Source organism: Telopea speciosissima, chromosome 6 (assembly GCF_018873765.1).
Source record: "Telopea speciosissima isolate NSW1024214 ecotype Mountain lineage chromosome 6, Tspe_v1, whole genome shotgun sequence".
NCBI classification, from domain to species: Eukaryota; Viridiplantae; Streptophyta; class Magnoliopsida; order Proteales; family Proteaceae; genus Telopea; species Telopea speciosissima.
Genome location: NC_057921.1, coordinates 33,733,648 through 33,859,958, shown reverse-complemented (window position 1 = coordinate 33,859,958; position 126,311 = coordinate 33,733,648). Strand labels below are relative to the sequence as shown.

At 39.4% G+C, this 126,311-nt stretch overlaps 2 protein-coding genes, 4 long non-coding RNA genes and 4 other non-coding genes across 10 annotated transcripts; 4 read left to right on the top strand and 6 right to left on the bottom strand.

Annotated features, from left to right (window-relative positions):
* Positions 1 to 12,867: 12,867 nt before the first annotated feature.
* LOC122663621 lies at positions 12,868 to 16,356 on the top strand. Its single transcript, XM_043859221.1, has 8 exons — positions 12,868 to 13,372; positions 13,809 to 13,889; positions 13,988 to 14,047; positions 15,063 to 15,106; positions 15,397 to 15,439; positions 15,538 to 15,609; positions 15,694 to 15,795; positions 15,877 to 16,356. Exons 1-8 carry the CDS (start codon positions 12,947 to 12,949, stop codon positions 15,994 to 15,996), a joined length of 948 nt encoding a protein of 315 aa, XP_043715156.1. The 5' UTR covers positions 12,868 to 12,946; the 3' UTR covers positions 15,997 to 16,356.
* Positions 16,357 to 30,967: 14,611 nt separating this feature from the next.
* LOC122666120 (plant cysteine oxidase 3) lies at positions 30,968 to 72,002 on the bottom strand. The gene is made up of 5 exons (XM_043862235.1): positions 71,769 to 72,002; positions 65,694 to 65,845; positions 62,899 to 63,061; positions 31,344 to 31,544; positions 30,968 to 31,257 (listed from the first exon to the last, which is right to left on the bottom strand). Exons 1-5 carry the CDS (start codon positions 71,881 to 71,883, stop codon positions 31,130 to 31,132), a joined length of 759 nt encoding a protein of 252 aa, XP_043718170.1. The 5' UTR covers positions 71,884 to 72,002; the 3' UTR covers positions 30,968 to 31,129.
* On the bottom strand, positions 38,564 to 38,670 carry LOC122666351. Its single transcript, XR_006333543.1, has one exon. It is a non-coding gene; the product is annotated as a small nucleolar RNA R71 (small nucleolar RNA).
* Positions 72,003 to 72,756: 754 nt separating the features above from the next.
* Positions 72,757 to 89,921, top strand: LOC122666121. The gene is made up of 3 exons (XR_006333496.1): positions 72,757 to 72,894; positions 89,492 to 89,609; positions 89,730 to 89,921. It is a non-coding gene; the product is annotated as an uncharacterized LOC122666121 (long non-coding RNA).
* An 11,870-nt stretch (positions 89,922 to 101,791) lies between these two features.
* On the top strand, positions 101,792 to 102,322 carry LOC122666330. Its single transcript, XR_006333530.1, has 2 exons — positions 101,792 to 102,022; positions 102,099 to 102,322. It is a non-coding gene; the product is annotated as an uncharacterized LOC122666330 (long non-coding RNA).
* Positions 102,323 to 103,136: 814 nt separating this feature from the next.
* LOC122666150 lies at positions 103,137 to 103,933 on the top strand. Its single transcript, XR_006333500.1, has 3 exons — positions 103,137 to 103,277; positions 103,400 to 103,497; positions 103,826 to 103,933. It is a non-coding gene; the product is annotated as an uncharacterized LOC122666150 (long non-coding RNA).
* Positions 103,934 to 107,640: 3,707 nt separating this feature from the next.
* LOC122666474 lies at positions 107,641 to 107,802 on the bottom strand. The gene has a single exon (XR_006333659.1). It is a non-coding gene; the product is annotated as a U1 spliceosomal RNA (small nuclear RNA).
* Positions 107,803 to 108,731: 929 nt separating this feature from the next.
* On the bottom strand, positions 108,732 to 108,927 carry LOC122666479. Its single transcript, XR_006333661.1, has one exon. It is a non-coding gene; the product is annotated as a U2 spliceosomal RNA (small nuclear RNA).
* A 4,004-nt stretch (positions 108,928 to 112,931) lies between these two features.
* Positions 112,932 to 116,283, bottom strand: LOC122664972. Its single transcript, XR_006333407.1, has 4 exons — positions 116,271 to 116,283; positions 115,526 to 115,530; positions 115,354 to 115,359; positions 112,932 to 113,148 (listed from the first exon to the last, which is right to left on the bottom strand). It is a non-coding gene; the product is annotated as an uncharacterized LOC122664972 (long non-coding RNA).
* Positions 116,284 to 121,355: 5,072 nt separating this feature from the next.
* On the bottom strand, positions 121,356 to 121,517 carry LOC122666465. The gene has a single exon (XR_006333650.1). It is a non-coding gene; the product is annotated as a U1 spliceosomal RNA (small nuclear RNA).
* Positions 121,518 to 126,311: the final 4,794 nt, after the last annotated feature.

Sequence of the window (126,311 nt, the reverse complement as noted above, 5' to 3'; positions counted from 1 at the left end):
GTGTTATAGACGCAAGTTTTTGAGCTGAGTTCTCTGTTGAAGGTGAGCGCTGAGATCTGAAACAAGCATCCATGGGTCAACCTTTGGTAAATTCTACAACTAGGCGAAAGGTTTGGTGGTATGAGCAATCGTGCTATATGCAAGGGTAATGTGGTAATTTTTGGTTAAGGATTGTATTTACTTTATGGGAGTGTACATTATGCCCGTAGGTAGGGGTAGGGGTGTCAACTGGTCCGGTTCTGGACTATCGGTCTGGTTCTCTAGCGGTTCCGACTCTAAGGTGTCAAGACCAAATCCGAACCAATAAGCTCACCGGTTCCAAATCTGAGATCCAGGACCATTAACTAATGGGTGGTTCAATTCTGGTTCCTAACGGGTCCAAACATGCCCTTGTTGAGCAACCAAATGTAAAGCATTTTTTCCATTGGACCGAGAAATCTCAAGCAAACTAGAATTTTTCAAAAGTAATTCATTAACTACTGGTGTGTGTCCTCTGCAATAGATATGAGGGGTAGCATACTAGAATTTGAGGGGCCAAGTGCCTTGCTTAATCTTGGGTCATGTTCAAATAGCAACTAGACAACAACTGTATAATAAAAGTCACTTATCTGTATGTTAAAATAGTAAGGATCATCTTTTAACATTTTAAAACAAAAAAAATGGTGCAAGACAAGTTCAAGTGTATACATTTCTTTCGGTTCCAATGGTTCCTTAACAGTTCCGGAGACCAAATCAGATCTGGACCAATAAGCTCTGGACCAATAAGCTATTGGGTTGGTTGGTTCCGATTCCTAGCGGGACAGTTTCGGTCCGACTACCAGTACCGGTCCAAAATTGACACCCCTAGGTAGGGGTGTCAATTGGTCCGGTTCTGGACTATTGTTCCAGATCCTTAGCGGTTCTAGTTCTTAGGTGTCAAGACCATAACAGGATCCAAATCTGAGACCCAAGATCGTTATCTAATGGGTGGTCCGGTTCTGGTTCCTAATCGGTTCCAAACATTATTGAGCCCAAAACAAGGACAATAAGAGTTTCTCTAGGAAAATGGGAGCATCATTATACATAGATATAGTCTTGTAGAGCCTAAAATAAAGACATTGATACATATATAAATAAGGAGACAACTTTAAGAGTTCATGATTTCTATTTCCAACTCAACTCATATGTTAATGACTTAAAGAGAAACAAAAGAGTATCACTTAAAAGTCTCAAGCAATGTAATACTATTAATAGGTTAGGGGTTTAAAGCCTTTTAAGATTTCAGATTTCTAATTTTCCATTTGATTTGTTTATATATCATCCGGTTCCAACGGTTCTGGTGCTACCGGGTCCTTAATGGGCTATCGATTCTGGAACCGTTGGGAGACCCGGACCAATAGTATATCCCTAGGACTAGATCCATCCCAATAAGCTATATTGGGTGGTTCAGATCGGTTCCAGTTTCTGGTTCTAGTCCTAAATTGATACACCTACCGACAGGAAACACCTAGTCACAACCCCACTTTGGTGATGTAAAGATGGGACAAGGAGGTCATTACAGAAGGGGGAAGATAGATAGATACAAGTGTCTAGGGGCGTAGGGTATGCTCTCAGGACATAAAACATTGTCTATTTTGGAAAAGATTTTTAATAATTCATATGTTTGTCAAATTTAATTTTGGGATTTTCTTATTGACACCTCTTAAGGTGTCAAATAACTTGCAACCTTACTTTTTTACCTTTTTAGTATAAGGGGACGGTTTTCATGCACAACCGCATAAGGTAGGTAGGGGTTACGATGTGTTAAATAAGGGGCATATTATCATTTCGATCCCATATTGTGAGAGGGGGCACAATCATGCAAGTGTGCACAGAAGTTTTGCCCTTTGTATAATACTCAACTCTTTCCCATTGAAGATAATAATATCATTTCATATGTGTATTCGAAAAATGTGTATAACAATGACACCTTTTGATAATGATATAATGATATATTACTTTCAAGTATTGTTGAAAACCCTTTTATACACCTATCTTACAGAACTTTTGAAACTTAAAAAATGGGCAATTAAAAGAAGGTGTGTAGTTCTAAATATACCTATAGAGGTGTCATGTAGATACTCCCTTTAATTATATATCCTTTAATGTACGTTCATACGTTCTTTTTTATAACCCCATGGCTCTTTTGGTAGTCTAGAATTTCAAGATAGTCTATTTTCTCATGTGGTTAAATCCATTTGGATTGAAAACTTGACCTATGAGCAAGGGAGCTTCGATTCTATTTGTTTAACTAATTTTTTTGCCACATGGTAGAAAATAGGTGTGCCAATCAAGAGTTGTGTTCTTACTGTTGGTGGCGTTGATGTCAAAATCAAAACTTTCCAATCATAAATCGTTGTAGACACCTCATTTTTGCCACCCTTTTGGAAAGCATGCATAGTGATGGAAGGGTCTTCATGGGCAAATTTTTGTCTCTTTGGAGTAACTTTGGGTTCTCCCATGCCTCTCGTTTCATTTCAAAACATTCTTGGACAATATGCCATAAGAAATGCTCTTGGTAAAGTTTCATCGGATCCAAGTCGACTTGTTTGGTCGTTCACTTACGTTTTGAGCACCAAATCAATCACATTTTATCCAAAATTTGCTGACCAAGTTGGATTGGACCCAAATTGGGTCTTTTATGATCGAATCGGATGTAAGTAGGTGTGACAGTGAGGAGTCGACAACCAATATAAAAATGTCAACCATAATTGGCCTCTTGATGACGTCGACTGACTGTCAACCATTGGCTAGTCGACGTAGACTAATCCCTACTCAAGTTCGACCTGATTTCATTGAGGGTTGACTCCTGAGGTTTTTATTCCAAGTAAGTTTGCTCGTGATGGCTTTGTTGAGTTCTATGTGCATTCAAACTACTTATTTCTTGTCTTAGAAGTGTTGTAGAAGTGTTTACAACACTTCTAGACACCTCAACATGTGGCTTGGAGGAAGGAAACTTTGTCATTGATAAATTCCCATTCAATTTGAGTTGTGGAAGGAGTTTTCATCTGTTTTTTGTCATTTATGTCATAATGGCTATATCTCACTCAAAATCAAATGCTTTTGAGTGAGTTTTATTTCTACTTGACCTAGAAAGGCTCTAGAAGAGTCTAAAAGAAAGGTCTTACCCTCATTTTCAGAATCCTTGGCTTCAGTTTTGAGAGGTTTTTCTTTGGTTTTGGAGTTTTCTTCAGAAATTGTGCACATTTTTCACTAAGGTTCCTTGAGTGTTCTTCAACTTCAGGTATCCTTAAACACAAAATCTTTTATTTCTACTTAGGTATAACTATGTAGTCATGGGTATGCTCCTATGAAAATCATGTCTTTAGTTTGATGCTCAAACTCATTGGTAATCATATAGGATGGTTCAATACATGCTACATATGATTGATTGAAAGAATCCTCCCCTCATGAACTGATAAATATTTCTGAAGTTGAATCATCCCTAGTAGACTTGTCAAAACTACTACCTACCATCTGCTCACTCTCATAGAAGCTGCATAGACTGTTCCACATCTCTTTGGCTGACTTGCATGATCTGTCACTAATGCTCACTGTCTTCAAGTTCAAACAAGATGGCACCCTTAGATTTGAAGTCATTCTCCAATTATTTCCTTGAAGTTCCACAACTTGGCTATAGCTTGTCGAATGTACCCCAAGCTTTTATATAGGTGTGCATCTTTATTTTTCAGAATAGGAAGTTGGATCCATACAAAATATGTGCTCTATTAGAAGGATAAAAGGGACCATCTGATACTTTCAGTTCAAACCCAAATAGGTTAAACTTTCTTCCTAGGGAACCAGGGCTCTGATACTAATTGTTGTTCTTAGGTTAACACTAAGAGTGGGGTTGACTCAGGATCCCCAAAATTCTCCCAAATTTTCTCTTGATACTCTTCCTAACACACGTTTAAGGTTCCCTTAATTTTTTATTTTTTTCGCCTGTTATGGCCTAGCATATTTTGATCCGAACCCTAACCCGAATCCGAATGTAGGTCTGGAACCCGAGGTCATATCACCGCGTTCGTTATGGAATGTTGGTTGGGTGTTCGAACGGGTAGAAGAGGAAGATGGAATGTTTTCGTCAATTCGACGTCTGCCGATAAAACGACAGATACCTCTCCCGTGTGGTTGTGGGATCCACGCACAGATGTATAACTCGTGGTAAGGGACTCTAACCTTGTATTAGGTATTTTGGTATTATAACTATGTCTGTAAGGGTTCGCTTGTGGAACGCATCGACTTTTAGATGTTCCGACACAAAGAAAACGAAGACGAAAATCTCAGGTTGATGTAGTAGTCGATTACTACATCGACTAGAGAACTCTGTCACCGTAAATTTTGTTTCTAAAGGCGTGAGGCCCAATGTTTTAGGTCTGGGATCTTGTCGCCGCATCCTGATTAATGGCTTGGAATGTTTTTTCAATATTTTTTTGGACTCATGGGACCCACAAAGTCCAAATGCTTATGCAGGAGTCGGCTTAAAACATAAACAAATAAAACCCACAACTAAATGAAAAACTTTATAATTAGTATTAAGGTTGGTTTAGTTAAGATATAAGAATTTAATCAAAACTTAAAGAACCGACTCAAATTAAGGTTTAAATAATCAAAACTTTGTCAAAACTTAAGGAAACGACTCATATTAAGAATTAAATAATCAAAACTTTATCAAAACTTAAGGAACTGACTCATATTAAGATTTAAATAATCAAAACTTTATCCAAGCTTAAAGGACCGACTTATATTAAGATTTAAATAATCAAAAACTTTATCTAAACTCCACTAACCGACTAAAAGAAGGACAAGAAGAAAAACTTAAAATAATTAAGCTTTATCTAACCTATCAGTCGACTAACTAACATAATGATTATTTCATAAAAGTAAAACTAATCTAAACTTTATTCTTATCCCCTATTCTAACCGTTTGAAAAGAAAAGAAAGGAAAAGAAGAGAAGGAGAAGAAGAAAAGGAAGAAAGGCCGATTGAGAGAGGAGAGAAAAAAGAAGAAAAGAAGGAGAAGAAGATCTACGGCTCTAAACAGGTAAGATCAATTCATCCTCTTATCAATCCTCCTTCCTAGTTTGAGTTTCTCTTATTCCTTATTAAACCATGCTCCATAACCTAATCCTTTATTTATTTGGATGAAATCCATGGTAAGATTCATCCTACTATGAAGATAAAGCCCAACTGAAACCCTAACCATATGTTTGTCTTATTTCTAACTTATTAACATCTTTGAAGTTTGATTTAAGGCATTGGATTCTTGTTTCAGCCATAGATGGTTGTTATGCCAATTTGAAGCAAGAACTACATCCATGGCTGTACCCACCTTCAAAACCTTGATTTTTTCATACAAATCGATCATAACATGGTCCCATTCATAGTAATGATCATGCAAACAACATCCATGATCAATTGAATGTGGATTCAGTCCAAAACCCCATTAAAGATTCTATTTTCTGTATTTTTTAGGCTGTTGTGCATATCTGATCGATGTCCTAATTGTCTGGATCATCAACCAGAGAATGCCATTTTAATTCCACACCTAGTACTAACTCTGGTCGATGTCCCAATTGATTGGACCATCAACCAGAGAATAATACCTTAATTTTTTACACCTGTTATATCTCAGGTTGGTGTCCCAGTTGATTGGTTAATCAACCAGAGAATAATTATTTCAGTTTTTAGCCATTGCCATTTCAGGTTGGTGTCCCGGTTGATTGCCTCATCAACCTGAGATACTGTTTCATTTGTGAACACGTCCTAGACCCTGTCCAACTTTACTACGAGGTAACCCTAGGACTCCACACTAGGTTTTTACGTTTTTTAACACCGGATATGGTTAAACATTCGTAGGACTTTACCATTCGCTCATCAAGTAGCACCAACCACCAACATGGAACATAACTCGACATCACCATCGAACTTATAACAAGGTAAGTGGGGGTAGGCTTTGATTTCTTTTAAGAGTGTTTATTTCATTCTTAGATGTATTTGTCAGGAATCATTTGCATATTTAAATTCATGTTTTATTTATGATATTTATTGATTTTATTGTTTATAACTTATGGTTGTGAATGATATGATGTGGAAATGATTGGCAATATGAATTCTTGTGATAGATTAGATGTCGTCGTCAGCTTGAAAACGAGAGGTATGGTGTGCCGTAGTATGGGATGCGGGAGCACTGTACACCTCGTACTATGCCATTTAAATGCATGGCTAAGGATGTCATTCCTTGATGCTACAACCCTTACCAGTAGGTGTTCAGGTGTTGGGTGATCATAGCTCCCTGTCATTGAGGAGTGTGAAGGACGTCGGGATGGGGTCCTGGCTATGATTATCAGGGTCTACCCATGGGAAGGTATATAATACCAACGACCACTGTGGGCTCTATACAACAGTTGAGGTTATGTGTCGAGGCGGTTAAGAAGGAACCGAGAACGTTTCCCGAGTTGTTGTCGTAGCACAAACCCAACTAGACATTTGTTTGTTTGTAGGCATTTGTTTGTTTGGTAGAATTAATATTAAAACCCATTGAACCCATGCATTTAGGATGAATGATTGTGTGTGTGGTCTATTATTTACTTGCTGGGCTCAGTGGAGCTCACCCCTGTGAAATTTTCTCTTTTTAGATGATCCTGCATGTGAATGCATTTGTGGCAGAAAGGATTACTGAGAGAACAGGAACTGATGATGTGGCATTACCTTTTTATTTTCTTTTGATTAATACTATCATTTTTTGTGGATGAATTTTCACTGTTTATATTTTAGAATAGTTGTGTGTTGACTCGATGGTCGTGAACTTGGGAATATCAAGCTGTTGGAACTTTCGATGTAAATAATATGTATAAAACTTATAGCACTTTACTTTTCCTGCACTCTGATCAATGTAACACGTGTTAGCTTGAAATTGTGTTGTGCTTGTGACGTGTATTTATTGCATCTGGATCCTGGAGGTCTTTGAATACATTGGGTATTCGGGTCAGCCATCGAATCCTCCCAAGGGGTGGTTTCGGGGTGTGACATCGCCATTCACTACTGGCACTTCCAATATACACAATCTTGCCCAAGCTTATATGTATAAAGCTATCCAGAGCTGACTTGATGGCACTGGCTACTGATGGCACTCACAACCACTCACACAGTTGTGTGACACACATTGCCTCTCATCCACAGGCATGCATACATTCCAGTAGCAAGGTTTAACTGATGTGTACACCCATCTTGCAGACAAGCACTCCAATCTACATATAACAATCACACCCATAACATAGGAGATATACATGGTTCGACAGTGTTCCTACTCCATAGAGTATTACTCTAACTAGGGTTTCATATTATACCCTGATAAATTACTCAGATTTTGACTGCGACAATGGTCCAGGAGATGAAACTCTTGCTTCAACTCTTGTGAACACAAGAGCAAGGACAACAACCCCAATGGTGTACTTTAGTTGCTGCAACTAGTAACTTCTCCTATTTCAATCATTGGTATACAAAGGCAAGGGTATTAACCCCCAATGTGTGTGTCCAGTTGAAACTGGATACCCAATACAAAATCAATTGGGTTTATATCAATGCCCTCCAATAGACCACATCTAGTCTAGGGTTTTTGCAATAAATGCACCCTAAGGACTAACATACAATGGATACAAGAATGAAATGATTAACCAAAAAAAGAATGAAATGAAATAGGCCAAAGAATAGCGTGATGTGGTGATTTTGATGGCTGGATATATTAGGAATGGTCTAGACTCTAGTTTTTTTTTTAGTAAAATGGACTCTAGATTGAATGCATTGGTAAATTGTATACTCTAATTTAATCATAATACTTCTCATTTACCAGCATTTTCTCTTTTTATTTTCCAATTTTCCATTACTTTTAATAAGTTTTAGTTTCTTGTTTATTTTAGCACTTTGCCAACTTTTTGTAGGTTGTATCTTGATAATTAAACTTTCAACCCCATAACCTACCACATGGATATGCCTGTCATCCATAAATTCCATAATAAATGGAGTTGTAAAGAAAAAATGTGCCCAAAGTTCTATCTATTTGGTTCACAAGAAAATTTTCTATGGCTTAGCCTTGGCAGTGAGTACATAGATTACATTGAGACAAAATGACTACTTGCTCTATCCCGCATAGACAATCTTCCTTCCCAATTTTTTTTTAATGTTTTAAATTAATTAATGATTTTTTGTTAAATTTTCTAATTTTTCCTTTCAGTGTATCACACTTTTCTTACAATGAGGGCAATTCCAATCATTTCACATGTGTACGTACTCGAAAAATATGTAAGACAATGGAAACTTTTGATAATGACATAATGATAAATCATTTTCAAATAATTTTAAGGGCAAGAGATCAATGACCGGTCATGTGAGTGCACATAGAGGGATCAACGTGCATAGATTTTTTTTTATTTCACAGGGGTCAAGGCGGTAAATTCATTCGCTCTTATGTCTAGGCACAGGGACTACATGACTAGGCAATATTCTTTTTCCCTTATTTTAAAAACTCCTTTTCACCCTTGACTTAAAGAACTTTTGAAAATAAAACAAGGGATAATCAAAAGAAGGCATTAAATAGATGTGTCATTTAGACATTCACAATGAGTAATGGTAGTGCAATTCTGAAATTAGAGTTTTTTATTTTTATTTTTAATGCTTTAACCATCCTCTTAAACTTTAGGTTTTTTCCCCAAAGGATACAATCATTGTGGGATGGAAGGAGTACTTCCCCGGGTTTCTGGTTATTTAATTCCACATTTTCACAATATATCTCTAAAATAATTTGGTAAGTTCAGTTTTTAGCATGCACACACTATGTCATGCTAACAAATGAGTTGAACTTAGAAACAAAGTTTTTCGAGGCTTGCCAACTTATAAAGGTTTTCTATGCATATCACCTATTTTTGTCACATGGACATGTGATTCTCGGAAGATTCCACCGTTTGACATCAAAGTGGTCTGGATTGCTCATATGTCAATTTTCAAACTCAAACTCTATCTCGATCTCAGTCAAAATCTCCATGTATGCCATGCATTCCTATGTTTCTTAATTGCTCATTTTTGTGTCATGTACCCTTCCTATTGTCAGCAATTTTTTAATATTTGATTCTACTGCTTGGTCAACTCTGATTGAGATGAAACGTGACATGTAATAGGCATGGTGAAACAAGGCCGGGTTTTTTAAAACCCCAATCCAACCTTGAGTCCTCTTAGCTCAACCCAGGCCCAAGCTAGTCCTGATGTCAGGCTGAGATATCTTACCACAGGACCAACCCTGTCGGGCTCAAACCAACCTGGCCCAACCCTAATTGACCCTGATCTGGCCGGTTGGACTGCATTGACCCTGATTGACCTTGATTCTAGGCATTAAAAAAAAGATACACATGCTTGGCATCGCATCTTGAACACATACAACTTTCCATCATAATTCTATAGAAAATGAAAGCCTCTAATGTGATGTTATCTTACAGTTTAACCAAAAAACTTAAAATGTTAAATACATTTTGTCAAACTTTCATTCAATAGACAATTATCGTCAAAGCAAAAATTGTAAAAGGTAAAGCATTAACACCGGGTCGGGTCAGGCCGGGCTCAGCCCAAGGTCTCAACCCTTGCCCTGCCCGACCCTGACCTAGGGCCTAAAATTTCAACTCTAACCTGCTCTCACAGTTGAAAAATCCATCTCAGGCCCTGTTCGGGCTCGGGCCAAAAGGACAAACGTACACCTCTAATAGGCACCCCGTGGTCCACCTATCTACAAAATTACATCCCGTCTAATTTGCCACATGGTAGAACCAAGTTTTGCCTAGAGAACTCTAAACTTGTGCCTACAAACACCGGTTCTAAGTTTAATATGTGGGGATATTCAATAATTCTTGAATATTCAATATTCCCAAATCTTTAAATATTATTTGGATTAAGATAGTTTAATTCAAGAAAATTAAGTTTGCAACGATAGCTGCCTAACACAGTTGGTGAGCCGTGGTGCAGTGGCATCAATAGGGCAATCATTACCACTTTTCATGAGGATGGGGTGGTCATTTCACCACCTCTATGTCTGGTCGCTGGGCGCACCCATAATTAGTAAGTTCGGGTACGACAATAATGTGGGAATGGATATGTACGACAATTAATCGGCCCACACGACAATAGTTTGTTTTCAAGAATCTGGTGCAATAAAAAGCGTACGACAATGATACGGTACGTGTTTAATGTGTGTTTAATACGGTTGCTTTGAAACAGTACGGGAGCAAAAATACAGGTATCCAAATTAAAAAAAATCTCGAATGTTTCCTTAAAAACAGCAATAATTCATTCTAATGACACCTATTCATTAAGAATAACACTCAACCGGCCACCAAAACTATTAAACAATTGTACCACCCAACCATTTATTATCAATAAAATAATAAAACATTAACATAGAATTTTATTGCCTTGATAAAATACAGAAACATACCAATTTGGATATAGATTTAGGAAGATCGAGGGATTACTTTTCTTACAAGCATTGTTATCATTGCTCTCTAAACCCTAACTGTGAAATCCTTTTCTTGAGATCCAAAGGACTACAGATTTAATTTGTGGAGCCAGTGGAGGGCCACCATGAATTTGATCCCATATGGACCATTACATACCAAGGCATTGCTTATCACAATATAAGTTAAAAAATGAACTCATATCTTTATGGACTCTGACTATTTGTAATTGTTCAAAAATATATAGAGAGAACCTAGGGCTTTATTTAAGAATAACTACGTGTAAAACACAAAGAACTCAGAAAGTTGAGCAGCGGAAGCGGTTGAAGATAAATGGGGTCCGTGCAAATTCTAGACTAATAAGGTCACAAGCAACGAAGCAAAAGGAAAAAAAAAAAAAAGCAGGAGAAAGGAATTACCCTGCTGTCCTGCTCCATGAATCGAAAACAATTAACAAAAAAAAAAACACAAACACAGACAAAGAGAAAGAAAGAAAGAGAGATTAAAGATACCTGGAATTGATGGATATGAACTAGAACCCGAGTGCTTGAAAGTAGATGGTTTGCTAGAAGCCTAGAACGAGTCTTTTTTTTTTTTTTTTTTTTTTTTGGGTGCAATAGAACTAGAGTCTTAGGGTGTTGGGGTTTTCTCACCGGTTTTTGGGTTTTTAGGTTTTAGGTTATAGTTTTTAATTTTGTTTAATTGAATTAAAACACATAAATATGTATTAATATAGCAATTAATACAACACTTAATACGACAATTAATACAATTGTTCTTAGGAGTGGCGTACAAAATTAATCGAATTAAAATCCTCTACAGTATCGGCGATGCGGCGGTGCACATCCAATGGCACAACAGAGGCCACCTGTGCCATGTGTGCCACTTGGCCTCTGCTGTGCCGTTAGATGTGCACCGCCGCCCCGCCTGTACTGCAAAGGATCCTGGTCCAAATTAATCTACCTCATAGAATATGGTAAGAGTTGGGTTATTGAATTATACGATCGGATACGACAATTAATACGCGAACTTACTAACTATGGACGTACCCTCTCACACAAGGGTGAAAGTTTGGCCCTGACGACCTGAACCTACCCTGAGATTGAACAGAGCTAGGACTGAGATACCCTGGCCCTAAGGGCGGGTCAGGGTTGGGAATTTCTGGCCTTGAGTTAGGGCCGGGCCGGGCCAGGGTTGAGGCCTCGAGCTGAGCCCAACCGAGCCCAGCCCAGCCCAGCCCAACCTTGTCTTCTTCTTTATCTTGCGCCTACAAACACCGCTTCCAAATTTAATATGTGGGTATATTCAATAATTCTTGAATATTCAATATCCCCAAATCCTTAAATATAATTTGGATTAAGATTGTTTAATTCAAGAAAATTAAGTTTGCAACAACAGCTGCGTAGCGCAGTTGGTGAGCCGTGGTGCAACAACATCAATAGGGCAATCATTACCACTTTTCATGGGGATGGGGCTGTCATTTCACCACCTCTATGTCTAGTCACGGGGCGCACCCTCCCACATAGGGGTGAAAGTTTGGCCCTGACGGCCTGAACCCTCCCTGAGACCGAACAAGGCTTGAACTGAGATACCCTAGCCCTAAAGGTGGGTCAGGGTTGGGAATTTCTGGCCCTGAGTTGAGGCCTCGAGCTAAGTCCAACCCTGCCCAGCCCGACCCTGTCTTCTTCTTCTTTATTATTTGTGTTTTTCTTCGTCTTCTTCTTCTTCTTTATCCTCTCTTTTTCTTCTTCTTCACCCCAACCTGGCCTAACCCCTACATCACCCTTCCCCCCAGCCTGGCTCAACCCATACGTTTCCCTTCCCCCTCCCCATAGTCAGGGATTTTTTTCCTCTAAGGTTCCCTCACCCATACGGTTGTGAGGTTCCTTTTACGGATGTTCGACATGTGTCAGCGAATATATAACATCCGTAAAAGGAACCTCACAACCGTATGGGTGAGGGAAACTTAGAGGGAAAAAATCCCACAGTCAGGGCCGGGCTAGGTCTGGGCCTAGCTAAAGAGACTCAGGGTTGGGTTGGGGTTGGGGTTGAAAAGACCGGCCCAACCCGACCCTATTGCAGCCCCTACTCTCTGAGAGAACTTTCTCTCATTTTCTATTTTCTTATTTCAGAATATCTTCTTGACCCATAATTTATTCCTAGAATATATAACAAAACACTCCCAGAAATTTATTTTTTTTCATGCTGCATAATTCGCAATTTCGAGTTATTTACGAATTATTCACGGACATTTGAACAAACTGAGAAAGATACGATCCGAATTTTTGCCAATATTTACGAATACCTTGGAGATGCGAGTATGCAACACGATATTGTGAGGAGTTCTCTGCCTCTGCCACCGAAGCGCAAAACCATTTGTACTGGTAAAGTTGGTTCAGGATCAGTTCTTCTCTTACTTGGGAGGAACTTACATGCCTTTCCTCTTCTGCCATATGAGTTATCTGAAGTTCCAATCTTCACCTCTCCATATATCCCTAAAATCAAACAACTATTCTGGTCCCCTTCTTTCGTCCCTTCAAACTCTTTCGCTCCCTTTCTCTAACTTTCGAGACAAACCCAATTCCCGCATCAACCACAATGCCATTTCCAAATCTCTTTCTTCCTTCTCCCTTCCCCCAAACTCTCACTTCAAACGTCAGCTTTGGAACCCTAGAGTCTCAGAAAATGAAGCTTCCGTCTTGGGAGGCCACGAAGAGGACACCAATGCTTCGCAGGGATTTGAGGATTTGGCAACCGATGGACCCGTTTATAGGAAGACACTGAGACTGGTGGAGTGTTCCATGTTCGCAGCTGTCTCTGGTTTAGCTTATTTTTTAAGTAATTCCCTTGCAATTGAGGTATAATTCGTTCTGATATAAACATCTAGAAGATTAGAATTTGATTAATATTGCTGAAAGAATCAAGGGTATGACTTGTTTGTATGTAAAAGCATGACAAAATTGTATGGCAATACTGCAAAAAAAAAAAAAAATTCATTTAGAAGGGAATGGGAAGGAATCTCAGTTGGGTAAAAGAAGTTCAGTCACATAACTTAGTTGAGTTGCAAATCAATTACCCTTAATTGTGAGTTTAGCCCTACTCAGCTACGCATTCTCTTCTTCTAGCTATAGCATTTGGCATACTCTTCCAGACAATATTAATGAAAACCAGGTTTTTGTATTATGATCTTTATGCTATTTACAAACATGTTCTGTTCATGTTTGTGATAATGTCATAATGATAGTTTGGTCACTTTATTGAGACACATTTTGTATTGCTTTTGACTTTGTCCAGAACTATGTCGCTTGTTTCTTCTCGTTGCCGATAGTGATCTCCTCAATGAGATGGGGTATTGCAGCTGGTAGAAAAACTATGGTTTGTCTCTGAGCCAACCTTCTTCTGCTAGAATTTTAGCCTTTAGGAACAATGATTTTCCTGTTTAAATGCTAATCGTCTGATTATTGTACACATAGGTGGCTACTGCTGTGTTATTACTTACCTTGTCAGGTCCAGTGAAGGCATTAACCTATCTGGTGAGTGTGTGGCTCATTGGTTCTTCTTCAGCCCTTCACATTAGAAGTCTCTCTTGCTTTTGTACTTTATATTGAATGCCTTGAGAATCTTATTTTTCAGAAGACTGCATATTACTATGTGCTTGACAGTGATGGATTGGGGATTTGAAGTTATATGTCGCTTTGGTTTAGCAAATGATTTTGCATATTCTACTGTTAACATGACTTGTTTTGAATCTAAAATTCACTTTTGCAAAACGCTATAGGTGTTGAATTGGTCTCAGAGACATTTGTTACCTCTTATAATCTATTACTACAATTTATTTATTTCTAATTTTGGTCTTTGCTTGGAAATAATCCATATTATGTACAAGTCCTTGCAAGCTCTGATCTGGAATGGCGCTTCTGGGTTGTGCTTGTAATGCCCTTTCGTATATTTTCATACAAATTTTATTCTTGTCCTTGGATCTACTAGAAAGTTGGTCTTACATTTTTTAAAATACGAGTTTGAGCTTGCTTTCTGTCCAAGTACTACATTTACTTAGATTATATTCTAAAGTTTTGATCTAAGCCATGTAGATTATAGTTAGAGAGAATGAAGTCTCGTGAGAAGAAAGACAAATATGGATTTTTGCAGATTCATATGTTCCAATACCCCGTCTCCAAAAATAGGTAACAAAGAATGTGGATCTTAAGAGGGAAGTTGGTTAGGCTTTCTGTGATACATAGTTTCAAATGCAACAAACCAAACACCCCCCTCCTCCTGAGAATAAAAGAAAATTAGCATACAGAAAATCTAAACACACACATACAAACACAGATATGTAGTATATATAATTTTTGAAAATTGCATGGTCTTTATAAAATCAGAAATATTTATTATACTCCCCTTTGTGATACTTTCTCTCCTTCCTGCAAAACCTGCAATTTTCCATGGTTATTTGTTTTTGTCTTCTCATGGCTTGCTGCTTTCAAACTAGATGAAATTTACTTGCTAATGACTGATTTCTGCTTTGTTCCTGTCTTTAATGTGCAGCTTATGCATGGATTAGTTGGTCTTACCCTGGGTTCTCTATGGAGGTATGCAATTGAATTGTTCAGATGTTATAATCTGATTAGGTTACCTGACCAAAAGGTTCAAGCATGTGCATCACATTTCACCCATCAGCACTTCAACCAATAACACTCTTAAGTTTTCGGTGCAACACGGTTGAGCTGCTTCATAAGTGATTCGTACTTATATTAAACCTTTACATCTTAAAATCTTTGAATATCTAGTCTTTTGTCACCCTTTTCTATTTTTGCCATTTTGACCTTCTCTGTGTGCTTTACAATTTATTTAACTGCATGTTGGTTATTTCACTTCTCAGGCTAGGGGTGAACTGGGGCCTCTCAATCCTCTTTTGCACACTTGTACTTTCTCCTGCCCTGCAACCTAATATTCCTTGCTGGTGCGGATATCTCCTTCAGTTCATGTATTGCTGATGATGGTGCTATTTAATTGATTTCAGGTTCGAGCCATGGGTGCCATGGGGTATGTCCTAATATCCTCATTCTTGATAAGAGAAAATATACTTGCTCTGGTAACTAATTATCCTTCAAAAAACTGTGTTCTTTGTTATGGTCCCAGAACCGGCTTCCTTATGTCATCTATTGTTTGCATGCAGATAACAATAAACATCCATGCTTCTCTTACCTACATACTTACAGCCATAGGTGTAAATACAATTCCATCGATGGATGTCATATATGCTATATTCGGGACCTTGGTATCATCAACTTGTTACAACCTTTTTCTTGTTGTTGCTGCGTCAGTTGGTGTGCTAACAAAATATATTTTCTTGTGACAGCTTTTGCTGAACTGTGGGTTCTTTGTATTCTTGCTTCACATTCTGTATGCTGTATTCCTTAGCAGACTTGGGATGAAAGCTTCTTTGTCGCTTCCAAAATGGCTAGAGAAGGCAATATGAGTACTTCGCTCTTTTTGGAGGTGTTCGAGAATTGGAAGAACAATGAAGGCAATATGAATGCTGTTGATGCAGGTGTAATTGTTGTTTACATCTGTCTTCCAACGTTACCGAATAATTCTCATTCTGTCTATACTCTATAGGCAGAGCTTGAGATCAAACTCTCATCAACACCGGTGACAATTTCTCTACCTGTTCACTCTATTCGGTGATTATTATTATATTCAAGTCTTGATTTCATCATATCTTTTGTCAATCTATATTATTTTATAAGAAACATTGTCATGTTTACTGTGTAATCATAACTGTAATTGATCAGTCATCTCTATAAAGAGAAAAAGTATTTTTGTTGCCCCCTAAGAATTTGCGTCAAATTTTTTGTTTTGATTATTTGTGCTGCTAAATGATTATGCAACTGTAATTGACATTCCGTACGGCATGAAAGATTGTCTTAGATCTAGTTCAGTGTCTTTTTCTCCAAGTTTTCTCTTGAGGTAAGATGCATACCTTTTTTTGAAGTATACAAGCCTTGCCTGACATTTGTGATATATTAAAGCAACTTGTTGTGGGTGACCCTTTCGGGTGCTGCGAGCCAGTCGCTTAGGCCATGGTCTGCATGTACCGATTATGCACCCTGCATCGTTAGCCACCTTCGATCCTGATGGAAGGGGGAAAAAAAAAGCAATAATCAGTTTCCTATTCTATGAGGCTTACAATCACAGCACACCCCCCCCCCCCCTCAACTTTCCCCTCAACCAAATGCCTCCAATTATGATTTCCACTGGTCAATGGAATTCAATTCTCCACAAGAGTACAAACTGGAAACTCCAATTATATTAGTCCATGCAGCCAAGGAGAAGAGTGTTGCAGAATAAGTGCTTTTATTTTCGTGGATAGGTGAATGAAACTTTCAAACGTTCCCAATAAGAACTACTCACACACTCTCAGGTCAAGAAATTTCTTTATGGATAATTTACACGTACCTCCCCAGAGGTATCGCGTAATTACAAATTTACCTGTGAGTTTTGAACATTTAGGAATGCTACTCTTTTCCAAAATAATAATAAGTAAATCCATTCCGTTAGTAGTTGCGAACAGTAAGAGTGTTTTAGACATCTTATGACCAGTATACCCTTTCATCCCAACTTGCAATTGAAACCCTCGTCCCATTATCACCGAGATCTCACCTCCATCTCCGATTATCTCAACCCTGGCCGCCAACCCTTTTCTTCTTCGATTTGATATTATTGACTCGATTGAGCTACTACTCTTGAGGGTTTTCTCCAAACTTCTCCTTCTAGGCACACAACAATATTCAAACGATGACCTGCAACTCATCATCTCTTTCACTCTTTTCTTATATTCTGTTTTAACCCAATATATTTACTGTTATAATCACTCATCGATTAATCATTTTGGTCATAGATTTAAATCTCATATTTGATCCTCTCATTCTCAGACATGCTAGTACTCACAGTGGCAATGTGTTAATCATTGAAAACCTTTTAATCCCCGATTTAAATGACCTTGTGGTTCCCCTGTTCTTGCTTTGTTTCAGTCTATCTTGTAAGACAACCACACCTTGATCTGTCCACCATATTTGGAAGATCTTTTAGTATTATTAAGACCCTTTACTGTTATAATCACTCATCGATTAATCATTTTGGTCATAGATTTAAATCTCATATTTGATCCTCTCATTCTCAGACATGCTAGTACTCACAGTGGCAATGTGTTGATCATTGAAAAACCTTTTAATCCCCGATTTAAATGACCTTGTGGTTCCCCTGTTCTTGCTTTGTTTCAGTCTATCTTGTAAGACAACCACACCTTGATCTGTCCACCACATTTGGAAGATCTTTTAGTATTATTAAGACCCTTCCAAAAGGGAAACTCGACCAGGATTTTGGAGGGTTCTGATTTGTTGATTTATTGAAACTGAGAATCTCGTATTTTCTGCGATTGTCCAACCTATATCTGAAAGTTTTCAAATTAATTCTCATCTAACCATTCGGTTGAGATAATATTTTGGGTGTTACTTAAGCTCCCTAAGATTGATACTCGGTTGCGATTTCCCTCTAATCTAACCTACGAATTGAGATTAATTTAAGTTCTCTTATTTCTAGAATTTTCCCAATCCCATCCTCCCTTTCATGGCGGTGGCACTCTAATGCAAATTCTCAAGGTTATAAGAACCGAAGGTTTGGGTGGATTGTACATTGGTCTCAAACCCTCTCTGTCATGGAAGAAAAACTCGACCGAAACCTGCTGAATCGCAGGTTTTTGAGACGAGTTGAAGGGGGATTTTATAAAATCCCTGGATTCGATCGGATTTCGACCGGTTTCGACCATATTTTGGTGGTTTCGACATATATGCCTATCGAAACTGGGAGAAACTTGGCTCGAAACTAGGACTGACAGGTATTTATGCCAGAAATTAGGCCAGAAACTAGAACAAACACTTAGTTATGTAGGATAGATACTTAATTATATCTAATATCATTTAGGTAAATGTTTTTGTATTTGTATTTCATTTACTTAAGATATTATTCATTAAACAAGCAAATACCCCTATTTGCATCCAATAAAAATAGTTAAAAAATAAATTCCAAAAGGAAAAAAGTCAACCCCCAGTTCAAGAACAAAAACTGGATTTTCGATTGTAAGTGCAATTTTCAACTTTTGAATGCTGGGGTTTTTCTCCAATAAAAAAATTCTATAAATCTTAATCTGGTAAAACATTGCTAAAAACCAAAAGCGCGGTAAAATATTCATTTGTTTTGATGTCCAAAAAATATTTTCATTCAAAGCGATTTTGACAACATTCGCGCACACCAAATTAAGTTTGACCGGTACATAACTCCTTCAATATAAATCAGATTTAAGCAATTTTGGACTTGTTGAAAGGCTATCAAAACAAAGCTTTCTAACAACTCCAAGATTGCTTAAATCTCATTTATATTGAAGGAGTTATGTTCTGGTCAAACCTTATTCGATACCATGTCCAAGAACAATATACAGTATCAAACTTGGATCAAAATCACAAGTAATATTTTTAGTATTCTCTATGTGAAATTAATGCATGAATTGAGTTTAAAATATCAAAAATAGACAACACAATAGAAATCAGGGCAAAAAAAAAAACAACTTCTGGGCCTCGAAACCAAGGTTTGAGTTAGCCTGGAGAAATTCCTAGGTTTCGATCGAGATATGGTCAAAACTGAGACAAACTCGTTTTCTGGCTAGTCAAAACCCGAGTTTTAGAACCTTGCTCTTTGTTCGGCACCGCTGCGTCTCAGGGCATCTATTACTTTTTCTATCAAATCTTCAAGAACAAGACCGAAGCCCTTGCGGTTACCCGGAAAAAGAAAGGACTTGGTGATGGTACTATTGGCATGTTCTCTTGGCTTATCGTGGCAGTCATCGCTGGATCATTGAATGTCTTGTTTACGAATTCAGATCCCATCGAATCCGACTCCTCAGAAACTTCCAACCAAACACGCTAATATGGATTCCTGTGACTCATATACAAACCCATACCCAAGCAGAGATGAAGATTATGGAAGCAAAAAGGGAGGCTATTTTACTTTCTTTTTATTCTAGCCTGTAATCAATCCCAATTAATGGTTATCTAGTTTTTTTGAAAACCTTAATTTACTTGCAATTGACATCCGAAAGTTCCAATCAACCCTATTCTAATTCTGATCTAGATGATTCAACTACATCTTGTAGAGCAAATCTGATTTCAATAATTTCCGAAAGTTGCCTGCGACGGTTTATCTCATTTTACCTTTAAATGGTTTTTCATTGATCTAATGTTGTATCGTTTAAATATGGTTGTTTCTGGTTTATGATTCGATTAGGTTTTAGAAGAAGAGGAGAAAGGTAATGAAGGGAGATGGGGGCTTACCGGAGAAGGGAGAGAGAGTGCAGCCATGGATAGTTCTCCACTGCTAGGGTTCTTCAAGAGTAGAAATAAGGGAAATAATGGAAGAAGAGGTTTATTTTAGCAAGAAGGGCAATTTAGTCAATATATGATATATTTTAATGTTCTTAGTCCCAAGTTAACGGAGTGGGTTTACTTATTAATTATTTTGAAAAGCAGTGATGGCATGCGTAAATATCCAAAACTCATGGGTGATTCTATAATTACATGATACCTTAGGGGAGGTACGTGTAAATTACCCTTTATTATTTCCATCATCTTGCTTCCTAGAAAATTCCTTGCTGCAACAATCTCATTGAATTCAACAATTGAATCACTATGGGAAGCCTTCTACCTTGTACATCATAATATTACATGTTCTTGTTATACACCGTTGTACTGATTTTTTTCCTATAAAATCCCACCACACCTCGTTGATTTCCTGTGAGAGTCCGATTGATGTCCAGTTAGTGTCATTGGACTTCATTTACTGAATTAGGTGATTTTGACATTCGGTATCCAAAAATTCTCAGTGAATTCCGTCGGCCAATTTTAACAGTCGAAACAAAATCTTGTTGTGGGAGTTTGATTAATGCTCAAGTAGTGTTGTTGACTCCATTTTACTGTAAAAAGGTGATTTTGACCTCTATTGCCCCAAAATTCTGTACGGTTCGTTGGCCAATCCTAACCCTCGAAACAAAAACTTTTTCTTTATTCACATTTCATTTGATGGTCAAAGGCGAATTGAAAACACAAAAGTTTCTATAAAGTAGGAAATGCCCTACGACTGGGAAATGCCCTACCTTTGAGTGTGGTTTGAACCATTGATTTACGTAATTGAAAATAATCAATTAGGTTTACGGTGAAACCTAGAAATCGATCACTGATCCAATTTGAGTACCTCTACGGGATAGACCTCAACAAAAAACTGAAGTGTAATGGCGGCAAGTGATTGAGTTTAGTAGTTCCTCATATCAAATTATTGATTCTAGAAATATGGTTGTGAGAGTCTGTCGACAATCAGTCAGCGTCATCAGACTCCACTCATTAAAGAAAGATATTGTTTACTGTGAGATACTCAAAACCCTGGTAATCCTTGGTGGAATCTACCTGGAAAATGATGTCTCTCCAAATGGAATGTTTCATTATGGACTTCTAACGGAGGTATTATCAACATTTTTCAGCTTTCAAAGAGGTATATATGTACCAGGGATATAAATGGATAACCAAAAATCCAAATTCGATTCGCATCTGTATCTGTTTAGGGACATCCGTATTCATTTAGAGATATCCGGAAAAAAAAATCCGAATACTCTGATAAGAATCCGTCTGAATGAAGTCCTCCTTGATGGCATTTGGAATCCTAACTTCTTAATCTATATTGATAATATGGAGGTCAAGGACCACATTATTAGCAGTAACATCTATTTTTCTCAAAGATATGACAAGATGGTGTGGACTCGAACTCGTGATGGTAAATTTTCAGTAAAGTCAGTTTGGCAAGTGGTTCGAACCAGGTTTCTTTTTACCCTCTACTCAAAATGGTTTTGGAACCTGTCTTTACCTACTAAAATTGGGTTTTTTCTCTAGGCAAATTATGAATGGTGAAGTCCTTACACGTGAGGTGTTGATGAGTTTAGGTACCCCTGTGGCTTCAAAATGCAATTGTTGGAGGGAATCTTGGAAGGAAACCACTAATCATGCTCTTTTATATGGAGGCACTGCATCCAAAGTTTGGGATTTTTCAGTAGACTATTGGATGTGGAAGTTTTTCCAACTCAGGACATCAAAGATAGAATTTTATTTTGGTATTTCAGTGCAAATTCTCATGGTGTGTGTGAGTACATTACAGGTTTAGCCTCCTCTCTAATTATTTGGGAGTTGTGGAATGAAAGGAATAACAGAAGACATGGTGAAGGAGTACGGGCAACATCTTCTATTATGGCTAAAATTGCTCTGTGGCTGAAGGAAATCCATTATCCCACTAAGTTTAAAATAACCTTAACAATGAAGGAAGATGTTATCTTGCAAGTTTTGAATATTAATCCTCCAAAATGCAAGCATAAAGTCCCTTTGCCTATTTTTTGGTGCCTCCCTTCAATAGGGTGAAGCTAAATGTTGACGGTGCCAACAAAGGGAGCCCGGGTTTGAGTGGTGGACGGGGTATTCTTAGGGATGATGAGGGAAAGATGTTGGCCATTTTCTTTTGAATTTTCATGGTGTTTTCTCTAATGCAATGGCTGAAATGAGAGCACTTCTTAATGGTCTTCGACTTTGTGCAGATTTGGGTTTGAGAGATTGTCACGTTTGCTCTGATTCAACGTCCATTGTTAACTTTGTGAATAAAAATCTTGCAGCCTTTGGAGCTGTTGGTTTTTGTTTCAAGATGTTCTTGCCTTGGCTGACTCCCTAAAGGTTAACATTTCTTTCTCGTACCAGGAGAGCAATAGGGCTGCAGATTTCTTAGCTAACTTGGCATGTTCTATCTCCTCTAATTCTTTTTCTCAAGCAAACCATGATGTTCCACAGAAACTTAGTAGGATTTTCTGTGAAGACAAAGTTGGTCTCCCAATTTTTCGCATATAATTTTTGTTCATATTTTGCTTTGGAGTGGGCTTGGTCCTATGTTTTGAGTGTAGGGGTTTCCACTACATGTTTGTTTTTTTGGGCAGGCATAAGGCGGCCTTTTAGTCCCTATTTTTTGGCATTGAGTTAAATAAAATTCTAGGGTCCAGCTCGGGTTCTAGGTAATATTTGGATTTAAAAAAAAAAGAAATGCCCTTCTCTATAAATCGGTTTTGATGATAACAAACACATGAAATGTACTGACTATATGTTTCAAGTGAATGATTATTGAACTAGTCAAGTCCAAGCTTTGGAAACCATTATAGATAAAAAAGAATCTAAAGAATCATGATTATCAAAACATATATGGCGATTGAAGATTGAAGAACATTACTAAAAGAACATTTGATCAAGTAAAGAAGATGAAGACCCAAGACAATGGACATGGGCTAAGTGAACAAATGCCCAAAGAAGATTGAAGATCTCAGGGACCAAGTCAAGTGAAGAAGAGTAAGGCACTTAGTTCTAGGATAGTACACACTATGCATAATGTAGTTATTGCATCACATTCATATGTATATCATTGACCTAGATTGGCCATAGATGGTGTTAAATATCTCACCAGTATGTCCCAAGACAATGGACATGGGTTAAGTGAACAAATGCCCAAAGTCAATCAAAAGGAAACAGAGCAAATGACCTGACGGTCGTTGTTTTTGATCGACTGGGTAAATAGATAATATTCAACCGACAATAACAGTAACTTTGACGGTTGATACCGACAAAATATCGGTTGACCAACAACCCACTGGTCACAATTTTACATGATCCATAAACAACCGAAAAATCTCAACAACTTTTTTGATTTCCAATAGTCTTAGGGACTGATTGACCGAAGAATAGGAATATATAGCCGTTAGACTATTCATTTCACCTACTTTTTGGGCCATTTGGTGATATTATAAAAATAGACTCTTCATACAATAACGCCAACCAACTACCATCTAAAGTAGAGCTTTATTGTGAAGAATAAAATCATCAAAGATGAAGTTTTGTTGTTGAAGCAAATTATAAAAGAGAATATTTATCATCATCTTCAACAAGGATCAAAGAGTTCAAGTCTTTTCTCTCATAAAAAATACTAAATCAAGAAAGCATTTAGGAGCTACTTCAAAGTGCATTCATTGTCATTCATATCATTGAGCACTCGCACAAGGAATAAGGTGACATTCTTTGTTAGCATGGAAGGAAAACTCAACCGAAACCTGTCGAGTTTTGTAGGTTTCCGAGACGAGTTGAAGGGGGATTTTATAAAATCCCTGGATTTGATCGAGTTTCGATGGTTTCGACCAGTTTCAAGTGGTTTCGACCATATTTCAGTGATTTCGATACATATGCCCATCAAAACTAGGAAAAACTTGGCTTGAAACTAGGACAGACTGTTATTTATGCTAGAAACTAGGCCAGAAACTAGGATAGACACTTAGTTATGTCTAATATCATTTAAGTAAATGATTGTATTTCATTTACTTAAGATATTATTCATAAATAAGCAAATACCCCCTATTTGAGTCCAATAAAAATAGTTAAAAAAAATCAAATTCTAAAAGAAAAAAATCGTTAGTCCGTCAGTTCAGGAACAAAAACTGGATTTTCGACGGTAGGCGCAATTTTTAACTTTTGAATGCTGAGGTTTTTCTTAAATCTAAAAATTCCATAAATCTTAATATGGTAAAACATTATTAAAAACCAAAAGTGCGGTAAAATATTCATTTGTTTTGATGTTCAAAAAAATATTTTCATTCAGAGCAATTTTGACAGCATTTGTGCACACCAAATTAAGTTTGGCCGGTACATAACTCCTTTAATATAAATCAGATTTAAGCAATATTGGACTTGATGGAAAGCTATCAAAACAAAACTTTCTAACAAATCCAAGATTGGTTAAATCTCATTTATATTGAAAGAGTTATGTTCCAGTCAAACCTTATTCGATACCCTATCCAAGAACAATATACAGTATCAAACTTGGATCAAAACCACAAGTAAAATTTTTAATATTCTCTATGTGAAACCAATGCATGGATATTGGATTTAAAATGTCAAAAATAGACAGCACAATAAGAATTAGGGCAAAAAAAATAACTCCTGGGTCTTGAAACTGAGGTTCGAGTTAGCCTGGAGAAAGTCCCAGGTTTCAACCGAGATATGGTGGAAACCGAGACGAATTAAGTTTCTGGCTGGTCGAAACCTAGTCGAAACCTGAGTTTTAGAACCTTGCTTGTTAGGTAACAATTTGTTTATTTAAATTATAAATTGTTTATACTTTTGAGTTAGTAAAAACTCTAGATTGAGCATTGTTGCATTACCATAATCTAGACTGTACTTAGACTATTGCAAGGACCCTCTCATCGTCTAAAGACATGAAAGGGCCATATCATCCTCTAAAGGGATTAAAGGACCCTCTCATCCTCTAAAGATATTATAGGATTCTCTTATCCTTTAAAAAGATTTGTAAATGATCGTCTTATCTTTAAAAAGAATTGTAAATGTGACATTTTCCCATCTATTGTTTTGAAAGAGAAGTACTAGTGGAATTCTCTCAAGCTTTGAGAGGAATGGATGTAGGATTGATTTGCTAAACCACTATAAATTCTGTCTCTTTTAATTGTGCAATTATTTACTTATTCATTGTGAATTGTTTTAATATAATTTCGATCATACATTGTAATTCAAAAGTATTGAAAAAGAGACAAAATCCACTAGTTATAGCCTATTCACCGCCTTCTAAGTTATTTCACATCGATGTTTATTATATACATTTGTAACCTATGTACTGTTCTCACCTAGACGATAAAACCCACTAAAATCCTTTAATGACCTTAATTGGAACACCTTAACTTAAATGGCTTTTAGAAATTTTGGTTAAATCTGCCCGACAATAGTTTTTCTATCAGCAAAAAAAAAAGGATTTTTGAAAATCAAAGATAAATATGTATGTCCTTTGTCAAAAGTTGTTCGATGATGAAAGAGTACATCCACTAGACTTGACAGATGTCCACCTAATTAAGTGGATGCCCATAGCAGTGTATGTTCCCTCTTAATCGTGGTCTTTGAGTTTGGTGATGTTTCTAACTTTAGCAAACGCCCCACATATATCAAAGACGTTCGAAAAAATTCAACTGTCGAGAAATCAGGAACTCTGATTCTCAGACATGTCTTTTAGTTCTGCGCTTGGTAGATGAGAAGAAGTACTAAACTATATGTCCACACAATTGTACAAACGCCTGCGTGGCTTGAATCTCAATGGTTAGAAATACGACCATTGGAGTATCAATGACTAAATCTTTTACCGTTGGAGTTCAACCAACATCTACATGCTAATGCTGTCATCCGCTCGGTGTTTCTTAGCTTACACTTTATTTAAATCTCTCACTGAATACTAAAACTTATAAAAGGCTGGAACTCTGAGACTTTTTAATTATATTTACATACACCACTTATTGCGTGGTCTTGAGTTTTAATTGAATATCTTTAAAACCACCTTAGGATTTACTGTTTAGAGTGAGAGAGATTGAGCTTCATTTATGAAGATCTATCTTTCCTAGAAGGTTTATCATTTCTTCCCTCACTTGAGAAAATGTGGTAAGTTCCTTATGAGGATCTGTCCCACAAGTAGTGTCATATTGGAGACATTGTCGGGTTTTGTTGCGAGCCTAGGAAAATGCTGGTTCTATAGCGAGTCATGAAAATTGCTGTAAAGGTTTGATTGTTACTTGGGAAAGAAATTGATATATTGAAAATTTAAGAGGTAGTGGAGCCTTGGTAGTGGCTATAAGGTGTTGTTCGAACCACTCCAAAATCTTTGTGTATTCTCCATTGTTTTATTCTTTTCCCCCTTTATATTTTTGAATGTGGGAGGTGTTCAAAAACCCTTTTGCTTCCGTGTCTATTTCTATGCACATTTTTGAGCATTTTAGTTTTATTTCTTCGATATTTTTGAATCCCAATTCACCCCCTCTTGGGAGGTCTCTCGATCCTAAACACCTAGCATTGATAGAATCTAATCTATGATGAGTTTTTAAAGGAAACAAAAAACCAAGACATCATGTTGGTTGGGATGGAATTGAGAACAGATTTAATAAAAACAAATCTACTAGCCTGTGATACCTTGTGAAAAATATGGTTGGATGCAAGGCTTTTAGATCGAGAGATAAATAATGGGGTTCTCAAATACATAAATTCACTATCGATTTCCATAACCCCCAAGTATGACAGACTTGAGTTCTCATGACAGAGGATGTATTCTGAATAAAATAAATACAATTTTGATCAAAATTAACCTATTGACCAGAAAGATCCTAAAATTGTTGTAGAATTTCATGTATAGTCGAAATATCTTCCAAAATTGCTCTGCAAAAAAATGAAAGTGTCATATGCAAACAACAGATGTGAGATCTCAAGGTCAATTCTTGCTATTTTAATACGTCTAAAGAGGTTAAGATCCTGATACATTAATAATAACAAGGAAAGTCCTTCCGTAGCTATTGTGAAGAGATAGGAACTAAAAGGGCAGCTTTGCCTAGTATCTCTAGTAAGTTCAATGAAATCGAAAGAACTCCCATCAAGCTTAATAATGTATGTGTAAGAGGAAACACAATAAACCACCAAAGTAATGAAAATCACCTAGAGATGAAAAAAAAGAGCTTGAAGTAACTAGACACATCTAACTTCAAAGCTAAACCACACATGTTTTCCTTACATTTTTTTTAAGGTATTGAAACATTTCATGGGCAATGATGATATATTATGAGAGATTTTTCTACCCTTAACAAAACCAGCTTGACAAGGGGAGATAAAAGTTTGCAATAATTTTACGGGGCACTCACTGTACACTGGCTTATAGGTCTAAAGTCCTTAGTTCTCAAAGGCTTCTTTGTTTTTGGGATTAAGGAGATCAGAGTATGATTGGTACCAAAAGGTTAGGTTGAGTTAAGAAAGAAATGGTGAACAAAATTAACCACATCACTCTTATTAGTCTCATCATGGCCAGTAGCTTGTATCCTACAATCCTGAAAACAGTGGATTTCACCTCGTCCTTAGAAGGTGTAGATGTTAATGCCAATGGAAGACGCATCGTATACTAAGGCTCCATGTTGATCCTTAAGATAGACGGTAGAGTTTTTCGTAAGATATATATTAGCAATAATATGGTAATACTTAGTGCTTCTATCCTCTTCATTGACGTACTTTTGAAACCAAAAAAGTTCTTCAGCTTCAAGAAGCCAATGGAGGGAATTGGCAATCTCACTCAGCTTTTGCTGCAAAGTCTGGGGAAGGTTCCTTGGTTCCAGGATTTGGTATTGTTTAAAAAGAGATTCCTTAATATGGAACAAATTCCAAAACACTTATTCCATTGCTTGAAACCATTCCTTAATCCATTTAACTTAACAATCAGATTTTGATTGCCAAGACCCAGCCATTTTGTTACCAATTACTCATGAAACTGAGGATGCTTAAACCAAGCTGGCTGAAAGTGAAATTTTTTCTTAGAAGACTGACTTGGCTGGTTAGTTTTAAACAAAATGGGGTTGTGGTCAGAACCAAAGGAAGGGCGGGATTGAAGAACTGCATTCCTCTACAGATAGCCAAGCCGGTTTACTGAACCCCTTTTCTTGATAAGATTTAGAGGTTTTATTTGTTTAACCAAGTGGAACGGGACCCCAACCAAGATAGTTCAGCTAGACCAAAATCATTAATTAAATTCCGAAGTTCTTGGGTGATAACACAAGTGAGACATGGTGCTTTCCCTCCTATTTTCTAAGACGGTGATAAAACTTGATTAAAGTCATCAATAAGAAGGAATAAGAACAGAGAGAAGAAAGAAAACAATGAAATTATTCCCAGAAAAGATCATAGTTGGCATCGAAGGGGGAGCATAAACTCCAATGAGACACCATGAGCTGTCCACTACTGAATCATCCATAAACAGAGCAAGGAAACAGGAGGAATAGTGATACGAGTAAGGGTAAGGAGAGAACAACCCAAACACCAAAGTCCACCAACAAATCCTTTTGAACCTTGACCAAAATAAAGCCAAGGGTTATATGCCTCCATAAAAAGGCAAGGGAGGGATTTTACATCCATATATTGGTGGTACTTAGATTCATATAAGAACACAATATCAGGTCTGGATTGATTCAAATGATATTTAGGGGAAAATCTAGTACGAGGGGAGTGAAGCCCTCTAAAATTCCAAATGAAGACAATCATGGTGGAGGAAAACTAGAAAAGCACAAACTGAAACAGGTTAGAAAGAGAAGAAAAAAGAACAAAGACGAATACACAATCTAATCAGAAGAAGAGCACAACCATCAAATAGAAAGAAACAGGGAATACAAGCTTATTTCACGCTCCAAAAAGCACACAAGTTAAGATTATAAAACTGTATGGATAGGCTAATAACACTATACACTATAATGAACACAAGGAAGAAAGTATCAGCAAAAGAATCTGTAAAGGAAGAGATTACCCGATAAGAGGAGGCTAGAGTTACCTTCTGCACCATATGATTACCACCACCTTCACTGATTCTGATGGTTTTCTTTTTCAGTGAGGTCTGATGGAGCTCGTTTTCCTTGTCATCTCACAAACTAAGGCTTTCATCTGAGCCTAAAGGTTTGTAGGAGATCTATAGCAGGAAAGCAACTCCTTTGAGAAACACCAAAAGAATTCCAGCTCCACCACCTCTGCAAAGTCATCAGTATGCAGACACTTTCTTTTTTCCCCCCTAAACCACCCCCAGAATGAGGAGATATGCCTCCTTGTTGAGAGTTAAGATTTGGTGAACTACACTGATGTTCCTATCCACGAAACCACCCACAGTGGCAGAGAAGATGCTGCACCTTGTGGGTTCAAGACATAGACCAAGACTCAGATGAAAATCAAAACCGAGACCTCAATGACACCACCGAAAAGGAGAGGAACATGAGGTACATTCTTGCCTTTCATAACCTCATCAACTCCATACCCTTGTCTCCAAGAAACCTGAGAGGGACAAATACTCTGCTTCAGCAACTAGGTCTTTGGTCGAGGTTTGCGAGGTCTTTGATTAACCTCCCAGATATTTGTTACCTATCCAATAAAGCTTATTATCCACACTGTTGTTCATAGGGAGGCTTACAAGAACCTCATGGTGGATCAGCATCCATTGATGGGTATGAGTAACCATTATATTTCACCTCATACAAAGGGCACAGGATGAGCTTATAATTGAAAGTTGTCAGCGATGATGAAGGCTGCAACAGACAACCAAAGGAGGAGATGATGGAAGTCAAGAACCACAAGATGAGGAGTCCTATGGCATATTTTTGATAAAGTAATGATTATGCAGACTGATGATGAGGGAAAAGATGTAGATGAAAATGGACCTGGTGATCTGAGTGTTGCTTAATTATGGGTAGAGGGAGAATGATTTGAAACCATCACAATGGAGCTGAAGAGACGTTTGAGATCATCTTTTGTTCAAGAAAGCTCCCCTGGAAGATACGAAGTCTCAAATAGAAGAGGATTCTAGTTTCCTGAAAGCATTTCAAGAATGGTAATGCAATGGGCACAATGCTGGTGTGAGATAAGGGGGGGGGGGGGGGATCAAATTACTCAAGAAGTGTGGAAAACCTGATTCCAGTTGGAAAAATGATTTCTACTGCATATAATGGAGGCCAATTGCTGTAGCATCAAATGGTCGTGAATTCGACTTTGTTCTCTCTCATTCAAATTGGAAATGAAACAATCACTAAGTGGAATCTAATTTTGTTTTGGTTTAACCCTCCCCTGTTTTTTGTTTTTTTTTGGGTCCTCCTAATCATTATGATTTGGTTACAAAGTGCAAATTTAGTTTTTTTTAATGGACTATGTACTCTTGGTCAGGAACTGGAATATGTTTTCCCAAAAAGGCTCACTTTTCAATATGGAAATCCTTGAACTTTCAACATGGGGCCATTGTCATGCTCAGCCACACTTTTCATTGTCTGTTACTGAATTCAGTCTCAGCTTTTATGAGTAACAAACATCCCACAGTAATAATCAGATGGAAAAAAATTTGTTGATCTAATGTTCATAGCTAAACTGTACAGAAGTAAATTCTGTTACAGAATTCTGGATATGGATTAGCTAACCGTCCAAATCATCATTCTTTAGCATGAAACTCACAGATTCAATTCGATTGCAGTAGTAAAACCATGAACTTGAGCTGTTGTAGACCCTGGTCTTGCAGATCCTTTTGCTTACGATCTGCAACACTTTAATCTTTCCCTGCTAAAAGTCATTGGAGTTCTGACCTTACCTATTTTAATTATGATCCATCCATGGCTGGTCTAAGGGTGAAACATCATTGGTTAGCTGGATAGGACTATAGGAGGGTGAAAACTGAAAACTATAGTTTTTTCATCCATTCACCCTCACCTTGCACCGCTGCAAATGGAGTGGAGAAAAGGAAGGGAGACCTAACCATATATTAACAACATACTATAGACAGCAGTCAAATCTCATGGCTACAAACCATAACAAACAACACCAATTTTCACCATTTTCAGGAAAAATTCCAAATCAGAAGCAACTTCAATCGTTGTCAGCAAATGGTAAGAACTAAACTTGAATAGCTGGGCCCTTATATTCACCCTCGCGCATATAGAGATCATCTGGTGTGTCTATCTCCTCAAGCCATGCATAGTCTTCTTCCTTTCCATCAATTATGTCAGCTCCATTTGCAATTGCTGCAGTAGCAGTCAATTTAGTCCACTACTCTCTTGTAACATAGAATCATCGAATCTTTTCAAGAGTTTTAGTTACGACTACTTACGGAAGCTGGAATAAGGGTAATCACGGTAGTAAGTACACATCCTGCCAGCAGCTTCTCGATAAGGAGGAGTGAGAATGTCAAACACTGCACAGGTGGATACTGCAGTGAAACAATGGATGTTACCTCCACTTTTTGGGTACAATACAGAGGTTCCGCATGATGCTGTTAGAACTTTGTCCACTGTCAACTTTGCCAATCTAACTGCAAGAGAAAGGGGAAGTTTTTGAATTTTTTGAACAGTTTGAAAAGCAAGTCATATGTGCTACTGGATATTGTTAACTGTCACAGCACTGAATCTTCAAATCCCAGGATAAGGACCATTGAAGAGTAATTTACCAACGGTATAAACCATTGATGCAATCATCAGTTCAAACCATTTCTTACATGTGCCATAGGTTAGAGTCACACCACACACAGTTACACTGCTTCAGAGTACAAGTGTAAATGGTATGCATGGCCAATGGAAGTTCCTGACTATAACAGGTACACTAGTCAGTGCCTAAAGAGAGTCCACATTGCTATGGTATGGTGCCTGATAACATATTTCATGGAAGATAATATCAGATGCTACATGGTGGTCTCCAAACAGTGAGGAAGAGTTGAACATTCAAGAACAAGTTAGAGTTTATGTAATAAGGGTACTTTGGGTACTGGTTTATTATTTTTTTGTCTTGTATTTTACTTTCACTTTTTACATTTTACCTCCCCAGGGAGGTGTATGTAATTCATAATATCATGTTAGTAAATCAATATGGGGGGGGGGGGGGGGAGGGGCAGAAATCTATTATCTAATTCTGTCTCACTACACCACAAAAAAATGAATATTTTACCGCACTTTTGGTTTGAAGCAATGTTTTACCATATTAAGATTTATGGAAATTTTAGATTTGAGAAAAACCCTAGCATTTAAAAGTTGAAAATTGCACCTACCGCCCAAAATCCAGTTTTTGTTCTTTAACTGAGGGGGTTAACTTTTTATCCTTTTGGAATTTGATTTTTTAACTGTTTATTGGATTCAAATAGGGGTGTATTTGCTTATTTACTTAAATGATATTCGGAATAAATAAGTTGTTAGCTAAACTAAGAATGAGAGAATGTGAGAATGACTTGAGTGAGTTGTGACTCTCCTCAGCCCCTCTATAGATTTCATTAATTAGGACAGAATTACAAGTATACCCTCCATAGCCGACTATGATAGCTAAGGAGAGAAATAAAGAAACAAAATAATAAAGGAAATGCCCAAAATACCCTTATCGAGTTACATAACTTAACACTCCCCCTCAAGTTGGTGCATAGATATCATGCTTGCCCAACTTGACTAAACTAGGATGAAACAACTTTCCACTTAGCCCTTTAGTGAAGACATCTGCAAGTTGATCTCCTGACTTCACAAAGGGTATATAGATCTGCCCACTTTCTAACTTTTCCTTGATGAAGTGTCTGTTGATCTCCACATGCTTAATATCCTGAAGCAAACTTTGAAATCATAATAGTTCACATATGCCCTGGGCCATGGCGCGGAATTCTGCTTCAGCAGTGGACCTAACCACCACATTTTGCTTTTTTACTTCGTCATGTGACAAGGTTACCTTCGACAAAGGTACAATAGCCTGAAGTGGACTTTCTGTCAGGGTTACCACCCTAGTCAACATCTATGTAAGCCTCAATGCGGAGAATGATCATGTGGAGATAAGAGAATCCCCTTCCCTGGAGCTGACTTCAAATAGTGGAGAATACGAAGAACAACAGCCATATGGGTGGCGTAGAGATCATGCATGAACTGACTGACCAAACTAACAACAAATGCAATGTCTGGTCTTGTGTGGGAGAGACAGATCAGTTTTCCCACCAACCTTTGATAGCGCCCCTTATCAACTGGATCACCATCCTTCTCTTGTAGTCGAGTAGTAGCCTCCAAAGGGGTGTCAAATGGGTGACATCCTAACAAACCAGTCTCTGAAAGTAAGTCTAGAACATATTTCCTTTGGGAGAGGAAGATGCCTTTGGGAGAACGGGCAACTTCAATCCCCAAAAAGTACTTGAGCTGTCCTAGGTCCTTGATTTCGAATTCTTAGCCCAAGAATGTCTTTAGGTGAGAGACTTCCTCTATATCATTGCCAGTCACCACTATGTCATCGACATAGACTATGAGAAGAGTAACCTTATCTCCATTCCGCTTGATGAACAAGGTGTGATTAGCATTGCTCTGTTTGTATCCTACAAAGATCATTACTTTATGATACCTGCCAAACCAAGCCCGAGAAGATTGTTTCAGCCCATATAATGCCCTCTTCAGTCTATTCCCATGAGTCTTGTCACAAGAAAAACCTAGAGGGACCTCCATATAGACATCCTCCTCCAGTTCTCCATGAAGGAATGCATTTTTCACATCCAATTGTTGCAAATCCTAGCCAAGATTGATAGCATATGATAGCAAAACCCGAATGGTGTTCAACTTTGCCACTGGGGAAAATGTCTCCTGCCTGATAATCAATGCCATAGGTCTGGATAAAGCCCTTGGCCACTAGCTTAGCCTTATATCTATTCATTGTTCCATCAGGCTTCTGTTTGACAACAAATACTCATTTGCAACCCACTGTTTTCTTGCCCGAAGGAAGAACTACTAGTTCCCATGTCTCATTTTTGGATAAGGCCGCCATCTCTTCCAACATGACTGTCTTCCACTTTGGATCTGCTATTGCCTCCTGTCATTCTTGAGGAATAGAAATAGAGGAAAGAGAGGACACAAATGCATAATAGGAAGGGGACAAAGCATCATAGGAGACAAAATTGGAGATAGGATGTTGGGTACAAGATCTAACGCCCTTATGGGTAGCAATAAGTATGTCAAGATAGGGATCCTTACCAGGCAGCGCAGTGGAATCTAGATCTGGATCAGGTTCTGACGGTTAAAGAAGTGGTACAGTAAAGGTGATCTCAACATGCTTTTTGTGTTTCCGGCTGAAGACTTGATCCACAGGGATTTGACTCACAGGTCTTCGTGTCCCCTGAATAAGAGGCACACTAGAGACAGGAGCTTCTAGAGAAGGAGGCTCCCCCTAAGTAGGAGCTGGTAGAAGAGGCTCCCCTTGAGTAGGAGCGGATAAAAGAGGCTCCCCTTGAGTAGGAGCGGGTAGAAGATTAGACACATCTTCAAACACCGGATTATGCTCCCCTGAAGAGGTGGCTGAGAATAGTATGCCAAGGACTCATGAAAGATAATGTCCATGGTAACAAACATATGCTGAGAAGGGTGATGATAACACTTGTAGCCTTTTTGGGTGGCGGAGTAGCCCAAAAAAATACACCGGATGCTCCGAGGATCAAGCTTACCATGAAGGTGATGATTGCGAGCATAGTAAACACAACCAAAGATTTTTGGGGGGACCACAAAGGAGGAGGAACCTTGAAGGAGGTCGACAGGAGTACGCCCATCAAGGACAAGAGTAGGCATACGATTAATGAGGTAGGCAGCAGTGAGTATAGCATCACTCCAATATTGAGGAACCTGCCGTGCAAACATAATGGCCCGAGCCACTTCCAAAAGGTGTCGATTTTTCTTTTCGGCGACTCCATTCTGGGCAGGAGTGTCTACACAGCTGGTTTGATGGATGATGCCATTTTCAGCCAAATAGGTTTGGAATTGACCCTCCATGAATTCTTTGCCATTATCACTCCGCAGAATTTTTAATTTGGCATTGAATTGGGTCTGGATCATGCAATGGAATAGCTGGAAACATCGAAAAACCTCACTGTTGTGTTGCATCATATACACCCAAGTGGTCCAAGTAAAGCAGTCAATGAAGGAGATAAACCATTTATAGCCAGAAATAGAAACACAACGGGCAGGGCCCCACACATCAGTATGAATTAAAGCAAAAGGAGAAGTACTTCTTTTATTGATTGGAGAGTAAGTAGAACGAGTCTGCTTAGCCAAGACACAGGCTTCACGTAAAAACTCGTCCTTGTTATAATCTTTAACTAACTGAGGAAACACAAAGGCTAAAGTTCTCAGAGGAGGATGACCAAGCCGACAATGCCATAGATGGAGATCCTAAGAAGTTGTTGAATGTAACTGATGAGGCGAAGAAGAAACTGATGGTGGACAAGTCTAACCAGTGTCGAGTATGTAGAGACCACCATGTACCTTATCACCCCTAATCGCGTGGCCCTTCTCCAGATCCTGTATGACACAATGAGAAGGAAAGAAGGTTAATTTGCAGTTCAAATCTTTGGTTAGACTACTAACGGAGAGGTGATTAGTAGGAAAGGTAGGAACATGCAAAACAAAATTTAGGGTAATGGAAGGAGAGCAGTGAATGGAACCCTTTCCATGAATGGGAGAAAGGGAACCATTCGCCGCTCGAACAGTAACTCTACCAGAACAAGGAGAATAATGATGAAATACATGAGAGGAGCCAGTCATATGGTCAGTGGCACCGGAGTCTATGATCCAAGGATTGGAAACTACCGACGTACAATGACTACCGACCGGAATACCTAAGGCAAAGTAAGAGCCAGAAGAGGTAGTTGATGTAGGTGCTATGGAAGGTGCAACGGAAGATGGCTGGAGCAGGCGATGAAGGGCAAGTAGCTCATCCTGAGTAAAACCAGTGTCAGCAGAGGGGATTGTAGCAGTAGGAGCAGTAGCTTCAGTCAGATTGGCCTTCGGTTTGAGCTTCCCCCGGCCTCTTTTTGCTACTTTCAGCCTTGGTGTGATAGGGCCTGTGGCAATGCTCACATTTGACAGGCTCTTTGGAGGCAACATTACCACTGTCAGTAGTGGAAATAGGAGCAGGGCCTGCAGTAGTCTGTAGGGCAGACCTAGCAACAATAGGAGCTTGTAACATTGCAGCCCGACGAGTCTCCTCTGCATGAATCATGGTAAAGGACTGCTCCAGTGTAGGAAAGGGAGATTGGTTCATCACTTGCATTCTAAAAGGGTCATACTCCACATTCAAACTAGCCAAGAAGTCGTATACACGGACACTGTCGACGTGTTTACGGTTTTACGGTAGGTGGCAACATCAACAGGTATAGAGGGCTGATAAGTGGAGTAATGATCCAATTGCTGCCACAAGCTCTTGAGTGTAGCATAGTATGTAGTGGCAGACAACTTCTGAGTGAGCTTATTAGCCTTCTTGCGAATCTCATACACTTGGGCAGTATTCCCAACACGCCCATAAGTCTCTTTGGCAGCACTCCAGATCGCATGAGCTGTCTCTAGAAGTATGAAATTGTTGGACAGATCTGCTCGTATAGATTGCAGCAGGTAAGACATTGTTAGGCATATTTTATACCTCATTTTAATGCATTATTTGTATTCCAAGAACAGTGCTACTCGGGTATTTTTTGTCATTTTTCAGGTTTAGGGACATTTTGGTCAAAGTGTAGAATACATGTCTAATTGGAGTGCCAAATGCCAAGCTACAAGGTTGAAGAATTCAGCTGGGTTAGCTTTCCAATGCGTAGCGTCGGAAGTCACTTGATTACAAGCCGATTTGAGTTTAGAGAAGAAGAAGAGAGAAAAATCAAGCATAGAGGCATAATGGGAATTTTGGCAAATTGGAAATCTTTCGGGAAATATATATCGTCCGGAATTTAAAATGGTGCAACTTTAATTCTTGGGCTGGGTCCATCCGAGCCTAGGATAGAAAGATATAGCCCAAAAATGATTTTTAGTGAGGTTGACATTTATGATGAAAGAATAGAATAAAAAAAAAAGGGAAAAAATCTCTCTCTCTCTCTCATGTGATAACACTCGGCTATGGCTATGGGTGACGATTTTGTGCAAGACTCCTAATCAGAATGGCTGTTCAAGATTGAACTCTCACTGACCAAGATTGGGATAATTATATCGGTTCTATTAGGTGAACCGATTTGGAGTTAGTTACCTATTCTTCTATCCTTAGTCTTCTAAATAGGTTAAGTTTCTAAGTTTTAGGGATTTTAGTTTGTCTTTCTATTTTAGAACAAAGGGGAGAGGTGTATTTGGGTTGGGATCCAACCACGATTTGGGTGGTTCTTCTCTTGGTTTTTTATTTTTCTTCTTTCCTTTTTGTCTTAGAAAAAAAACAATATAAGAGGAGAGGAGGAGAAACGGAGGGTAGCTCTTACTCCCTCATCTTGCTTTTCTGCTTCTTCAGTTTTTTTGGTTTTATTCTTTTATGTTCTATTCTCTTTGTCTATTAAGCAATTCTGATTTCTGAGTGGGGCTGTAATCAACATTCAAGTTTGTGGAGTTATTGAGGATTAGAAGATTCAATTCAAAGCTGTTCTATTTTCTTCACGTTCTGCATTTTTTTTCCATCCTTTTATTTTGTTCTTCTCATTGTTAAAACAGAATTTATCTCCCCCCCTAAGATCATATGTGTAATTTTATTTAAGCACTTGTGTAATTTGTTCTTCAGAGTGACAGAGTCATCTTCATTGGATTGTGCAACTTCCTTAACCAGCTAGGTTCTTCTATTTTAATTAATTTTATTAGTTTTTTGTTTTTGATCTTTTAATTAGTTTTAGTTCTCTTAATTAGTTTAGATCACTCAACCAGTAATTGGTGTGCTCTGCCTAAGTGGAAATTGGATTAATCACCTCCCTATATTCGACGCGTAACTACGATTGACCCGTACGCTTGCGGTATTATTTTAAACTCAAACAAGTTTTTGGCGCCGTTACCAGGAAGGCGACATAATTCAGTTTTTAACCGATTTGGAGTACTTTGCATTATATTTAAAAAAAAAAAAGGAAGTTTGTGCTTTACTATTTTGCTTGTTTGGTTTTTGCGTTGCATGAGTGTTTGGAACCGATATTCTAAGCATCGTTTACAATGAGTAGAGAGACCAATCATGGGTGAGGAACAACCTAAAACCCTTCGGGACCGTTTTTATCCCGCTCGAATGGCACAACCATCATGTATTCATCTGCCGGCTGCCCAAGGAAATAATTATGAATTAAAATCCCAATTCATTAGTTTGCTGCCCCATTTTCATGGGTTGGCTTCTAAGGATGCCTATCTTTTCCTTAGGGAGTTTGAGGAAGTCTGTGTCCTCATTAAGATGCAACAACTTACAAATAATGCTGTAAAGGTGAGATTCATTACTTTTTTACTCAATGATGGAGCCAAGAAATGGCTTTACAGTTTGCCTAGAGATTCTATTACTACATGGGATCAATTTACTGTTGTCTTTCTAAAAAAATTCTTTCCTTTGCATAAAACGAATAAAATCAGGAATGATATTCTTCAATTTAGGCAAAAGCCAAATGAATCATTTTCCAAACTCATGGAGAGATTCAAAGATTTGCTCTAAGAGTGCCCTCACCATGGTCTTGATATGTGGCATCCATAGTTATTAAGGCGTCGCCTTGGCATCCTGGCGGTTTTGATGAGTCAAGGCGTTTGGGCGCCTTGGTGGAAAAGCGCTACTTCATTATTTTATTATATTTTTTACATTTTATTCTATTTTCTATGTTCTTATTGGTTATGTGTATATGATTTTCTTACATTGCGATACACCGAATCATTTAAAAACAAAACAAAATTAAAATATATAAAGTTTTATTCTATTTCTTATATTTTCATAGGCTTGTATACATTATTTCTGTATATTGTGTTACATGGAATCACCTAAGCCAAACAAAAACGGAAAAAAAAAACGAAAGTCCTCCTCACTCCTCACCGTCTCACCCATAACCAAAAGAGAAGAAAGAAAACCTGCGAAAGAGAAAAGGAGAAAAAGGAGCAGCGGCGAGGGCGACTGTCGCGACTCCCTCAGACCTCACTCCTCCCTCTCAGTCCCCATTTTCGACCGGCGTCCGGTGAGGCGATGACATCTCCAACCTTGTAAGTATTTTGCTTTTTTTTTTCTTTTTCTTTTTTCCTTAAAAAATCTGAACCCCTTCTAACATCTTCACTCTCCACTCTCCACTCCCCACTTTCCTGCTTTGGTATACCACGTGCTTTGATTAGTGATAGGGGTAAACATTTTTACAATAGACCCTTCGAGGCCCTAATGAAGAAATATGGGATCACCCATAAATTGGCCACCCCTTATCACCCCCAAACTAGTGGCCAAGTGGAAGTGTCTAATAGGCAAATCAAACAAATCTTAGAGAAAACCGTTAATCCCAACCGCAAGGATTGGTCTAACTGATTGGTAGATGCCTTGTAGGCTCATCGGACCGCGTACAAGACCGATCTCGGTTAATCTCCCTACCATCTGGTGTATGGGAAAGCATGTCATCTACTGGTTGAGTTAGAACACAGAGCATTTTGGACCATCTAGAAATTGAATTTTGATCTGTCTGATGCCGGTGCACATAGACGATTCCAACTATCAGAGTTGGAGGAAATTCGAAATGATGCCTATGACAATGCTCGGATTTACAAGGCAAAGACTAAAGCATTCCATGACAAACATATTCTCCGGAAATCATTTTAAGTTGGTGACAAGGTCTTGCTTTATAATTCAAAATTGCATCTTTTCCCAGGTAAGTTGAGATCCCGATGGGATGGCCCATATATTGTTCATAAAGTGTTCTCACATGGTGCTATTGAGGTTTTGAATCCAGGAAATGGTGAAATCTTCAAGGTCAATGGTTAATGCTTGAAGCCATTCATTGATATGCCATCTGCAACTATGGGAGAGGTCATGGATCTCCATGAGCCTCTCTACTCTGATGATGATTGATCGCCTGTGGTAACATCCCTCTTCTTTGTCTTTTTTTTATTTTTTTTTATTTTTTATTTTATTTCTTTCATGAATTGAGGACATTGCATATTTTAAGTATGGGGAGAGGCATGAGTTTATTTGTGAATCCTTTCTTTGGTTTAAGTTAGAGTTTGTAGCCTCTTTGATTTATTTTTGAAAGATTTTGAGAACATCCAAATATCCTACACTTTGAAGTAATAAAAATTCCGTAATGAGGAAGGGAATTGGAATATATTTCAAGGTGGGATTTTAAAACAATTAAGTAAAATCAAAACCACTGTCTACTGAGAGAGCCAATTTTGTTAGTCGTCTTGTTGACACGGGTTTTGGTTAGGAGTTAAGGCTGGACCGTGGTACATTTGCATGATATAGTTGATTGCAAAAAGAAAAAAAAAGTTGTTCATTGATCCAGTCTTAACTTGTAGCCTATTTGGCTTGAGTAAGTAAGCCCGATAGGATTTGGCCTGCTCTCCCCCCCCCCTTCCCCCCTCCCCCCCCCCCTTCTGATGACAAACTTTTGTGGTTGCCCTCCCCCAATGGCCGATTCACCTCCTTCTCTGCTTGGAACTTTGTTCGCCACTCCGCCCCCATTATCCCTTGACATAACCTTGTCTGGTTCAGAGGCCACATTCCCCGCCATAGCCTCACCACCTGGAGAGCCCTCCGCCTTTGCCTCCCAACCCAAGCCTTCCTTATTCACCATCACATCCATGCTTCCCCCACCTGCTCCCTTTGTTGGAACGGTCTCGAAGACATTCCCCACCTCTTCTTTGACTGCCCTTTCACCTCTACCATCTGGAAAAAAACCCTCTCTTCCATTTGGCACCGTAGCAGAAGACCCCTTCCTTTTGACAGAGAATGGCCGCTGGGTGGCCAAGTCCTTTTCAGGGACCTCGATCTGCGACATCATTGGCAAGCTAATCTTTGGAGCTGCTGTTCACCACATTTGGATGGAGCGTAACATTAGGAGATGGATTTCCAACTCTCGATCTTATGATCTGATTTGGAAAGCCATCTCCTTTGATGTCTCTTCCAAGCTCAGCCATCTCCCTCTTTGTGCTATCAGAGACACCCCTAGAAATAGGCACATTGCAGTTTTTTGGGGTCTTGATCTGACCTCCCTTTTTATTGCCACCTCTGCGTAGGTCTGCTTTGCTTCTCCCCTCCCCCCTCTTCCCTTGTATATTCCTTTCTCTCTTTTCCCTGCCCCCTCCTAGGGTATGGTAATACATATTTATTCACCCAAAAAAAAGTAAGCCCGAGGGGTGTTTTACACCTAATTCCTTAAAGCCGTCTGGTTTAAGAGTAATTGGCCTAAAGCTCGCTACAAGAGCCACCTAAAAAGCTTAAGAGGTCAAGACATTGCACGATTGGAGTAGAATAAATAAAAAAAAAAAAAATTCAAAGTTTGAACTCATACTGCATCAATTTCTAAAGCCACAAAGTAACAATCAAAAGATAAATGCACTGAGAATCTATTCCAACACTGCTTGGTAACTTGGGTGTCGGGTGCAAGCCCTGCATGTCATTCAAGCCAAACATAGTAGAGGAACATTTGAGTTCAATACTTGGAAATATATGGCAAAGTGAAATTGAGATTGTGTATGTGCTTAAAGGTTCTACCAAAACTCCGAGCTGAAGTCTTTTGTAGCCTAGATGACCTACTCGATCTAATCTCGAGGGAAAATAGTGTGACTAACCTAAATCCCAAAGTTTCACTAATTTAGATGTATGACAGTTCTCCAACTCAGAGTGGGATAATAAAGTTTAAGTGTGGGGGAATATCTAGAAAATCTCAAAGTAAGATGGATTTACAATTGAATTTTGTGTGTGTATTCACTGCAAACACTCACGAGACACAACTCGTCCACTAACCTAGGGGTTTAAAGGCTTGTTGCACATGCTAAGTGCAATCGTGATTCCTACCAAAGTGAGCTAAGATTTTCGTTTTGTTTTGCTTTCTAAGTTTTTTTCTTTTTTGCTCGAGGACAAGCAAAGTTTAAGTATGAGGGTATTTGTTAGGCATATTTTATACCTCATTTTAATGCATTATTTACTGTCATTTTATTCCAAGAACAGTGCTACTTGGGTATTTTCTGTCAATTTTCAGGTTTAGGGACATTTTGGTTAAAGTGGAGAATACATGTCTAATTGGACCGCCAAACACCAAGCTACAAGGTTGAAGAATTCAGCCGGGTTAGCTTTCCAATGCGTAGCGTCGGAAGTCACTTGATTACGAGCCAATTCGAGTTTAGAGAAGAAGAGAGAAAAATCAAGCATAGGGGCATAATGGCAATTTTGGCAAATTAGAAACCTTTCGGGAAATATTGGATATTGGGCTCATATCGTCCGGAATTTAAAATGGTGCAACTTTAATTCTCGGGCTGGGTCCATCCGGGCCAAGGATAGAAAGATATAGCCCAAAAATGATTTTTAGTGAGGTTGAAAATCTCTCTCTCTCCCTCATGTGATAACACTCAGCTATGGCTATGGGTGACGATTTTGTGCAAGACTCCTAATCAGAATGGCTGTTCAAGATTGAAGACTCTCATTGATCAAGATTGGGCTAATTATATCGGTTCTATTAGGTGAACCGATTTGGAGTTAGTTACCTATCCCTCTATCTTTAGTCTTCTAAATAGGTTAGGTTTCTAAGTTCTAGGGATTTTAGTTTGTCTTTCTATTTTAGAACAAAGGGGAGAGTTGTATTTGGGTTGGGATTCAACCACGATTTGGGTGGTTCTTCTCTTGGTTTTTTTTAATTTCATTCTTTCCCTTTTGTCTTAGAAAAAAAACGATATAAGAGGAGGAGAGGAGAAGAAACGGAGGGTAGCTCTTTCTCCCCCATCTCGTTTTTCTGCTTCTTCAGTTTTTTTGGTTTTATTCTTTTATGTTCTATTCTCTTTGTCTATTAAGCAATTCTGATTTCTGAGTGGGGCTGTAATCGACATTCAAGTTTGTGGAGTTATTGAGGATTAGAAGATTCAATTCAAAGCTGTTCTATTTTCATCAAGTTCTGCGTTGTTTTTCCATTCTTTTATTTTGTTCTTCTCATTGTTAAAACAGAATTTTATCTCCTTCTCCTAAGATCATATGTGTAATTTTATTTAAGCACTTTTGTAATTTGTTCTTCGTTATCGGGGTGCGGCGAATTCAAGTGACGGGCTAGAGTGACGGAGTCATCTTCATTGGATTATGCAACTTCCTTAACCAGCTAAGTTCTTCTATTTTACTTAATTTTATTAGTTTTCTGTTTTTGATCTTTTAATTAGTTTTAGTTCTCTTAATTAATTTAGATCACTCAACCATTAATTGGTGTGCTCTGTCTAAGTGGAAATTGGATTAATCACCTCCCTGTGTTCGACCCGTAACTACGATTGACCCATACGCTTACGGTATTATTTTAAACTCAAACAGACATCACCATGGCATCATTGGACAGCCACTTCTCTTTCGGAGACCCATCAGCCGAGATAGGGTTGGCCAAGGATATGGCCAGTCAGCCCTCGACCAGCAATGGTCAAATAGGTGGTCCGAGGCCACTTGAGATAGTTGGAACCATCAAGCTTGATTGGATTTTGGAACTGAAAAAGGAAGGAGGTCTGTCCAGGGCAGCCATCTTGCCCAGAAGTTGTAGAAGAGGAGTCTGAACCTGTCATGATGATTCAAGAAATTCTCCAACAAGAGGCAGCAGAAATATCTCCAAGAAATATTCAATGAGAGAGGCTGAAAAACTCGATCGAGTACTCTTTAATGATGAGAGAAGAAGTCCTCAAAATTTCACACCAAACGGAGAAGGAGAACTATAAGAGACAATTCAGCAAAAACTTGGTGGGCACCCTTGTATGCTGAAATTGATCCAAATAGGTAAGGAATCCTGTTGGGGCCAATGAAAACAACTCAGAATCTGAGGCTGAGAGCAAGGTCGAGTGGCCTTCTTGAAGACTGAAAACAGCCCAGAAAAGAAACAGCAGCCGCAAGCAACTCTAAACCTAGAAATCGATGTAGAATTGGATAGGAAATCGATTTGGGGTTAGGGTTCTTCAAAGAAAGGGTGTAGGAATGGATAGATGCTGGAGATGGTTGCGGATGAAGCTCCAATAGAGGGGAGATCAACTCAGAAATTAGACGAGGCTGAATCTTCGAAAGCTTGGAGAACAGCAAAATCGTAAGGAGAAAGGCAGCATCTATCGGATATAGAGAAATAATTTATAACATGGGAAAAGGTGTTAGGTTTTAGAGTAAAAAGAGAAGAAAGAAGTGAAGCTCCAAGAGAGACAAAGTTCAAACACGATTTGGTGTAATCTGTTTTCTCTCTCAACTAGAGACAAACAGCCTTATATTGAAAAGAATATTTAATTACACTTAGGCCCTTCACCTAATACAAATAACACATAGAATACATAAAAAGGGGTTTATGTACAAGTATACCCCTGAAACAACTATTCTTAACACTCCCCCTCAAGCTGGGTGGTATATGTCATACATACCCAGCTTGTCTAACATAAAACTAAAGTGATGAGAACTAAGTCCTTTGGTGAATATGTCTGCCACTTGTACATTTGTCTTCACAAAAGGAGTACAAATAGTCTTAGACTCTATCTTCTCCTTGATACAGTGTCTATCAACCTCAACATGCTTTGTCTGGTCATGTTGAACCAGATTGTGAGCAATACTGATGGCTGCCTTGTTATCGCAGTATAGACTCATAGGTTCAGTTGTCTCAAACCCCAATTCTTGAACAAGTTTCTTCAACCACAAGATTTCACACACACCATGGGCCATGGCTCTAAACTCTGCTTCAGCACTTGACCTTGCTACCACAGGTTGCTTCTTACTTCTCCAAGTGACTAAGTTTCCCCCAACAAAAGTACAGTATCCAGAAGTGGACCTTCTATCCAAAATAGACCTGGCCCAATCAGCATCTGTATAAACTTTGATTCTTAAGTGATCATTCCTAGAGAAGAGAAGTCCCTTTCCAGGACATGACTTTAGGTACCTGAGGATTCTATAAACTGCATCAAGATGTCCCATCTTGGGTGCATGCATAAACTGACTCACCACTCCAACAGCATAAGTTAGGTCAGGTCTGGTGAGGGAAAGATAGATTAGCTTGCCTACTAATCTCTGGTATTTTTCAGCATCAACAAGAGGTTCGCCACAATCTTCCCCCAGTCTGTGGTTCTGCTCAATAAGGGAGGAGATTGGTTTGCACCCTAAGTAACTTGTCTCTGTAAGTAGATCAAGAACAAACTTCCTTTGGCAAACACTGATCCCTTGCTTGGACCTTGAAACTTCAATCCCCAAAAAATACTTCAATGGACCGAGATCTTTGATCTCAAACTACCGAGCCAAATAAAGCTTAAGTTTTGAGATTTCAGCTTCACTATTTCTTGTGACCACAATGTCATCAACATAAACAATGAGAGTTGTAGTAGTACTGCCCTTCCTTTGTATAAACAATGTCTGATCAGCTTGACTTTGAGTATACCCATTCTGTAGGAGGGCTTGTCTAAACCTCTCAAACCAAGCCTTAGGAGACTGTTTGAGTCCATAAAGAGCCTTCCTAAGACGACAAACTTTCCCATTATCACCAGTAAGCTTGAACCCAGGAGGATGATACATATACACCTCTTCTTCTAGGTCACCATGTAAAAATGCATTCTTCACATCAAGTTGGTACAATGGCCAATCAAGATTTGCAGCCACTGAGAGAAGTACACGGATGGAGTCGTGCTTGGCTACTGGGGCAAAGGTCTCCTGATAGTCAATGCCATACACCTGTGTATAACCCTTAGCGACCAGTCTTGCCTTATACCTCTCCACAGTACCATCAGACTTGAACTTGACCATGAAAACTCATCTGCATCCAACAGGGGTCCTCCCTTTAGGAAGCTCAACAAGGTCCCAAGTGTGATTCTTCTCCAGAGCCAACATCTCTGTATTCATTGCTTCTCTCCATTTTGGATCTACCATAGCTTCTGCTACATTCTTGGGAATAGATATGGAAGAGATAGCCACAGAAAAGGCTATACCTGTAAGGGAGATAGAATCATAGAAAACAAACTTAGCAATGGGATTAGTACATGCCCTAGTGCCCTTGCGGTGGGCAATAGGAAGATCTAAGTCTGAGGATATAGAAGTAGAGGAAGGTATACCTATCTCGATGGATGGAAGTTCAGGATGAGGAAACAAAGCAGGGTTTTGGCAGGTCTTCTTTATAGGAAGCCATGAAGCAGGATTTCTCCTATCTTTCATATACACCAGTAGCTCCCCCTGTTCTCTATTCACCTGTGCACTGGGAGACTCCCCCTCAACAACATTATCCACAGGAGGCTCCCCCTCAACAACAGTATCCACAGAACTTTTCTTTCCCTTGTCAATCTGAAAAGGAGAAATAGAAATAGGGGAGAAAAGAGGAACTGAAACAAACTCTGGAACCTCTTCACCCTCTACACTACCCCGAGATGAACACTCCCCCTGAAGAGGTGACCGAAAATAAGGAATAGTTTCAAAGAAATGGACATCTTTGGAGAGAAGCCACCGACGTGTAGGGGGATGATAACACTTATAACCTTTGGATGTGGAGGAATACCCAAGAAAGATGCACTTTAAAGCCTTAGGATCCAATTTAGTGCGGGCAGATTTGCTAATATGGACATAGCAAATGCACCCAAACACCCTTGGTGGAAGAGAGAAGGAAGAAGAACAGGGAGGTAAGACCTCAAGTGGAACTTTGAAGTTCAAGACACTAGATGGCATGTGATTAATAAGAAAGATAGCAGTGAGGAGGGCATCAGACCAAAAGGTTTTTGGAACATGCATGGTAAACCAAAGGGACCTAGCCACCTCAAGAAGATGGCGATTTTTTCTTTCAGGCATCTCATTTTGTTGTGGGGTATCAATACAGGCACCTGATGAATAATGCCATGGTTAGAAAAAAAGGTTTCCAAACCACTATACATATACTCCCCACCTTTGTCAGAACGAACAATTTGGATCCGGGTTTGAAATTGGGTATATACTAACTCATAAAAATTTGTAAATGCAACATGGACATCACTTTTGTGTTTCAACAAGTACACTCAAGTAACCCGAGAATAATCATCAATAAAAGACACAAAGTAGCGGAAGCCACGCAAAGAGGTAACAGGGGAAGGCCCCCAAACATCAGTATGGATAAGATGAAAAGGTGAAGTAGATCGATTACCATTGGATGTATAAACTATTTTACAACTTTTGGCAAATAAACAAGGTTCACAATGAAAAACATGAGAGATAGGAAAGGCGGTAAATAAGTGAGGTAACTGTTTCCTCATAACAGAAAAAGAAGTGTGTCCCAACCGACGATGCCAAAGCAAAATATCCTCTTGAGTACATCCACCTTCTTGCCCACAAACGTAGGATTGAGGTTGTATAGCAGGGGAAGCACCAGTCTCCAAAACATATAAGCCATTAGCTTCATGACCACTGCCAATCACCTTCCTCGTCACCAAATCCTAAAAAAGACAATGGGTAGGAAAGAAGGTGACAAAGCAGTTCAAAGATTTAGTCAGTTGGCTAACAGAAAGAAGGTTAGTAGCAAAGTTGGGAACATGAAAAACAGACTTCAAGGGTAAGCAAGGTGTAACTTGGATATCTCCCTTACCAGAGATGGAAGAGAATGAACCATCAGCAATTTTTATCTTATCTTTCCCAGAACAAACAGAGTAGGAATTATATAGCTGAGACCTACCAGTCATATGATCCGTGGCGCCCGAGTTAATAACCCAAGGTGTGGTGCCGGAGGAGGAAGAGGCCTGTAGTGCAGTAGAAGTAGGAGCAGCAGGTGAACCATCCAGATGGGCTACAACTCGGCGAAAGGCAGTAATGTCAGCTGGGGAAAGAGAAGAGGAATCAGCTTCAATGACCCCAACATGAGCCTTAGGCCCCTTCTTACGCTGTCCCTTCAGTCCCCCAGAGGAACCAGGAGGGGGCTTCCCATGGAGATCCCAACAGAAATCCTTCATATGGCCAGATTTTCCACAATGGTTACATAAGAATCGGCTCTTCGAAGATCCCTTAGCAGCCCCCTTATCAGCTCCCTTAGGGGAGTCCTGAGAGGTGGAAGAAACAAGAGCAGATCGCTCAACAGTGGGGTTGATACTAGTCCCCATGGCACCCCTACGGGTTTCCTCACTCTGTAGATATCCACACACCTCCTCCAGTGAGGGAAGACTAGGTCGGCCAAGGATTTGTACCCTTAGAGGCTCAAATTCAGGATTCAGGCCACCAAGAAGAAATAGTACCCTCTCCTTCTCAAACAACCTGTGTACCTTGACTTCATCATCAGGACACAGCTGAAGATCTCTATAGTGATCATACTCCTCCCACAGGCCCACAACAAGACAATAGTAGTCAGAGATGCTTCTATCACCCTGGCATAGGCTAACAATCTATTGGAGAAGTTGGTACACCTTTGTAGAGTCTCCAACACGATCAAAGATACAGGCTACACTATCCCAAATGTCTTTGGCAGTCTCCTTACCCATAAACCTCCGTCCAATCTCAGGCTTCATTGAGAAAAGAAGCCAAGCCATCACAAGAGAGTTCTCAATGTCCCATTTGGAATACCCTTGGTCGGTAGGAAGAGGAGCCTTGATGCTGCCATTTATGTACCCCATCTTTCCCCTACACCTAAGGATCAGTTTCATGGATCGGGACCAATCTAGGTAATTGGTATTGTCCAACTTGACAATGGGAAGCTGCACATTTGGGTTCTCATATGAAGGAACAAAGGGTGATGCAGCAATTTGGTCTGCAGACAAAGGCAAGGCTGTTTCCACATTTTTGTCACCCATATTTACCTTAAATCAAATACTTAGTAAGTCCAAACAACTGTATTCCAACCACAACAACTGCCCCTTGAACACAGCAGTAAAAAAGAGGCAAAAACAGAGACCAGAAAACTGAAAAAGGCTTGTAAAACCTCAACAAAGCAGCAAACAGCAGCGGAGCAACAAGGGCAAGTCTTCTTTACCCAAAAACGATGCTGAAAGGCCCAAAGAATGTAGCAGACAAAGCTCAATCGAAGAGCTGGATCACTTCAAGAACTCTGACTGGCAGAAAAGGGTGCAGAATGTGTCTGGCCGAAACTCAGATTCTATCCTCTGATGCTGCCAGTAGACTTGAGATGATCAAATGGCAAGAAAGGGGACTTCCAAACGAAGCTAGAGCATCTGGTTGCTCTCTATTTGGTTGTCAAACAAGGAAGAAACAGCTTGGTGAAGATACCCTAAGGTTTCCTTCGCAAAACCAGCAAGAACAAGGAGATGGAGGCTAACTCTAGCCTTCCACGCAACCTTCAAACACCTTCAAACTCTAAGAACAAATTGCTTTGATACCATGTTAGGTTTTAGAGTAAAAAGAGAAGAAAGAAGAGAAGCTCCAAGAGAGACAAAGTTCAAACACGATTTGGTGTAATCTGTTATCTCTCTCAACTAGAGACAAACAGCCTTTTATTGAAAAGAATATTTAATTACACTCAGGCCCTTAGCCTAATACAAATAACACATAGAATACATAAAAAGGGGTTTATGTACAAGTATACCCCTGAAACAACTATTCTTAACAAAAGGAGGTAGGTTGGAGGGCAACAACTAGATCGTAAGATCACCTCATTAGTGCTGCCATAAGGTGAAGGATGGAAACCAAGAGAAGGAGAGAAGGGATCGAAGGTAGAAGAAAGGGAAAAGAGAAGGTAAGAGAAGAGATGGAGGGTTTGGGAGATTGGATCAGAATAGGGTTAGCTTTGATACCATGTTAGCTAAATTGAGAATGAGAGAATGAGAGAATGTGAGAATGACTTGAGTGAGTTGTGACTCTCCTCAGTCCCTCTATATAGATTTCATTAATTAGGACAGAATTACAAGTATACCCTCCATAGCCAACTATGATAGCTAAGGAGAGAAATAAAGAAACAAAATAACAAAGGAAATGCCCAAAGTACCCTTATCGGGTTACCTAACATAAGTGTTTGTCTTGGTTTTTGGCAAAAGCGTCTGTCTTGGTTTCTAGCATAAATAAGTGTTTGTATACCAAGGTTTCCCACCGAACCGAGATGACCGAGACCACCAAGATCTCGAGACAATGCATTCCTTCTATTTTGCCTAGCATCTCGTCTTGGCTTTGCAAAAAACCGAGATATTACCGAGATCTCGACGAGTTCTTGTTCCATGGCATAAACAAACTTTTCTATTCATTCAAATCGTCGGAACTCTCAAGAGCTGATTACATGTTTATATAGCCTAACGGCTGAAACAAAAATAGAAAGTAAAGTCTAACTAGGATTCCCAATTAGGAGTACAACTCAAACATAACTAGGAAACTAAAAGTCTAATAATAAAATAAAACCTCAACAGCCCACGATTTTTACTGCTGGTGTGGGGGAATCTCTACACTTGCGGCTGTACTTTTTGGCATACGGCCTAGATACATCAACTCCTCTAAGCCAGCTGTCCAGGTGGGGCCCATATCACTGTTCATGCGAACAGTATCACGTGAACAGAACTCAGGTATTGTTCACGTGAACAGTACTCAGATACCGTTCATGTGAACAGTGTTTTTGCCCTTTTCTTCATGCGTTGATCTACATCATAGAGTCAAAGAAGATGAAGCTTGCACGGACCAAGTTAGTATGACCTGCCAAGAATGTTGGAACAATTATGAGAGGAGATTACATCAACAAGGAATAACCCCTACCACTTGGCTCGAGATGAAAGAAGTATTGAAGGGAATGTATCTTCCATCAACCTTCAAAGCACGGCTGCATGATCCGCTCAACTCACTATAGCAAGGAGCCCTATCAGTAGCAGACTACATGCAACAATTTGATGCACTTGCCTCACGTACCGGACTTAACGGAGATGATGACCATCTGCTGTCCCGTTTCAAATTGAGACTGAGACCAGAGATCTGGAAGGAAATGGGCTCGACAGATCATCAGGACTGTTTCCAGAAGACGCTACGGGTAAAGGAATTGTTGAAGACTTCAATGAGGTGGTTTGGTTTTTAAGTCGGGGAGGACAACATGAAGATTCCAGTCAATGTGATATCTGACAAACCCGCCGCTCGCCCCGTCACACCCATCCCTACACATGCATAGAGTAAGGGAAAGACTCCTATGGTCAGCAGCAGTAGCATGCAATGGTTCCATTGTCAGGAGTTTGGAAGTGTCGCAAAATTCTGCCCTTTGTGACAACAGTTGAATGCAGTGGTTACTAAAACAATTGAGGAAGATGATGAAGTGGAGGTGACTAAGCCATACTCAGTTAACCCACTTGATGATGATGCTGACTATTGTGGCGAGGACATTCAAGGTGTCAATCTTATATGTCTTGACACTGCCACTGATACTAAGGAAGAGAGCGACATTGAAGAGGACTAGGAGATTGGTACTACTATAAAGATTGAGGTTGGAGATTCCCACGGATACACCCTTTATAGTTGAAACTGGGCCAGAGATGGAACATATTGTGTTTGCAATTTTGCCAAAGTTCTTTGAGGAGAGAGAGCCACGTCTTGAGGACTACATCTCTAGGTACTGTGAAAGGCCAGAGTATTTTACGGGCTAAAGTTGGACATACACCACACCAAGCTTATCCCTAAACTTACTAAAAATCGTGGATGAGTTTTTTTAAGTCAGGGGGAGCTGATCTAGTACAGGTATGCATGTAGGAGGAAGAAGGCAGGTCAGCAGACAATGATTAAGGTCCTAGGTCAGAACCAGGCCATAACAGTGGCTACTGTTCTGGTTCTGATCCTTAACTATTTGAGCTACCAAACCAGGTCGCGTGGACCAGACTTGGGTCTCGCATGGCCTAGTGTGGGCCCCATGAAGACAGATGGAATGGGAAGGTATGGGAGCTGCCAAGATCTTTTTGGAGTTACTAATTGCATAGTTTCTAGTTTCCTGTTATAGCTACTTTTAGTTTCTATTTTCGTGTAATAGCTACTTAGTGAACAAGTTAGTCTATGCAGGAGTTTCTATTCCAGTTACTTTCTATTTCCATTGTGTTAGTTTCCTTTTTTTAATTGCTTGTCAGCCAAGCTACTGTTAGAGTTTATGTAATAAGGGTACTTTAGGAACTAGTTCATTGCCTAGTTGTCTTATATTGTAATTCCCCTTTTTTTTTTAACTTTTACCTCCCTAAGGACATGTATGTAATTCCTTTCAACCTTCTACTTCATCTTTCTCCTTGTTCTCCTACATTATTTAAATTCCAACTTGGTATCAGAGCACTCTCCGGTTCTGATTTGAGAGTCGTCCTACAAGCTCACCGCCTCCTCTCCCTCTCTTTGGAACCCTAGGTTACAAAGAGGTTCCAAGGAAAGGGCTACTATGTGAAAACATTAAAGGAATCATGCCATATGTCTTGATGAAGACTATGGAAGCACCAAGATAGGTATTCCATGTCAAGATTTGGCTATTTGAATCTCAAATCATCAAAAGGACTGTTCAAACTGGGTTACCGCCAGCTCTTGAGTTCATAGCTTCTCTATTCTTCATCCAGCATTTGTTGAAGTTATGTCTTGGCTCATTGAAATCGCCCTAGGCTTCCCTTTCAATCCCCCAAAAGCCTCATTTAAAAAGAAGAAAGCCCAAGGACTGCAACTCATTTTTAAGCTACTGCTATAGTACCGCCAGTTCTGGAAATATTTTCTGATTTCTCCTTCATCAAGCAATATATGGGAATGGGGCTGGGCTCGCTAGAGTCACCCAAGGGGTGGCTTTCAACCCCACAAGGCCTTGTTTACTGAAGAGGAGAGTTGGTGGAGCACAACTCATCCTCCTCCAAGCTTCCAGGTACCACCAGATTTGTTGTTTTGCCCTATTTTTTTCTTGAGATAATTAGTATGGTGAGTTTGGTCGCTATTGGTTGGTGAGTTACATCATTTGGGACTTATATGTTGTCATGGAATGAATTTAGATCACGAAGGGTGTTTGTGATTTGGTTTTGTCCAAGTTTTTTATGGTTACCTACTTGTTGGAATTTTTTTGTGTATAGAGAAGAATTTTTTGAGTAGATGTACTCCCCATTTGGTTTGGGCTACGTCCCCACTTTCTACGTGTGTTCCTACATTATGTCAGAGGTCGGAGGGAAGAGGCCAAGGGAGACCTCGAGGAAATGACAGGGATAGATTCACCTGTGATCATTGTGGGAAATCTGGGCATACTAGAGAGAGATGTTGGATGCTTTCTGGCTGGCCCCTTGGTATGCATGGCAGCAGGAGAGGGGGGAGCCATAGGACACACTATGATGACTGAGGTTGAACCTATGGGATATCTATCTGGACTACAAACAGACACTAGTTCTCTCACTCAGGATGATATTGCAGCATTTCGCAGGGTTTTGTCATATCTGGATAGCTCTTCTTCTACACCTACAATACAAGATTCTTCAGCTTCCACCTTACAAGACTCTAGTTACTCTACATCTGCTTCTTCCATTGCTTCTTCTGTTACAATTTATGTAATAGGGGTACTTTAGTCACTGGTTTATTGCAAGTAATATTGAGTTGTAATTTTATATTTTGTTTCTTTTTACCTTTTACCTCCCTAGGGAGGCATATGTAATTCCAAGGACATTATTAATGAATCAAATAAGTGAGTGGAAAACATCTCCAATACACCACGATTTCTCTCATTCCTCTTTTTTTTCTTTCTCTTCTTCTTCCTTCTTCTCTCCTTCTCTTCTTAGCTAATACTCCTTTTTCCTTACTAGAATCGATCCATACCTAGTTTCTAACTTGGTATCAAAGCTGGTTTGAGAGTCGACCATGCTCACTTTTCTTCTGCACCTCTCTTTGGAACCCTAGAAAAGTAGAGGGTTCCAATAGAGGCTATACTATGTAAGATACTACACATTGAAGATTCAATGGAGTTCTATTCTCCAAAGCAAAACCTAATGGAGAAGAGTTTGGGGACTGTAAATGTCGAATAAAGCCCTAGAAGCTCCAGCAGAGTTACCCAGCTCCGACCTTCTTGCTTTTGTTTCTCCCTCATCACATCATCTTTTGCCATGGAACCATGCTTGTTAGAATTGCCTAGAGGTACTCTTTCAAGCCCCTAGGTACTCGGTTGGTGAAGTGACATGGTTTGGGAGCACAAATCATTTTCTTACAGCCTCACAGGTACCGCTAGATTCTGGTTTGCTTCTCTGTTTCACCTAAAATGACTTGTGGTTTGTTGGATAGTTGCTGTTGGTTGAAGAGTCACATTATTTGAGTAGTATTGGTTATTATAGAATGGGGCTAAGGTGTAGGAGGTGTCTTTGACTTAGTTATCTTCAAGAAACTATTGTTCATCTGATTGCTGGTGGTGTGTTTGCTTACTGGTATGTTTCTTTGGGTGGAGTGTACTCCCCATTGGTTGAGATATCACATTGGTTTGTTACGTGTGTGCTAAGTAAGTGCATATCATAACTGGATCTGGGTCTGAAGTTAGTGGACCTGTGGAAGCTTCAACTAGTAGTTCGGGTGGTACATACCTCAATATGACTCTACTTGATAATCCTAATACCCAAATATCTCTTGTGAAGTTGGAAAACACCAACTATTTGGATTGGCCTTACTCTGTGAAGTTGTCTCTGTGAAGTAGGGGGAAATTGGGTTACATTATTGGTTCTATTAAGGCCCCTGCAATGACTGATCCCACATATTTGGAATGGGAGTGAAAACTCCACTGTCATGACTTGGCTGATTTTCTCCATGAAGCCAGAGATAGGTAGAAGATTTACGAGAAAAGAGACTAGGAGATTTGGGACAGTGCCTCTAAGACATTTGACCAAGTGGGTGACTTGGCAATGGTCTATCAAATTCTTTAAAGGGTAATCACTATGAAGGAAGGTGACCAAAGCATTTCTGAATATTACAACACTGTCATTGGTCTCTGGGAAGAGTATGACCACTATAGGGACCTCCAGTTGTCCAATCCTGAAGATGAGGCAAAGGTATATAAGACAATTGAAAAGGAACGTGCCCTTATTTTTCTTGGTGGGCTTAATCCAGAATTTGAGCCAATTCAACTGCAAATTTTGAGGTAGTCAATTTTGAGGCGGTCATCTCTTCCATCCTTAGATGAAGAGTGCAGCCACTTACAGAGTGAGGAGACTAGAAGAGTATCCATGGACACTGCACCAACCCTGGAGAGAACTGCTCTTGCTTCTAGTTCTCACAGAGATTGGCATGGTAGGGGGAGAGGTTAAGGGCCAACCCGTGGAGATAACAGAGAAAGGTTTAAATACGATCATTGTGGGAAATTAGGGCACACCCAAGAAAGATGTTGGGTACTTCATGGCCAACCCTGTGGCATACGTGGTGGATTCACTGGTATGCGTAATGGTAGAAGAGGAGGAGCTAGAGCTCATACTATGACAGCTGAGACTTAGTCACTTGGACTATAGACCGATCCTGACTCCCTTACTAGGGAAGATATTGTAGTACCACGTAGGATGATGTCTCGCCTAGGCCACTCTTTTACTACTCCTGCAATGTCAGACTCTTCGGCCTCAGCCTTGCATGTCTCTACATTTGCACCCACCATTGTTCCCTCTTGGGTCATAGACCTTGGTACCACCGACCACATGACTGGTATGTCTCAGTGTTATAATTCTTACTCTATTTGCTCGGGTAGGGATAAGGTTAGAGTTGCCGATATTTTTGCTAAACAGTATACTAGTCTATTTCTCAGTGTTATGATTCCTACTCTATTTGCTCGGGTAGGGATATTTTCTATTTCTGTTAAGGGTAGTGTTTGGGTCACTTCTTCTATTTCTCTGGACTCTATCCTTCATGTCCCTAATTTTGTCACTAACCTATTATTTGTAAGTCGTCTAACCAAATCATTGAATTGTTGTGTCACCTTTTTTCCTTCTCATTATATTTTTTCAGGATTTGGTGACGAAGACTCGAAGAGGATTATTGGCAGTGGACGTGAGGAGAAAGGACTCTACCTTCTTGAGCCCTGCACACTTGTTTTGCCTATTGTTCAGTCCTATATGTGTGGCCGGACTGATAGCAGTACTATGGATTCTGTGATGTTTTGGCATCAATGTTTAGGCCACCCATCTTTTGTTGTTATGAGAAAACAATTACCTACTTATTACTTCTTTTTTTCTTCTCATGTTTTTCAGTGTGAACCATCAACCACGTATTTTTTCTAAACATTGTAGTTCATCTTATCCTTATCATGGTACTAGATCCCCTGTTCCTTTTAATATCGTGCATTCTGATGCTTAGGGAACTGCTCCCACTACTTCTTTGTTTGGTTGTTGTTATTTTGTTTCCTTTGTTGATGACTATTACTAATCCACTTGGACTTTTTTTTATGAAACAAGAGAGTAATGTTTATGATGCTTTAAAAAATTTCTTTTAGCTGGTTTGTACTCAATTTGACACTCGAATTCAAATAGTTTGTTCTGATAAAGGGGTTGAAAATATGCATGGGGGACTCCAACAATTCTTTATTGAACATGGCATTATCCATCAAGTTGCTTGTGTTGACACCCCCAACAAAATGGGGTGGCTGAGAGAAAAAATCGTCATTTGTTGGAAGTCACTAGGAGTCTTCTCTTTGGCATGCATGTCCCTAAGACATTTTGGTTTGATTCCCTTCTTGTTGCTGCCTCCCTCGTCAACTGGATTCCAACTCAGCTCTTTGGCCCCAAATCCCCTCTGGAAACCCTATCACCTCAGGCTCCCGTCTTCTTCTTCCTCCTAAAGTGATTGGGTGTGTTTGCTATGTCCATGTCAATAAATCAGCTTGGACTAAGCTTGACCCCAAAGCACTCAAGTGTCTTTTCCTTGGCTATTCATCTTCCACCAAAGGGTATAAATGCTACCATCCTTCTTCCTGAAGGCGACTCCTTTCCAAAGATGACACCTTCTTTGAATCTATACCCTTCTTTTCTCCTCATCAGCATCCTCTTCAGGGGGAGACTAATGGAAATGAACAGGCTGCTGGTGTCATCCCATTCCTTTTTGATATTGAGAAACACAAAGATGTGGATGTTGTTGATATTGATGGACATTCAAGTGTTGGCTTTGACAATACAAAGGAGTTAAATGTGTACAAAAGAGGCTGTTGGAGGAAGAAGACCTGCCAAGAATCCTCTTTAGATCCTATTAACAAAACAGAATTTTGTGAATGCTTAAAGTATCTATTAGACCAAGCAAGCCATATATTTATAATATCAGAATTAAATCCTAAAGGACAGAATTGCCCCTACTCTAGCCGCTCTACTAGTAGAATTGGCAGTACATAGAAAATATAAAAATATGAACCCCAAAAGGACCAGAATACCGGGGTATTCTGGTGTACATTATTCAACACTCCCCCTCAAGTTGGAGCAAATATGTCAAACATGCCAAACTTGACCACAACAAGATGAAACAACTTCCCAAACAATCCCTTGGTGAAAACATCAGCAAGCTGATTAGTAGACTTCACAAAGGGAACACAAATCAATCCTTCTTCCAACTTCTCCTTGATGAAATGCCGATCTACCTCAACATGCTTGGTACGATCATGTTGTACTGGATTATATGCAATGCTGATTGCAGCTTTGCTGTAACGGTCATGGTACGATACGATACATACCGATTGTAAGTACCGCGGTCCTCTCGGCTTTGGATAGGATTCCTCAGCCTTATTGCGACAAAATTTGTCATTGTGGAAGAACGGTATATCATTTCGATACATCATCATGGGGGATTGGGATCATGCTTTATAAGAAAATGGAGTTGTCACTTATGAATGGAAATGGGCTACGTGATTCCATATGGTCTGGTCAGAGAATGGGTAAGGGGTCAGGTTACAAGTATGGAAAGGTATTAGTACCCCACCTTGCCCAGTCATCCCGGTCTTTCTATTACGGATGATCGAATCGTCATTGATCCTTTGGATAGACTGACGACTTATAAAAAGGACTTTCGCTACCCGTACACGAACTGAATAACATCTATAGGAGGAAAGTTTTCGTTACCCGTATGCAGACGAAGTAATAACTCAAATTAGGATATGAATACTTGTTCCTCAAGCGGGGTAATCGAAGGATTTATCCATAGCTTTGGAGAAGATTCTCAAAATCACTACAAATGGCTTAGAAGAAGGCAAGAAAGCTGAGAAAATGAGCTGGGACCCTCTCCCTCACACTATTTCTCCTTGAAAATGGGGGAGGGGGGACCTCCTATTTATAGGGGTACCCCACAAAACAAGGCTCCACGGCACCGTGGATGACGTCATGAGGGTGATATTTTGTCCTTTTTCGTGGTGCCGTGGTGACCTTGCATGGCGTCACATTTAAGGCATGACCTCATCCTCCGCTTTTGGGCTCCTTATTGGGCCTTTTGGGCTTTTTGGGCTTTTTTTGGGCCTCTTTGGACTTCTTTAAGCTTCTTGAAGGGTTATGGGTGCGATATCTTCCATCCGTGCCTTGTTATCATCGCTAGTAGTGGTGGAAAAATTCCAGTGTCAACACCGATACGTCTCTTTTTTTTTTAAATGATCTGTCTTGAATTCTATCGAAATGTATCAGCCGATATGATACGATACAACTGATATGTATCGATACCATCGATTCATCCAGTAAAGGGTTATGTGGGTGGTTTAATACATATCGATATGTATCGATACGAATCGGCCGATACAACTCGATATATACCGATACATTACCGATACATACCGATACGTACCGATACCATCAATAAATTCTATAAAAAAAAACCATTTTCAATCACAGACTCGATACAACTCCTAATCTAACAAAAAAATGAAGGAAAACTCTCAACAAAGAGTCTAAAATCTTGCATTTAATCTTGGTTTTTCACACTTTTAGACTAAAAAATGAATCAAGGAGTGCTACAACATCATCCTTTGCATCATCCAATACTCTTCATGGCTATAGATGATTACAACATGTAAGAAACCTCATCTTTTATAACAATTTCAATTTAATGCACTTGTTTCGTTATACATACCATTTTAGTGTTTATGCATGACACTTAATATATATAGCTTATTTATATTGTTTTTTTGTTCCAAAAGTGTATTTCCATGTGTATCTTGACCATTTCTATGCGTATCTGTATTGTTTGATACGATACGATACTATACGTCCCTTAAAATCACCCAACCGATACAATACCCGATACCAATACTTTAAACCTTGGTCATCGTACAACCATAGTTCGAGAACTCACGAGATCTCGCTGAGTTTCGTGGTTTTTCGAAATCCCGAGACGAGACTGCCTATAAGTCTCAAATGTCAATATCTCGTCGAGATCGGATCTCGGTTTGACTAGGAAAATGCCCATCTAGGTCCTTTATATGAGTGCCAGATCTCGAGATCTTGCTGGAAATTCTTGGTATACAGACACCTATCTATGCCAGGAACCAAGACAGACAAGACAGACACTTATTTAAGCCTAATATCATTTAAGTAAATGTTTTTGTATTTAAGATATTATTCATAAATAAGCAAATACCCCCTATTTGAATCCAATAAAAATAGTTAAAAAATCAAATTCCAAAAGGAAAAAAAGTCAACCCCCCAGTTCAAGAACAAAAACTGGATTTTCGACGGTAGGTGCAATTTTCAACTTTCTAACGCTGGGGTTTTTCTCAAGTCTAAAAATTCCATAAATCTTATTATGGTAAAACATTGCTGAAAACCAAAAGGGTGGTAAAATATTCATTTGTTTTGATGTCCAAAAAACTATTTTCATTCAGAGAGATTTTGACAGCATTCATGCACACCGAATTAAGTTTGACCAGTACATAACTCTTTCAATATAAATCAGATTTTAGCAATCTCGGACTTGTTGGAAAGCTTTGTTTTGAAAGCTTTCCAAAAAGTCCAAGATTGCTTAATTCTGATTTATGTTAAAGGAGTTATGTACTGGTCAAACTTAATTCGGTGCGCACGAATGCTGTCAAAATCGCTCTGAATGAAAATAGTTTTTTGGACATGAAAACAAATGAATATTTTACCGGCATTTTGGTTTTTAGCCATGTTTTACCATATGAAGATTTATGGAATTTTTAGATTTGAGAAAAGCCCCAGCATTAGAAAGTTGAAAATTGCTCCTACCGTCGAAAATCCAGTTTTTGTTCTTGAACTGGGGGGTTGACTTTTTTTCCTTTTGGAATTTGATTTTTTAACTATTTTTATTGGATTCAAATAGGGGGGTATTTGCTTATTTATGAATAATATCTTAAGTAAATTAAATACTTTATTTCATTTACTTAAATGATATTAGGCATAAATAAGTGTGTTTGTCCTGTGTCTGTCCTGGTTTCTAGCATAAGTGTCTATCTTGCTTTCCCACTAACTAAAACTCCTATTTGGACTTTGGTTTTGCAAAATCTGATAGTGCCATTGTGTTTAAATGGCCTAAAATAGGTTGAATACCAAGTTTCAGACCCAAACTAGGTCTAAAACCCACCGAGATGAGGCTTCGAGTCGAGAAAAAAAAAATGCACCAACTTGGCGAGATCTCGACTCGACTCGGTTTTTCAAGGGTCCAAGTTGGCACCGAGACCTGAGTTTTCGAACCTTGCGTACAACATCATTGGGAGACAGATAGGAACACCAAGGTCTTGTAACAAACCTTTCAGCCATAGTAACTTATAAATACCTTGTGTCGTAGCACGAAACTCTGCTTCAGCACTAGAATGAGATACCACATTCTATTTCTTGCTACGCCAAGTGACAAGATTGCCACCTACAAAAGTACAATACCCAGAGTTAGACTTGTGGTCAGGAGAACTAGCCCAATCAGCATTAGTATAGGCTTCTATCCATAGATGATCATAAGGAGACAGGAGAAAACGTTTCCCAGGAGCTGACTTCAAATAATGAAGAATACGAAGAACAACCTCCATATGGGAAGAGTAGGGATCATGCATAAACTAACTAACAGTACTCATTGCTATAGCAATGTCAGGATTTGTGTGTAAGAGATAAATCAACTTCCCTACCAACCTTTGGTAATGACCCTTATCAACAGGTTCACCCTCCTTTTCTTTGAGATGAACATTAGCATCCATAGGAGTATTTGAGGGGTGACATCCTAACAGACCAGTCTCTGTCAACAAATCTAGGATATACTTCCTTTGAGAGAGAAAGATGCCCTTAGATGACCTAGCAACTTCAATTCCAAGGAAGTACCTCAACTTTCTTAGATCTTTAATCTCAAATTCCTGTCCCAGAAAATTCTTCAAACTGCTGATTTCATCACCATCATTACCAGTTGCCACAATATCATCAACGTAAACTATAAGAACAGTGATTTTATCACCAACTCTCTTAATAAATAGAGTGTGATCAGCATTACTCTTTTTATAGCCTACATAAATCATAGACATATATCCTGGGGTCTTGATATTTCTCTCTTGCAGCCTCCTACCTCTTCTTTGGTAGCTTGAGGCTTGTCTCCTTCCCCCCCCCCTCTCTTTCCCCCCCTTGTATTCCCCCCCCCCTTTTTCTCCCTCCGCCTCCTCCTAGGGTTGGTAATAGATTTATTTATTCACCAAAAAAAAAATCCCATCCAAGATTAACTACACAAGATAATAGAACTCGGACAATATTCAACTTTGTAACAGGGGCAAGGGTCTCAAGATAATCAATGCCATATGTTTGAGTAAACCCTTTTGCCATGAGTCGTGCCTTATATCTATCTACAGTTCCATCCACCTTCTGTTTTAGTACAAACACCCACTTACATCCAATAGGTCTTTTCCCTGGTGGAAGTACCACAAGCTCCCATGTGTCATTTTTCTTTAAGGCTTCCATTTCTTCCATCATTGTTGCCTTCCATTTTCCATCTGATAGAGCTTCCTGCCAATTCTGAGGAATACGAACAGAAGACGAAGAAAGGGAGCACGAAAAGACGAAGAAAGGGAATCATAGGAAACAATATGAGATATAGGGTGTGGAGTGCAAGCTCTAACACCTTTGCGAACAGCTATAAGTAGGTCAAGAGAAGAAGAATTACCAAGTGGAGAAGTAGGTTCTGGATCCGGGTTTGGCAACTGGATGGGTACTGGTGTTGTTGTGGATTGAAGCTGCTTATGTCTGGTTCGGCTCTTTGTATAGACGTTTAAATTTGAATCATCAATCTTCCACTAGAATTCACTAATGACTTTCTATACTGGAGTGATCTCCCCTTGAGCAGAAATTTCATTATTTGTAATCTCCCTCTGTATAGGAACATCTCCCCCCGAAGTAGAGGGAGGAATAGAAGCAGGAGCAGACTCATTTGCTGTGTTTTCGCCCTGTGGGTATTGTGTTCTTTTAATCTTATCTTACCTATCCTAGAACACATCAGTCATTCAAGTAGATTTATACTTAAATTAACAAACGACTTTATGGTAAAACTGGTTAATGCTTAATGGGTCATGCAGTCCAACTTTCCAACTAATGAGTACCATGTAGTGACCTTAGACCAAGAGTTGGCCAGACTGGATGATCATTACCATCTGATGAATGTATTTTTCTGCAAGACTGCAGCATTCATTAATTCTTGGAAGCCCATGATTAAACTCATTCACACTCAGAATAAATTCAGGCCTAGCAGATCCTTTAGATGAAGAGTGTTAATAAAATTTTCCATATTGATAATTGTGGATGGCACCAATTCTTATTTCTGACAGAGGGACACAATACCCTAACAATAGTATTTTTGAACATATCATTTTTAAGACAATCTCTATGGCAGGACATGCTAAAATTACCTAAGACAATATAAGTGAGAAGCTCTAGAACCTTGATGCCAAAAAGTTGAGAAATTGAGATTTGGAAGCACACCTGGAGGGTACCCTGGTCCCCTAATATTTTGTATATAAGCTGGCTCAACCCAGTCATAAGCCTTCACGTGCATGGAACCATAGAGAACTTTGCTCAAGACGGTCATCCCTGGGTGGTCATGGAGAGGAATGCCAGACAAAGTTGGCAAACAGAATATGTCCATCTGCAAAACAAACACTACTCATTTCATAATAGTCCACAATTCTTCCCAAACCCAAAAATTTGCAGACTAAGAAAATGCTATAAATGTTTTGAACCCAAGAAATAGCTTTATTTTGTATTTCTAAGAGGTTCTACTGATTGGTGAGAGCAATAAGGAATTTGGCATAATATGAGCCAAGATAAACTGGTGTCACAAAAACTCCCACAGGTCAAATCAGAAAGAGGGCCCATAAGTGAACCCCTTCCGTAAACCACCTTGTCATCCTTGTTCCATCTCTCCTCTTCTGAAAGGAAAAAGACTCTGTCTTCAACCTGTTAAGCAGATACTGACAGTTCCTTGGTTGGTTGATTAGTTTGATCAACTAGCCTGGTGTATTAAATAGAATTGAGATTAGTTTTCCTCATAATACCATTTCATCTTTAGAATCTCTTTAAAGATGCTAATAATTAGAGAAATACAGTAGTCAACAGCTTCAGAATTATATGGGAGCTTCAAAAAAGGATGACATTCTTTTCTTTATTCCTTTCCCCCTGTTAGAGGGCAAGCCGGAATGAGACAGACCTTTGAGGTACATATTTGAGCCCACTGCCTTCCAGTGAAGATGTGATCACAAGCTAAGATAATCGCTTTCATGTGCAACTCACGTGATTTTAAAGGGACTTAGTCTATTTATATACTTTTATTTTTTGGTTTAGTCTATTTATATATTTCTTGTTTTTGGTTTCTTATATCATATTGTCTTAAACTATATTCCTTTATAATGTATAAAAATAAATTCTAAAGATCTCTGATAACGTCTGAAATTCTAGATGTAACTGATCTGATTCCCTTGTCAATGAATTTATTCCGTTATTGAACCTAATTTCCACAAATGGAGCCTCACAAGTGATGGTTCCTTTCATCATCATCTTGCTTCATGGCCTCTAATAAGGTCTAAGTATTAACCAACCTCAAAACAACAGAGCATATCCTTTCAAGATTCTGGGAGTCAACAACTGGTTTGGTAAGAGGGGGCAAGTTGATTTCACACTTTTCTCCCAAGTTTGCATTTCGACTATCAGGAATGAGAAGAACAATTTGATGTTCACAGTCGGGTGAGATCTTCCCACGAGGTTACTGACACTATCATGCTGAGGACCACTAGATGAGCTGTTACGTTCGACACCTTTATATGTATTACTGCTGATTCATTCTTGCAACATTGGTTTCTGGTGTCCACATTGAGGTTTGACCCCCATCATATGAAGCTGAACATCAATGGTAGCTAAACCCAGGACTAGCAGGCATCTTTAGGAATGGCGAGGGTCTCATCTGGCTTGTAATCTTCTGCCCTATTGGCTGCAATGATTCAGTTACTCCTGAGCTTAGACCAGTCATTCAGGGGATTGGAGATAGATAATTCCAACGGCTGGTTTGTTGTTATTGTTGAAGGAGATTCTAAGTCCATGACTGGTTGACTGTGAGATAATATTGATGGGCCTTAGAGGTATATCCATCTCACCAGAAAGCCATGTCATTGTTGCTGCTGCAACGATTTAACATGAACATCTTGTATGTGGTGAATCATTCCATTGTCTAGACCCCACCAGAAAGCCATGTCATCTGGAAGTTGTGTATATTTTTTTCTCCTTTCAATAAATTCCTTTTATTATCTATCAAAAGAAAAGCATAGGTTCTAGTTCACCAGATGAGAATGATGATGAATTAGCCAATCACATCCCTAGATCAGCAACTCCCAACACCTCATGGTTTTTACAATATCGCGTAACTGTAGAACCTTTAAACAGTGTCTAATTATGAATGCAAGGTTATGATTAATTTAACAAAATTATTTTAGTTTGTTAAATCTAAATAATACTTTTCCTAATGAATATAATGCAGAATGAAATTGGGCTCATAAACCTTTATGCAGTTAATAGTTGTCAAGGCGATTAGGCGACCCAAGGCATTGGAGGGGTGCTTAGGTAACAAGGTACCCGCCTAGGCGTGCATTAATGACTATATGTAGTATAGCAATGCTAATTATAATTATGTTTATATGCAACATAGAAGCCATATCAATGCAATATGATATAATTATGATAGTAATGATCTAATATGAGAAAACCAACATATAATAAACAAAGTTTAGGATATAATATAAGCATATTCATCAAAAAACAAAGGAATAACCATAAATCAATGTAAACATGGTAAGTGTCAACAAGGCGTGTTGTCGCCTTGGACCCAAGAAAGAGCCTGGACACCTAGGAGACGCCTTGACAAATATGATGCAGTTTATTACTATCAACAAGCCCACATAAAAAGGACATTCAAATCCATACCTCTCATTCTTTTCCTTTGACTAACTGCAAACAATATTTAAGAATCGCAAAGTTATTCAATACTTTCAAGCCATTATTTATAAAATATCAGATATGGCATACCTAGTTATGGTGATATTGGGAGTCTACTTAAATTCCGTACATATTAATAGTTTCATATTTGGCCTACATACCTCATAAGCAGGCATAAACTTTTAGATAAACTACATCTATGCACAATATGTTCATCGAGCTCCACTTCGTAGAGGATCAAGACCAAATGCTCATATAAATTCAATTGAGAAAAGCATAAAGTCAATGAAACTTACTGCAAAACAATCATTTTCATTTATTTTCAAGAATATTATCGGTTGAGCCCATCGAGCTATCCTGTTGAACAGGTTGTTCCCGAAAAATCCATGACCCCGATCATCATCTGAGTTATCCTCCTTGAGCCCAACATCAGAGGGACTAGTTTTATCTACAAAAAAAGTGATCAGTTACCATCTACCAGGAAAACATACACTCCCTTTCTTTAAAAATTAAGAGAACATCCTTAAAACAAGGAACTCTAAATACTTTACCATTAAATTTTTTTTTTTTTGGTTTTTAAATCTCTCTCTCTCAATCTAAGTATTGTGATAACAAGGCTACTATAAATATTACTCATAATCCCGTGCAACATGACTGAACGAAGCACATTGAGTGTTGCAATACCAGAATATAAAAACCAGTAGAAGGGATGAAGGGATGAAGGAGAGAAGGGAGGCTGCTGAGAGAACTCACAGCCGATACCCATTCCACTCACACAGATCTTATTTATAATTTAGAAGGAGAGAAGAATACAAGACTTTCTGTTACAACATCAGAGTATAAAACCAGTGGCAAGGAGAAACAAGGAGACGAAGAAGGAGAGAAGAGAAGAGGAGAGACTGCTGAGATAGAACTCAGAGCCGATACAGTCTCCCTGCACTAATATCTTATTTATAAAAAAAGAAGCTAAGTATTACAATCAGAAACTTTCCTAAACAGAATAGGAAAGAATAAGGAGGAAAATCTATCCTAGAGAAGTAGGAGAATAAAGTAAACTACCTTCCTAAAATAGAAGTAACAGAAATAGAAGTAAGATACCCACGATAGAGGGACTCCGTCTATCGTGGCTTACACAATTGGGCCCCAATATCTGAACACTCTCCCTCAAGCTGGAGTATACTATTAATAAAATAGGAATTATGAGAACACTTGAATGATCAAACTGATCAACCAAGCGATATATTTATAATATGGAAGATTACATCATAGAGACAAAAATACCCCTAGCTATAGCCGACTTAACTAGGCAGCATAAAACACTAGAAATTAAAGTAGTAAAAAGACTAGAATACCCCCACAGTATTCTGGTGTACATTATTCAACACTCTCCCTCAAGTTGGAGCAAATATGTCAATCATGCCCAACTTGACTAAATTAGGTTGAAATAGTTTTTCGGATAATCCCTTGGTGAAAATATCAGCAAGCTGATCAGCAGACTTCACAAAGGGAACACAAATCAGCCCTTCTTCCAATTTCTCCTTGATGAAATTCCTATCCACTTCAACATGCTTAGTGCGATCATGCTGTACCGGGTTATGTGCAATACTGATTGCAGCTTTGTTGTCATAGTACAACATCATAGGAAGACGAATAGGAACCCCAAGGTCTTGTAGCAAGCCTTTGAGCCAAAGCAACTCACAAATGCCTTGTGCCATAGCAAGAAATTTTGCTTCGCAACTAGAACGGCAACCACATTCTGCTTTTTGCTATGCCAAGTGACAAGATTGCCACCTACAAAAGAACAATACCCAGAGATAGACTTGCAATCTGTAAAACCAGCCAAATTAGCATCAGTGTATGCCTCTATCCGTAGGTGACCATGAGAAGCCAAGAGAATGCCCTTTCCAGGAGCTGACTTCAGGTAGTGAAGGATACGAAGAACAGCCTCCATATAAGAAGAGTAGGGATCATGCATAATAATGCGGGACAGAATAGGAGGGGGTAAATCTGAGAAGAAATGAGAGAGGGGGGAGAAGAAGAAGAAAGGGGGTATACTTGGAAGGACATAAAAATTTTGGACAAAGAGAAATATAATAAGAAGGGAAGGGTACCTTTAAAAAAAACTTAAGAAATAAGGGTTGAAACAACCCACGAGCTGATTCTGGTTGTCTTCAACCTTGAGAAACAGAACCAGGTGGAGCAGGGCTTCACGATTCTTCTGAGATCTCTCACATCTGGAGGTCTTTCGTTCTGAAATTTTGGGAGTAGCAACTATACCCCAAGGCCTATCAATTGCACCAGCAACCAGCAGGAATAAAGTAGCAGCAGGGGAACCGAAGAGACCTGAAGCCAGATCTGGCTGTAAAACAGAACCCAGTATGAACCAGACTTCGAGGCTTTCAAAGGGAGAAGTATATGGGGCCAAGATTCAGGGGCTACAATCGCCAGTAGATGGGCTTCTTTCGATCCAGATTTTGGAGCCAATTGACCAGGCTTTATAAGTCAGCGAGGCTCTCTTTTGACGCTAATCTGATGCAAGTTTTAGCGCAGAACAGAGGTCTTAGAATATATTAAAAAGGAGAAAGAAGAAGAATAGAGTCGGGAAAAGAGATCACAAGCGAAGGAAGAAGATGGGATCCTTCAGCTCTGATACCAGATAATGCGGGACAGAAATCGAGAAGAAGATTGAAGGAGGTAGAAGAAGAAACCAGAGGGGGAGAGGAGAAATTACACAGAAGAAAGGGGAAGAAGGAGCCGTAAGAAGAAGAAGAAAGGGGGGGGGGGGTGTGTTCACACGCACAAACTCACTTTGTTTTCAATTCATTCTTGCATTCATTAATTCCAATCTCTCCTGTATTACATGCTTATAAAGAAGAAAACTTCCTTACATGAAAATAGAAACCCAACTAAGCATGAAGGTGTCATAGGAAGATCGGTTATAAATTGTGCTTATTCCTCAATCACAGAAATAAACTTTCTTACCAGATCCATTTCCTGGCTTGGGTGCATTGTATTAGGTCTTTTCAATCCATTATGTTTTGAAAAGTAAAATTTTATTGCCAGATCAAAATATTGAAAAAAAATAAAAAAAATCCAATACTATTGAAGGCCAGCCAAAAGGCTGTCAGTGAGTACAAAGAAACTACTCTAGTTAGCTTAAATGTTAGACATATCTGAATCCTCAAAAGCTTCACAAATACTATCCTTAAAATGACCAATCTTTACAAGCTTCAATTACTGGCCTTTAAAAAAAATAATAATAAAGACCAAGTCCTTTGCATTTAAGCTGGTTCCTATTTTCAAATCATTTTTGTTCCTTTCTAGTTGAAGCAACTAATAATGGCGGCAGGATGTAACCTCCACAATTCACACCAGTTGGAACTTAAGGCTGGAATGAAACCAGAAACTTAGCAGTTGACACATTTAACAGGTTTCCTTAATGACCCAACTTATCCCAACCAAACAAGGACAATGGTAAATCCTCCAAGGGTATGTTCCTTCAATTTTTTCCGTAGTTCAGAACTTCAGATCTCAACTTACATGCAACCATTATCATTTGAACAACTGCATAAACAGAAGTATTTTTTGGTGGTGTTCCCTCGGCCTACTAGACTAATCTGAATTACTCCCTCCGTCCCACAAAGTCGGTATGTAAGTTTATTTATGCCCTATTTCTTTGTCCAGTACAATATTAAATGCTTTATCTCTAACTTGCCTATATTACCTTCGCATGTTTATTGCATTAAAAGAAGGAGAAGGATGGTTCATTTGAAAAGGAAGAGAGGAAGGAGAGTTGAATGTAGTTGTAAATCTATGAAGGGTAATTTTGGAAGATTAACAAAAAAAAGTGTAGGTAATTAATGCAATAACAAAATCTCCTTAAAAGGTGAGATTTGTTGCACTTGAGAATCTTTGGGGGATGGAGGGAGTATAACAAAGAGAAAACAGTACTAAGTTATACATTCACGTGACACCTTGGACGTTTTAATACAGTAAGCATGAAGCTGGGTTTCTTTAAGCATATTTGACTACTTAACAGGTGGTCTGGAAAATCTTTGCAACCCATTTAGCCTGATAGCAACCACTTCCCAAAGGCCCTGCTTGTTTAGAGGGGACTTAGATGGGGTGGGAAAATGCTGATGTGGCACTTCAAAATCCCACCCCAACCTTGTTTAGTTAATTTGGGGTGGTAAATTTACAAAAGCTCAGGGGACATCAGTAATTGCTTTGTCTGCGGATGTGCCACTTCAAAATCCCATCCCTTTGCTATCCAAAGTCCCACCAAATTTGTGGGACTTTGGTTATTGTTCATGGGAAAAATAACTTTACCTCAATTTTACCTCAACATTTCCACCCCAACAAAACCCCACCAACATGTGGATCAACATTTGGGTCCCATCTTCCTAACAATCCCACTCCACCTTCCCCTCTAAACAAACGGGGCATAAGTAATAACAAGATTCGATGCCCTACCCCTCCTAAATTCATTTTCTCCCCTAACTTCAAGTTAAATCCTAGCCAACACAATGCACAAAAAGGAAAATGAATCAAGAACCTAGAGATTTCTCTAGTGTGGAAAAAAGGATACTAGCATTTAGATATCGATCGGTGTCATAATACACAATATGTGCAAGAATATAAATCAGAGATATCACCCTTAATTTTAATTGTCAACCATACACTTTGTAGGCTGGATTCCTGGCCAGTGGTGAAGCACTCACAGGTCCTCCTCTAGAAACAGGGACAGAGTAGGAAAGCAAGTTTGGTGGGATAAGGTCTCAGCTACATAAAGGAGGTGACTAAATTTTCGAACAATAGGTTGACAGTGGCACAGCATCAGGAAAGCAGTAAAGAAAACTGATACCATGTAACAAAATTTTACTTCTTTGCTTACGTCTGCTAACCAGTTGCCTGATCAGTTCACGAAGTCTCTTTTTGGTCCTGCGTTCCGGAACTGGTGTTCCTAGCTGGGCATGGGAAACTTATATGCTCCAGCTAGAGGAGAGTATTAAAGTGTAAAGTGTGGTCCTATAGGAGAATTAGACCCCTTTGGACCAACTAATGGCTGTCGGTTTGAATAATAGAAGCAACTCACGATAGCTGGTTTGTGTCTATCGTGAGTGTTGTGTAATTAGAGTTGGTTTGTGTTTCTTTGGGAAGTTTCCCACTTTATCTATATTTCCTTGTAATAGTTGGTTTCACTCAATATAAATAAAGTATCAATCCAACGATAGAAACCACTCACTGGCTCTATCGCTGAATCAGTTCTTTCATTCCTCTCCCTAGTTCCTTCTCAACCTTGATCTCTATCTGACTGGTTATTAAGCTCTTTCTCTTGTTACAATAACAACATATCAAGTCAAAAGAATCATGTCATCAACATGATGCAATTATAGATTTGGGCCTTAGTAGAACTATACCAATTCAATCCCCCAGAGATGTTTTAACACTTGTCAATAATGACAAATACATGCGTAATCCATTTTCTTCAAGTTTATTACCCGGAGACCCACATAAAATAATGTTACGCAGCTTGATCAAACTTTTACAACTGTCTGATTATTAATTGATGTGAGAAACAACAGAAAGCTTTACAAGAGTCCTTACGATATTTATCCTGATCAAAAAGCCTAAAGAGGAAACATTACATAGGAACCGTAGCTATTAGCAATGGAATTGGGTTTCCCGGTAACTAATCCGTTACATTAAGGACCATCCTAAATCATATAAGCCATTCTGAACACTGGTCATACTTACATGAGGCATGGCCATCATAAAGCCCAGCAGTCCAGATGATAGACACAAATTCACGTGTTCTCCCTCTATCTCACAAAGTATGGAAACTTCAGACTGTATAAAATCAAACCAACACACTGCTTAAGCAAGTGATACCACATTCTTCAAGCTCCAATAGTCCAATTATAAATGTCATTCAGTGTACTACTTCATTGGTAGCAATAATTTCTCAGGCTCTCATTAGAATATTAAAAAGTTGAGAATGAACAAAATCAAATTGCGACACTGCCTTCAGCCAGTAATACCAGATACTTCAAGCCTAAATAGTCCACTTGCGCTGTTGACATTACGGAACTAATAAATCAATTCTAGAAACATCCGAACTGAATGAAGATAAAATAATATCCATTCCTTGAATCAGAACAATGCGAGCAAAGGTAATGCTAAATCAGAAATCGAAAGAATTCAATTCTGAACATTAGGCATAAATTTAATGCGAACCCATGATTCACTTTAACATTTTCGCAAAACCAATTTGCAGAATTTAATAGAACTGTAGAGTTAAAGAAACACTGTAACAGTTCCTGAGCTGAAACGATTAACATTGAAAAAAGAAAGAGATGATAGTTTTATACCCAAAACAGAGGAAAGCTTTTGGATAGCTTGAGAGGAAGGAGGAGAAGTTCCTGAAGGGATGAACGTCTTCTTGCAAAAGTCGTAAATAACCTGAACAGAAGAAGTCTTCGTCATATTTCGTGCTGTGTGTTGTAACGCTTAACTCTTCCACTGCGCAAAGGGCTTCTTTCTTGGTTTGTTCACCGTGAACATATAAAGACCAAAAAACCCAAACTAGGAACGATAGGAGGGAAAATAGTGAAAACAGCCAATTTTCCTGCTCCTTCAACTTCTTCGAATCGATTAGCCAGTGAAATTGAAGTTAAACTTTACAGAACCATAGCAGAGAGGAATATACCGACATGCGAAATGTATCTGAATCCGTGCATGTATGCCACGTGTGAGATAGCTAGACCGGGGTTATGGTCAATTTGAACTGCCTTATAAAAAACCTCTGCGGTGTTTAATCTTGCGGTGTCTTTGTAGTTTGGGTCTGCAAGTTTGACATGTGGAAGATGTTTCATCTAAAGGTAAGAATTTGAGTAAAAACAAAAATTATTATAACAAAGCAGAAGTTTTGATATACGATTGCGCAATGTACATGGCCTGTATGAAGTATCGTCACATAGACATAAATGCTCATTTGAAATGATCATAAAAATCTCTATTGAATGCATTAATGCATGAAATCTATCGTGTACCAAATACCTTCCTCAATTAATAATTAGATTTGATACATTGGATGAAGTATGTCAAACTCCTAGACCTAAACTACAAAGGCACTGCAAGATTAAAAGCACTGTAGAGGAATTTTGTTTCTTCTACTCCCAATGCCAAACATACGATAGGCCGCATGAGCTTGTAGATTTGTCTACTCAAAGAATTTGCGATGTGTCCTTTTCTCTTGGTGTATAATATTGGAACTCTTAATTGGGAGTAGACGAAACCGTTGCGGAAATAAACTAAGAATCATACAGCAGGGAAGGGAATCCGGAACTTTTAAAGCATATTCTACATTGATTTGGAGCTCTCAATTCTCTCACTTTCTCCGAAACCCAGAAACGAATTAAGAAAACAAAAAAGGAACACCATGAAGACGATCGTGTGACGCTTGCTTCATTCACGGTCATTATTGCAAAGACTCCAGTAAGCTCTTCCGTTTGGACCTTGTAAAATTTCACGGCTATATTGATGACCCATTTCCTATTGCTGCCTCTTTATTGGTTTTCTCAATGAAATTATTATCCTGTTCTTAGTCTTTGTTTTGCTGAAATTAGACTTTTTGCTTAGTTTCTTCTGTTTTTGATTGTTTTATATCATGGGTTCTTCCAGTTCCTACTCTGGTGAATAAGAAGGATGATTCAGGGGAAATTGAAGGATTTTGCTGCAAAAAATGATGCATAGAGTTGGAGTTTCAGTTGTCTGGAATTCATAGCTTGTTAGTTTCCATGTTGATAGACTGCATTGCTCGCTTTCGTTCTTAATTTAAATCTTTGCATATGTTTGTGTTAATTGTATCCTTTGTCCGGGTAGAGGGGTTAATAGGTGTGTGGACATCGATAGAAATGCAGTAGATTGATCTAACCAAGTGAATTCTTGGCTTTGGTTTATTTTGAGAGGAATGCTCTTATCCTTTCCATTTCATCCCTTCCCTCTGTAGAAAAGAAAACCTGTGCACGGTGCAGAAAACAGAATGAAACAGAAAAAAAAACAATTACAGAATCACAACGCAAAGATATACATGATTCGACATGGTGCCTACGTCCACAGAGTGATGAGAGAAATTTCACTAGTAATGGAGAAGGGTTGCAAGCTCTCTTCCTCACGTCTCTCTATGTTACAAAGAATTCCTAGTAACCCTAACAACCCCATCACTACTAGTTTATAGGAAAAACAAAGATATACAATAAAAATCAAATTACAGAAAAGAAGACATCAACCCTCAACAATCTCCACCTTGGCTTGAATTCTGCAAAGCTCCCATGAAGATAGCCTATAGATGTCTTCATGCGTGTACCTCCATAAAGGCACACAACAGTACCCCAGCTATAAAGGGGTACAACCCTCACTCCCATCAATGAGTGACATCATTCATGTCCAAGCAAAGCTTGAACTTCTTTGTAGTCACCAGTTTTGTGAAAATATCTGCATGATTGTCATTTGTATGGATTTTCTTCAAGTGAATGCTTCCTTCGGATACAAACTCCATGATTTTATGAGACCTCATATTGATGTGCTTTGTCCTTATATGAAACACTTAATTCTTTGCAAGATGAATGATAATCTAACTGGCACAATACAGCACCGTACCTCCTTGCTCCTTGCCTAACTCACAAACCAGACTAGTCAACCAGATCTCCTCCTTGGCAGCCTTAACTACCGCCTTGTACTCTGCCTCTATCGTGGACAAGATAATTGTAGATTGAAGCATTGCCTTCCACGAAATAGTTCCACTTGCTAATGTGAATACATACCCCATAGTAGACCTCCATCTGTCTAAATCACCAGCAGAGTTCATCAACATATCCAGCTATTTTGTGGAACTTTTCTTTCTGCTGAACATGATTCCGACATCTGCATATAAACTGGTAAACTTCTCTGTCTATTCATCATGTGAAAGGGATTCCATATACAAAAGAATAGACATATATATGGTATGTCTACACAAGGAAATAACTATCGAAGGAAAGAAAATATTACATAAAATATACAACCAAGAAGAAATAATCTTATCTTGCATTTCTACACTCCCTCAAACTGATGCTGGGTGTACATAATCATTTTGGTTACAAGATACCAATGACGAGTTGAAGGCATTGCTTTGATAAAAATGTCCGCAATATGATGAGCAGTAGCTATGTACGGAAGAGAAATAAGGTTGCTGACGTATTTTTCGCGAATGAAGTGACAATCAAATTCAATGTGCTTCGTGCGTTCATGAAATATTGGATTGGAAGCAATTCGAATGGCGCTAGTATTATCAGCATAGAGAAATGTAGGCTCCGAAAATGAAATAGAGAAATCTCGGAATAACCTAGGGGTGCCGATCGGTCGGTTTGGATTGGTTTCACCCATTTTGATCTGTGAATGAGAGTCCAAAACATTATCCAATAAGGGTGCATTGGTTTCAGTTTGGGTTCCATTTGGTTTTGGTTTCTAATCAGTTTCTCTTGACTCTAAAATCCAAGAATCATAGAGTTGATTCTTACCTAAAGATATAGAGAGAACATCTCCGTCCGAGCTATCAGCCATGTTAGCTTCTTCAGATGCTTTTCCTACACCACTCTTTTTCAAATCTTCTTTCCTTTTCAAATAGTCTTTCTTCATATGACCTTTCTTCTTATTGTGATAGCAAGTGAACTTATCCTTCAACCTTTTGATCTCGATCGACTCCTGCTTCTAGATCCCTTTTGATTTGATCTACCCTTTCCCGATTCTCCTTATAGCGAAGAGACATTTTCCTTGAGATTTAATAGTATTAGTCTTCTTCCTTGTGTTGTTGGACATAAGAGCCACAATAACTTCATCTATCTCAACTCTCAAGAGTGTGCTTCTCGTACAAGAGAGTCATAACCCGATGATTATATAATATTGAAGGTGATGCTAACAATAGAACATAGTTCAAAATCTCGTTTTCGTTTCGGTTGAAATTTCGAATATTTCGATCGAGTCGAAACCAAATGCAACATCGAATTGGGAAAATGCAATATTTCGGAAATTTTGGTCTTCTCGTTTTGGAAATTTTGAAAATCTAAGTAATTTCTGTTTTAAAAAAAATGCACTGTTTCGTCGTAACTTCGGTTATTTTGGTCATTTCGTTTCAGTATTTTGGTTATTTCAGCATTTTGGACCTACAAATGGCCGAGCAAAACGCATAGAAAAAATACAATATTAATTTCTGTTTAAAAAAAAAGCACTGTTTCATCGTAACTTCGGTTATTTTGGTCATTTCGTTTCAGTATTTTGGTTATTTCAGCATTTTGCACCTACAAATGGCCAAGCTAAACGCATAGAAAAAATACAATATTTCGACAAAATTTCGGTATCTCGGAAATTTCGGTCTGGCCAAAATGGCCTTCCAAAATGAGATTTAATACTATGCAATAGAAGGCCCTTGGCTTCATCTTCAATCATCACCTCAAGGCTTGTTAATTTACTTATGATCTGGTTAAATGTGTTGACAAGTTCTAATAAATCAGTACCTTCTTCCATTTGAAGAGAATACAATTGCCTCTTCAAGAACAATTTGTTTGTTAGGGATTTCGTGTTGTAGATACTCTCCAGTTTTGTCCAAAATTCAGGAGCAGGACAAATTTGTTTGTCAGGGATTTCGTCTTGTAGGTACTCTCGAGTTTTGTCCAAACTTCAGGAGCAGATTCGAGATCCACCACGTATTCAGTGTATCTTCTGATAGGTTCAGAAAAATAGCACTTACCGCCTTTTCCTCCATCTCCTCCCACTTACCATCACCCATATTTTCTGGTTTCATCAATTTCCCATGCAAAACCTTAGCCAGGCCTTGCTGTATCAGATGATCCTTCATCCTTTGCCACCAAAAAGTGAAGTTGTTCTTTCCATTGAACCTCTCAGTATCATCAGCGCGATAGCAAGCACCAGAAACGGAATAACCTGGAAGCTTTGATACCAATGTATAGAAATGAAAACCTATACACGATGCAGGAAACAGTACATAGAAATAAGAAACAGTCACACAATCAGGATATACATGGTTCAGCAAGTTGCCTATGTCTACAAAGTGATGAGAGAAGTTTCATTAGCAATGGAGAAAGGGTTACAAGCTCTTTTCCTCACACCTCTCTGTGTTTACAAAGAATTCTCAGTAACCTTAATAACCCCCATCACTAGCGCAGCTGGGCCATCCTGGACTTGAACCAGATTATTTATAGGGAAAACAAAGAGATACAATTTCCTGAATTACCCCCATGTAAACCCTTAAAATAGTCAGGGCCTCAAGCCCTATGAGCTATTAACGGCCCTTTGGAGGCAGCCCACATTCCAAACTACAGAATACATGACATCAACCGTCAACGCCCACCTTCCTTGTCTTATTTCTTTTTCATTCCTATTAAACAAAGGATTCAGTTTCCCATTTCTAAGTGACAAATACCAGGAGAGAAACAGAATTTGAACACTACGCCAAGCATCCAGTCACTTGTTTTCAGACTCTCCGTCTTTCCTTTCCGTGGGGTTCATCAATTTCTTTAGGACTGAGACCACAACTGAAGGGTTCAAAAGTGCAATATTGGACTGTAAATGGGAATCTTTACAAAACTAGGTCTCTTCTGTTAGCATGAAACAACCAATAGAATACAATAGCTAATATTATGGATTACCTACTCAATGGAAATGTTATATATACTACTCCATTTGTGGCAGGGAGGAGAGTTAGAATCTATGAATGGATAGATTCAAGCAATAAAACAAGATTCGCAGCAAGGGAAAGAGGAAGAGGAGAAGAGAAGAGAGAAAGAAGAAGAGAGAAAGAAGAAGAGAGTTGGGAGAGATGTCTCCACTCACCTTTTTTTTTTTTTTGGATGAATGAAAATTTAAATTACGAAGAAAGAAGGAAGGGAGGAATATACAAGCCCAAGGGTCAAAGAACAAAAGCCAAAAAACCTAATGCGGGTCAGGTTGCAGAAGGGAAATAGGGAGACCCCAGGATACAACAATAAGCATGTTCCTTGGGGAATCCTTAACAGTAGCAAGGGGGAGGGACCCAAGTTTGATGGAAACTTCGAAAAAGATGGCATTCTGAATCTTGTCTAAGGTGTGAGAGTAGGAAGTCCATCTTGTAAGATTGCGTTCCATCCAAATATGAGAGATAGAGGCACAAAAAGCGAGTTTGCCAACAAAACCACAAATAGTCTTCCTTCCAAACATCATGTCAATTCAAAGCCGCGCGACGAAGGGGGAGGGGGCTTCTTCTAACTGGCCAGTAGGTACTTAGGACTCTTTTCCAGATGGATGAGGCAAAGGGGCAAGAGAAGAACAGGTGGGTTGTGTCTTCAAAGCCATTCTAGTAAAGGTAGCAAAGGGGGGAGACCCTGAATGTGGCGATGGGTAAGGAATGCCTGAGTCGGAAGGCAGTTGGAGAGAGCTCACCAAGAGGTGAAGCTGTGGCGAGGGATGTGACCTTTGAACCAGACAACTTTGGACCAAGGGGTGGGGTGGGGGGGCTCTGAGTCTAACTATATCCCAACTCCCAAGTTGAATGAGAGCTAAAGTTGTCTAAAGGGGAAGGGAGCCAGAGGGTCGAGTCTCCTCTACCACGGTGCTCAGGGGGTATTGGGGGAAGGGTGTTCCAAAGGACCTCCAAAGGGGGTGAGGGGGGAGGGGGAGACCAGACACCTCTAAAAAAGATGGAGGACTCACCTATTTTCTTCATTAACAATAATCTTGAAATTACATATGACTCCCTGAGGAGGTAAAAGGAAATAAAAACAAAAGATAGAAAATACAACTTAACATAACTTATAACAAGTCAGTTACAAAAGTACCCTTTATGACATAAACTTTAACATTCCCCCTCAAGCTGGGGAATAAATGTCATGCATTCCCAACTTGCATAAGAGGGTACTGAATTGGTTAGTAATGAGATCTTTAGTAAAGATATCTGCCACTTGATCACCTGTCTTCACAAAGGGAGTACAAATGCAACCAGAATCCAATTTTTCTTTAATGAAGTGCCTATCAACCTCAATGTGCTTCGTTCAGTCATGTTGTGCAGGATTATGAGCAATACTTATAGCGGCCTTGTTATCACAATAAAGCCGCATTGGTCCCTCAGTGTCAAATCCCAACTCTTGAATCAACCGCCTTTGCCATATGAGTTCACACGCCCCATGAGCCACGGCCCTAAATTCTGCCTTAGCGTTGGATCTAGCTATGACTGGTTGTTTTTTACTCCTCCATGTAACCAAATTACCATCCACAAAGGTACAATAACCGGATGTGGATCTTCTGTAAGAAACTGAACCAGCCCAATCAGCATCAGTGTAGCCCTCTATCCTCAAATGACTATACTTGGCAAATAGAAGTTTTACTGGAAGGATTTCAAGTATTTGATGATGCGATAAACAGCATCCAAGTGCCTACTCTTGGGAGCATGCATGAATTGGCTCACCACTGCAGCTGCATAAGTTATGTATGGCCGAGTCAAGCAGAGATAGATGAGTTTCCCAACTAATCTCTGGTACTTGCCTGCATCTATAAGAGGAGAACCACAGTTATCTCCAAGCTTGTGATTTGGATCAATTAGGGAGTTTGCTGGTTTGCATCCCAGCATTCCTGTTTCTTTCAATAAGTCCAAGACAAACTTTCTCTGGCATATATTGATTCCTGTCTTTGACCTTGATACTTCAATACCCAAAAAGTACTTCAGAAGTTCAAGATCTTTAATCTCAAATTGTTTGGCTAGGTAAGACTTCAATCTACTTATTTCAGCATTGTCATTCCTAGTCATTGCAATGTCATTAACATAAACAATGAGAGTTGTAACTGTTCCATTTCCTCGCTGGATAAACAAAGTGTGGTCAACCTGGCTCTGGGAGTACCCATTGCTGAGAATTACTTGCCTAAATCTCTCAAACCAAGCCTTGGTTGCTTGAGGCCATAAAATTCCTTTTTTAGGAGGCACACTTTCCCTTCTGCTGAGGGAAACTTAAAACCTAGAGGAGGCTGCATATAAACTTCTTCTAAGTAACCATGGAGAAAGGCATTCTTCACATCTAATTGGTACAATGGTCAGTCTCTATTGGCAGCCATTGATGGGAGGGCTCTGATCGAGTTATGCTTGGCCACAGGAGCAAATGTCTCTTGGCTGTCAATGCCATACACTTGACTATACCTTTTGGCCACCAACCGAGCCTTATATCTTTCCACAGTACCATCTAATCGGTACTTAATGTTATAGATCCACCTGCATCTAACTGGAACTCTCCCCCTGGGAAGATCTACAAGTATCTAAGTACCATTCTTCTCAAGAGCCATCCTTTCCTTGGACATTGCCTCCTTCCACTTTGGGTCAGACATAGCCTCTGTGACATTTTTTGGAATGGAGGAAGAAGCAAGAGTAGCGGAAAAAGCAATACCTGTAGGATAAATAGCCTCATAGGAAACAAACTTGGCTGTGGGATTAGTACAAGCTCTTTTCCCCTTTCGAGTAGCAATGGGGAGATCTAGCTCATTGTCATTGCTAGCTACCTGAGTGGGTATCAATGTCAACATCCTCTTCTTTGTATTTCTCAATGTCAAGAAGAAATGGGGAGGTAGAGGTAGGCAAAGGAATGAGAAAAGGAATGACATCAGCAGTCTTTTCACTTCCATGGCTTCTGAAGAAGATGCTGATGGGAAAGAAAGAAGGGAATAGACTCAAAGAAGGTGACATCTTTGGAGAGAAGTCGCCTTCAGGAGGAAGGATGGTAGCATTTATATCCTTTAGAAAAAGTTGAATACCCAAGGAAGAGACATTTGAGTACTTTGGGGTCAAGCTTTGTTCGAGCTAATTTGTTTACATGAACATAGCAAACACATCTAAACAATTTAGGAGGAAGAGAAAAAGCAGAAGGTTGGGGTGAAAGGATTTCCAAAAAGGATTTGGAACCAAGAAGTTGAGTTTGCATCCGATTGATTAGGAAGGTAGCAGCAAGAAGGGCATCAGACCAAAAGGTTTTAGGAACATGTATGCCAAAGAGGAGACTTCTAGTGACCTCCAACAAATGACGGTTTTTTCTCTCAGACACCCCATTCTGTTGAGGGGTGTCAATGTTCAGTTTTAGAGAGGAAGGAGAAGAAGGAAAAGAGAGGGAAAGAGAAGAGCACATACGGTTGTGTTTAATCTCATGTGTCTCAAACTAGAGACAAACTTCCTTATATTGAAAAAGAATAACTAATTACACAGGGGCCCCTGACCTTATACAAATAACAGAAGAAACATAAAATACATGTGGTTATGTACAACAATACCCTTAAACTCCTATTCTTAACACTCCCCCTCAAGCTGGGTGGTTTATGTCATACACATAGTACTAAAACTCGAGAAATTTCGGTCGAGATATCGAATATTTCGAGTATCTCGACCTGTCCGAAACAAAACGCAAGTCCAATATGAAAAAATGCAATATTTCGAATATTTCGGAAATTTCGGTCTTCTCGTTTCGAAAATTTCGGAAATCTCGGTCATTTTTGGCATTTTATACCCACAGAAAAATACCATATTTCGACCGAGATTTCGACGAAATTTCGGTATCTCGGAAATTTCGGTCAGACTGAAACACCGAAACGAAACGAGATTTAGTACCATGGTCATACATACCCAACTTGTTCAATAAACAGTCAAAGTGATGAGTGCTAAGTCCTTTGGTGAAGATATCGGCCACTTGTTCATTCGTCTTCACAAAAGGAGTGCAGATGGTCTTTGACTCAATCTTTTCCTTGATAAAATGTCTATCAACCTCAACATGCTTGGTCCTATCATGTTGCACTGGGTTGTGGGCAATACTTATGGCTGCCTTGTTGTCACAATATAAACTCATAGGTTTGACAGTCTCGAACCCCAATTCCTGAACAAGTCTCTTCAGCCACAAGACTTCACACACTCCGTGAGCCATAGCTCTAAATTCTGCCTCAGCACTTGACCTACCCACCACAGGTTGCTTCTTACTTCTCCAAGTAACCAAATTCCCACCAACAAAAGTGCAGTATCCCGAAGTGGATATTCGATCAGAAATAGATCCAGCCCAATCAGCATCAGTGTATGCTTCGATCCTCAAGTGACCATTTCTAGAGAAGAGAAAACCTTTTCCAGGGCATGACTTTAAGTATCTGAGGATCCTATACACTGCATCAAGATGTCCCATTTTGGGTGCATGCATAAACTGACTTACCACGCCAATAGCATAGGCTTTGTCTGGTCGGGTAAGGGAAAGATAGATTAGCTTGCCTACTAATCTCTGATATTTTTCAGCATCTACAAGGGGCTCACCACAATCATCTCCTAGTTTGTGATTCTGATCAATAGGAGAGAAGGCTGGTTTACACCCTAAGTACCTTGTCTCTGTAAGTAGATCAAGGACAAACTTCCTCTGACAAACAGTGATCCCTTGCTTGGATCTTGAAACTTCAATCCCCAGAAAATACTTCAATGGACCAAGATCTTTGATCTCAAACTACAGAGCCAAGTAAAGTTTAAGCTTTGTGATTTCAGCCTTGCTGTTCCCCGTGACCACAATGTCATCAACATATACAATAAGAGCTGTAATCGTGTTGCCCTTCCTTTGTATAAACAAAGTGTGATCAGCTTAACTTTGGGTGTATCCATTCTGTAGAATAGCTTGCCTAAACCTCTCAAACCAAGCCTTAGGAGATTCTTTAAGGCCATAAAGAGCTTTCCTAAGACGACACACTTTTCCATTGCCACTAGGATGCTTGAACCCAGGAGGAGAGTGCATGTAGACTTCTTCTTCTAAGTCACCATGTAAGAAAGCATTCTTTACATCAAGCTGGTATAATGGCCAATCAAGGTTTGCAGCCATTGAGAGGAGTACCCGAATGGAGTTATGCTTGGCCACTGGAGCAAAGGTTTCCTGATAATCAATGCCATACACCTGGGTATAGCCCTTAGCAACCGGTCTTGCCTTATATCTCTCTACAGTACCATCAGACTTGAACTTGACTGTGAATACCCATCTGCATCCAACAGGAACTCTCCCCTTTGGGAGTTCAACAAGATCCCAAGTGTGGTCTTCTCAAGAGCCACCAGCTCGGTATTCATTGCTTCTCTCCATTTTGGATCAGCCATGGCCTCTACTACATTCTTAGGAATAGAGATGGAGGAGATAGCCACTGTGAAGGCAATACCTGTAGGGGAGATAGAATCATAGGAGACAAACTTGGCAATGGGATTAGTACAAGCTCGAGTTCCTTTGCGGTGAGCAATAGGAAGATCTAAGTTTAAGGGTGTAGGAGTAGAGGAAGGTATACCTGTCTCAATGGATGGAGGCTTAGGATGAGGAGACGAAGGAGGATTTTGGCGGGTCTTCTTTATAGGGAGCCATGAAGGAGGATTTCTCTTATCCTTTGTATACACAAGTAGCTCCCCCTGTTCTCTGTTCACCTCTGCACTCGGAGATTCCCCCTCAACAACAGTATCCTCGGACCTTTTCTTTCCTTTATCAATCTGAAATGGGGAAATAGGGACAAGAGAGGGGGAAGGAAAGGATAGAAACTCAGGAGCCTCTTCAACCTCACTACCACGACACTCCCCCTGAAAAGGTGACTGAAAATACGGGAGATGTTCAAAGAAAGAAACATCTTTGGAGAGAAGCAACCGACGGGTAGGAGGGTGATAACCTGTGTAGCCTTTAGAGGTAAAGGAATACCCAAGAAAGATGCACTTCGAGGACTTAGGATCCAATTTAGTGCTGGCAGATTTGCTAAGATGGACATAGCAGATGCAACCAAAGACCTGTGGGGGAAGTGAAAGAGAAGAGGAAAGTGAGGATAAGACCTCAAGAGGTACTTTGAAGTTCAAGACACTGGAGGGCATATGATTGATAAGAAAGACTGCAGTAAGTAAGGCATCGGACCAAAAGGTTTTTGGAACATACATTGTAAACCAAAGAGACCGGGCTACTTCCAGCAGGTGGCGGTTTTTTCTTTCAGCAACCCCATTTTGTTGAGGGGTATCAACACAAGCCACCTGGTGGATAATGCCATGGTCAGAAAAAAAGGACTCCAAACCACCATACATATACTCTCCACCTTTATTAGAACGGACAATCTGAATACGAGTTTGAAACTGAGTGTAAACCAACTCATAGAAGTTTTTAAACGCAACATAGACATCACTCTTTTGTTTCAAGAGATAAACCCAAGTAACTCGAGAGAAGTCATCAATAAAGGAGACAAAGTAGCGGAAGTCATTTAAAGAAGTAACAGGGGAAGGGCCCCAAACATCAGTATGAACAATGTGAAAAGGTGAAATAGATCTATTGCTAGAAGATGGATAAACTGTCTTACAACTTTTTGCAAAAAGACAAGGTTCACAATGAAAAACATGATTGACAAGAAAAAAGGTTAATAAATGTGGCAACATTTTTCTCATAATAGAAAAGGAAGGATGTCCCAAACGCTGGTACCAAAGCAAAATGTTCTCCTGTGTACGTCCGCCATGTTGCCCACACACATAAGATTGAGCTGTCGTCACAGGGGAAGCACAAGTGTCCAGAACATATAATCCATCAGTCTCACGTCCACTGCCAATCACCCTCTTCGTCACCCAATCCTGAAGAAGACAATGGGTAGGAAAAAAGGTGACAAAGCAGTTCAAAGATTTAGTCAATTGGCTAATGCAAAGAAGATTAGTGGCAAAGTTGGGAACATGAAAGACAGACTTCAAAGGGATAAGTGGAGTAACTTGGACATCTCCCTTACCTGAGATGGAAGAAAGAGAACCATCAGTAATGTTTACCTTATCTTTTCCAGAACAAACTAAGTAGGACTTAAAAAGCTGAGACCTACCAATCATGTGATCCGTGGCCCCTGAGTCAATGACCCAGGGTGTGGTGGCAGATGAAGTAGAGACCTGTAAAGCAATGGAAGTAGTAGGTGCAGTAGAGGAGGATCCATCCAAGTGTGCTACAATCCGACGAAAAGCTGCTATGTCTTCTTTGGAGAGGGAGGATGAATCAGACTCATGAACCCCAACATGAGCTTTAGGCCCATTCTTCTTCGGTCCTTTCTGTCCTCCAGATGCAATAGAGGGTGGTTTCCCATGAAGATCCCAACAAAACTCCTTCTTATGCCCAGACTTACCACAATAGTCACAGGAGAATCGGCCTCTACTAGCCCCTTTAGTAAAGGGAGGACGGTCCTGTGGAGTGGATGAAACAAGAGCAGAGCACTCAACAGTGGGAGTGGTCTCCATAGCACTTCTACGCGTCTCCTCACTCTGTAAATAACCACACACCTCCTCCAGGGAGGGAAGACTTGGTCGGCCAAGTATCTGTACCCGTATGGGTTCAAACTCAGAGTTAAGACCTCCAAGAAGGAACAGGACCCTCTTCTTCTCAAACATCTGATGCACTTTAGGCTCATCAACAGGACATAGCTGGAGATCTCTGTAGTGATCATACTTCTCCCAAAGTCCCACAACAAGACTATAGTACTCAGAGATACTTTTGTCACCCTGGCGCAGGCTAACAATCTGTTGAAGAAGTTGATAAACCTTTGTAGAGTCCCCCACTCTATCAAAAATACGAGCAACACTATCCCAAATATCTTTGGCTGTCTCCTTGCTCATATACCTTCTTCCAATCTCTGGCTTCATTGAAAAAATGAGCCAAGTCATCATAAGGGAGTTCTCGGTTTCCCATTTAGAGTAACCTGGATCATCAGTGGAAGGGGCCTTAAAGCTCCCAGATATATATCCCAACTTCCCCCTACTTCGAAGGATAAGCTTCATTGACTGTGACCAATCCAAGTAATTCTTACTATCAAGCTTAGCAATGGGGACCTGAACATTTGGATTCTCATATGATGGAGGGATTGGCAAGGCTGCTGTAACAGTGGGAAGTTCAGATGTCTCAACAGTTTTTTCACCCAATGTGGTTTCAAAACAAACACTTGAGAGGAGCAATCAACAGCACTTCAAGCAAGAACAATAGATTCCCAAGTAACAGCAGCAAAAAACAGAGGTAACCTAGACCAAAAAGCTTGAAAAAGCTTGTAGAGCCTCACACAAACAGAAAACAGCAGCGGAGTAAAAAAGAAAAGTCTTCCTTACCAAGAAACGACAGTGGGTAGTCCAAAAAAGCTCCCAAACAAAGCTCTATCAAGAGCTATTGCCAATCCCACACTGGCCGGCGTAAAACAAAGGTAACCCGGCCGAGATTCACTCTGTCCCTCTGATGCTCCCAACTGGCTTGAGATGACACAATGGGAAGAAAGGTAACCTCCAAACGAAACTAGAGCACTTGGTTGCTCTCCATTTGGATGAGAACCGAGAGAGAAAACAGATTTGTGAAGAACCACAGGTTGGAGCTCAAACTCCAGCAACAACCAAGAGAGGAAACCACCTCTTGGCCCACTAAACACCCTTCTAACACCTTCAAACTCCAGGAAGAGTAGGCTCTGATACCATGTTCAGTTTTAGAGAGGAAGGAGAAGAAGGAAAAGAGAGGGAAAGAGAAGAGCACATACAGTTGTGTTTAATCTCATGTGTCTCAAACTAGAGACAAACTTCCTTATATTGAAAAAGAATAACTAATTACACAGGGGCCCTTGGCCTTATACAAATAACAGAAGAAACATAAAATACATGTGGTTATGTACAAGAATACCCTTAAACTCCTATTCTTAACAGTCAACACAAGCAACTTGATGAATAATTCCATTATCTGTAAAAAACTGTTGAAGCTCCCCATACATGTATTCACCCCCCAATCAGAATGAACTATTTGAATGCGAGTACAAATCAACTGATAAAATTATTGAAAGCCTCATAAATATCACTCTTTTGTTTCATCAAAAAAGTCCAAGTGGACCGGGAATAGTCATCAACAAAAGGAATAAAATAACGATATCCAGACAATGAAGTAGTGGGAGTAGGTCCTCAAACATTAGAATGAACAATATTAAAAGAAATAGTGGATCTATTACCATGATAAGTATAAGATAAACAACAATGTTTAGCAAAACTACATGGTTCACACTGAAAAACATGAAAAGAAGAAAAAGAAGTAAACAAATGTGGTAATTGTTTTTTCATAACAACAAAAGATGGATGACCCAAACGTTGATGCCAAAGCATCACAGAATTCATAGTACTACTGTCACTCCGACTACAAACATAAAAAAGAGCAACAGGCAATATAGGTGTTGAAGTAGGTGTCCGAGACTCAAGAAGGTAGAGTCCTCTCTCCTCACGTCCACTGCCAATGATCCTCTTCGTCACCAAATCCTAAAAAAGACAATAGGAAGGGAAGAAGGTGACATAACAATTTAAGGATATGGTTAGATGACTAATAGATAATAGATTAGTGACAAAATTAGGTACATGAAGAACAAAGTCAAGGGAAATAGAAGGAGTGACTCAAACATTACCCTTACCAGAAATAGAAGAACGGGATCCATCAACAATTCTAAGCTTATCCCTACCAGAGCATATAGAATAGGAATCATAACAACAAGACATACAGTTATGTGATCAGTGGCACCACAGTCAATGACCCAAGGAGCAGTGGAGGGTGCAGATGTAGAGGCTTGCAAGGCTGAGGCTGAAGAATCTGACTCTACAGGTGTAGTAGAAGAGTTGCCTAAACGAGTCATCATCCTTCGTATTGCTATAGTATCCTCTCTGGAAAGAGAAACAGGGTTGGACTATAGTCTAGGTGACTCAGTCTCAGCTGTCAAAGTATTGGCTCTAGCACCCCCTCTCCTACCATCACGGACACTAGTGGATCCACCACGCATACTAGGGGGTTGGCCTTGAAGAACCCAACATCTTTCCTTAGTGTGCCCCAGCTTTCCATAATGATCACATTTAAAGTTTTCTTGGTGATCTCCATGGGTTGGCCCTTGGCCTCTCCCCCACCTCTCCAATCACGATGAGAACTAGAGATGAGAGCAGATCTCTCCATTGAGGTTGCAATATCCATGGATCCTCTTCTAGTCTCCTCACTTTGTAAGTAACTGGACAACTCATCTAAGGATGGGAGAGAAGATCGCCCTAAGATCTGGAGTCGAATGGGCTCAAATTCTGGGTTAAGACCACCATGCAACATGAGGACACGTTCCTTTTCAAGTGTCCTATGTACCTTTGCCTCATCCTCAGGATTGGACAAATGAAGATCCTTGTAGTGATCATATTCCTCCAAAAGTCCAATGACAGTGTTATATTAGGCAGAAATGCTTTGGTCATCTTGTTTTATAGTGATGACCTTTTGGAGGATTTGATAAACTTTGGCAGAATCACCCACTCGATCAGAAGCCCTGGAGACACTCCCAAATTTCCTTTATTGTCTCCTTTCTCATAAATCTCCTACCTATCTCAAGTTTCATGGAGAAGATCAGCCAAGTCATAACAATGGAGTTTTCAGTCTCCCACTTAAGATATCCTAGATCAGTCATTGCAGGTGCCTTGATAGAACCAGTAATGTACCCCAGTTTTCCCCTGCTCCTCAAAGACAGGTACACAGAGTGAGACCAATCCAAATAGTTGGTGTTGTCCAACTTCATAAGGGCAATTTGGGCAAATGTAGATATAGTGGGGTTGAGGCCACCCAAACCACTAGCAGAAGCTTCCAAAGGTCCACTGACCTCAGATCCAGACATGGTAGACATGATATGTAGATACTTAACAAGCCAACAACAAACAAAAATGCCTTGCACAACAGTCCAGCTAACAAGCAACCCGAGAGCAAATCCTTGATGTAAAATCACTACAAACACTCAATATGCACTTTGGTTTCATTCCACGATAGCCAAAGGCACTCAATTAGTTGACATTATCAATCAATAGGGACCATTCCACCCATTACAGCCAATAGAAAGCTCAACAATAAGAGAAACCAGAATCTGACGATACCGGGGGTGCACCAATGAGTTGAGCTATGCTCCTCAATCAGCTGCTCCTAGTAACCGAGCTGTTGGGGGTCTGAAAGAGGGGCCTCAGGCAATCTAAATGCTCCAGTCCTCATCCCAAATAGTGAAGAGATGAGAGAGAAACGAACAGAAGGCTCTACAGGCTGGCGGTAATGTGTTGTCCAGCTTCTGGGGCTTTAAATCCACTTTGTAGACTGCTTATCTCGTTCCATTGATTTTGGTTTGAAGGATATAGCTCCAAAGAACGTAGTATGTGTGGTATTTCCCATAGTATAGCCTCTATGGAACCCTCTACCTTTCTAGGGTTCCAAGAAGAGGTGAAGAGAACAACCAAGCTTTAGTTGACTCTCAAACCAGTGGACTAAGCTCTGATACCAAGTTAGAATTTATGAATGGATAGATTCAAGCAATAGAACAAGATTCACAGCAAGGGAAAGAGGAAGAGGAGAAGAGGAGAGAAAGAAGAAGAGTTGGGGGAGACATCTCCACTCACCTATTTTCTTCATTAACAATATTCTTGTAATTACATATGACTCCCTGAGGAGGTAAAAGGAAATAAAAACAAAAGATAGAAAATACAACTTAACATGACTTATAACAAGCCAGTTACAAAAGTACCCTTTATAAAATAAACTCAAACATGGAGCGCCACTTACATTCTGATCAGTTATCTTCATCTTCCCTGTGGGAAGCAACTTGACAGAGACTTCATACAAGCTTCCAGAGTTCCAGTTGACTAGTAGCTTTACCCTATGGTGTTCGGTATTTACTTATATCGTAGTTGACCTGATAATTATTGTAGAAAGACTGATAACCATAGGACATACCTTTCATTTTTTGGACATCAAAAACATGAGTAATAGTTAATTAATTAGTCCTAATATTAAATATTTCAGAAGACAGTCTGCTTTAAAAAGTGATTTAGATCACTTCATTGCAATTACATTGGTTTTCCCCCCAACTCTTGAGGAATCTTATCAGTATAGAAGCAGCTTACTTGTCATTTCATAACTTCAGATGTTCTGAATTATAGCTTATTCTCACTATTTGGATAAAATATTTGGAATACTTTTATGCCTGATTTTATAAAAGCCTGTTTTTCTTGTTACTGTGGGAACAGTGTAATGGCTACATCCAGACATGGGAGATTATTAACAACAGATTCTAACAAGGTTGATGAACCCCTCAAAGTTGAGGAAGCTGAGACAGTGGATGTCTCATCACCTCCAACAGAGAAGGTATTTTGTGGTCTAGACCATTGTTTTCATCCAATTATTTGCTTGTCCTCTACCTACAATTTTGTGTGCCTCTCAGTTATTGTTTTTCCATATTTTGAATTCTACTTACCTTTGATCCAGTTACTTGTGTTCGGGGGAAATGGATTTGTTGGGTCACATTTTTGCAAAGAAGCACTGAATCATGGTTTCTCTGTCTCTAGCCTGAGCAGGTATTACATTGCTTTATTAAGGTAAATCAGTTTGGAGGTTGAATTCTGCAACACATGTTTCTCTTTCCCATGCGAATGGATTTTAAGAAAGTGCAACTTTTGTTTTTTTTGTTTTTTTTTTTTTTGGGTCCTATGGGGATGGATTTTAAAAAAGTTCAACTTGATCATATCTTATTAATTTTCAGCTATATTCTTATATAAACACTAAGGTTGCTCCTTGGTGCAACAGTAAGGTTTCTCCATTGTGACCAAGTGGTCGCGGGTTCGAGTCTGGAAACAGCCTCTCTGCAAAAGCAGGGGTAAGGGTGCATACATTATGACCCTCTCCAGATCCCGCAGTGGTGGGAGCCTCGTGCACTGGGTACACCGTTTTTATTCCTATATAAACAGTAGCATAGTCATTCGTACGCATAGTCATTCGTAAGCATATGAATGCGGCTTTGCTTCAATCTTCACTTAGGTATAGGATTTAACCTATAAGGTTTGGTTGATGTGCTTTCTTCATCATATTCAGCCCTTTATTCTTGGTTAAAACCATGTACTGTACTATAAATGATCAGTTTGAATGGAGGTAAAATACTGAACATTGTGTGCTGACATGATATCTTTATGGTAATAATTTCACATGCTTTTCAGACTAAAGAAGGGGGGAGGAACCTATTTTTTGTGTTGCTGACCAATTACTTGTCACAAAGTGACTTTGGAAGAGTTCCATCAAATTTTAGCTGTAATTTATAACCATATCCCTTTGGTTTCTGTATTGATACATGTTTATGCTTACTATCTTGAGTTGAATGTTAGCCCAACTAAATTGCTACTGTGTAATTGAATCAAGGTTTAATATCTCGCGATATATTGGTATCTCGTGCCTACCGAGATATCCGAAATATCCAAAATTTCGTGAAATATTCCCGAAATATTGCATTTTTTCTGTAATATTTCAGGGGTCCATCTCATGGGGTATTTGGCCATATCTAGGCCTGAAACTTCATGGACACCCTTATTTAAGCTAAATAAACACATTTAAACCATAAAATTGCATTAAAATGAATTCAAATTGGTGTTTTGGGCTTGCATCCTTGATTGACATACGGTCGCCGACCCTAATGTATAAATAGTTAAATACACATTGATTAGGAAGTTAAAGACATAAAAGAAATGTAAACAAACTAAGTAAAACTCATAAGACATAATTCATAAATCATATTCTCATAAACTCCATAATACTATAATAGTCAATAACTCAAAAGTCAAAACTCAATAGCTCAAATGCTTAAAGCCTTAAAGGCAATACACAAAGTGTCAAAGTCACAACTCACAAGTTCACAAATCAGTGAAATCACAACTTACAACGTACAACTTACAAGTGCTAATGATAGTTGTTGTGCCTCCCTAGATCAATCCCACTCATGCCCCGCTGGAGTCGACGTCCATTGTTCTTTGTTTGAAGGACATATGTGGACCATGGTATAGAATCAGAGAAGAAACGAATGTAGTCATCCACAAGTGTCATGTAATGGAGTCATCAACATACTATAGGTAACCTATCCTAGGATATATGCTAGGGTTACCAATCGATCCAGTCTGTGAAGAAGATGATCCAGTGTGATATGATGTCGGCGCCGGCGGAAGAGGCATTGGCACTGGCTGCATGTATGGCTGGTGATGTTGGAAGCTAGGCCCGCTAGGGTATGCAAAGATGTCATCTACAAAAGATGATCCAGTATGTCCCTAGGAGTCTCGGACTGGTAGTCATAGTCCCCTACCCCCACTAAACTGCCCATATGATCCATATCCATATCCATCGTAAGGTTGTGATGCACTATAATCCGATGACAATGGAGTGGTATGTGCGTCAAAAGATGGGGCACGCCAATGCCCAGTCGGTCCTCCCTCCCTATCACCAATACTCAAACTGCCAACAGAGCTAAATAGGTCATCAATGCCCATGTAATCAGATTGCAACTGTGTTTGTCGACCCCTACGCTTCCTGCTGTATGGTTGTAGGGGGCGTCCTGAGGGTGGGGGTGTGGGGGCATGTGCTCCGTGGTCCGTATCTTATGTGGCATGATCAAATTGTGTCTCTCCAGTGAATCGGACTGGCTCTACAGGCGCCGTATCCTTGCCTACCACATAACGCTCTCGCATGCCGTCAAAATCTTCACCACCACCACCACTGCCACCACCACCATCAGCATCACCATCACCACCATCATCATCATCTGAGGACTTAGACTAGTCTTCATCATCAGTAACATTGCCACCAGTGGGCTGGAATGGTATGGGTGAGGCTTCCCGTGCATGTATCTGACCAGCCATATAATCATCCACATCAGCATCAATCTCAGAAGCTATCATGGGGTCGGGCCTACCTCCCTCCTGATCCAACACTGGCTCACCTCTATCCCTCACCCAATCCACAATAGGGTCCTCATCGTCTGAGTCAACTTGAAAGATGTCGGCGAGGTCAATAGTGCCCCTCTGTCCCTCATGTCCCATGCGTATGTGTTGCAGTTTCAGCCTCAAGTTGTAGTGCACATACACCATATCAGATAGACGTTCAGACCCCAATCTGTTACGCCTCTTGGAGTGGATGAGTGCAAAGGTACTCCTGTTCCTCTCACAGCTAGATGCGGAACATGTTTGGGCAAGGACTTTGATTGCTATTCTTCTTAAGTTCTCAGCCGATTCCCCATACAACACCCACCATTCAATTGCATTACAAGTTTACAACAAAAAAAGACATGTGTCAAATGTTGTTTCAACTTCAAATTTCAATACATATGTAATTTAAAACTTAAAAGAATTACTAGCATCACCGCGTGCTCTGCCTTATATCGCAACATTAGTTCCAAAACTTCCCAATGCATCCCTAAATATCTTGATCTACACCCATGTGGAAAATTAGTAAGTACTTCTTCACTACTTGTTTGAAACTTTGAAAGCATCAATAAGTTGAGTTTCCAAATGAATTGTAAGACTCACCTCGTTGTTGCAAATTGCTTGTAGTGCACCATCTGGCTCCAACTTCTTCACTACTTGTTTCACAGCATCAATAAGTTGAGTTTCCAACCCAAGCGTATTGTTATATTGATACTTAGGGTTTAAGTAGTATGCTGAAATTTGACATATAGAATAGAGATATTGTCAAATGCATAGGTAATTAGTAAATAATAATACTATGAATTAGTTACATAAAACAAATTTACTCACCAGCCTTATGCAGTGGAAGCATAAGTTGATTCTCCCAGCGAGCATTGATGATATCCAAAAAGTGTTTGCTACTGCGAGGAGCCATACTGTAAACAGTATCTTTCATCAAGTCCATTGCAGCATATAGGACTGGCATGGTTGGGCCCTTGAGAGCGGAGTCAGCAATATGTAGAACTTTAATTACTGGCTCCAAAGCTTTCACCTCTTTTCTTAGTTTGGTCAAGAAGTCCTCAGATGACATGGTTGCTTGTGCTTCCCTCCCACTTGCAGTCTTGGAACCCTTCCATCCAAACCACTCCTCAGAAGCAAACATACTTCTCAGCCCGGCCTTCTTTGTCTCAATGCTTTTTAGGGCAATGTAGTTGGTGGCAAATCTTGTGATGCCAAGCCTAACCAAGTCACCCCCACATTTTTCCCTCAGTAGATTGAGTGCATAGGAGTGGTTGTATACAAAGTTAGTGACTTGTCTTGCACTTTCAACCACAGTCTTCACCAACTTTAACTTTCCCATATCCTTTAGCATTAAGTCAATGCAATGGGCTGCACAAGGAGTCCAGAAGAGCCGATACTTACTGTTGTTCATCATCTTCTCATTGGCCAGCTTGAAGTTGCTTCCATTGTCCGTTACAATCTGGACAACATTCTCAATGCCCACATCTATTTCCAGTACTTCCTTTAACAATCTGTAAATGTATTTCGGATCCTTTATTTCTTTGGATGCATCCACAGATTTGAGGAAAACTGTCCTCCCATCACAATAAACTATGAAATTGATGATGGACTTTCTTGTAGGCCCAGTCCATCCATCTGCCATTATAGTCACCCCATATGTCTCCCACATACTCCTCATCTCCCTAATGTAATCATCAATCTCAGACTTTTGTTGAGGTAGATAAACATTCATTACCTCATATGGAGTGGGGCCCTTGAATCCTGGGCCAGCCTCTGCAATGGTATCTATCATGGTATCATAATGGGGGCCTTATGCAGTGTTTGTTGGGATGGTATGGTATAGCATGCACTTAGCTATTGATTCTTTAACCAATCCCTTCATCCCCTTCCATGCTCCTTTGATTCTTGGTTGACTGCTTCCTTTCTTCTTATGCAATTTAGGATCTGATGCTGATGGTGGTACTGGTACTGGTAGAGGTGTTAGGTCTGCTCTCACACTTTGTGATCTTCTAAAAGGATTGAAAGATCTAGAACCTCCAGAACTGCCAGCTCCTCCACTACCCCCTACTCTCTGTCTTTGCTGATCATCTTGAAAACTAACTCTACTCCTTGAAACAGTCCGTCTAAAATCCCTAGCCTCCTCTGCTGTTTGTATGTCATCAGGTATTGCAATGTCCTCCTCATCATCATCAGAGGAGTCATCATCATCATCATCATCATCATGGTATCGTCTTCCTCCTCCCATTGAACTCCTCACTGTAACCTTAAGTTGTTCTCTTATTCTTTGCATGTCAGCCTTCCTCTTCTTCTGTCCCCTCAAGCTGTCACCAATTTCTCTAGCTACTTGAGTAGGCACCATATGACAACCTACAACATCTTTAGATCCTCCAGTCAGATGTTGTTTAAGTCTACTGGACCCACCTCCCAAAAACTGCATGTGACAATAGTTACATTGGGATTTTCTCTTATCCCCATCAATGGGAGTGCCATGTAACCATGCAATGTCACCCCTATGCTGGCTGCCTGGTCTCTCTTGTTCCCTCTGTTCTCTTTGCTCCCTCTGCCCCCTCTGTTGACTACTTTCCCCCACCTTTTGCTTGCCCTTCGCACGTTGTCTATCATGATCCGCCATAATAATACTTGTTTACTGCAATGTAAGTAAAACAAATAATTAAAAAACTTAATGTAGATGCACTTCAATTGACACTTTTAGATTACTAATACACTTGTATAGTCATTTAATATTTTTCTCCTAACCCTTATATTTTTCACATAATTAAAAAAAAATTTTTATACATAATGTTAATATAAATATTGACCTAACACAAAAAAACAGAAAATTAGTAAACATAATATATATGTAATGCATTTCAAAACATGTAAAAATTACTTTCATATTTTTTCATTATTTTAAAACTTAAAACTCATATTTTTCCTTATTTATTTCTTTTTTTTTATATTTTTTATGTATTTTTCTTAATTTCCAAAAATTAAAATAATTATTTATGGGCAGAAAATAAATTCGACACCGTGAAGCCGTAGATCGGCAATTGGTGTCTAACATATATTTAATTCATTACCATCTAAGTCATATTACCCCTAATTATTTCTTATTTTAGTTGTAGGAGAATGAATTTTTAAAACCAGAAAATTAAAAGAAAAAAATACGTATGGAAAAAAATTTCGACACCGTGAGGCTGTAGATCGGCCTCCAGTGTCTAACATATATTAATATCAACACCATCCAACAACATTTGTACACAGTATTTTCAAAAAAATAGTTTTAGAAAAATAGGATTTACCTTGAATAGTGAAAAAAGGCTTAAAGGATGAGCTTAGATGAGCCTCCGACGTGTTTCCGGCGATAATGTGTCCAAAACTATGAAGATCAATGCTTGGAGAGTGGAAGAATATCAAGGAGAAGAGAAGAAATGAGGAGAGGAGGAAAAATCTGTTCTGTAGAGGTCTCGGTCAATTCTGTAGAGGCCGAGACCAATGAAATATGGCCTTTATGTAAGAGGTCACGTGACCACTTAAGTGAAAATCCTGTTTTTTTCAATATTTCGCGATATATCGGTTTTATACCGAAATGTGTCGATATTTCACGAAATTTCGACCGAAATTTTGTACTTTTTCATTTCGTTTGGGCATTTCGTCTCGGCCAGGTCGAAATTACCGAAATATGGCGAAATTTTGCCGATATATCGCGAGATTTGGTTCCATGAATTGAATAATGCTTGTCACAGTGTTTTCTATTCCTGAAATAGAACTATAGAATTATTCACGTACTGTCCAACCTCTGTTCTATACATTGTAAATATTAGTCACACAATACTGTATAGAACTTTTCTCGCATGACCTTTAATTTTGTATTCCTTGTTTTCCAAACTATTTGAGATCTTAGGTTGGTTATTATCAACTCAAGTCATGGGAATCATATGCTCAAGATTACTTTCTCAGGCCATTATCTCCCTTCCTCAATGCAACCTCTGGCTCGTAGTGCAAAAATTGACCATGATTCAACCAACAAAGTCAAGAAACCCAAAACTCTATTGTTTTCTAATGTCAACATTTTCCATTTCCTGTTTAACTCTTGACTTGATTAAGGATTCATGTCGATGTCCTCGTGTAATGTCTTTCATGAATGCAAATTTCGTACTTAGGGACCTGTGAAATTATTTACAGAATTGTCACTGGTTCCTTATATTTGAATTCTTACTGCTTTGGTGGGCCCATAGTAATGAAGGTTATTGAATCCTAGGTTGCATTACTAATACAGAAATCGACCTCAAACCAGGGAAAACCAGCGAGAGATCGATTGCAGCCAGGATCAACACAGAATGAAGAACAAATTAACTAACTGAAACTTTTATTGCTTTTTATTTTCTGTTTACATATGAAAGAAGAATAACCAAAAAGTATAAGAAGAAGAAGAAGAAGAGGAGGATATAGAAAAGGGGAGATAGGGATAGTAGGCTATCTCAGCCTTGGGCCTCTCACCCACTGCTATCTCAGCTGTTGAAACAAAGGATTCTCCAATAAACATTGCAACATGGCCTGAAAATTCTATTCTCCAAAATCTTATCCTTCCTTACAATTGGGGGCCTATTAATAGCTTAGGCAAGATTACAAAATAGAAGGTAGAAAATAGAAACTTCCTAAAACCAAAATAGAAGGTAGTAAAATAGCAACTAATGAAAAATAGAAACTACTGAGGCTTTATAGTTCCAGCCTTCTAAACAAGCAAGGAAACAAAAATAGAAACAAACTGAAATTAGATACTATCTAAATGAAATAAATAAACTTTCTAAAACTGAAAATAGAAACTAAACTTTGGCAGCATTTGGATGGGATCTTTCTCCACTTGATAGGCCCACAAAATCTTCTAAAATATATCTCCACACAAGGAAAATATGAGCTGTGACACTGTTCACGTGATCAGTAACGTGAACAGTGTTTTTTGGCCTCTTTTTCTTGGCCCTTCTTGAAGACCTGCTGGGTTGGCTTGATCTGATCCAGCTCTGGTCCATCTGGAGCTGATTCAATGGGCCTTGGTTCTTCTTCTTCTTCTGGTCAGCCGTGGGATCTACATCAGCTCTCCCCCTATTAGAAAAAATTCGACCTCAAATTTTGAAGAGGGTAGGACTGATCTTTGTGTTTTGCACATCTGTCTTCAAACCATAATAGTACTCAGGCAGCTCCTTGATGTCTTGAATGAAGTCTTGTAATCGTGGCTCTCGTTCTGCGAAGAATTCAGGTGGAAGAATGAACTCTACATGATCTGATTTATTACAAGAGATATCAGCAAAATTGTCTTTCATTGCGGGCTTGAGCTCCTCCTTTTCAGACTCCGGTACACTGGTGATCTCGACAAGTTCTTCTTGTTGGGGAACCTTAATCACCTCGGCTTTCTCTTCAGTATCATAATCCAAGGGGTCATCATCATTGTCACCATCAAGGGCTGGATTGACTGACCAATAATCATCAAACTGAGGCTCACAAATCTGTACATTGGGGTTAGCTTCCATTCCCGCAATCACTGAATTTAGCATTTCTGGTACCTCTTGACTACTTCGACATAGACCTCCTTGGTAGGATCATTGAGACTTTGGTCTAACATTTTCATAATTTCTTCCAATATCATAGTAGCATTCGGAAGGAGGTGGACGGTAGCCCGGACAAGTATCAGCTTTAAGTACTTGGACTTCTTTCTTAAGATCAATCATGTCGCCTATTGACCTCTTCAGCTCCCTAACACTATCACCCATGCTGGCCATTGTATGGCTCTGATACCAAATAATGCAGAAATCGACCTCAAACCAGGGAAAACCAACGAAAGATCGATTGCATCCAAGATCAACACAATAATGAAGAACAAATTAACTAACTGAAACTTTTATTGCTTTTTATGTTCTGTTTGCATATGGAAGAAGAAGAAGAAGAGGATATAGAGAAGAAGGGGGGATCGGGATAGTAGGCTATCTCAGCCTTGGGCCTATAGCTATCTCAACTGTTGAAACAAGGATATTCTGTTAGAAGTTATGTAATAAGGGTAGTTTAGGAACTATTCTTATGTCTAGTTGTCTTATTATGTAGTTTTTCTTTTTTATCCTTTTTTAACTTTTACCTCCCTAGGGAGGTGGATGTAATATTTCTCTTAGTATCATTGAAATAATATAGAAGTGTGGAGATGTTTCTACAACATTAAGCCATTACAACCGAACTCTTCCCTCCTTCCTTGTCTTCTTCTTCTTCTTCTTCTTCTTCCTTCCTCCTCCAACTTCCTCTCACTCTACTACTCACATTATAACCTAAAACTCAACTTGGTATCAGAACTCTCAGGTTGAGAGTCGTATCCCTCTTTTTCTCTCTTTGGAATCCCTTAAAACCTTGGATTCCAAAGAGGAGACCTCTATGTAAAACAGCTGTGAAGGAGTATGGAATAGGTTCTTTACAACCTGTTTAGCTGTTTGAAGTCCATCTTTGAGCTCTATCGAAGCTCTCTTGAAGTTATGAAGCTGCTTTGAAGATTTGGAGCTCCATCTGAGGTTACCGCCAGCTTCTAGTTGCAGGCCCTATATTTCTCTTTCTCGGCATGTGTTTGGATCTTGCAATAGCTCTCTAGGATCGTACAAGAGAGCTTATTAGGCCCCATGTGTTCCTCCTTGATGAATGAGGTTCTTGTTTGAGCATAGCTCATTTTCGTGGTGCCACTGTTCTGCCCAGGTAAAACCGAGACTGCTACTACTGTCTTCTTCTTGCATTTGGAGTGCCATGGGCTTCCACCTTGGTTGAGGAGTGATTATGGGCACCTTTATTTGAAGTCTTGGAGCTTGTTTAAGCTAGTATTGCCTCTTGGAAGGTGTTTGGGTGCAGCTTAGTCCAGCTTATACCTGTTTTTTCTTCCTTGCTGGAATTTCTTTCTTGTGTTGGGTTCATATTTGGGTTGAGTGTGTACTCCCCACTTGTCTTTGGCACTCTTGTTTTGTGCTTCCTTACAATATGGTTGATTCAGCTATATTTGAGCTTGGTTCGGCTGATGCACAGCCCACTCCAGCTCCTCTGTTTGCTTATGAAAACCCACACCCACAGATTTCCATTGTGAAGCTTGAAAGCACTAATTACTTGGACTGGTCGCACTCTGTGAAGCTTTCCCTTAGGAGCAAAGGGAAACTTGGCTACATTACAGGCGCTATTAAAGCCCTAGAGCTTGGTTCTCCTACCTATGAGAAGTCACAGGGTGAGCCCTAGCTCCCCCTCGCTTGCCTCCACGGGCACTAGAGGAACCACCACGTATACCAGGGGGCTGCCCATAAAGATCCCAACACCTGTCCTTGGTGTGTCCAAGCTTTCCACAGTGATCACATTTAAACCTCTCACGGTGATCTCCACGAGTTGGCCCTTGGCCTTTTCCCCCACTTTTCCAGTCTCTGTGGGAACTAGAAACAAGAGCAGATCTCTCTATTGTTGGTACAATATCCATAGTTGTTCTCCTGGTTTCCTCACTTTGCAAGTAGCTGCACACTTCATCTAGAGATGGAAAGGGAGATCTCCCTAAGATTTGCAAGCGAAGAGGCTCATATTCTGGGTTAAGGCCACCAAGCAAAATAAGGATCCTTTCCTTTTCTCGGCTTCTATAGACCTTTGCCTCATCATCTGCATTGGACAGCTGGAGGTTGTTATAGTGATCATATTCCTCCTACAAGCTAATAACAGTGTTGTAGTAATCAGATATATTCTTATCACCCTGTTTCATATGGATGATTTTTTGGAGGATTTGATACACTTTTGTTGCATCACCAACTCTATCAAATACCTTGGCCACACTGTCCCAGATATCTTTCACAGTCTCCTTACTCATAAACCTCCTACCCATCTCAGGTTTCATAGAGAATATCAGCTAAGTCATAACAGTGGAGTTCTCAGTCTCCCACTTGAGATAGCCTGGATCAGTTGTAGCAGGAGCCTTGATAGAGCCAGTAATGTATCCCAACTGTCCCCTACTGCGTAGAGATAACTTCACAGAACGGGATCAATCCAAGTAGTTGGTATTGTCCAATTTCACAACAGATATTTGGGCATTGGGATTGTCAAAGGAAGCCATAGTGGGGAGACCACTAGCTGAAATTGGTCCATTGACCTCAGAATCAGCCCCAGATACAGTAGACATGGTACCAAAAAAAAACTTCAACAAAACAAATTGGTGTCTTGCACAACTGGGGAGTAATCTCTACCCACACTCAAGCATGAAAACCAGCAAACAAAGAGAACAACACACTGCTCAAGCAGTCACAGTAGCAAAAAGAAGATAAATCCTTAAGAAGGACTTAAGTCAAACACCTCATGTGCATCCTAACTACATTCCAGCAGTCATTCACCACATAACATCCAAAACAAAGACTTCAAAAGAACTTCATAACAAGATGCAAACCTTCCATTCTCATCAACCAATGACCATCTGATGTGTTGGCTGCCCATAGGAATCAAACAACCAGTAGAAACAGAGCTGGCGGTACCTTTAGAGCAGCAAAATATTGAGCTATGCTCCTCAAACTGTGCCCTTCTTCAACCGAGTGTTGTGGGGTCTGAAAGGATACCCCTAGGCGATCCAAAGACAGCAAATCTCATTCCAAAAGATTGAGAGATGAGGAAGAAACAAAAACAAAGGTGTAGAGACTGGCGGTAACTTGAGGAGCAGCTTCTAGAGCTTCAAACTTCTTCGGCAACATCTACAGTCCCTCCATTTTATGTTGGTTCAAAGAATGGAACTCCAAGGAATGTAATACTTTACATTATACAGCCCCTAGTGGAACCCTCTATCCTTTTAGAGTTCCTAAGGGAGGAGAAAGACCAAAACTGAGCTTAGCCAACTCTCTAAATAGAGAACTCAGCTTTGATACCAAGTTAGAACTTGAAGATGGATCGATTCTATTAAGAGAGAACAGATTTACAGCAAACCAGAAGGAGAAGAAGGGGAGAAGAGAAGAGAGAAAGAAGAGGAAGAAAGGTTGGGAGAATAATCCATTATGTGTTGTGAGATGTTCTCAACACACATATTACTTCATTAATAAACTCTTCCAAATTACACAGACCTCCCTAGGGAGGTAAAGAGAAATAAAACAAGAAAAGGAAAAATACAACTTGGTCATGTCTTATAACAGGACAATGACATAACTATCCTTATGCAAGATATTCTAACTCTAACAAGTGGAACACTAGTGAGAGTGCGAGACTCTAGTTGTCTGATTTATTTATCCTTCTACTATTTCAGTCTTAAGGCCATCAAGTATAACAGTCCATCTTCAAGTAAGTTCTTCAAGCTATCCTTTAATCAGTCCCTGCACCCTCTTCCATTTGCAAACCTTTTTCTGCCTTTAAAACCCCATCCATAACCCTCTAGATGTGGCTTTTCTTACCTTCCATTAGAACCAACAATCAACCACCCTAATCAACCCTAGCCTAATCAAATCAATTTTAGTTCAAAACCCTATTCTCTACCAGTTTTTGATCTTGCCGTGCTAGCCTTTTAGGTCTGCACCAATGAAAGCCTTAATTCCTTTATGGATTTTAATTTTTGGACTGGTACGTGTTTTTCTAGAATTGTTATTTGGATGGATGCCTGTGATGTATGATTTCTGTACCATTCAAGCTGTCTGAAATGGCTTACTCCAAATATGTTATCACAGATTAGTGCCCAGAGGTCATCTGTTGGAATGAAAACCAAAACACTAAAGCTACCAAAGCATGGTGAGATGCTTTTATATGTCCATGGCTTGCCCCTTGGAGCTTACAACAAGGATAACATGGAAGCAATACATGGTACCTTTTTCTTTAAGTTAATTTCACATGATTCTTTGGAACTGTCATGTTTAATTTTTTGATTGGTAATCTGCAGATTCAGAAGAAGGTTAACTGGTCTGGAGGATTGTTATAATTACAAGTTACATGCAACTGATGGCTTAAACTCAAACATTGCTTGTCATCTCAAAGTTGGTTCAGAATCCTCACTTCAATATTGTAGCACCCATAATTTGAAGCTATCATGTAAATTTGTACATTCTCACATATTGCTAACTATGTACTATCATGCAAACATAGTCGCATCTTCTACGTATCAAATCTATTTACACACTCCATTCTTTACTAATCAGAACTGATCATTGTATCTTCAGTTCCTGTGCTTCTTTTTTCAATCTTTCCATGTACCTTGGTATGGAGTGTAGCAGCACTTTGGCTAGAAAGCTTTCTATGTGCTCGAAAATCACAAGTAAACTTCACTTCCATTATGTGGACTTTTAAAAAAAAAAAACTTTTAATTCATGCTTAGAAACTTAATTAGCAAAGAATCCACGATCATTACTATAAGTTATTGCAATAAGTTCTTGACTTCACTTACGGAATGTTTTTGAAGTTGATTCTGAAACTAATCAGTTGGAATGCAAATTTCTCCGCCAATTTAAATACTACTATTGCATTGAGCAGCCCCTGAACCTATCTTTATAAGTCATTCAAATGGTTGAACTTTCGAGAGGTGGTATTGTTTGGTGGTCACCCAAATCCCTCAATGTTGGGAGCCATTTTTTTTTTTTTTAATCATAATAACCCAAGTAACTGGAGTAAGACACTACTCTTGATTTAGTTTACTGTAAGTTCAGGTAGAAAGCAGACTTGGATAGTGGTTTGCTTCAAGTTCTGAAAATGAACGGTGTTGATATTGCTTATGTAATTACCACTTCAAACAATATGAGGTACTTCTCTTGATGAAATCCAATTTTTTTCCTCATGAATGACAAAACCCATATTTGGTATACTTGATTCTTGCTAACTTCAGTAATCTAACAAAGTTGACATGTTTGTGGAGTCACCAAAATGCCTCTTCATCATTAAACATTAATTGATTTCAATATTCATATTTTTGTAATTTTTTTATTCAGATTTCAAATTGTTTCCGCAAAGGACACGGGCTCCATGTGCATATGGAGATAGCTTTTATATGCTGCTGTTTGGAGCTATTCAAATTGGCTGTTCTCAGATACGTGAATGGTCTAAATGGTGTGGATTATGGTCAAATCTGGTAATCAGATTTTTTTTCTACCATTAACCTTCTTTCCTTTTACAGTTTGTACTGAAAAGTTAGTGATTTTCAACAAGTTTGAGATCTATAAATTTAAATTGTGTTCCACTACATATCTTCAGTTTTGACAATGTACGGATCCCTTGATAGAAATTATGAAATTCGGTTGCTGATGTATCAGCAGACAGGCATCAAACTGCAATAACATACTCAATCAAGTGTGAGGGGCTATTATATTTCTTATCATGATTTTCTTTTCGAAATAGAGTAAAAATGTATTCGCATCGCACGCACACGCACACACACAAAACAAGGGAAGCAATATAGAAACAAAAGGAGTAAAGAAAATTCAAGATATATATTCAGGCATGAATTTTCCTTTCCCAGTTGAAGATATATTTCTATGTTTATACTTGATATTTATGATATTTGACCATTATTTTTAGTGCAGTTAACACATCAAAGGTACATGGTCTTTCTACTAATAATTCGATATTTTTATTGGGACTCATATTCTTATTATTTCTCCTCATATTTCATGTTTCCAGATTAGCTAAGCTATTGACATAAGGTATTTATTGACAAGCAAGGCCTTCTCTGTGCCACCAAATGGGCCTCAAATCCTATTGCTCGATTGGCTGAGTCATCAAAAGAGGTTGCTTTTCAGGGAAGATATGTTCGGAGGAATTACAAGAACATAACAAGAAGAGAAATAGAAATTGATCTTTAAGATCCATATGTGTCAACTGAGATAATTTAAGAATGACTGGAGGAAGTTTATTTTGTAAATTTCTGATTTTCTATTGTACAGTTCTCTTTTTTGAATTACGGGAATTGTCTTTCCTCGTTTTTGTACAGACACTTTCTTAATACATGTTTCAGGTTATCTTTCAAATTCTTGGGATGGTTCTTACATATGCAGCCATGCAGGAGAAGTTGCACAAAAACTACTAAAAAATTGAGCCAAAGCCCGAAAGGGCATTGTTCATGGTTTGAGAAGGTACTAAAACCAATCCACCAAAGTCTTTGTGATGCAGGACGGTTTGATAGCATGTGGGTAATAAGCCAACAAGGGATCCTAGAACAAAATTGGTCTCAGTTCTAGAATGAGGCATGGACAAAAATATGAACTAAACAGATCGGCATGAAAATAGTATGAATATAGTCAGTGGAATTAGTTTCTAGAGTTGAATTAACAACAGTGAATTGAAAAAAAGCTGAATGTGGAAGCAATATAAAAGCTAATCTAAAATAAAAGAAGCATTTATCTGTAAATTGACTTGCAGAGAATTGATGATGAGGGCACCTATAACAAGTAGCATTTACTGTGGATCCATGCCATTGTTTTCCCAATTTCTTTTACTAAAAATGAAAAGCCTTCGTATTACAATAACTGAAAAGGAACTTATCATGTACAATAGGGGAAAAAACATTCCTTCAGTTTAGGCAGACAATATATGTCTCAACTATCAGGAAAACAGAGACTAATGACCAATTTACTCTCTCTCTCTCTCTCGACATCCCTCTTCCCTTTCAGGCCGATGTGGGATTCGGTCAGTATTCACTTCCCCTGTTTATGCATTCTCTGATATCCCCAAACCCAAAACATGGTTTGTTCTCTATGCTTCTCTGTATCATTCATTCACTGATATCTGAATGCATCAAGCAAATGTACTAGAAATAGTTCAGTGAACAACTTACTTCTACTTCCTAACTTGTCCACTTCAGATTTTGACTGCTTCAATTCCTTGAATTTACTGTCAAGCCTGTTCTTCTCATCCAAGCCTACTTGAAAAACTGAACTTCACCAGTTCACCCTCTTTCATCTGGCTAGAGACATCTTTAATTTCTATTTAGACCTAATCCCTTCTTTGTTGTCCATTTTAAAGTAAGAATAAAATCAAGAATATTGGGAAATCAAAAAAATATGGATCATAAATAAGCCTGTATTCACCATCATTATATGATCTGAGAGGTCCTGAGAAAACAAATAACAGTAATAATTTGAATTTATCAAGAGAAGAATTAAAATATGGTCAACCGTGTTAGAGATCAACTCAAAGAGGAGCTTAACAAAAAAGAGTGTTGATGCCCAAAGGTGGCACTCAAAACATGAATCTATCAATTACATCTTGTACAGGTCTAACCAGTCATGCATAGCAGCATTGCATTAGTCTCCTTATATCAGGTACAAAAAGTACAAATTTCCTTGTGTAGGGCAACATCACTTACTCTAGAACTCCTCCCCCACCCCCCACCCCCCCTTCTTCAAATAGCTCTACATGTGGCCTAGCCAAATCATGAAATGAAGAACTCCTTCAAACCACTGGTGTGGTGAATGCAGGGATGACTGAGTGCTTTTTTTTTCTAATTCGGATAAGTAAGCCCCAAGGAGAGTTGAAATCTTAAACTCTTAACTGTGAGGTGTTGGTCCTTGCCAACTGAGCTATCCCCTTGGGGTTATAGAGTGCTCATCTTCTAAACGAAGAAGGCTCTCCAGCCTGCTCCCATTCTGTAAACGAAAATTTAAAACTGCAAACACCAACCAGTCATCCTTCAAAACAAAACATCCTGAAAATTTTAGCAAATATCGCAAGCTACTTAATTCAGCTTTCCAAAAGAACACCTAATTGAGGTCACAGTAACTACAGAATAAAAGGAATGAAGTAAAAGTAAGAGATGATCCACTGTTTGCACAGGACCTTGGGACGGTCATGCCAAACGTGTTCTGGACACTCATGGTGTCGCATGGTTGTCCAGGCCGTCCTGATTGTGGGACATCGGGATAGAGATCCGGGATGGGAAAAAAGGTGTCCTGAACAGCAAAAATGCCAAGTGAGACTCCTGACCATCCCGAACTTAAAAAAGTTTTATTAAACATTGAGATGATCCTTCTTATCAGAGACACCATGTGATCTACAGAATCCATGTAATGGATCTTCTCAACATCCAAAGTCCTCACAAAATGGATTCCAGCCCCATCCCAACATTATTTCTCATCCTAAGAAGAAAGGAAAGTCAAGAAGGCCCGCAGCAAACCAAGCCATCAAATTGGACCAAGAATGGACTAATATTTTAATATTCAGTGTCCAATGGGTTATATGAGCCATGAATTTAGTGTTTTTGGATTTTCTAACATAGTGGTCCAATTCTATAAGCCCAAATTTTAGGGGTTTAAGTCCTATACGAGATTAAGTAGCTAATTTCTATTTTGTAATGTTCTAAAATAGCTTCTACTCTGAAGCAAGACTAAGGTTATAAGGGATTCCTCCTATCATACATAGGGGTTTCCTACCTTAGTGATTGGTATGGAAGTTATATATAAAAGAGAGGGGCATAAACCTCCTCAACGAATTGAGTCATTGAGAATTTGGGTATTCCCCTCTTTGGGTCAGTAGTGAAGCTATCCTTGAACTGTGGTGATGCAACTCCAGACCTATTGTGATCAAGCAATAGGTTGGGATTGGTGGTGAAGCCATTCCTCCAAGCCTTGATGGTGATTCCAAGGTTTTATCCCCCTATCATTTCCCTTCTTGTTATTATTTTTTCTAATATTCTTCTTCTTCTTCTTCAACCTTTCAAGTTTTCGGATCAGATTATTAGTACCCGAATGGCAGTAGATTCATCCCATTGATCTCAAGTTCTATTGACAATTCACTGCCCCTTTTCTATGTTCTGTTACAGCAGTACTTCCCTTGATTTCTATTTTCTACAAGTTACTAATTACTGATGTACTTGTTAATCTGGTTTCCTTGATTGTCCTGAGATCTTTACCTGTGGTTTGCATCTGATCCTACTTTAGGTTAACCAGATTGCATTAGAAGAATTGTTGGTGTTTCACTATAACCTTTATTTCCTTATTTGGAATCTGCTCTTGATTGTCATATTTAAATTCTACTCTGATAATACCAGCTCCTTTGAGGGAACTTCCACTAAAATTCTTTGGTAATTTCCACCACCATACATGTTACTCAGTTACATTTCTTCATCATACCACATCAAACCCACCACACTAGTAGCCATGGAACACAATTGAACTGGTCTACAACTTATACTGGACTCACAGATCATATGGATCATATGAGTTATGAGTGAGACTCTTACCATATTCCATACCAAAATATAAGAAGACCTAAAACCCTTCTTCTACCATATTGTTCCACAAGATCAAGTACCATGTCCAAGTTCTCCTGCCTCTGGAACAAGAAACATGCAAGACTTGAATGTTTATTCTTCTTCAACTATAGACCCATTAGAGACAGACAGGGCTAGATGAGGATTTTGAAGGTTTCAACAGACTCTTACAAGAAATAATGAGTCCATTCAGATCAGAAGTGTTAAAAGACTTCAGTTTATGGAAATGGTAGTGGCCACGCGAACACATATCCCCCTCTGCCACAAATTATGACATACACTCTCCCACTTGGGGAGATGTTAGGCGGGCACCCCTCTTAAGTGCAATGGAAGTCACCAACCTAGGCAATGGGCTTTTTTGATCACCCATAAACCCCGTCCAGGTACGTATGTTTAAAAGCTACAGCCTCCCCTTATTTATATGTTTTTCTTGCTTCATTTCCTTACCAACTGACCGATGTGGGAATACAAAAAGACAAAACTCACGTGTTTTTTTTATTTACACAAAAAAAAAAAAAACTTTTAATTCTCTTTATGCTTTCCTTGTGGAGCATTAGATCTGGAATGAAAAAAAAGTTTACTCGAGTTCTTGAGATTTTCTAACATGGGATCTAGTTTTTGGTATTGCAAGCTCAAATGGGTTTTCATAGTTTTCTTGGTTTTGAGATCTAATCTTTCTGGGTTTTTAACATTTATTAGATTTTTCGACATATTAGGGTTCCATTTCTTGGTTTGGGAGAATGTTTTGTCCTCTTGAGTTTCTAATCAATCAAAGGAGGGAAATGGCTTCAAGATCGGATTTTTGTGTTTGGTGGGCTAATGAATCAAGGAACAGAACTCCAATAGTTGTGATCATGGAGAACTCAAACTACTCTGTTGTGGAGATTGATGGCCCCGCATGATTGGTGGTGCTAAAAACCTCTGAAACAAAACAGTGTCACACCACCACCGTGAAAACCAGAACAAACCCAAGGGGATGGGGGCAAAGGGCGGACATAGGGCCGGGGAAGAGAGTATGGTAAGAAGGAAGACTGGTAGCAGGTGGAGCGGGGGATGCAGCGGGGAGGTCGCACAGTCTGAATATGGGGGTAATTACAGAGAATGAATCAAAGGGGATACTTATCAAAAAAAAACAAAAAAATCAAAGGGGAAAAATGGTAACTGCCTGTCTCGGTTAATTGAGAGAAACATCTTCAATGACTGAAGCTGTACTTATTTGAAAACTCGTTAGTAACAGTTAAGCTTAGCTTAGTTATTATTCTATTCTTACAAATCATCAGATCAGAGCATCTTTTGATGTAAACTTTAAACTCTGTATTGGTGGGGTGCGCCAGGCCCGAGCAGTAGTGCAACGCATGGGCGACGCTTGAAGACCCCAGCAGCAAGCTACCGTGATGGGCCTTCCCCCTAGAAAAATTAATTTAATATCATGTGGGTCGATGACCCACGTATCAGATATTAAACTGATAAGAACAGATACTACACTTGATCTTAGCCAAAAGGCCGAGAAAGGTATGCTTTACCAACTGTCTCTGTTTTTCTTTTATAAGCTCTCTCTTGACATCCCTTTATCTTTCTGGCCGATGTGGGATTGGGTCAGTATTCACTTCCCCTGATTATGCATTCTAGTATCATTCACTTCTATTTTCCTTTGAATTCCTTGTTAACATACTGTCAAACCTGTTGTTCTCATCCATGCCTACTTGAAAGATTGAATCATTTACAGAAACCGAATCGAACCGATTAAATCGAAACCATGAAATCGTTTAATAAAGGGTAAATTACTTGGACACCCCCTGTACTATAGCCATGTTGCTTACGATTACCAAACGCTTGAAACAATTACTTGACACCCCCCAAAACCTGACGGTGTTAGTCTGCTGTTAGAGTTTGAATGGATATGTCTATTTTACCCTTATAACCTATTCAATAGAAAATAGTGAAATTAAAATTACCTATTTACCCTTCTTCTTCTTCTTCTTCTTCTTCCTACTACAACCCACCCCTTTCATCGTTGAACCATTTGCTACTGCTATGGCGATTTGCAAACGTCGGAGAAAAACGAAGCCTTTAATTGGACCATAAGAGATTTGGTTTACAAATTTTGCCATACCTAAAAGATAACTCTATTTTCCAGTGCTCTGAGGTCTAACAAAATTTTGCAACTACTCCAATTCACAGGAAACCACCTATGAGAGGTTGATCACTTCTTCTCCAGGCAGTGAAGAACCCAATGAGTTCTCAAAAATCCAACTTCCTATACCAATCCTCTCACCAAAACAACATGGATTCGTCCCAAATGTAAGATTTTGAGAAATGAGGGAAATGGTACTTCAAATTGGGATTCAGTCCTCAACCTAGCCGAAAAAATAGAAGAAAAACAATCAGTAGAAGCTCAACTGAGGAGACACCTCAGTATTACTGGTACAGCTCTGTTCTTTATTGCAGCTCTTATGCTCTGGAAAAAACCCAAATGAACAAAAGGGTATAAAAGGATCTTTATCCCCTCAATTTGCCAGCCCTTCAATTTCCTCAATTCCATCTAATAGGGGGCAAAAATGACCACCCTACCCCTTACTCGAATACACTGCCTAGGTGGAGTCCACCTTCCTCTATTAGAGGGAATTGAGGAAATTGACGGCTAGACAAATTGAGGTGATAATTTTCCGATATAAAATCTGGGTTTTGAGAATTTGGAACACTAAAAATTGAAACCCTCAATTTCATGAAGAAACCCTTATCACAGAAATTCAATTGAGGGTTTCTTCAAGAAATTGAGGGTTTTTTATGCGATAAGGGTTTCTTCAATAAAATCGAATTTGAAACTTCTTATCACATAAACTTTTCCATTCAACCCTCAATTGAATTTATTAAGGGTTTTTAACAATTATCACCCAAAAAACTTTAATATCTATTATTATCCTCCCTAAAAATTTTCAAACAACTATTACCCTCCTCTGTTGCATACTAATAACTAACTGGCCCCCACCGTAACATGTCTGTAATGGAGAAAATTAGTCGTGACAGTGTTCCGTTGTCACAAATTTTTTAAAACCAAAATGCCCTTTTGGGGTGATAATTGTAAAAAAACAAACCACCCCATCACCCTCCCTTGTCCTCCTCCTCCTCCTTCTCCTCCTTCTTCCTCCTCTGCAACCCCAAACCTTGTTTTCTCCACTTGAGGTCCTAACCCCATCACCGTCCCTTCTTCTCCTTCTCCTTCAAACTCAAAGGTGCAAAAGGTTTGGGGTTATGATGAAGCAAATACTTAGCTTGAAACCAGAAGACCCACGAACCTCAATGATATTAGAAGAATTCCTTACCTTCATGAACGGTTTGGTGTCTCGCCCATTATATGTTCCAGGAACCTCATATGCCAAAGCTGTAAAGGTAACAACTATGGATTTTATATGTAATTAAAGCCTCTTCTTCTTCTTAATGGAATGGATATTAATGGGGTTGTGCAGGCAAGGGCAAGGATTTCGTCCACTGTAAGAGCCATTATGGAAGAGCGCAGAGAGGAAGGGGGTGTGGGGCTTGGAAAAGGAGACTTTTTGGATTTGCTTTTGACAAGTACAAACTTAACTGATAAAGAGAAAGTGAGTGTTGTAGCAGACCTCCTTCTTGCAACCTATGAAACCACCTCCACTCTCCTGGCCATGACCGTCTACTTTCTTGGACACTCACCAAATGCTCTTAATCAATTAAAGGTACCACCAATCTCTCTCTCTCTGAAAATTTTATAAAAAAAATACTAAAAGGGTCTATTGACTTGACTATTGTCGATATAAAAATAAAATACAGGAGGAACACCATGGAATAAGGAAAGAGAAACGGAAGAGAGAACCCTTGAACTGGGAAGATTACAAGAAAATGGAGTCCGTCGATCGGATGTCCACTGTCATGGCAATGGACATGGCCTCTTTTGGTTCCGATGACGACGAGGACGAAGTCTACGACCCCAAAAGGGCATTTTGGTCATAGCAACACCAACATTTCCGATGAGGACCTGAAACTTCCGGCGATGAACGAAATCAGAGAGAAGCAACGACCGTGCTCGTACTCAAGACCTGCAACTTTCGACGAGATATTCAAAACCTGCAACTCATCTCTCTCCTATTTCCACCATCTAGGTTAGGTTATTCTCTCTCCATTCCAATACTCCGACTGAACCAATTCTACCCTTTTCCTTTCTCTTCACGTCTCTTCCATCTGAAATCCAGAACCGAACCCCATAAACTTGCAACCAATCTTCTTCCTCTATTCTGAACCCACTTTTTTCTCCTTCTCCTTTTCATTTTTTCCTCCATTAACCGAAAACCCTCTCGCTATCGATCATCTGAAATTCTATTTCAAGTGGGAGATACCCCTGTAGATTTCTTTGGCATCGAACCTTATTCTTGGGATGGTTTTTCGAGCTGAGAATCCTTAGGCAGATGAGGGAGAGAGGAAAATAAAATAAGAGAAAATGGGAACAGGGGTGGTTGTTTCAGTGAGTATAAATAAATGAAAATAGAGAATAGAGAATAGGGTCGATGGATTTGGGATTTGTTCAGAAATTCCACACAGAGAAGAACAGAAGAAAAAGAGATTACAAGTAGAAACAATCCAAAATGGGGAATTGCATTCGACATGAATCTTCAGATTCAGACATGACATGAGGAGGCAATGATTGGGGTTCTCCACAGTCGGAGAAGCTGATCTTCATGAAGCACAGTGATGGAAAGAGACAAGAAGAAGAAGCAATTAGGGTTAGGAGAGAACAAGAAGAAGCAGTTCAAGAAGAAAAAGATGATGAACAGAGGAGGAGGAGGAATGGCTTTTGCTGGTGTTGCTGTGACGGAAGTAAATAACAGAAGGATCCAGTCAACACTATAGAGAGACAACGGGCATTTTGGTCCTAGAAATGCCGTTGAGGTTTGGGGTCCTAGAAATGCCGATGAAGTCCTAACCCCAAACCTTTTGCACCTTTGAGTTTGAAGAAATAGAAGAAGAAGAAGAAGAAGAAGAAGGGACGATGATGGGGTTAGGACCTCAAGTGGAAAAAACAAGGTTTGGGGTTGAGAGGAGAAAGAAGGAGGGGGAGGAGAGGGACGTTGATGAGGTGGTTATTTTTTTATACAATTATCAACTCAAAAGGACATTTTGGTTTTAAAAAATCTGTGACAAATGTACGCTCACCGATTAGTCCCCACCGATTAATCTCATCCATTACGAAAATATAATGGTGAGGATCCGTTAGTTATTAGTATGCAATAGAAGAGCATAATAGTTATTTGAAAGTTTTTAAAGAGGTAATAATACATATCAAAGTTTTTGGAATGATAACAGTAAAAAATCCATTTATCAATTGTCATCAAATAAAATTGAGAAGACATCTTTCACATCAAACAAAGAAACAAAAAATGATTGATTATTGTTGGGTGAAAATAAAAACAATCAAATTTGAAACTTCTATTCGCACAACAATCAGAAGAAGAGATTTAGATCCCAAGGAATCGCTATAGTAAGTACCCTTTGCCACCTGGGAATCAAATGCCGGCAGAATAACATTCGCAATAGGAGGAAGACATCGGAGACGTTGCGAGGAGGAGAGCCGGTGAAAACGGAAAAATGGCCGTTCTTTCAAGAAATTGGTTGTTCGCAGGCTGAGAGGGTACCTCAATTTGAGACATGGAGTGGGCAACGCCATATTAGCGGTGGAACCAAGAACCTGCGACATTTCTCTCTCTCTCTCCTTATGACTTATAGGTTGGATTTAAGTTGGAGCACCATTTAATGGATTAAGGTCATTACAGTTCATAAACCCATAAACCCTAGACAGATTGATCTGTTGTCGTTTAGGATTATGCTCTTATTCTCTTTGATTTCAATTCGACCTTTCGGGCTTAATCTTCGAAGATGTCCTAGTGGTTTTTGAAACAGCAGTCATGGTTGCTGGTTTTTCTTTTTGGTTGCAGAAAGAAAAAAGAAAAAGAAGAAAAAGGAGGAGGGGTAAATATGTTACTTTACTACACCTAAAGGGTAGTTTAGGTATTTATAAAATATTTAACCCAAGCCAACGGTGACTGACTAACGGACAGGGCTACTTGACAGAGATGGTAAAGTGCAGGGGGGTGTTCAAATAATTGTTTCAAACGTTGGGGAGTCTAAGCAAAATGGCTATAGTACAGGAGGTGTCCAAGTAATTTACCCTTTAATAAATGGTTTGATTATGGTTTCAAAATTGAGGCCATTTAGGTAAACGGTTTGAATCGAACCAAACCGAACTGTTTAACTGAATAAACCATTTAACACTCTTAAATGTACATAAATGTTCCAAAAGCAAATAGTAACCGTTTATCGAACCGAATGAACCGTTTAAATCGAAACCGTGAATCCGTTTAATAAATGATTCGGTTATGGTTTCAAAGTTGAGACCGTTTAGTTAAACGGTTTGAACCGAAGCGAACCGATTAACACCCTTAACCTACTTATGTCTAACTAGAGACATTTAATTTCTATTAAGTCCTACTCTCATTTTTTATTATCCATTTTAAAGTAAGAATAAAAGTAAGAAATCTGGATCATAAAATAAGCCCTTATGCATGATCATTATATGATCTAAAAGGTATTGAGAGAAAAAAAAAACGTTAACAACAGAAACCTTTAGAAAATGTAAGGAGAGGCATTAAAATATGGTCAATACTTTTAAAGATTAGCTCAAAGTGGAGTTTTAGGGTTAGGTTAAATTATATTACTTTAGAAGATAAGGGTAAAAAGTAATTTCATTTTCACTCTTAACGCCATGTCATCACTTAACAAGGGATGCCTAACGGACATTTAGTTTAGCATGGTTTTGAAAGTACAGGGGGTGTACTTGTTCATTTTTTGAAACCTTGGGTCGATTTGCACTTAAGGCAAAGTAAGGGGATGCACTCATAATTTTCCCAAAAAAAAAATGTGTTGATCCCCATTTGTGGTACTCAAAACATGAATGATCAATCATATCTTGTATAGGTCTATGAAGTCCTACATAGAATTAGTCTCCTTGCATCAGGTACAAGAGGTAAGTACACATTTCCTTGGATAGGGAAACAACAATTGTTCGAAGAACTTTCCCCTCCTGCCAAATAGCTCCCCATACCAAAAGAACAAAAAACCAAGCAATTTGAGATGGCCTAGCCATATCAGGAAATGAAGAACTACTTCAAGCAGTTGGTATGGTGAAGCCAGTGATGGCTGAGTGCTTTTCTTCTAAAGGAAGAAAACTCCAACCAGCCCCCTTTATGTGTAACATGCCACAACTGTGAATCCTTCTAGGTGGAACTTCATGACCAAGGGATTAATGTTCAAAGTGATTGGAACCTTTGCTTCATCCTAACCTATCAGCCTTAGAGCCTATCCAGTTGATCTGACCACTATTAGGATAGTACATGAGTCCAGTGTGACTTAGTTCTGTGGCATCAAATGTAAATATTACATTATTTCATATATAATACATCATATTCTTTAGGGTTTCTCTCATTAGAGAGAACTCAATCGTCATCTCTAGAGTTTCTCTTATGGTATTAGTGCATCTCAAAGAAAAATTCTCACGATTGTAGCTGATGATGGTGATCTTTAGTTCGTCCATGGCGTTTTCGTATCCAAGCACTCTCAATGTAGCAAACTTTGTAACCATCAAGCTCACCCAGAACAACTTTCTTCTCAAGGAAAAGCAGATGCTATCGCTGGTTGAGAGTCAAGATCTACTTGGCTTCATTAATAGTGAGTGCCTACCACCAAATCATGAAATAGAAACTTCAGATGGAAAGGCGATCGTGAATCTAGACTATCTGTCATGGATTCGAACAGATCGGTTAGTGAAGGCTTGCTGGATTCTTGCCCTAGCTGATCGTAGACCACCGTTGCGTGTTAGTGATCTACGACCAACCTTTTCTTGTTGCTGATCGTAGACCACTCTCTCCTAATACCGGAACCCTCTTGGAAGATGTTCTTGGCCTTGCTGTAGGAGTCAAATCAGCATCAGATCTGTGGATCACTCTTACTGATGCCTTCTCACAAGCAACTAAAGCTCGTGAGTATGAGTTGTTGTCCAAGTTACATTACTTTAAGAAGACCGATTCCACCACTCTTTCTTCTTATCTGATTGAGTTCAAGTGTGTGTCTGCGATCAACTCAGTTCCATAGGGAAACCTGTGCTAGATCAACGCAAGCTTTTTTTCTTGCTCACCAATCTGGGTTCTGCTTTTAAGAATTTTGCAACCACAATGTTGAAACCCCCTATACCAAGCTATCTAGAGTTGATTCCACTTTAACATAGTCATGAATTGCACAACCGAAGGAGTCATTTTGATGCTCCCAATCCTCATCTTGCTTTTGTTGGAGAAAAGTCTCCTAAGTTTGGGGGGCAATCACCTCGCGGAAGAGGGAGACGTGGTTATTTTATTTTCTGTGGTCGCGGTTTTATCCAAAATTCCAGATTGCCTTTCTCTGATGACAAAGAGAACAGAGGTTCTACTTCTCATGCTTCCCAGCAAGGTTACAAGGGTTCTACCAATTATTTTCGCCCAACCATCAAATGTCGGATCTACCATAATCTTGGTCATTGTGCCCTCAAGTGCTATAGTCATTTTGATAATAGTTATCAGCCCGATGACATACCTCAGGCCCTTACTGCTCTTCATCTGGGGAACCCTCAAGATTCAGAATGGTTCCCTGTTACAGGTGCTACCGCATATGTAATTGATTCACCAAGTATACTCCATTCTTTAACTCCTTATTAGGGTGCAAGTACTGTCATGGTATTAGGACCAACACTCCATCCCCTCCCTTTTTATATGATGTACAGACTTTTCTCTTATTTTAATTTATAACCTCTCTTTCTCATAAAAAAAAAAAAAGTACTGTCATGGTAGGAAATGGACTTCAACTTCCCATTACTCATATTCGTGATAGTAGTATTGTTGCTGGTGATACTTCTCTACCTTTGAAGAATGTTCTTTTAGTTCCTTCTATCAAAAAATGGCTATAATTGGTCTCTCAACTTTCTCATGATTACCCCTGTTCTTTTGAATTTGATAACACTGGTTTTGTGGTAAAGGATCTTCAAACACAGAATATTTTGGCATCAGGGAGTCACTGTGGAGGCCTTTACACCTTTTATGCTCAATCTCGAGCTCAGCCCTATTCTGATCAACATCTTATGGCATTCTTTTCTTCTCGGTTTCAATCTACTACTGAGGACATTTGGCACCAAAGACTTGGCCACCCTCAAGGCCATATCACCAATTACCTTCGTAATAGGGGTTTGATTTCTATTACTAAGAATTCTACCCTTTTGTGTTCTAGTTATCAGTTTAGTAAGAGTAGAAAACTTCCATTTATCAATTCTTTTACTCAATGTTCTGCCCCTTTAGATCATATACATTTTGGTTTGTGGGGGCAAGGCCCTTATAGATAGTACACAACATTTTCGATACTATGTCATTCTCATTGATGATTTTTTTCGCCATACCTGGTTGTACCCTCTTAAGAGGAAATCTAATTTTTTTCATGTCTTTCTAGAGTTTCAATCAATGGTTGAATGACAGTTTAGTACCAAGATCAAGGAATTTCAGTATGATGGCGGGGTTGAGTTTTCAGATAAGGCTTTTTATCTCATCTTTGATAGTGTGGCATTGTGAATCATGTCTCCTGCCTTTGTACGCTGGAGCAGAATAGTGTGGCTGAGAGAAAGCATAGGCATGTTGTCGCGTTGGGATTGGCAATGATGTATACGGCTTCGGGTCCTTATACTTTTTGGGTGGAGGCCTTCTCCTCAGTTGTGTTCTTGATCAATCGATTGCCTTCCATGGTTTTACAGATGGATTGCCCCCTCCATGTTTTACTCTACAAACAACCTGATTACTTTGTAGTGAGGATTTTTGGGGCATAATGCTATCCATACTTGCGTGATTATGCAGCTCATAAATTCACTCCTGCCTTGTTTTTGTTTGGGCTACAGTGATAAGCATAAGGGGTATCATTGTCTTCATCGATCTACTGGAAGTGTTTACATTTCGCGACATGTGATATTTGATGAGCGCCTCTTTCCTTTCCAAAAGCCCTCTTCATCTGTTCCCTTGGATGCTTTTGTGTCTTGTGATATTAGCACTTTTGAACAATGGCTATCTCCGCCTTCTCAGGAAGATTTAGGTGTTGGTTCTCCTCTGAATGAGTCCTGGTTTTCTGAGGAGCCATCTGGGTCAGATGTTGTGGTTCCTACATCCATTCCAACCTCACCACCTCCGGCTCTTACTTCACCTCCTTCAGGTTTTGGGCCCAGCTCTTTGGCTTTAGGTTCAAGCCCTTTGCTCTTGCCTGTTGTTGCTCCTCTGCAGGCTTCAGTGCTGCCTTTGTCTTCTGTTCCTACGTCTCCCATGTCCCTTGCTGCTCAAGTTTCTCTTATTCCTCCTCCTGCCCATGTTGATAGTGTTACTGGTTCTTCTCATTTAATGATTACTCGTAGTCGTGCTAGGGTTCGAAAACCTAATCCTAAGTATGCCCTTACTCTATCTTCTATTCCTTCTGAACCAACAAGTGTGAAGGCAGCTCTTCGTTATCCGGCTTGGAAAGCTATTATGTTAGAGGAGATGACTACCTTAGCCCAAATTCAGACTTGGACATTGGTTCCTTATACACCATCTATGAATATTGTCAGCTGTAAATAGATTTTTAAATCCAAGCTCAAAGCTGATGGTTCTTTGGAGCGCCTAATGGCCCGCTTGGTGACTAAAGGTTTTACTCAATTGGAGGGCGTGGATTCTATTGAGACCTTTAGTCCTGTTATCAAACCCGGTTCTATACATCTGGTCTTGTCTATTGTGACTATGCTTCACTGGCCTATATGGCAGTTAGATGTCAAAAACGCATTTCTACATGGTTTTTTTACCACACCGGTCTTTATGAGTCAGCCCCCCCTGGGTTCATTGATCCCCTATAGCCCCATGGTGTTTGTCGCTTTGGAATGTGCCTTATATGGTCTTCGTCAGGCACCTTGGGCTTGGTTCGATCGATTTAGCACTTTTCTCATTGAGTGTGGCTTCTTTTGTAGCTCTTCCTATTCATCTATGTTTGTTTATCATTGTGATGATCATATTTTGGTTCTCTTACTTTACGTTGATGACATTGTTCTTATGGGCAATGATACGAGTTTTTTGGAGCATTTCATTACTACGTTGGGTTCTCGGTTCGCTATGAAGGACTTGAGCCCAATGACACCCTGCCTTGGGCAACCCAGGCATGGTATGAACCGATGTAACTTTGCACCCAACCTAGCCAAAATCTCGATGCAGCACAATTACCAAGCGCACACCACCTTAAAGAAATTAAAGCAGCAGAAGGAAGTAAGATTAAATGTATACAACGAAGTCCGTTAAGGACCATGTGATACTTATGTACATAGGTGTTGTTAGAGAACCCAAAACAAGCTATTTACAGTCATACAAAGGTTAATATTTACATATCTAAAGCATCATGTACACAAAAAGAGTAGTAACAAAAGAACGGCCTAAAGCATTAGACCCGCCCAAGAAAAGGCACACAGGTCACAGATGCAAGACCAGTCATGTTCCTCAGGTTCTTGTCCTGCATACCCATCAACATCATCATCCACGTACTCACATACAAGTAGTCCATCACCTACACAATCATTTAAAAAGGGTTTTCCATGAGTGTGAGCTCCACTGAACCCAATGAGAGGGGAAACACACAAACATTCAACTGATGCATATAACAATTCATTATTTAAACTTATCGTTCAAATGATGCATGTAACATTCCATTTTTATCTGATCCACCTAGCAAACAGACTAAGTCACTAAGTTCAAGCTACAGTACTGACTGAGTGCCACTGGTGTGGTGAAAGCAGGGATGACTGAGTGTGTTTTTTTTTTTTGATAAGTAAGCCCCAAGGAGAGTTGAAATCTTGAACTCTTAACTGTGAGGTGCTGGTCCTTGCCAACTAAGCTATCCCCTTGGGGTTATAGAATGCTCTTCTTCTAAAGGAAGAAGACTCCAACCTGCTCCCATTCTGTAAACAAAAATTTAAAGCTTCAAACACCAACCAGTCATACTTCAAAACAAAACATCCTGAAAATTTTAGCAAATATCGAGAGCAACTTAATTCAGATTTCCCAATGAACACCTAATTGAAGGTCCCAGTAACTACAGAATAAAAGCAATGAAGTAAAAGTAAGAGATGATCCATTGTTTGCAGAGGACGTTGGGACGGCCATGCTAGACATCTTCTGGACACTCATGGCGTCCCATGGTTGTCCAGATCGTCCTGATTGTGGGACATCGGGATAGAGATCCGGGATGGGAAAAAAGGCGTCCTGGACAGCAAAAATGCCAAGTGAGACTCCTGACCATCCCAAACTTAAAAAAGTTTTTCTAAACATTGAGATGATCCTTCTTATTAGAGACACCATATAATCTACAGAATCCATGTATTGGATCTTCTCAACATCAAAAGTCCTCACAAAATAGATTCCAGCCCCATCCCAACATTACTTCTCATCCTAAGAAGAAAGGAAAGTGATGCAGTTCAAAAGAACAAGAAGGCCAGTAGCAAACCAAGCCATCAAATTGGACCAAGAATAGACTAATATTTTAATATTCAGTGTCCAATGGGTTATATGAGCCATGAATTTAGTGTTTTTAGACTTTCTAACATAGTGGTCCAATTCTATAAGCTCAAATTTTAGGGGTTTAAGTCCTATACGAGATTAAGTAGCTAATTTCTATTTTGTAATGTTTTAAAATAGCTTCAAGTTTGAAGCAAAACTAAAGTTATAAGGGATTCCTCCTATCATACACAGGGGTTTCCTACTTTAGTGATTGTTATGGAATTTATAAATAAAAGAGAGGGGTCATAAACCTCCTCAACAAATTGAGTCATTGAGAAATTGGCTTTTCCCCTCTTTGGGTCAGTAGTGAAGCAATCCCCTCTTTATTTCCTTATTTGGAATCTGCTCTTGATTGTCATATTTAAATTCTACTCTGATAATACCAGCTCCTTGAGGGCACTTCCACTAAAATTTTATGGTAATTTCCACCACCATACATGTTACTCAGTTACATTTCTCCATCATACCACATCAAACCCACCACACTAGTAGCCATGGAACACAATTGATCTGGTCTACAACTTATATTGACTCACAGATCATATGGATCATATGAGTTATGAGTAGACTCTTAATATATGTCATATGCATACATGCATGCATTAATGAAGATCTCTATGAAGTAAGAGGATGAAATTGTCAAATATAATGGTCAAAACTGGGTACCTTTTCCACTTTTTCACTTAATAAAATGTAAAATAATAATAAATTAATTAAGAAGAAGCCTCCCATAGTTTAGTGAACAACTTACTTCTACTTCCATGCCTCCCTCCCTTGCACCAAAATCAACAGCAAATGATAGCTAAGTTCCTAAATGCTTGATTCTTAATCAGTTAGTTCATACACAGCCCTTCCTAGACCATATAAAAACAAAAAATCTGAATTCAATAGGACCGTGATTCTGAATATGTTGGCTCTGTTCGAATCTTTAATCTTCTTTTCATTTACTTGAGGTAATGCCTATTCTCAACCATCTGCAAAAAACATTTATGGGCCTCATCCAACTTTCCTGTCACAAAGTAAATCAAACAACACATTCGATACGAAAATATAAGAAGACCCAAAACCCTTCTTCTACCATATTGTTTCCACAAGATCAAGTGCCATGTCCACCTTCTCCTGCCTCCAGAACAGAAACATGCTAGACTTGAGTGTTTCTTCTTTTCAACTACAGACCCATTAGAAACTGACTGGGCTAGATGAGGAATTTGAAGGCTTCAGAAGACTCTTACAAGACATAGTGAGTCCATTCAGATAAGAAGTGTTAAAAAGACTTTAGTTTATGGAAATGGTAGGGGCCGCGCAAACGCGTATCCCCCTCTGCCACAAATTATGACATACACTCTCCCACTTGGGGAGATGTTAGGCAGGCACCCCTCCCAAGTGCAATGGAGGTCACCAACCTAGGCAATGGGCCTTCTTGATCACCCATAAACCCCGTCCAGGTAAGTATATTTAAAAGCTATAGCCTCCGCTTATTTATATGCATTATTTGCTTCATTTCCTTACCAACTGACCGATGTGGGACTAAAAGAAAGACATAACTCATGTGTTTTTTTTATTTACATTAAAAAAAAAAAAAAAAAAAAAAATTAACTTCTCTTTATGCTTCCTTATGGAGCATTAGATTGAGTTCTTGAGATTTCTAACATGGGATCTACTTTTTGGTATTGCAAGCTCAAATGGGTTTTCATAGTTTTCTTGGTTTTGAGATCTAATCTTTCTGGGTTTTTAACATTTATTAGATTTTTCAACATATTAGGGTTCCATTTCTTGGTTTGGGAGAATGTTTCGTCCTCTGAGTTTCTAATCAATCAAAGGAGCGAAATGGCTTCAAGATCGGATTTTTGTGCTTGGTGGGCTAATGAATCAAGGAACAGAACTCCAATAGTTGTGATCATGGAGAACTCAAACTACTCTGTTGTGGAGATTGATGGCCCCGCATGATTGGTGGTGTTAAAAGCCTCTGAAACAAAGCAGAGTGTCGCACCACCGCCATGAAAACCAGAACAAACCTAAGGGGATGGGGGCAAAGGGCGGACATAGGGCCGGAGAAGAGAGTATAGTAAGTGTTATGACACATGAAGATTCAAAATCGGTCCATGATCATCAAGACCATGGAACCATGGTACAAAGAGGATACACAATTCAAAACAAGTCAATGCTGACTCATGGCTTATCCTCTCCCAATGCTCAGCTTACACACAAAACACATGCCAATTTCCTAAATAGAAATAATTCAAAATATCAAGGAAAGAGAGCAGATATGTCTCCTATGTCTCCCCCTAATTATCAGCTCCAGAATCAAGGATTTTATTCTCACCAAAATCAAGGGTTTTATTCTAATCCTATCCCTAAAATAAATCCATCGGTTATGGCAAGAATGGATTTAAATAATGTAAGAATAAGTGAAGAAGAGTGAGTGAATACAATCTTCTCTCTCAAGTAGAGAATCCTTGGATGTAGGTGATTTAACACCGAACCAAGTAAAACCTTGTGTTCTTCTTCTTGTCTCTCAACCTTTCTTCATGTCTTCTCCTAATCTTAATATGGCATCAGAAGCTCAGGCCGACAAGGGACCTTTTCCCACCCTCACCACCCTTAACAATCTTATGACCATAAAACTATCCGACTCAAACTACATGCTGTGGAAATCCCAAGTTGAACCGCTGCTCACAAGTCGCGATCTCTTTTCCTTGGTCAATGGCACAACTCCATGTCCTGCGCAAATGACTCCTGCCACAGCCACTGCACCTGTTGCTCTCAATCCTGAGTATACTACATGGAAATGCCAAGACACCATGCTGGTTTGTTGGCTCATTGCAACCTTGACCGAGCCTGTCCATTCTCAAGTTGTGGGGTGCATAACCTCCAATGAAATCAGGACTACATTGGCTGCACTCTATTCCAAGTGTGGGGTGCAAAACCTTTCACCGCTCAAATCATGCAACTACGGTACCAGCTCCGCCAAACCAAGTGTGGGAATTCAACCATTCATCAATATCTCCTTGCTATCAAAAGAATCATAGATCAATTGGCAGCGTATGGTAAGCCTCTAACTGATAAGGAATTGCGTTTACAAGTTCTAGAAGGGTTAGGCCCTGCTTATCAAGAGTTTGTGACTACAATCACAACCCAACGAACTCCTTTACAATACAATGCTCTTCGTGGCATGTTGCTGACCCAAGAAATTCGTCTCAAAGATGATGAGACCCTGCCCAACTTTTTTGCTCCAAATGCTAATTATGCAACAAATAAGAACACCCGTGGTGGTCGTTCCAATTATCCCACTGCCAATAGAGGCAGAAATGGAGGACAAGGAAGGTATCAAGGTGGTTGTTATCCACCTAATCGTAACCCATCCAATCATTTTGGGGGTCAAACATCTGGATCTCTTTCCCAGGCTAAGGATCGTGGTGCAAATCCACCAACTGTTGAATGTCAAATTTGCAACAAAGTAGGGCATCGAGCCCTCGAATGCTACAATTGTTAGAATCATGTTTATTCATAGTCCTATAACTCTCCACCAAGTGCAAATTATGCAGACTATAATTCTGGCCAGCAGCCTGACAATGTGTCGTATCCGAATTCTGGCGCATCAAATCACATAACTGCAGATCTGGAAAATCTTCACATAGCAGCCCCTTACAAGGAGAATGAGCAGGTTCAAATTGGAGATGGATCAGGTTTGTCCATTAAACACACTGGATCTTCCTTACTTACTTATTCAAAAAGCAATAATTTCAAGTTTAAGGATATAATGCATGTCCCGTTGATCTCGAAATTTTTTGTCTGTCTCTCAGTTTACTAAAGACAACAATGTTCTATTTGAATTTCACCCATCTTGTGTGTATGTGAAGGATCGGCGAACAGGGAAATGTCTGCTACAGGGCCAAACTAGAGATGGTCTTTACCAAATAGTTTTGAATAAAAATGCACAGAATAAAGGACCATCTACACATCTTGGAGAACGGGCGTCAATAAATCAATGGCACCATAGAATGGGTCATCCAGCTCTTAGGATTGTTCATTTTGTTTTAAATAAATTTCAACTACCTATTACTTCTGATAAGGACTATGTGAATTGTGATGCTTGTCAACAAGGCAAAAGTCATAGACTGCCTTTTTCCCCATCCCCTACAATTTCTACTACACCTCTTGAATTAATTTACTCGGATTTATGGGGACCTTCACCAATTACTTCATTAGAGGGGCATCGATATTATATTAGCTTTGTTGATGATTTCAGTAAATATATCTGGTTATATCCACTTACTTTGAAGTCTGAAGCTCTAACTGTTTTTCAAAAATTCAAAACTCTGGTAGAGAACATGTTTGACCGGAAAATAAAAGATTTCACAGTGATTAGGGCGGCAAATTCCGGTCAATCTCAAAATACCTAACTGAAATGGGAATAGAGCATCGGCATTCATGCCCTCATACCCATGAACAAAATGGGGTTGTGGAAAGAAGGCATAGACATATTGTTGAGACGGGTCTGTCACTAATGGCACATAGCTCTGTCCCACGACATTTCTGGCACTATGCATTCTCTACTGCAGTCTTTCTCATAAACAGAATGCCCACACCAGTTTTGCAAAATCAGTCACCTTTATTAAAATTGCATGGAATACATCCTCAATACGATACCATAAGAACCTTTGGGTGTGCTTGAATTGCTACCCGCTATTAAGGCCTTACAACCACAACAAATTGGAGTCTAGGTCTTTTATGCATGTTTTTCTCGGCTACAACAGTCGACATCGGGGTTATATTTGCTATGACCAGAAGAGAAACCAGCCTCTCATTTCTCGTCATGTTGTGTTTGACGAAACCAAGTTCCCATTTGAACCTGTTTCACATTCATCTTCTGCACCAACCACCCCATCTATTTTAGAGCCACCTCCCATAATACAATGGATACCTCAACAACACCCATCAGCCCAACACCCTTCCACGGCAGTACAACCATCTCCAGCTCAGTCCATCACCTCAACACCTACACCATCCATTGATCTTTATGTAGAGTTACCAGCCCCATCTCCGGAAATTCACAGTCCATCACCATCTACAGAAAATCAAGCTTCCCACCACATACCCACTGAGCAAGCACTGCTCCCTGCACCTCAACACCCAATGGTAACTCGCACCAGAGATGGCACAATTAGGCCAAAGGTTTTTTCTGCAACTCAAAGTTCTGAAGATCGACATCTTGAACCAACCAGTTTTGGGGCGGCCAATAAAATACCACACTGGCGTGAAGCTATGGCCAATGAATTTAATGCCTTAATGCAAAATGGAATTTGGATGCTTGTGCCCCTACGCAATGATATGAATGTGGTGAGTTGCAAATGGGTTTTTCGCACAAAAAGAAAAGCCGATGGCTCACTTGATAGGTACAAGGCCCGTTTGGTAGCAAAAGGATATAATCAACAAGAAGGGATTGATTACAATGAAACCTTCAGTCCGGTCATCAAACCAACAACAATTCGGTTGGTGCTTGTCATAGCTATTTCTAAGGGATGGCCAGTACGGCAACTCGATGTGCAAAATGCATTTCTGCATGGTGATCTCAAAGAGGATGTCTATATGAAACAGCCACCAGGATTTATTGACCCTACATATCCAACCCATGTATGCAAGCTGCGCAAGTCCTTGTATGGCTTGAAACAAGCCCCAAGAGCATGGTTTGAAAAATTAAGTTCCTTCCTTTTGGAAAATGGATTCAGGGCCTCAAAAATTGACACCTCTCTCTTCATCTCAATACAGACAATGGGGACCATTTATATCTTGATTTATGTGGATGACATCATTCTAACTGGGACTAGTGATGCCTTACTCGAACAATTTCTGCACAAAGTAGGCATGGCTTTTGCAATCAAAGACTTGGGGAGACTCAATTACTTCTTGGGCATCAACGTTGAATGGATGACTGATGGGATCGTCTTGTGTCAAGAGCAATACATTCACAACCTTCTCCGCCGTACAAAGATGTTAGACTGTAAATCTGTTTCGACTCCAGCAACCACTTCATCGAGTCTCAGTCAATATGGTGGAAAACCCATGGTGGACCCTACACAATATAGAAGTGTAGTGGGTGCCCTGCAATATGCAACTCTCACAAGACTAGATATCCAATATGCTGTCAACAGGGTGTGTCAATGCATGCATAACCCCAGCACAACACATTGGATGGCCATGAAGCGGATATTGAGATATCACAAATCCATGATTTCACATGGCATTA

Bases quoted from the DNA above. Each gene is read 5' to 3' on its own strand.
- LOC122663621 (XM_043859221.1), top strand. From the start codon at position 12,947: ATGCCTTTCCTCTTCTGCCATATGAGTTATCTGAAGTTCCAATCTTCA. The intron at 13,373-13,808 runs GTATAATTCGTT...GACTTTGTCCAG, and splicing joins GTAATTCCCTTGCAATTGAG to AACTATGTCGCTTGTTTCTT. The intron at 15,610-15,693 runs GTAACTAATTAT...GTTTGCATGCAG, and splicing joins GAGAAAATATACTTGCTCTG to ATAACAATAAACATCCATGC.
- LOC122666120 (XM_043862235.1), bottom strand. From the start codon at position 71,883: ATGACGAAGACTTCTTCTGTTCAGGTTATTTACGACTTTTGCAAGAAG. The intron at 65,846-71,768 runs GTATAAAACTAT...CTTTTTTTGTAG, and splicing joins AAAGCTTTCCTCTGTTTTGG to ATAAAACTAGTCCCTCTGAT. The intron at 31,545-62,898 runs GTGTGCTTCCAA...TTTCTCTTGCAG, and splicing joins GGGACCAGGGTACCCTCCAG to TTAGATTGGCAAAGTTGACA.